Source organism: Trachurus trachurus, assembly GCF_905171665.1.
Source record: "Trachurus trachurus genome assembly, chromosome: 18".
Lineage (NCBI taxonomy): Eukaryota > Metazoa > Chordata > Actinopteri > Carangiformes > Carangidae > Trachurus > Trachurus trachurus.
The window spans coordinates 10500162-10644340 of NC_139909.1; the positions used below are offsets into that span (position 1 = coordinate 10500162).

At 43.9% G+C, this 144179-nt stretch overlaps 1 protein-coding gene across 1 annotated transcript; it reads left to right on the plus strand.

Annotated features, from left to right (window-relative positions):
• Positions 1-33495: 33495 nt before the first annotated feature.
• LOC311001870 (uncharacterized protein) lies at positions 33496-86900 on the plus strand (the record flags this gene model as incomplete). The annotated part of the gene is made up of 4 exons (XM_083993049.1): positions 33496-33853; positions 36415-36528; positions 84197-84354; positions 86877-86900. The coding sequence occupies 4 exons, from the start codon at positions 33496-33498 to the stop codon at positions 86898-86900; spliced, it is 654 nt and encodes a 217-aa protein (XP_083849175.1).
• Positions 86901-144179: the final 57279 nt, after the last annotated feature.

The following is a 144179-nucleotide window of genomic DNA, read 5'->3' on the forward strand; positions in this document are numbered from 1 at the left end:
AACACCAGTTACATAAAATGCCATTTGAAAATTTAATTTATGGGGATGAATATTTAGTGTCCAAAACCCATCCAAACATGAATTTACCTATTTTCGCCTGTATTATATTGTTATTTTCCTTTAAAACTCCAGAAGTAAACATCCCACAACCATCAGTGATGGCTTAAATTAACAAGGACATTTGAAATAGTTCATTTTGTCTTTTATTATTATTTTAATTAAACTTGGGGCAGTAAAAACACACTTTTTGTGGATACTTGTATTGCTTACTTGTTGACACTAGGGGGAGAGGGAACCACAGGAACCAGCTGGGTGCAGGCTTAAGCTTTGCCCAATCAGGGATCATTATACATCAGGTCACACCTTAGAGTCTCTGCTATCCACCACTTTCCGGAGAACGACGCTGGGTGTCGCCATGACACTCCATTCATTACATTTTAGATTAACGTTAGCTGGGCTAACCATTAGCCGTTAGCAGTGTCTTAAATAACTCAATAAACAGCCCATGAAAAAAATATTTTTTCCAGCGGATATCTTTGTTACAACATGACTGAGCTAACTGGAGTAGTTTCGTGTTGTGTCCGACAACGGGAGGGTTTTAACAGCTGACGTCCTGATGTTAGTTTGCTGCTGCTGTTAGCTGTCAGCAGCAGCGAAGCTAACGGCTACGATAGCCATGACTAGTTGCAGAGGCGTGCACACAGAAGTGGTGGTGTTTGTTCGGTAATTCGTTGTGTAGACTTGACAAACATCAGATTAGTCAGGGCGGTTTGGGCAGCCGGAGCCCCCACATTTGGTGCCTACACCGGTGGCTAACGCTACCAGTTAGCCGCTACTACGGGGTTGAAAACCGACTTCCGTTGTGGTGTGACGCAATGGATCATGGGAAAATAAAGTGGTGGATTGGACCAAAAAGTTTTCACCCCCGTGACTTTGATTGACAGGCGACGAGAGATGCGCAAAGCGGGTGCGCAGTCTGACGGATAATAGCTCATAGCATTAGCACTGCGGGTAAACGTAACCTACGATGGATTATCTGGTCACGATGGATAAAATCAACCAAGCCGGTTTTGTCGAGCACATCTTCAGCTTGAAAAAGAGGGTAAGCTTGTAATTTTATTCAGTGTTTTAGTGGGTCAATGATTGACAAATGTCCGTATTTTTCGGCACTCGAAAATGACTTCCGGGTTTGTTTGTGTTGAGTGAGCAGGCTTGTTTAAAACTTTGATGGGGTAAAAACTGCATTTTTGTGCTTTGCTTTTGTTTATATGACAGTAAACGATTTTTTGGTGGTGAAAGAAGAGGTGTACAGATGGTACATATATGTTAAAATCACCTTCGTTGTTGACGTGACGTCGCTTGTGGGCTGCCGTAGTCTGATATTGTTTGAGACATTTTCAGTGACTGTGAAAAAACCGTAGCACCTAGAAACTTCATTTTTTTTTCTACATGTTGCCGAAAGTGTCCCTAAAAGGTCTGTGGTGGAGTTTTAATTACACCAGGCCTACTTTCGTTTGCATTAAGGACGCCGTTCATGTGTTATTGATTTGGGACGCCGGCGTCCCAACCACTAGGGGGCCTGCGTGAACAGGTTAATGAGTACATTGAACCGGACTTGGATACTAGGAGCTGATGTACCTTTCCAATGGCAATATAGTAGCTTCTTAGCAACAGTAAAGGCTATTGCTAGCCATTTATTATTTGCCTGGTTCGCAAGTCTGGAGAAGATACCCAGAAGACAGACAGCAGGATCCGGCTCTATATGAGTTCCAGTTATTTTGCTCACATATAGGCAGACCTCAGTCCAGAATTTTTTAATTGGCCTACAGTCCCATACGATGTGCAGATAAGTGCCCTCGTGAGCTGAGCACCTCCAACACAGGCCAGTTGGTCTGAGGCCCGCTCTGTGTAGCTTACTAGTGGTCCAATGATATCTATGTACAGTTTTAAGTTGTGTTAACTTTAATGAGACCTCCTTTGAAACTGTATGTGCTCTGATCCAAATCTGGTTCCACTCGTCTTCAGTTATGTCACAACCCAAGTCTGTACTCCACAAAGCCTTAGTTGCTTTAAATTTAAATTTTTATCTGCATTTCATTAGAAATTTGGTTGACAGATTGATCTTTCACCGCAATAATTATGTTGCAGGTTTTAACCTTTTTAAGTCTGGATGCTAGAGGCTCTCTCTCCATCTTCATAAATTTTGGCTTGTGTCCTAAGAAGTGCAAATTCCACTTCAGTGGTATACAGAGAATTAAGTTGAAACTTGAGACTGGACACTCTCCTGATGTTCTCTGATGTGGGGTTCTTGTACAAGTCAGTCTCAGCTTTTAAAAGGGCTTCAAGTGTCAATTGGTTCTCTTTTCTCTGTTTTTTTCTCCGAGATTGGAATCCCATTATCCGTCCTCTTGTATAAACTTTTAAAACTTTGTCTTCCAGTTTTAATCAGAAATCTGAATTTCTGAGCTCTGAGTTGAAATTTTTCTTTAATGACCCCTGAAGTCCGATCTCCAACTCCAAAAGATGGACGGATCTCACGTCAGTAGTAATGAATCAACGCTCTGCAATTTTCCTGTTTACTTTATTTTTCTCATAACTCTATCACATTAAACTCATGTACACACAGTACTGTTCAGTTTTTGTCCCTTGACATATTCCTACCCTGTGTAAAAACTGCCCAGAGTGTTGTTATCTAAATAGATTACATGTTTTTGTTGTAAGCATGTACAGCTTCTGAAAAGAGGTTATAGGCCTACATTTTTATATTGAAATCTATCATTTACAACTATGAAAAAATTATATTTTTAGACCGAGGCTCGAGACTCACCTGGGGCATTTATAATAATTAAAGCAGAAGTAAGCGGAATATTTGTGTTAATATAATATAAGTCTTAAATAATATCTTCCGACAGCAATCACTTATATAGAGTGTTTGGTCCGAAACACGGGTCTGTCAGTCACTCTGCTCTGCTGTAAGCCGAGGAGAAAACTTTCCTTGTATCCTACAACCTTTATCCAATGAGGAGAGAGAACGGCATAAAGGGGCGGTCCTCTGTGTGTGTGCAGCCAAGGGATGTGCGTGAATGTGGTGACGTAGGGACGAAGGCGGGGACTGCTAACTCCATCGGCTGACAGGAAGTTAGCCAAAACGACTGGATCGCTTACTTCTGCTTTAATAACAACACCACACAGAGGTATCTACATTCGTTACATATAATGAAATTAAAGTGCACAGTCGGCAGTCAGTCGGGACAGAATAAGAATAGCCTAAATACTTGACCACACAGCAAAACATCACACACACACACACACACACACACACACACACACACACACACACACCAGTATGCCAAATAAAATGCCTGTTATCAGACAGCTGCTTTACTGCTCAGTGTTATGGCTGTGGGTAAACTGTTGCAGAATCGTGTGGTTTGTGTTTAACTTTATACAAAAATAGCCTACAACAAGTTTGTGTATCAGCAGCTTTGTGGGTTTTTTTAGTCACTCCAGTTATAATGTTGATTTTATATTTTATTCCACCTGTTTAACAAATTCTTTTTTTTTTTTAAATGAGTGATTTTATAGTTAGAGGTGGAGAGTACTTAGACTTTGACAGGGACCTGATGATATTATATCATTGAGTCAGCTGACTAAAGTGTAAAGTAGGAACAAAGTAAAAGTTTGTCACTGCAGAGATCTGGTTCAGTCCAGTTATAACCGTTACTAAATACAGGAAGGAGCGGCGTTAACTGGGCTGTGTTTGTTATATATAATACACACTACACCAGACTCTGGTTGTATGAACCATGTCTGAGAAAAGGTTTCCTGATACTGTGATCCAGGTGTAAACTAAAGCTCAGCTGTGTCTCTGTCCTGTTTCTGAACCACATGTTGCTCTGTAATGTGGAGATAATTCAGTCCCTGAGTCATGTTGTCCTCAAGTTTTACTCTTTAGCTCTGAGTTGCAATTTTTCTTCAATGACCCCTGAAGTCAGATCTCCAACTCTGAAAGATGGACGGATCTCAGCAGAACCCCCGACATAAGAATTCAAGATGGCTGCTACTCACGTCAACAGTAATAAATCAACACTCTGCAATTTTACAGTTTAATTCATTTTTCTCACAACTGTTTCACATTAAACTCAGCCATGTACACACACAGTACTGTTCAGTTTTTGTCCCTTGACAATTTTCTACACTGTAAAAACTGCCCAGAGTGTTGTTATCTAAATAGATGACATGTTTTTGTTGTTCTATGGCTTTTTAAATATGTTATAAATTGTTTACATTGAAATCTATCAAATCATTATATTTCTGTTTCGTTATATTAATCTTTCACTTTTTTAACTTCTGCGTTTATAAGAAACAAATGTTTGGTTCCTCAGGTCTGTGGTGTGTGAGTCGGTGTTGATGAGACTGTCGGTGGTTCACTGCAGCTCCAGGTCAAACACTGGATCTTCATCAGAGTCTGATTATCTTCTGGTTTCTGTCTCACCTCTGTCTGTATCCTCAGTTTCCCAGCATGCCTCAGCTCTGGAGACATATGAGGGGGAGGAGTCTGTCCTGCTGCCCTGTTACTTTCCTATGTTTGACCTGGTCGAGCCTTCAGTGGTGTGGAGCCGCTCCTATCTCTGTCCTTCAACCGTCCACCAGCGTCAGCCGGACGGAGACGAACTCAGAGACCAGAACCAGGACTACAGAGGACGGACGTCCATGAGGACTGACGCTCTGAGCACCGGAGACCTCAGCCTCACTCTGAGGAGACCCACCACCAGAGACAGTGGCAACTACACCTGCATCCTCAGAGGGAGGGGGGGAGAGGAGAGGCAGAGTCAAGTTACACTGAAGGTCAAAGGTCAGAGGACATGGACTCATCAGAAATGTGTTTTAATGTTTCACATTATTGTTTATAGTGATGTTTTAATCTCATGTTGTTGTTTGTGTTGACAACAGAACGTCCTGTAAAGTGGATCTACATTGTCAGTGGTGTCGTTGGTCTCCTGCTCTCAGTGGCTGTTACTGCTCTGCTCTTTTACAAAAGCTATAAAAACTTTATTGAGGATGGTAGGTTGTGTTGTGTATGTGTGTGTGTGTGTGTGTGTGTGTGTGGGGGGGGGGGGGTCTTTGTCTTTGATGGAAAGTTGGTTTCGACTTTGTTAGTGCCCTATGTTGTTATAACGACAGTCGTTGGAGTCACTTGCCACTTGTGAACAGTAGTTGTTTTTTGAGGCTAGATTGTTGAATCTCCTGGGAAGGGATGAAAGGGTAGCAGTGTAAATTGGAGATAGGTGGTGTCTCAGACCACCTCCCCTGTTGAGGGATGGTTTCTCTACTTTTACATAGATGGCTTCTTTAAAGCCTTTGGAAACCTGACAGTAAAAATGCTTATATTATATCAAAGTCAAGTGCCTCATTAAGCATCCACAAAAGTCTGAGTGACAATAACTATTCGAAAACCTTGTTTAAAAACAGCTCATTTTGCTATTGAGGCACTATTGAGGCCACTGGTCAGGACAGTGTGGGCGTGGCAGATAACGCTATGATTGACTGCTCCCTCGTTTTGATTGACATCTCTCTGGCCCCGCCCACTTCAAACAATGTCATAGCAACACGTCAATGGCGACCGTTAAAAAAAAAAAAAAAAGTCCTCACCGGAGGACGTGCATCGATTGATTGATGCTATTTAGCAGCTAACTAGTCTACCAGCTTCGTTTTGGAGCATCATAACCGTCTTTGGTCGAAGTCTCACAGAAAAAAAAAGCTTTTAACCGTCACTCATGTCTGTGTGAGCGCCAGGAGGGGCTGACTGACACACACACAGAGACAAGGCAGGTCGCGCTGGAAAGCTAATAAATGCTAAAAGCTAATCGCCAATTTACACACACCCACAGACGTGAGCTGTGACACAGCGGCTCCGCCCGCTCTGATCAGCAGGTTTGGTTTTCAGCAGCAGTGTGGAAGGAGCCTCCACTCTCTGTAAGTTACAAGCTACAAGTCATAACATCACAATTAGTCCGAAGCTGTTTAACGACGGTTAAAATTAAACTTAAGGTAAATATCCTGCAGAGTTAGTTTCTCTTTTCTGTGCCGCGCTGATCAGAGCGCCGCTCCGCGGTGTGTTGGCGACAGAAATAATAGGCTAATAAAACACACGCTTTCACATTTTGAAAGTGCTTGTGATTTTTTTTTTTTTTTGTACAAGTACAGCCAAACACGAGGCTGAAGAGAGAGGGACAGCAGAGCTGCTCTCACTGCTCAGCTGCAGGTGAGCCAGGCAGCGCAACGGTGCTTTTTTTTTTTTTTTACTGTAAATGATGCCGGCACCGGCACCGTCCCTACAGGTGAAGCACAAGCACACAGACGTCCATGTACATTGTTGTCTGACCTTCTTCCTTCACGGGGACTGCCCCGGATTACTGGCACATGCCATAGCTGCACGCATTTTGTTTTTAATTATGAATATTAATATTAATATTAACGATTAATCGATAATTGATTGTTAATTTTCCCGAAGATCGATCAAAAAGATTTCTTCAAATGCCCATCCCTACTCCAGACACAAATGGAATGACTATGTTGTTTCTCTTGCTGATAACACCAAGCTTATGTTCCAGAGGGTGGTGAGAGTCGAAAAGTAGATATTGGTCTGTATGTGTGGGTTTTCTGTATACCCCAATGTGGAGGCTCCTGTCCTTTTTCATATGGACGTCACAATCTAAGAAAGGCAGACTATTGTCCTTGACATCCTCTCTGGTGAACTTGATGTTTTTGTCCACTGAGTTAATGTGTTCGGTAAAAGCTTGCACCTCTTTGGTTTTGATTTTAACCCATGTGTCGTCCACATACCTGAACCAGTGGCTCGGTGTTGTTCCTTCAAAGGAGTTCAAAGCCTTGTTCTCTACCTCCTCCATGTATAGATTTGCCACAATAGGGGATACTGGTGAACCCATGGCACAGCCGTGTTTTTGTCAGTAAAATTTGCCGTTGAACTGGAAGTACAGTACTGAACACAGTACTGAACACCACATACTTCCAGTTCAAAGACAGTCCATCAAAGACAGTCATCTTAACGACTGTCGTTGGCACTTTACTTGGAGCACAAAATGGAACCAGTGACATCATCACCCTTGTGAACGCCCACACAAGAGGTTAAATAGTGAGTCTCCACACCAGATAGTTGGACCAGTCCCAGCCTGGTCAGATGCGTACATGAACTGATGAAGCCTTTTGGATGAGAGGTGAAACGTCTTCCTAGACAAATAACTAAGTCCAGTTGCTTTCGATTTAACCTCCTTTGAAATAATGATTATACCTAATATTGTGGGCATTGTGGGTAATATTATGGGAATTGGGTAGATTGTCATCGTTTAAACATTGTATCCAGTGTTTCCTCCAGGATTTCTTTAAAGAGTGGCGCGCGCGAGACCAGATCGTCAGACCCAGGCCCGGCTCTAGCCATTTTGGTGCCCTAGGCGAGATTACTCCCAGACGCCCCCCCCCCCCCCAACAATGATCAATAATGATTATAATGATAACGTAGCAGTGTATCTGTATGTCCCCTCTGACCCCGAGATACACAACTTGCACAACAATCAGTAAAATGTCATTAAGTAAATCCTGGGTGAAGACATGAAAAAAATTAGTCTACAGTCATGAGAATAACCTGTTGTGATGCTTGAAATGGGTATACGGAAGTCTTAGCTTCACAAAAGCAGTGGAATATACTGTATGATTAAAAGCTAATAGATACGTGTGGAAAACACGTTAAAATGAAATTTTGTGAAATTGCTTTTTGAGCATAAATGTTATCTGTCATTCTATTTTCACCAAATGTCTCAAATGTAAAATAAAAGAAGCTAAATATTGACTTAACATTACATTTCAAACTTCATGAGATGTGTGTAGCCCTAAATGAGAAATTAGCTTTTTTTCTCCAAACAAAATATCAACTAAACAGACAAAAAACACAACATTTACAATATTTAACCTATATAATGTACCCTATATATGTCACTGTGGTGCTGTTTAAGAGGTAAAAAAAAAATGGTTTGAGAGCTCAGCAGGTCTGGAGCTGGAGCTGTGGCCCTGCTGTCTAAGCAGGCTGAAGTCTCAACTCTCTCTTCTTTTTTCAATATCTTCCTCATCAAATGAGTCAGAACTTTCAGCCTCTGAAGCACCGTCCTCCTCCTCACTGTTTCTCTCTCTCTCCTATCGATTCTGCGGATTCGAAGCGTTTCACAGCTGTTCTTTTGATTGACAGGTCGTCAAGGGCGGCGTAAAATGACCGAAATATAAACAAAAACATATCGAGACGGTCGCGCAAACGAGCCGGCATTTGTGCCGACTTTGAGGATTAATGCAACCAAGTATCCACACATCTAATTAAAAATGTGTCGTTTCTAACAAGAAAACGGCTTGAAAGCATTCCCACTGCAGACAGGTACCTCTGCTGTGTGTGTGACTGCGGGGAGAGCGGAGGGCACGTACCAATGGGCATGTGGGGGAGAGAGGGGGGGGCGACTTAGTAAGTAATGTTGTAACATATTATATTATTACTTTTTAATAGGTATTGCTTTGCATTTAAATTAACGTGGGGTTATTTTTTGTATTAAGAAATAATAGTACCTAAAAATAGTGAAAGTTACACTTTTTTTTCTTTCCCATTTGTGGCGCTGGCGCCCCCTGGATGGACGGCGCCCTTAGCATTTGCCTATACGGCCTATGCCACGGGCCGGCCCTGGTCAGACCGGGGGGCGGGGGTCACACCGAGAAGCAGGGGCACTTTCATTTCGGCGTCCAATCCTCCGCGGCCGCCTCGCGCCCTGCAGCGATCGTTCCACCGTTTGGTCTATTTTGTGCACGAGCCGCAAGCCATCGCGTCAATCTTGGCAGGAAGTCACACAAAGAAACACGAGAGAATCCGGTCAATTTTCAAAATAAAACACCGGGAATGACAAACACGTGAGGCCAATGTGTGTACATTTGTGTTTATTAATCGAAACAGAGCATGAGAGATGAACACACACACACAGCTGAGGGGCGAACCGCTTGTCCCCCGGCCGCCACAGAGTCGTTAATTAATGGTAACGCTGGATGCGCTCGTTGATAAGTTTCGTTTTTAATGAGGAGGAAATAAAGAACTCAGCTGTGATTGAAAAGCATGAGTCGAAAGTTGTAACTGTGTAGTGGAAAGGGGTGAAAAGTAGGAAATTGTAACTGGTTGTGGAAACCCTGCTTTACATTGTTTTAACTCATTAGCCGTGTTTCCACTGCAGGAGTTCCTGGTAAAGGGAGGGGGTAGGAACTTCTACAGGAACCGTCCTCTCACTCGGCCCTCTCAGTGGCCGTGTTTCCACTGCAGAGTCGGACCCCGCGGCGACGTCATGAGTTTCGATCGCCGCTTAATCGCTGTGCGACAGTTTCGACCGTGACGTCACCCAGGCAGGTCACAAGAACATGCACAAAAATCATAACAACAACGGAGAAGGATGGAAGGAGCTGAGGCGGTAGCCGCGTTTCTGGTTTGTGTGTTTGTGCACATGGCGGTTGATTGTAATCCTGCTTGAGTTTTTTATTTTTTTACTTTTCACGGCATTGTTTTGTGGCGTGATGGTTCCCCAGTGTGTCGAGGTGCGCTGATATTTTCATTTCGCCGCGATGACTCAAACCCCCTCTGAATCTCCTCGGTGCCGTAGACTGCAATCAATGCCTGCACCTCATCGTAGGTCCATTTGTGTACATCTTCCTGCTGTTTTCTTGTTGTTTACAGTGGTGTCTGCTAGGCTAATGCTCTCCTTCTGCTCCCCCTTTTAAAAATGCCGGTTGTTTTGGTGCTTTCTGGTAGCGTCAGAGCCTGCTCTTTAGCCAATCAGTGCCGGGTTAACCTCGAGCCCCACCCAGGAGCTTTTCAGTTGGCCCCCATAAAAGTTCCTGTAAATGGCCCTGTGGGGGAGGTTCCTGCAGTGGAAACACGCACCAACGGGGCTGGCCCCGTAAAATTACCCCGAAGTTCCTGCAATGGAAACGCGCCTATAGAGTGCCAACCACGTAATTTCTCGTTTTTCGTTCCCATGCGTTGAGTGCCAAAAACGCGATTTCTCGTTTTTTGCTTTTTTTTTTAAATTATTAAACTAGAAACTTTAACACACCCTATGTGTAAATTTGGGGACTCTACGACGAGCAGAACTGAAATAGATGACGATCAAAAACTCATGACAGCTCATGATCTGGAAATTTTTATCATAACTCGGCTTTTGCAAACGGAGTTCTGCATGTGGATGCAGCAATAATATAGAATACACTGTGGCTCTACAAAAATCGTCAAAAATGGTCTAAATTGCCGGTACACTTGACTAAAACTTTGGAAAGGAGCACGGCACTCAATGAGTTAACATAATGTGGCAAGGTGAAGAGGGCCCGGGCGGGGATTGAACCCTCACCTCCCGGGTAATAGTCATGCACGCTTGCCAGTCACCCAAAGGGTCATCCCCTTGGCCAAGTAGCCAGGGCACATGATCAATTGGAGGCATAGTGACAGGAACCTCAACTGTCACAATAAAAAAAAAAAAAAAAAAAATCATCATTCTGAAGGTGTGGTGGCTTTTATTTTGCCGTGGCGGTACGCCACGATCAATTACAAGTAGAGGAAACCCTGGTGTCGTTTATTAATGTTCGTTGTTTGTGTCGACTACAGATGATTCTCCGTTTGACAAGGAAAACGTGGCTCTCCTGTCTGTCCTGGTTTTCCTGGTTTTGTTACCTACTGGTCCTGCTGCTGGTGTTAGCAGTTTCATCCTTATCAAAATGATGGGTATGTTTTGTATGTTTGTGTGTGTGTGGTCTGGGTCATTCATGCTGATTGATAAAGTCATTTCACTATTGACTGACAACAACACTAACATCTAATCTCATGTTGTTTGTATCAATTACAGATCCTCCTCCAGAGTGGTTCACTGGTCTAATGGGTCTGCTGTTTATCCCGATTCTCCTGATTCTCCTGGGTTATGGTGGATTTGTCTTTAACAAAGTAGATGAAATGGACAACACAGGTGGTATGTGTGTGTGTGTGTGTGTGTGTGGGGTGAAATCGATGTCAAAACAACCGGAAAGACGCGCAGCGATGTGTGTGTGCACGCATGGTTACTTTGTTACGCGTGCGTGCGTTGTTACGCGCAGGTTGTATTTCACGCGTGACAAAAGCTGCGTACGTATGAAGCAGCGTGTGCACGTCTGTCAGTCACTGTTTGACAAATTATGTTACGCGTTCACACACACGTGCGGTCGCAGATTTTGTTGCTGCGCAGCAGGAAGTTGATCTGCACCACTCCGCGTAACATAACGTGTAATGAAGTTGGCCTTTTCATTTTAGTCAACCAGGGGAGGCAGCAGTGAGCCAGACTTTGCCTGCCGGACCGGAAATTCAAAAGAAGAAGAAGAAGAAGCAGAAGGAGGATGAGGAGAAGGAGAAAGGAAAAGACCAATATAATGCATCCATGGAAAAGACCCATGAGATAATTATATTATAGACAGGAGGAGGCTCAGTGATGTCATGTCTTTTTATGCTGGTTGACACTGATTCTGCATTGATATTTCAATTTCAACCTTCCTGATGGCTCGACAGTTTTGTTACAGTATGTATATAATTATTAATAAAGTGTAAAAAAAAAAAAAAAAAAAAAACTCGGCCGGGAGTGTGTTGCAGCTATTCAGGTGCACAAACCTAACGCACATCTCCAGCTGTCCCAGCAGTTGTCAATGAACTGATTACGTGCGGGGGGCGTGGTTAACTTACAAATGTTGGGGGCGCTGCTGAGCCTGAATGGAGTAGGACGTGAGTTTGGGAGCTCCTGCCGATTTCGATAAAAATTGTTATTCTTCTGCGCTTTTAGGTTACTTTTTTCGTCCTGTCTTACACCGCAGTATTTTTTTTGTTGAAAAGTTTTACTTTGGACTACGTAAAATGTCTCGCAATACTCGCAATACTATCCAGACACATCTGAGGCCTGGTCTGCAAACCGCAACCCCACCCTCGAGTAGGCCGCCGACTCCTACAGGTGTCGCCCCAACGCAAGCTAATCCTGACATTGCTGCCCTCAAGCACGAGTTGCTGACTTCGCTACGGGGTTCCAGGGTGCCATTCCGAAGGGCCGCCATTCCGAACGTTTACTTTAATTTGTCGGAATGCCGACCCTTAATTATTTATGGGAAATGGGTGCCATTACGAACCTGAAAGAAAGGGTGCCATTCCGAACCTGAAAAAATCTTGAATGGTTTACGGCACGGAGTAAACAAGCCTAATTGCGGTGGTAGCGTAGTGGTCAGAGCATCTGCTTTTGACGCGGTGGATCAGGGTTCGACTCCCGGGGGAGATACATATTAACTGCGATTTTATTGGCCTATACCTAACCTTTTTACTAAACTTAACCAACTCCTTTCTACATTGCCTAAACCTAACCAAAGCACAGAGCAAGGACATTTATTTTCAGCAGGAGTGCCGCGGCTGCATCAGACCATGGATGTAATGCATCAGACTCGCACCTGGGTGAAACTTTGGAGGCGGAGGGGGAGGGGGAGGGGGAGGGGCCGGTCGGGCGCTGTCCCCGCAGCGCGTCGTGTCAAGCCGGGCAGGAAGTCAAACCACGAGAGAATCCGGTCAATTTTCAAAATAAAACACATTCGGAACGGTGGCCCCTCGGAAAGTTCGAAATGACGGACCTTCGGGAATTTTCGGACTGGCAGACCGTCGGAATGGCGGTCCTTCGGAATGGCGGTCGCCCCCCTCGCTACGGAATGACATTGCTGCTATTTTTGGTAACACTACATAATACAGCCCGCGACTTAGAGCGTACCTACCGCTCTCTTTCGGCATAGGTTGCCCCTTATTTCACACAAGTACTGAGTAACTGCGGCTCACTTCCCCCCTTGTTTCCCCCGTGCATTTACAGTGTAACTAGGCTGCGTCTTAGCGCGTAACTCCGGTTAACTTACATCCTGCTTTACACCAACTTCCACACAAGTACAGAGTAACTCTCGCTCACTTCCCTCACGGTTTTACAGTATAACTAGGCTGCGTCTTAGCACGTAACTCCTGTCCTACTTTACACCAAATTACACAGTAACTCTCGCTCACCCCGCCACTATTTCCCTGCATTTTACAGTATAACTAGGCTGTGTCTTAGGCCGCGTTCAGACTGCAGGCAAATCTGATTCAAATCTGATTCCTTCTCATATCCGATTTTTAGGGCTGACTGTCCACACTGTTTTTAGCAAGTGTCCAGATCGCATTTGGCTCTGTTCAGACTGGGCCACATTATTGACGCATCTGACAGGTTGCTGTAGCAACGACGTCGGAGCGGAGGCCACGCCGTATGTGACAGGCGATGCCTCCCAGACGCGGCGGCTGCAGCACCGGGCAGATCAGCTGCAGCACAGTGATCTGCCCGGTGCTGCAGCCGCACTACCCCGCTAGTTTCAACCTCAGCCCGCCTGGTGTGTGTGTACGTGTACGTGTACGTGTACCAGAGACTGGTGTGTGTGTGTGTGTGTGTGTGTGTGTGTGTGTGTGTGTGTGTGTGTGTGTGTGTGTGTGTGTGTGTGTGTGTGTGTGTGTGCGTGTGCAGCCACAGAGATGGGAAACTCCAGCACCCCAGAGCTGGGAGCGCGCCGTCGCCGTCACTCCTGTCGCCGACAACACGGTAGTTTGCATAAAAGAAAAGTAACAAGGAGGAAATTGATATTTAACTGGAGCTCACGGGACCATACGGGACCTGTAACACAGTGACAGCGCCGCGGAGAGTGACGTCACGGACAGTCAAAACCGATCTGAGTGTTTGGAGCTGTTCAGACTGAGACGCATCTGTTCAAATGCGATCTGAAACTACCTCCCGGAGGTGGTTTCGATCCGTTTTGCAAAAATCGGATTTCATGTGATTTGGGACTGTTCAGACTTAAAAAGAGCCATCCAGTTCCAATCTGGATGGGCTAAAAATCGGATTTTGGCTGGCAGTCTGAACGCGGCCTTAGAGCGTAACTCCCGTACAATTACGTGCTACTTTGCCCGGACTTACAGTGTAACTCCTGGTCATTTCCCACCAATGATTTTAACCAATATTAGAAATTAAAAAGTCTACTACAATATGAGCACAATTGTTACAATCCATTTTTTTTTTATTGTCAGCAGGAAAATGTCACCTCTATTCCAGAGATTTATTATTAATTAATTAATTGTATGGTTTGGAATACTGAGAAATTGGTATAGAGCATGGAAATTGGTCAATAACAGGCTGGCTGGTAGCAAACTTACCTCTCTAAAATGCACATCTATGAAAGTCTAGTTCTGTCATCCAAGGGCAAAACACAAACTATACAGTAATACATCCACAATAATGAATCATTCAGAGATAGAACATGTTTTTATTATTTATTCTTTATTAAACAGAAAACACATGACACATCCACATCCATGATCATTCATAAACTTTAATGCAAGTAGATCTTAATTTCCCTGTAAATGAGCACTGTTATCCTGTCCTTAGTGTGCAACTACACTCTAGTTGTCCTGGAGTTACCCAGTAACTACAAGATAGCGGGCTGTATTATAAAGTATTCTTTGTTATTCCCTCCTTAGTGTGCAAGTACACTGTAATTGTCCTGCAACTACAATCTAGTTGTCCCGTAGTTACCCAGTAACTACAAGATAGCGGGCTGTATTATAAAGTATTCTTTGTTATTCCCTCCTTAGTGTGCAAATACACTGTAATTGTCCTTCAACTACAATGTAGTTGTCCTGGAGTTACCCAGTAACTACAAGATAGCGGGCTGTATTATAAAGTATTCTTTGTTATTCCCTCCTTAGTGTGCAAGTACACTGTAATTGTCCTGCAACTACACTCTAGTTGTCCTGGAGTTACCCAGTAACTACAAGATAGCGGGCTGTATTATAAAGTATTCTTTGTTATTCCCTCCTTAGTGTGCAAATACATTGTAATTGTCCTGCAACTACACTCTAGTTGTCCTGGAGTTACCCAGTAACTACAAGATAGCGGGCTGTATTATAAAGTATTCTTTGTTATTCCCTCCTTAGTGTGCAAATACATTGTAATTGTCCTGAAACTACACTCTAGTTGTCCTGGAGTTACCCAGTACCTTCTACTACAGCTACTGTCTTAAGTAGAACCAGTAAGTTAGAACACAGTTTGTTTCACGAGATAACATCATCTGAAAGTACAGTAATACAAAGACAAAACTAACTGAAGTGTCCCCGACCCTGACATCATAAAATAACAGATTTCTACTGGCTTTTGTTATTTACATTAAAGTTAAGTTTTGTTCCTTCTGTTATAAACTGTTTAATTTAGTTTTGATCCATCTGTCTGGTCCTTCTAAGTCTAAAATAGTCAGTCAAGTCAGTTTCATCTGACAAAATGTACTTTCTAAGTTAGAAGAGTCAAGTTGAAAAGATCGTTGTGATACTACTATCACACCGGAGTGTGACACGTAAGGGATAATGTATAGTTCGGAGGTTGTTATGGAGAAATAAACCCCGACAGGTTGTATGGAACCCCGACGCGAAGCGGAGGGGTTTCATTCAACATGAAGGGGTTTATTTCTCCATAACAACCGACCAACTGTACATTATCCCGCTTATTACACGGCTTACGAGTGAAATAATTAATTTGAAACTGGTGTTGATCAAAATACGACATCGATTTAAAATTGCATTTAGCGAATCTGCAAGACCGGTCACTTCCGCTGTTTTGCCGAGCCTCCTCCCGTTCGTGCATTTGAAGCCTTTGATAATCAATCAGTGGATCGATGGATTACCATACACGTGTTACGATGTGTGTATTGTGTGTAGTCGTATCTGTCATAAACAAGAGATTAACTTTACCGTTTACGGGGTGCGTTTGTGTCGCGGAGCCGCGGTGCCAGCTGCACCGAGACGAGAGGAGAGCTGACACCGGTCAGAGGCTCTGATCAGCAGGTTTGGTTTCCAGCCACGATGTGGAAGGAGCCTCCACTCTCCTTGTAACAAGTTACCAGTCATTTATCTAACATCACTATTAGTCCGACGCTGTTTAATGACGGTAAAAATGAAATATAAGGTAAATATCCTGCATAGTTTCTCTTTTCTGTGCTGCGCTGATCAGAGCGGCATCCCTAGCAACGGTCTGTTATACTTGACGACGGTCATTATTCAGAAATAACAGACCGCAGAACGCAGCGCTGGACCAATCAGAGAGCAGCATTCAATAGAGCCGTGTAATAATCAGTAATGGAGAATGGATGGGCTCCTCCATAAAAGGTGATCTTGATCTTGATCCAGCTCCTTGGGCCAAAGCAGAGATCAGGGTCATGGGTGGCGTGCCATCTCCCTCGTCAGGCACCATTTTCATGGCATCTCAAAAACCTCACCTGTGTAGAAACATAATTATATATTGTATCATCTACTTCATCACATAAAATGCATCACTGTAAAACAAAGTGAGAAAATTAATAACTTTGAACGGTACAGTTTTTCTCATCATGGAATACTTAATCCCGGTTTTACCTTTCACATCATGAATCATTAGCCTTTTAAACCATAACTTGTGATTTTTAAGCATATTAATCAATTACAAATTATACATTTTTTTTCTTTAACTATTGAGTAATTATTTTAACCATTTAAAAATCTTAAATTTTACAAAATCAATGCTATTACCATACTGTTTCACAACTGTAGGCTGCACCAGTACATTAACTGTTAATATTACTCTTGACTGTATTCATCATTCATGACCAACAGTAACGTTAGCTAATGGAGCTAATGTGTACAGTACTAACACAAATACAACCTCAAAGCAAAACCGCAGCACTTACAGTTCCCGGTTGCGTGGTGCAGGGGAAAACACACACTATTATCTTTAGCACAAGCTAACATTGCTAGCTGCGTTAGCATAGCTACTTAACTCACCAAGAGGTTGATAACACGGTAAAACTACCGTCGCACAGGTCCTGGGTTCATCCCTCACGTCTCCCGGGGTGTTTGCTCTGTGTTTATATCAACATATCACATCGTAGACATTGCATAATTTCCCTCATTTCTCCACTTCGTCTCCTCCTGTCGTCCCTGGCTGTGTCAACAAGCTCCGTCCTCGCTGTGAGGTGGGACTTTCTACCTTCTCAACAGGCAACCAATGACAGGTGAGCAGCTTCTGGTCTGACCAATGACAGATGGTCAAAGGTGAGTGACTGTGATTGACACCTTATTTCATCCTATTTGATTCTAACCTGTCTAACTACGCTGCTCATCATTGATCACATAAGTTGTCAATCACAGTCACTCACCTTTGACCATCTGTCATTGGTCAGACCAGAAGCAGCTCACTTCTCATTGGTTGCCTGTTGAGAAGGTAGAAAGTCCCACCCCACAGCGAGGACGGAGCTTGTTGACACCGCCACAGGGGCGACAGGAGGAGACGAAGTGGAGAAATGAGGGAAATTATGCAATGTCTACGATGTGATATGTTGATATAAACACAGAGCAAACACCCCGGGAGACGTGAGGGATGAACCCAGGACCTGTGCGACTGCAGTTTTACCGTGTTATCAACCTCTTGGTGAGTTAAGTAGCTATGCTAACGCAGCTAGCAATGTTAGCTTGTGCTAAAGATAATAGTGTGTGTTTTCCCCTGCACCACGCAACCGGGAACTGTAAGTGCTGCGGTTTTGCTTTGAGGTTGTATTTGTGTTAGTACTGTACACATTAGCTCCATTAGCTAACGTTACTGTTGGTCATGAATGTTATGATGAATACAGTCAAGAGTAATATTAACAGTTAATGTACTGGTGCAGCCTACAGTTGTGAAACAGTATGGTAATAGCATTGATTTTGTAAAATTTAAGATTTTTAAATGGTTAAAATAATTACTCAATAGTTAAAGAAAAAAAATGTATAATTTGTAATTGATTAATATGCTTAAAAATCACAAGTTATGGTTTAAAAGGCTAATGATTCATGATGTGAAAGGTAAAACCGGGATTAAGTATTCCATGATGAGAAAAACTGTACCGTTCAAAGTTATTAATTTTCTCACTTTGTTTTACAGTGATGCATTTTATGTGATGAAGTAGATGATACAATATATAATTATGTTTCTACACAGGTGAGGTTTTTGAGATGCCATGAAAATGGTGCCTGACGAGGGAGATGGCACGCCACCCATGACCCTGATCTCTGCTTTGGCCCAAGGAGCTGGATCAAGATCAAGATCACCTTTTATGGAGGAGCCCATCCATTCTCCATTACTGAGTGTCACACTCCGGTGTGATAGTAGTATCACAACGATCTTTTCAACTTGACTCTTCTAACTTAGAAAGTACATTTTGTCAGATGAAACTGACTTGACTGACTATTTTAGACTTAGAAGGACCAGACAGATGGATCAAAACTAAATTAAACAGTTTATAACAGAAGGAACAAAACTTAACTTTAATGTAAATAACAAAAGCCAGTAGAAATCTGTTATTTTATGATGTCAGGGTCGGGGACACTTCAGTTAGTTTTGTCTTTGTATTACTGTACTTTCAGATGATGTTATCTCGTGAAACAAACTGTGTTCTAACTTACTGGTTCTACTTAGACAGTAGCTGTAGTAGAAGGTACTGGGTAACTCCAGGACAACTAGAGTGTAGTTTCAGGACAATTACAGTGTACTTGCACACTAAGGAGGGAATAACAAAGAATACTTTATAATACAGCCCGCTATCTTGTAGTTACTGGGTAACTCCAGGACAACTAGAGTGTAGTTGCACACTAAGGACAGGATAACAGTGCTCATTTACAGGGAAATTAAGATCTACTTGCATTAAAGTTTATGAATGATCCAACACAGTCTCACCCCTTTGCGTCAAACGGTTGACGCTTGGTCAAGGCCCCTTACGTCAATATACTGACGTGGAGGGGGTACCCTCGAGGTCGTTTCTCGACGAATAGGGACACTCATAGACTTGAATGCGAATCCCTCATCGTCGGATTTTGACGAAGGGGGGCGGGACCTGACGAACGGTCACTGTCCCTCCTCGTCACATGCTTGACTCATTAGGTGCCCGTTTTTCGTCAGGTTTTGACGCGCTCGGCTTTCAGTTGATTCCAATGCAGTCCCCTTCGCGGCGATATGTGACGCTCAGAGCAAGTGATCCAGCCGACCGGCTGCGGCACTGACAGACGCTGTGAGCAGAGGAAAACTTTTTTTTTTTTTTTTTTTTTTACTTTTCCTTAAATCTTTATTGAACCTGATGCTGCTGTGTCTGACGTAGCTTTCGGCAAGGACGTCCTTTCGGTTATTTATTTATTTATTTAGTGATCATGGTGTTTGTTGCAGAATAATCAATCAATAAATAAATAAATTACGTCCTTGTCGGAAGCTGCGTCAGACCAGGAGGGGGGGGGGGGGGTTGTGGATTCTACAGGTGAAGACCACTTCCGCGTTCAAAAAGCTGCTCTGTTTAATCAATATTCTGAAGAAAGATCTGATTATTAGCCATAACGCTGTAACCATCCAAGGAAGACTGTGTAACAATATTATGTGCTTCTGCTGAGTCCAAAAGCCCTGTGTAATATCAACTTTATTTTAAGAAAACACGCTTTGTTTCCAATGTCATATCACAGAGAAGCACTACATTACCCATAATCCTCATATTTATCAGCGACGTGTCTGATTGGTTGAGCTTGCTGTTACCAGCAAATGAAAAAATAAAACAAATTGAGCTTATATTATTTTCTTAGTAACTAAAAGGACTTAACATCTTTTTTGTTTTCAACATTGAATAAAAAAACGGTGCTATATTGTTAAAATTCAACAATAAAGTGCATAAAAGTTGGCTTGACTTCTTTCTTTTTTTTCATAATTTTCACCAGCATCTTTCTGGTCCACATCACATCACATTTATTGTAATTTTTAATTCAATGAGTGACATTTTATTTTTTATCTGAAAAACATTATTATGAATTCAAGGGTCAGAGGTCACTGATTAGTGTTAAATTTAACCTTTTTGACCCTGTTTCCTTGAATAAATCACTAAGACTTTGATGCGGGAAGCTGAGATTTTGATTTGATTTTGTTCAGAGCACTAGGGACAAAGTTTCTGTAGAATTTCAGACCTGTCGGACGTCCAGAAGGGTCACAGCTGACCGTCCAGGCTCGTTTCTCGGCCTTCAAAGCCTAGATTTAGAAGCCTTTTGTCTAATAACGTCTACATCCTTGGGGTTATAAGGCTGAAAGTTTAATGTATTTGTCCGGGGGCCTATGGCCATCCACCATGTGCAATTTCAAACCCGTGCGACCTTCACAAGTGTCAAAGGTCGCTGATCTGTGACCTTTTTGACCCCGTTTCCTTGAATAAAACACCAAGACTTTGATGCGGGAAGCTGAGATTTTGATAGGTTGTCCAGAATGTCTAGTAGATTGTGTGTGCAAAAGATTCAGAGCTCTGTGACATTCAGAAGGGTCACAAATAGCCAAAAAGCAATGCTCCTTTCTCTGACCTCTTATTAAAGGAGAAATGCAATTCTTTAATAGCTTCCAGATGCTTTGGCCTATCAGGCTGAATTTTTAGCTAAAGGAGCTGGTGTACGATCAGGAAGTAGGGGGGCTGTGCATAAAGCCAATTGGTATGTGTCAAAGGTCACAGGGGTCAAACATCAAAGTGAATCCAGCCATTCCTGCTTTTTCTCAACAAAACATACACGCTTTAAGTTATCATCATGAAATCTTAATAGGTTGTATATCAGAGAGTCCTCTATCAGAATATTTTGGTCCCGTTGCTCTAGGGGCCCCAGGGGGCCCCGGGGGGCCACTTGGCTTTCCCATGCTCCCACAGAGTTGGGTCTCGGGGTGATGGATAAGGGCCTCACCATGAGTCCACAGGCCAAGTTTCAAGTGATTTGGTCGGTTTCTATGGAAACGGCGGCCTCAAGGATACAGAGGAATGCGACTGTCTGAAGCCCCGCCTCTCGAAAAGTAATGGCTCAATCAGGACCAAACACACATCTACGCGTTCGTCTTGGGCCCCCGAACCATATATTACGAAATCAGAACTGCACGACTTTTGGAAATGTGTTTAGTCTATTTCGGCTTTTCTGACTAAGAGGGTCTCTCAAGCTTTAAGTCTGACAGACTCTGAGTCTGAAAAGCCGAAATAGACTAAACACATTTCCAAAAGTCGTGCAGTTCTGATTTCGTAATATATGGTTCGGGGGCCCAAGACGAACGTGTAGATGTGTGTTTGGTCCTGATTGAGCCATTACTTTTCGAGAGGCGGGGCTTCAAACAGTCGCATTCCTCTGTATCCTTGAGGCCGCCGTTTCCATAGAAACCGACCAAATCACTTGAAACTTGGCCTGTGGACTCATGGTGAGGCCCTTATCCATCACCCCGAGACCCAACTCTGTGGGAGCATGGGAAAGCCAAGTGGCCCCCCGGGGCCCCCTGGGGCCCCTAGAGCAACGGGACCAAAATATTCTGATAGAGGACTCTCTGATATACAACCTATTAAGATTTCATGATGATAACTTAAAGCGTGTATGTTTTGTTGAGAAAAAGCAGGAATGGCTGGATTCACTTTGATGTTTGACCCCTGTGACCTTTGACACATACCAATTGGCTTTATGCACAGCTCCCCTACTTCCTGATCGTACACCAGCTCCTTTAGCTAAAAATTCAGCCTGATAGGCCAAAGCATCTGGAAGCTATTAAAAAATTGCATTTCTCCTTTAATAAGAGGTCAGAGAAAGGAGCATTGCTTTTTGGCTATTTGTGACCCTTCTGAATGTCACAGAGCTCTGAATCTTTTGCACACACAATCTACTAGACATTCTGGACAACCTATCAAAATATCAGCTTCCTGCATCAAAGTCTTGGTGTTTTATTCAAGGAAACGGGGTCAAAAAGGTCACAGATCAGCGACCTTTGACACTTGTGAAGGTCGCACGGGTTTGAAATTGCACATGGTGGATGGCCTTAGGCCCCCGGACAAATACATGAAACTTTCAGCCTTATAACCCCAAGGATGTAGACGTTATTAGACAAAAGGCTTCTAAATCTAGGCTTTGAAGGCCGAGAAACGAGCCTGGACGGTCAGCTGTGACCCTTCTGGACGTCCGACAGGTCTGAAATTCTACAGAAACTTTGTCCCTAGTGCTCTGAACAAAATCAAATCAAAATCTCAGCTTCCCGCATCAAAGTCTTAGTGATTTATTCAAGGAAACAGGGTCAAAAAGGTTAAATTTAACACTAATCAGTGACCTCTGACCCTTGAATTCATAATAATGTTTTTCAGATAAAAAATAAAATGTCACTCATTGAATTAAAAATTACAATAAATGTGATGTGATGTGGACCAGAAAGATGCTGGTGAAAATTATGAAAAAAAAGAAAAAAAGAAAAAAGTCAAGCCAACTTTTATGCACTTTATTGTTGAATTTTAACAATATAGCACCGTTTTTTTATTCAATGTTGAAAACAAAAAAGATGTTAAGACCTTTTAGTTACTAAGAAAATAATATAAGCTCAATTTGTTTTATTTTTTCATTTGCTGGTAACAGCAAGCTCAACCAATCAGACACGTCGCTGATAAATATGAGGATTATGGGTAATGTAGTGCTTCTCTGTGATATGACATTGGAAACAAAGCGTGTTTTCTTAAAATAAAGTTGATATTACACAGGGCTTTTGGACTCAGCAGAAGCACATAATATTGTTACACAGTCTTCCTTGGATGGTTACAGCGTTATGGCTAATAATCAGATCTTTCTTCAGAATATTGATTAAACAGAGCAGCTTTTTGAACGCGGAAGTGGTCTTCACCTGTAGAATCCACAACCCCCCCCCCCCCCCCCCCCCCCCCTCCTGGTCTGACGCAGCTTCCGACAAGGACGTAATTAATTTATTTATTGATTGATTATTCTGCAACAAACACCATGATCACTAAATAAATAAATAAATAACCGAAAGGACGTCCTTGCCGAAAGCTACGTCAGACACAGCAGCATCAGGTTCAATAAAGATTTAAGGAAAAGTAAAAAAAAATAAAAATAAAAAAATAAAAAAAGTTTTCCTCTGCTCACAGCGTCTGTCAGTGCCGCAGCCGGTCGGCTGGATCACTTGCTCTGAGCGTCACATATCGCCGCGAAGGGGACTGCATTGGAATCAACTGAAAGCCGAGCGCGTCAAAACCTGACGAAAAACGGGCACCTAATGAGTCAAGCATGTGACGAGGAGGGACAGTGACCGTTCGTCAGGTCCCGCCCCCCTTCGTCAAAATCCGACGATGAGGGATTCGCATTCAAGTCTATGAGTGTCCCTATTCGTCGAGAAACGACCTCGAGGGTACCCCCTCCACGTCAGTATATTGACGTAAGGGGCCTTGACCAAGCGTCAACCGTTTGACGCAAAGGGGTGAGACTGTGTTGAATGATCATGGATGTGGATGTGTCATGTGTTTTCTGTTTAATAAAGAATAAATAATAAAAACATTTTCTATCTCTGAATGATTCATTATTGTGGATGTATTACTGTATAGTTTGTGTTTTGCCCTTGGATGACAGAACTAGACTTTCATAGATGTGCATTTTAGAGAGGTAAGTTTGCTACCAGCCAGCCTGTTATTGACCAATTTCCATGCTCTATACCAATTTCTCAGTATTCCAAGCCATACAATTAATTAATTAATAATAAATCTCTGGAATAGAGGTGACATTTTCCTGCTGACAATAAAAAAAATGGATTGTAACAATTGTGCTCATATTGTAGTAGATTTTTTAATTTCTAATATTGGTTAAAATCATTGGTGGGAAATGACCAGGAGTTACACTGTAAGTCCGGGCAAAGTAGCACGTAATTGTACGGGAGTTACGCTCTAAGACACAGCCTAATACTGTAAAATGCAGGGAAATAGTGGCGGGGTGAGCGAGTGTGTAATTTGGTGTAAAGTAGGACAGGAGTTACGTGCTAAGACGCAGCCTAGTTATACTGTAAAACCGTGAGGGAAGTGAGCGAGAGTTACTCTGTACTTGTGTGGAAGTTGGTGTAAAGCAGGATGTAAGTTAACCGGAGTTACGCGCTAAGACGCAGCCTAGTTACACTGTAAATGCACGGGGGAAACAAGGGGGGAAGTGAGCCGCAGTTACTCAGTACTTGTGTGAAATAAGGGGCAACCTATGCCGAAAGAGAGCGGTAGGTACGCTCTAAGTCGCGGGCTGTATTATGTAGTGTTACCCTATTTTTAAGAAGGAACTCCAAGATACCCTCGGCGATGTTCTGTCTACTATCAAGCTCGACCTGCAAGCGGTGAAAACACAGCTGGCGAATGATAAAGCAGCTACCGATGCTACCGTGTCCGAGCTAAAAGGTACGGTCGGGGAGATGGAGTACGCGCTCACTGAGTGCTCAGATGACATTGCCGAGTTGAAAACTACTGTCAAGTCCCTCACTGCTAACGTAGCCAAGCTGGAAAATAAATGTGAAGATTTGGAATCCAGGTCACGGCGGAACAACGTTAGGATAGTGGGAGTACCGGAGGGTCCTGACACCTGCACCACTGCCGCTGTAGCCGCCTTGCTAATGGAAGCTTTTGGCCTGACAAAGGAGCCGCTTTTGGACCGGTCCCACCGGACCCTCCAACCCAAGCCCAAGCCCGGTGAGCGTCCACAAGCCATTGTATGCAGACTTCATTATCACAGTGACTGTGTTGACATTTTACGCCGCGCTAGAGAGCTCCGACAAATTAAAGTCAGAGACCTGACCATTTCAGTCTTCCCTGACCACACGGCCAAGGTAGCCCGGGCTCGGGCTGCATTCAACGAGGTCAGGCGGCAACTTCGTGGCATTGACGGCGCTCGGTACGGCCTGTTTCATCCAGCGCGACTTCGCATCACATACAACGGTGTTGAGAAGGACTTCGTTTCAGCGGATGAAGCCAGCGACTACGTCAAAACCTTGATTTCTGGGTGAGCTCCAATAGCTCTACAGTCCTGTGTTGTATTATTGCTTAAAACATGTGGCCTTAACTCTATACTGCTGGGGTTTTGTTGCACTAACTAAATTAGTGTTACTATTGTTTGTTTATAGCAGGCAATTTTCCCCTCTTCCTTACAAAATAAGGATTCCACATTTGAGTTTTTGCACTTCTGTTTAGATCAGTAGCCTATTATCTTATTTTTGCTCTACTGTTAATTTTATTTTTCTATTTTCATTTCATATTTACATTCTTATCCATCTGATCTGTGGAAATTTGATTTGTGCTACTAAGGTGAATTTTTATTTATTTATTTTTTGAATGCTCATCTTAAGATGAAACAATATTGTATTGTGAGTTTTCTTTTCTTATTCTTTTTTTTATTCGTTTTTCATTACAACTCATGCGCATACTGTTAAACACAGTTGAAGTCGGCGGGAGTTTTTTTTTTTCTCTCTTACTTCTACTTGCTCTGCTTAGTCTCCGGGTTGTTCTAACACTACTCTGGACAACTTTTGGTTATTGTGGGAAACACTGCTGTCCCCTTTGTTCTGTTGTTATATGGGGACTTTGGGTGTATTTGGGTTTTGGGGTATTTGGGGGGAGGGAGGGTGTCCCACCTCAGCGACAATATGCATTTTTTTTTTCTTTCATTATTTAAATGGTTAATGGCAATATAGAGGGATTACCAGCCTACGTCACTGACGTTCTACTGCGCATGTCGCCTGCAGAAAGAGAGCAGCAAGAGCCGTGATCAGGTCTTTTTGTGCTGGAAGTTGCACTAATTGTTTTGATAAAAATAACAAAACGCGCAAATTTAACAGAATAGTGTCAACTCGCACCCCTTTCAAGGCAAACGAGAGAGAAAATAGTACATTGGCGATTAATTTCGAGCAATATAACGTGTTAGATACGTTGGTTTGAATGGTGATAAAGCTAAATGCCCACAGGCACAGCTGTAACGTTATAACTGCAGCGAATGAGTTGTGAAATGTTTACTACGACAGTGACTGAAGACGAGGTCACATACTAATGGAAAGCAAGATGAGATTAATTAACGTTAAACTACATTGTTTTAGATTACCGGTACATACTCAGCCATGCACGTAATATTACAGGCAGTTGTTCCAGACTTTAGACATGTCCGTCCTCTTCCCTCGTCTCTGACCAGGCAGCACCTCAGTTCTCACAGACACTGAGTTTTGTAATCGGGAGTGTTTTCCTGAACATGATTGTCTGTTAAATAAGGTAACGTTAGGGATGCACAGTGACAGTGTTGTTTTTACCGCTGACCGACGCCGTGCTGTGAGAGTCCGTGGCTTGTCCCGTGGCTGAGTTGCCGTTGCCGCGGTACAAACTCGATCCTCCGTCCTAACGTTTTTTTTTTTTTTTTTTCCTGCCGTTATAAAACCTACAGTCTATGTATAAAACACACACTACATCAGTGGGTGATAAACTGTTGTGGTAGGCTGACAACATCGCTAGCTAACACCGCTTTGACTACACTAGATCCATGGAGGTAACCATGACAACCGGTTCTTTCTGCAGTCAGGTTGCGCACGCATCCTGATTTGTTGGTAAACAGATAATCCCTCTATAGATCCCAGCATTGCTGGATCAGGTACACCTCTCAGATGTATTACTTGTAATATCAGAGGTATGGGTAATCCCGTTAAGAGATCCAAAGTTTTTACTCATTTGAAACGTTTAAACTCTGATATAGTATTTTTTACAGGAGACTCATCTTCGCATTAAAGATCACCGTAGGTTACATTGCCCTTGGGTAAGTCAAGTCTTCCACTCAAATTTTAACTCAAAAGCGAGAGGGGTCGCTATTGTCATTAATAAAAAAGTTCAGTTCTCATCCACTGATGTGATTGCTGATAGGAACGGCAGATACCTTATAGTTGCTGGTACCCTGATGCAAAAAAAGGTTCTGTTAGTAAATATATATGCCCCGAACTTCGATGATGTTGAATTCGCTAATAGGTTGCTAAGTAACATCCCCTTCTTGAATACGCACCTGCTGATCCTCGGAGGGGATCTAAATTGTGTCTTTGATCCAATCTTGGATCGGTCTAATCCTCGTAATCTGACTCAATCTGCTATGTCTAAAACATTCTCAGATTTTATGAAACAGAATGGTCTCATCGATCCGTGGAGATCTCGTAATCCTTCTATTAAAATTTTTTCTTTTTTCTCTCAGGTGCACCTCTCATATTCTAGGATTGATTATTTTTTTATTGACAGTACTCTTAATTCATGTGTAAAGTCTTCTGACTATCTAGGTATTGTAATTTCTGACCATTCACCTTTGTTATTAGAGATTCAACTTTCTACTTATAAACGTAGCCCTCCACTTTGGAGATTCAATTCTCTTCTTTTGGCAGATAAAGAATTTTGCGAACTCATTTCAAATTCTATTGACGAGTTCTTGTCTTTCAATCAAATTCATATTCATTGTTATGGGAGACACTTAACTCATTGAGTGCCGCGCTCCTTTCCAAAGTTTTAGTCAAGTGTACCGGCAATTTAGACCATTTTTGACTCTTTATGTAGAGCCATAGTGTATTCTATATTATTGCCACCAACACATACTGTAGCTCAATTGAAAGGTTTAACTTTATGCTTCAAATGACCACAAACCGTTTGTTTCTACGTGCCTCCGTTCCTGAGAAAAGTCAAGCTAAACATGGCTGGGTTTCACCAAAATCCCTCCTTTTTTTCTAGAAAAGGAGATAGAGCGTCTTTTATGAAAGGTGCTCTGTTTGTGCCTGTCGCTCTTCTGACACTCGCATTTCTGGATCAAAGGGCTCGTGTAAGATAAATATATACAACAATGGTTGTTCTATTCACAAAACCACCAGCGGGGGCGGGGGGGCGCCACTAAACAACAATAACACAGACGCACCGTGCCGTGTCACAGCCTCTCGCCGTGGAACGTGAGGGTCTGTCGGCCACCGCGGCTCGGGAAGACCGGTCCCGCCGGTGGTCGCGGTCCTTCTGTGGTACGGGTCGGTGATGCCGGTCTGCTTTGGCCCAGAGACCATCAGATTTTACCGCGGGGGGACTTTGGGGAGGACACGGTGTTGCTCGAGGTGAAGACCGGGCGGGACTGTCGGCTGAGAGCTTCCTGGTTCAGCTCTGAGCTGCTGCAGCAGCGCGGGTGAGCTGCATCTGCATGCAGAACTCCGTTTGCAGAAGCCAAGTTATGATAAAAACTTCCAGATCATGAGCTGTCATGTGACTTTGATCGTCATCTATTTCAGTTCTCCTCGTCGTAGAGTCCCCAAATTTACATATAATGTGTATTAAAGTGTCTATTTTCATAATATAAAAAAAAAGCAAAAAACGAAAAAACTCGTTTTTGGCACTCAACGCATGGGAACGAAAAACGAGAAATTACGTGGTTGGCACTCAATGAGTTAAATGCTACCTTCGAGGTCAAATTATTTCTTACTCTGCCCTATCTAATAAAAAGAATAATGCTAGGCTTAATGAACTTAGATCTGCAATTAGTAACCTTGATCAAATGTGCTGAACCCTTCTCCCAAACTACTTAAGCAGCGTCTTGATTTGCAAGCAGAATTTGATCTAATGTCAACTAAGGAGGCAGAGCGCTTGCTACTACGCACTCGTGGCTCATATTACGAGCACGGCGACAAGGCAAGTCGCTTACTGGCACATCACTTACGACGTCAAACCACTTCCCGTTTGATACCTAGTATTAAGAACGCTCATGACACTATTACTACAGATCCCTTGGTAATTAATGCTACTTTTAAATCGTTTTACTCTTCATTATATAAATCTGAATTTCCTACAGACAATATTAAAATGAACAAATTTCTTCAGAACCTTTCGAATCCAGTCATTGATATTAATACTTCCCTGCAATTGGACCCCCCCCTCTCCCTTGAAGAAGTGTCAAATGCTATTAAAGCTATGCAGTCTAATAAAGCCCCAGGCCCTGATGGGATTCCGATTGAATTTTTCAAAACATTTATTGGTAAATTGGCGCCACTACTTCTATCTGTATTCAATGAATCCTTAGAAAGTGGTACATTACCTCCAACTTTGACACAAGCCACTATAGCGCTCCTTCTCAAAAAGGACAAAGATCCAACCTCCTGTAGTTCCTACAGACCATTATCTCTGCTTAATGCTGATGTAAAGGTGTTGGCTAAAGTAATTGCAACTCGTTTAGAGAATGTGCTTCCTAATATTATATCTGAGGAGCAAAATGGTTTTATAAAGGGTCGTCAATTGTTTTTTAATACCCGTACACTTTTTAATATAATTTATTCAGAACATTCGGCTGAACTTCCTGAACTTGTGATTTCTTTAGATGCCGAAAAAGCATTCAATAGGGTAGAGTGGGAGTACTTGTTTGCAGTTTTGAAAAAATTCGGTTTTGGTGATAAATTTATTTCTTGGATTCGCCTTCTTTATTCGTCCCCTCAAGCCAGTGTCCACACTAATGATGTTTATTCTGATTATTTTGCTCTTGGTCGCGGAACTCGCCAAGGTTGTCCTTTGTCGCCTTTGCTCTTCGCTATAGCTGTCGAGCCTCTGTCTATTGCATTAAGATCTTCCCCCTTAGTTAAAGCAGAACTATGCAGGATTTCGGCTGTAATTATTGTGGCTCAGAGTCACTGTGATGGTAGAGTGACCTATTATGAGGTGAATGGGGTCTAGGCCAATGCGCTCACCCCCCCCCACTGGCTGAAAACCGCACTTGCAAGATCAGTCCTCCGTCTCGGTGTAAATCTCATCAATGGATAGAACTATCGCGAGAAACTGCCTTACGGCAGTACGAGATAAGAACGCAGATGACGTCATGCATGTCATGAATCGTGATTGGTTTGAGTTCGGAAAGTCGGAGGAAACCATGGAAACATGTTTGTACTGATGAAGTTCGGCTTGTGGCTAACACGGAGCTAATGCTAACAGACACACACACACCATGGATCTTTTATAAGATAATGTAATACATCATGACACACACACACACGCCTTCGCGTTTTGGAACCTTTATTCGTGTGTGTGTGTATGTCTGTGTCTTTGTGTCTTTGTCTGTGTGTGGCCGTATTAGCGTTAGCTCCGTGTTAGCATTAGCTCCCTGTTAGCGTTAGCTCCGTGTTAGCATTAGCTCCCTGTTAGCATTAGCTCCGTGCTTAGCAAACACCGCTCTCTACCTTCAGCAGTAAACACAAGCACGTGTAGGGAGGGGGTGGAGGAGGTGGGGCGGCGAGTTTTTTTTTACGACAGTGACATGTGCCTCCCAGAACTGTAGGGGAGCCCCGGAGAGGGAAAAAAAGAGAAACCAACGAAGGAGCGAGCTATTTCCGGCCAAGTTGCATAGTTCTGCTTTAAAGGAATCACCCGTAATGGAATTGAATATAAATTATCGCTATATGCGGATGATTTGTTGTTGTATATAACTGATCCTACATTCTCTATCCCTACTGTCTTGAGTATTCTGGAGGACTTCAGCACCTTTTCAGGTTATAAATTAAATTTGGGGAAAAGTGAGTGTTTTCCCATTAATACTGCAGCATGTCTTCTTCAGCAATCAGATTTACCTTTTCAGTTTAGTCCATCAGGGTTTAAATACCTAGGTATTAACGTGACTCGTTCTTTATCCAGCCTTGCATCAGCTAATTTCACTCCCCTTATCTCAAAGATTACATCTGATTTTCAAAGATGGGGTAACCTCCCCCCTTCATTAATCGGCAAGATCAATGTTGTTAAAATGAATATCTTACCAAAACTTTTATTTTTATTCTAGTCAATTCCTCTTTTTCTACCTAAACATTTTTTTTGACTCACTGGACAAGATAATTTGTTCTTTTATTTGGGGCGGGAAGGCACCTAGAGTTCGTAAATCATTACTGCAGAGATGCAGACTTAGTGGAGGACCTAATTTCCAAGCCTATTATTGGGCTGCTCACATCCATAAACTTTGCTACTGGTTAAAATCTTCTGGACCCTCTTGGTGTAAATTGGAACTATCATCATGTACAGGATCTGCCATACCTGCTCTACTTTATTCCTCTTTACCTGCAAAACCCTCTTTATATACTAAGAATCAAGTGGTTCTAAACACACTTAAAATCTGGTTTCAATTTAGGCGGCACTTTAAATTTGTAGCTGCATCCTCCTCAAGTCCTATTAATAACAACCATTTATTTCCTCCATCACTTTCAGACTCAACATTATCAATGTGGCATGACAAGGGTATTACGCAATTTAAATATTTATATGTAGGTGGTGTATTTGATAGCTTTGCGAATTTGTCATCTCGCTACGGCCTCCCTGTTAGTCATTTATTTTGCTATTTTCAAACTCGCAGTTTTGTTACTAAGTGTTTCCCAAATTTTCCCTCTTTACCACCGGAACAGCAATGGGAAACAATGTTATCATTTACTCCTCATCACAGAGGAATCACTTCGAAATTGTACAATATTATTTTGGCTCTTAGCGACCATTTAAATGTTAAACTTAAGTGTACATGGGAAGAGGAACTTGGAATACAAATACATGAGGAGTCCTGGGAAAAAGCCATAGAGAGGGTAAAATCTACCACTTCTTGTGCACGTCTTGGACTTATTCAATTTAAGGTTCTACACAGGGTGCATTTCTCCAAGTCTAGACTGTCGGTACTATATCCGGAACTAGAAGACAAATGTGATAAATGTCATGGCTCTCCTTGTCACCTCAGTCATATGTTTTTTCTATGTCCTGTTCTGAAAGATTTTTGGGCGGGTTATTTTGTTATTATGTCAACTGTTCTTGGTGTAAATCTCCAACCTTGCCCTCTGATTGCTATATTTGGGATTCCTAACCCCCCACTTGCACTCAACTCTACACAAAAGGATATTATAGCTTTCACATCCTTACTTGCAAGACGTTTATTATTGTTACATTGGAAATCTGCTAAATATCCTTCTATCTCCCGGTGGCTTAAAGGATAATTTCCGTTTTTTTACAACCTGGACCTTATTTCTAGCATAAAATAAGATCATTTTACTCACCCAGAAACTTTGGTGTCATTTGGAGTTGTTTTGACGAAATTAGTCCCAGTGGAGCGGCGCGTATATCCGTATAATGCGAGAACACGGGGCACGCAATGCAGCCTCTAAATAACACATTATCCGCTGCAAAACTCGTTCATTTCGCCAATATTTTGTTATGATACACTAGTGATATTCCCCTCCGAGCCCATGGTGGCATGTTATCAACATGCTGCGCCTGTAGGTTGACTACTAACCTCCGACCTGGATGATGTCATCTCCGACCGCTGCCCGGCGCGGCTTGTTGCTACCGCTAATGCTATGGTTCGTTTCTGCGTGTTTCTGACTTGTCAGAACAAAATGAGCAGCTGGATGAAGTTCAGCTTCCACAGGCTTCCTCTCCTCAACCTGGACTCACTAAAGCTCCGGCTAGTTGAGCTAAAAATGGACCCGAATGCCGAAGCAGAATGATTATTATCAGAATGAGCCGGGCAGCGGTCGGAGATGACATCATCCAGGTCGGAGGTCAGTAGTCAACCTACAGGCGCAGCTATAATATCCACCGCTGCTCTCCAGGCTGCCACACCTCCCAGATTTGCCTACAAATATATTCATTTAGCCGTAGAAATGATTTGGGAGATATGCCACACTGCAGAGTACCGGTAAAATGAGCAGATTGCCACTTGACACAAAAGTGCGTTTTTCTCTGAAACTAGAGCGGGAGCTCCGTTTTTGGAGAAACCCAGCTCTCTTCTTCTACTTCGTACTCACGAACGAAACGGTGGAAAAACTCGCGTGGAGCACGTTGTAAAGTCACTCTTCAACCACGTGAAGACCGTTTGTTTCTAGGTGATGTACAGAGTTCGGTTCGACGTGAGATAAAAGGTAAACAAATAGCCAAAAACATGTGGTCCTGAGCGGATGTGCTGAGGAATTAGTGTGGTCGCGAAAGAGTTAATGCGTGCGTTCGCTAAAAAAAAAAAAAACGCATGAATGTTACACGTGGTCACTACGCGTAGTGTGATTACCGGCGTGCAGCAGTCATCACGCGTGAACGGGGGGCCATTATAAGTCAATGAGGAAACTACATTACACGTCAGGCGCTGTCTGCTGCACAGGCGTCAAAGCACGCGGGTGTGACACGTCCAGTTGATATGTGCGCACGTAATATGACACGATTGTACCGGCATAGTGTGCGTGTGTGTGTGTGTCAGAGTATAATTGGAATCTGTAGTGAATTGATCAAAAATGTTGTTTTAATGTTTTATTGTTTAGTTTCGGTTTCATGTTGTTGTTGCTTATGTCGACTACAGGACGTCATCGAGTCCGGGTCAAGGTTCTGCTGGTTCTCCTGGTTCTCCTGTCTGCTGCTGCTGTTGTTCTTTCCAGTGTCATTGTTCATAAAGGGATTAAGAACACAGAGGGTGTGTAGTGTGTGTGTCAGTCTCTCTCTTCACTGTGGACATGAGGACGTCACTGATCCATGTTCCTGTCTCTGTCCTCAGTGTCCTGGCATGGAGACATTGTGGAGTTGTACATTGGGAAGTCGGTTGTTTTCCCCTGTGAGGACTATCCTTTACCCAAAAACCCCACAGTGATGTGGAGCCGCCACGATCTCCGTCCTCCAACCGTCCACCAGAGACACCAGCTGGGTGACGACCTCAGAGACCAGAACGAGGTTTACAGGAGCAGAACGTCCATGAAGACTGAGGCTCTGAGGACAGGAGACCTCAGTCTCACTCTGAGGAACCTCCACCTCTCTGACAGCGGAAACTACACCTGCATCATCACAGCGTTTGGAAATAAACGAACACTGAGAAACATACAGCTGAAGGTCAAAGGTCAGCAACACACCCTAACACCTACAGTATTTACAGGCAGGGTTTCTGCTGGGTTCTAAAAAGTGTGATAGAGTCTAAAATTTGAAAATCAACATTTTAGGCCTTAAAATTTTTTACATTTGTTGAAGTATTGTGTTCAAGTCTTAAATGATTTTAAATAAGTCTTAATTTTCTTCCGCCCATATAACGCTACCTGTTATGAACTCCCCTGGGAGATGTTAGGCAGGGGAAGTGTAAGGGCCAGGTGAGGTCAAGGTAGACTGATCCACAAATACACAACACAGAAATATATCACAAGATGGGAAGTAGCTCACTTAACCCAATGAGTGGGCGGAGTTTGGGTGACCCATATCACATGGGCTGGAGGCGGAAGTGAGGTTCGACTTCCGGGGTTTCGACACGAGAAGCGGCAGGTCTTCACGAGGAGAGACCGACGCTGGCGAAAGACCCACACCCACACATCGCACTGGAGTCACACACCAAATGAACTACGAACTGGCCGGCTGTGGAGCTGCTGTGGCGCAGTAGCGGCGTCAGGATTTTGATTGTGGATGGGCCTTCAGAAAACTGGATGGGCCAGTTAAAATAAGATTAAAAAAAAAAAAAATCAGCGTCATCATCATCTCCGTTTCAGCGCTTTTCTGCGGCGCTGAAGACAGCACAAATATTAAACTGTGATGTGGTAACAGCGCTAAATCCAGAATTAAAACAGCTTTTTATGGCTGTCAGTTGTTGTGACACTGGCTGTGTGTGTTTTGTGTCGGACTGAGCATTTTTTATTTTTTTTTATTAATTCTCCGCAAAAAAGAAGAAGCCCTTAGTTGTGTTCAGAAACTTGACAGGTGTGGCAGACAAGCTGGTGATTAGCTGTGGTCATTGAATAGTCTACACTAGGTAATTTCAATTTGCGCATCTGTGTTTTTTCCTTTTTATTTTTTTTATAACATTTATATGCGCATCCAGCGCGAGAGAAACAGCGGGTGCACACCAGATGATTGCCAACCGACAAAAACTGAAATGAGACGGTTAACGAGAGGAAAAACACAGAATATAGCCGACAATATAGGCTATGTCCAAAAGACTTTGTCCCGTCGTCACGACGTGAGCGAGGGAGGATCTGATGGTGGCTCAGGTTTAGTGATGAGGAAACTGTCACTGTCAGCAGCTGCTCCAAACAGACACGTTACAAACTTTATTTTGAAGGGACAGATTGTGTTGATTTTGTTAACAGTGACTTTGCACCCAAACATTAAGCATATCGGGTGTTGTCCGGTACAATCGACTCTCCACAGTGCAGCTTGAAAACTCCTCTTTGTCTAAGCAGAATGACAGAAAGAGGCCCGGCCGCACTGGACGCGGAACCGAAGCGCAGCGCCCTGGAGCGGAGGCAGTTTCAGATTGGCGCACATGTTAACCGGTCTGCCTGGTCGCACATCTGGCGCTGTGGAAAGAAGCCGCGCTTCAGTTCTATTTTTCACGCGAGCCGTGAGCGCCGTTGTCAAGCTGGATAGACGGATCGTACCAGACAGGAAGTCGGGCACAGAAAAGGCGAGAGAATCCGGTCAATTTTCAAAATAAAATGATTATTAATGAAGTTGTTGCCGTCCGTCTATTATAGCCTACACACACACACATTCTTACACATTCTCCCTGTGCGACCAAGCGCCTGCGAGGATGCGCGCAGCGCGCCGCTCCGGGCAGTTAATCAAAGTTACATTGTTGCGAGTTGGCTCCGGCAGAAGTTCTGAGCCGTGCACACTGTTTCAGCTGCCTATTTGGTCATAGTTTATCAACGTCATTCTTCATTAGGATGATGTTAAGTTCATTTTGTGGTGGGGACAAAATTGTTCTTGACAAAAAGTGGTGGGGACATGTCCCCAGCGTAAATGACGCCTATGGGTGGGCCCAATAGTAGCGCCACGGCTGCTGTGGCGTGTAGCAGACGGGGACGCCCTGAGCTACGGCCTCGCCGAGTCCGGTCGCGCCGGGTCGTACCGGGCCTAGAAGCGGTGACTACAGAGCGGGTAAGTGAAGCAACTCCCATGCTCAGATAGATACACACACATATAGACAGGTACACAAACTCAGTTCTATGCATACACTTGAGAGAGAGAGATAACCACAGGAGCAAGCGGGAGGTTTCAGGACAGGCATAGTTTAATAAACGAGCTCACGTAATATCATGTTTCATGTGCTAATGCAGTCCCGTTTGTCCGCGTGCGTTACACTACCTCAAATGCTCAATAAAATGCTCCTCCTTCATTGTGCTTTTTTGGATGTATTTACAGCTACAAATGAGCCCGACAAGCAACTTACTGCAGCCCATTACTTTTTAAGTAATTTTGTCACTGCATTTCTTTTGTACATTTTGTCATGCTGTAGGTCTTAAATTTAATTCATAATGGTCTTAAAAAGTCTTAAATTTGAGCTGAAACCTGCAGCAACGCTGTACAGGATACAGGTCAGAGGTCAAAGGTCAGAGCTGTAGATAGGGGTCTGAGGATCTGATTGGACTTAGATCATGTAAAGGTTGTTGTTGTTTATGTTCATCTCATCCACAGAAAAGTTCTCTACCAATGCTGAAGTCCTCGTTATGTGTGTTCTCCTGGTTCTAGTGGTTGTTCCTCTTGGTGTCTCCTGGTGCCTTAAGTTTCATAAAAGGCTGATCAAAAAAGGTATGATGTTTTTGTGTGTGTGTGTGTGTGTGTGTGTGTGTGTGTGTGTGTGTGTGTGTGTGTGTGTGTGTGTGTGTGTGTGTGTGTGTGTGTGTGTCGGCCATCAGTCTTAGAGAACACCATACTCTACAGAACTTTATTGTAAAAATCCTCAAACCGGGAACTAAGGTGACCGAGACGTCTCAGACAACAGCAAAAACAACCCAAAGGAAATCAATGAAAACGGACGTTGACAAACCACTGGAGGCAACGTTACTCCAAAATGTTTTAAGGAAATTAATTAATTAATTTGTGGAATGTACTAGCCTGACAAGGCAGACTATATCATTAACATGTATAGTCTGGCAACGACCGGTAGACCTCGGCTCAATCCAGGGGGCGGGATGAAGGCTGTCGTTCAAACTGCCTCTGCACGCAATAGGGTAGCGCTACGACTAATCAGAGCAAAGAGCAGGATGACGTTAGCCTGACAAGCCAATTAAAATGTATGTCGTCGACGCGTTAAGCCCGCCCCACGACTCTCTAAACAGATAGAGCGCTGTGATTGGTGAACACAATCGGTGTTTGAGACTCAAAAAGTTCCTATGGCTCGTTTCTAGACCCACCTACGGAGCAAATATATTTGCTGCCGCTAGGGTGCGTCTAGATTTCTAGGCTAGGAATGTACATTAACTGTAATTACTACATGACTGCCATGAATGAGAAATATTGTTAATTGTCTATAAATTACCACCTGTCAGCAGCTGCTTTGATGAAAGCAGAGGCCAAATTTCCTGTGGGCAGCACGGGAATGTCACAGGTCCACACACAATTCAAAACAATACTGAAAAACACCCTAAGAGATTTATGGAGCGGCTTGGTTTAGTCAGTGCTGTTTTCACATCTAGTTATGGCACTACAGCTTTAACATTAGCTGGCGCAAATTTCACTTTCATCGTCATTCGTTTTAATGTCAACATCCGTTGTCATTCATTTCCTTTGTGTGGTTTTTGTTGTTGTGTTGTTTTCCATCAATACATTTATGTAAGATGTCGCAGCCAACACATTAGGTTCGTTTGAGATTAACTGCACCTCGTCTGGAAGGTGGGCGAGACCAGGCCGCAGCAGCAGGGGGCGGTGACAGAAAGTTGCAGTCAAGTTGGACAGTTTCCAGCCGCCGTCAAAGAATATACAGGAAGTCACAGAACATCCTGTTAGATCCATCTGTAGGCTACCTGTAGTTTGCAGAGCACGCTGGATAGCTATGGCTGAAGAAATTGCGTTCTCTACCCTTTGTTGTTTTTGTGTGGCTTGTAAAGCTAGGGTGACCATATTTTGATTTCCATAAAAGAGGACACTCGGCCCAGCCTTCAGACACAAATTCAGACAGGCTTCTTAGAGGTTTATGAATATGCTTTATTATGCCTCAATGGTGCAAAATGAACCTCTGTAATGAAATCAAATCAAATATGTGTAACCTATGGGACGCTAGGATCCAGGTCACCAGGTGGGGAACCTAGCAACAGCAGCCTCACAGTACATGAGACTAGGATCTCGCGGGACTTTGCAAGTCCACGTTTGTTCTCGTAGCTCACCCTCGTCCATGCTCCTGTTGCCGGCGTCGTCGGTCTGAGAAGAAAAGAGGTACAAACATTTTCTGGGTCCATATGCTCGTATTTTATGTTGAATTTAGATTACTTACCTCTCATTGCATTTTTAGTGTGTCGATTGGTGCCATGAGGATTAAACTGCATTGTACCTCGTACCTGTAGGCCTTACCTTGTAGCAGTTTAAGGTGGGAGCCACTAATAATATGTCCACCTAATATGGTGTTGTCGGTTACACCCCGCCTTTCCGAAGCCTCGCCTTTCCGACAATAGACTTCCATTCATCGTAATAGCGGGGTTTTCTATTTTTTCTGAAGACCCCGCTATTCCGAAAAGGCTATTGGGGGAAAACCCCCAGCGCGAAGTGCGCATTGATCCTTTTTTCCTTTTTGGGGTCGAAACGGATCATGTGCATAATTAACTGCAAAACAAGCAAATACTTCATATTAATGACATTCATTATGCTTCTGGCCTGTCTAGCCTCTATGGTCTTTTTACAAAACTTAACCAACTCCTTTCTTCATTGCCTAAGCCCAACCAAAGCATCTCCCTCAGTCAGCTGTCAGCACGAGCGGCGGCTGCAGCAGCCTCGCGCCCGTGTGAGCTCAAGCCGGGTTCAGCCGTGCTCGAGCGGAGCAGGGGGAGAGAAAAAAAGTGTATTTCTTTTAGGCTACTGTGTGGGAGATCTCCAATGGAGTCGGGGAGAAAGCAAGTGGGACAGATCTGCCCAGTCTCTGAGCAGTGCACGTTTCTCAAACAAGCCACAAAGCAGAATGTAAACAACATCACGCGGTTCAGCACCTTGGACATTGGACAGCTGCGGGGGGGACTGTGTCGGAACAGCGGCGTTTCGTAGTGGGGGTATTTCGGAACTGCGGGGTGTCGAAGTGGAGGTGTGTCGAAATGGAGAGCTGTCCCCGGTGTTGTCACCCGTCTGCTGCTGTACATTCTGTGGTTTATTTAACTTTGTATTTCCTGTTATATTACCTCTCATTGCATTTTTAGTGTGTCTGTTGGTGCCATGAGGGTTAAACTGCATTGTACCTCGTACCTGTAGGCCTTACCTCGTAGCAGTTTAAGGTGGGAGCCACTAATAATATGTCCACCTAATATGGTGTTGTCACCCGTCTGCTGCTGTATATTCTGTGGTTATTTAACTTTGTATTTCCTGTTATATTTGTAGATGATAATCATCAGCACTTTATGACAACCAGCACTTTATGAGAACAAGCATTAGCTGTCCCAGTCTATCTGCTGTATATTACCTGGATGCGCTACACCTTAGCTCAAAGAAGGTACGACAGACTGGGCATGGGTATCATCTGGGTCAGTTTTAATATTTACTGTCAAATTTCTCGTAATGTATTGATTCTGTTTTGTAGGCTGAACTGGCGACACACGTCGGCAAGGCAGCCACTGTTCTCTCCTCCCAGAGATCCCTATAATTAGTGCCTCCATTTTTGAGTCTATTATTTTCTGCTTTTAGTTGCTGAACAAGTTCAGTCAAGGTTCTGATTTGTTCCTCTGATTCAGACATTTTAATTGGCTTTCTAAAAAAAAAACAACACCCAACAATCAATTCTTGGACATGGGTGAGCGAACCCCCCCAAGAATAATGTCTTTGTCCACTGTGTTTGTAAACGCTGCTGGTTTGGTGTTGCAGCTAGAGGGCGGTGTTGCAGCTAGAGTGCGGTGGATGTCCTCTGGATCTCCTCTTGGGCAACCACTGTCCTCCTCCTCCACCCCCAACCTTTGCTACCTTAGTGCCTCCAAATAAAAAACAAAACAAAAACAAAAACACACAAAAAGCCTCCGCTATCCTGCCGACAACGCCAAATGTGACCGACACTAGGGTTACTTGTGTATGACAACACCACTCTCTTTAAAGGGGAGAGACCCTGGACTACGCGCAGTGTGACTAATTTACAGCAAACACTCCCCACTCAGGTTAATACCTATTATGGCAAGGACAAGCAGAGGCTCTTAAAGTTCTGTACAAAAATAAAGTTTATTTCAACAATATCCCATAAACAATAAAATCAATACGTTTGTATTGGGTAAGGCAACTGGAGTTGGACACACACATAACCAGATGAATACCACTATGTATTTAAAGGTTCGAAGGCACTGCACACTTCAAAGACACTACACACTTAAAGTGGAAGTGAAGCAGCCAGCCAATTTAACATAATTCATTAAATGGATTTCTAGTGTGCTTAAACTTAGACAAACTAACACATGAAACACAAGCATTTAGGAGAAAATGCGAGTTGAAAATTGCATTTTTTAGCTAGTGCGCCGCCATCTTGTTGTTCGACTGTCCGTGACGTCACGGTGTTGGTTGCCTCTGCTGGCTGACAGCCACAGACAGTGAAAGTGAAGGACATAGCTACAGACAGAGACGGTAAAACATGAAACTGTGGAGGCACTGGATTAGAACAGACACAGAGGAGACCACCACTGTGTTGCTCCTTCTGTGAACTAGTTTTACAGTGTTAAAAACTAGGAAAAAAAACTTATTTTTTTCATTAACTGCCGCTAATAAGGAGCCGCCGCAGCAGCGGAGCTGTTATCAAGACTCCTCTGCTGATCTCGGTGTGATCATTTCTTACAGCATGTTTACATCAGTCTGGATGTGGTCCAGAGGAAAATTCTGATCAACCCTGAAAGTTGATCATTCAGGATCAACCCACAACAACCTGACTTTACTCCGACAGTTTTCAGTTTAGCTGCCACAGCCCGTCCTCCCCCGACCGGCCCACGTTCACGCCGTGATAAGCATCAGTCACCGCGGGGAGACAGGCTGGACCCTCCGGTCTCACACCGAGGGATCATTCACAACCTCTCACACACACACACACACAAACACACACACACACACACACACACACCAGCGACCACATCGGTATTAACTGTAATAGCGCCCATCAATAAATAAGAAGGGAAAAATCTCTGATCTCATCCTCCACACACCCAGCCCTCAGCAGAAGACTATTCAAACAATAAATATTTCTTACCTTTACAACAGGTGTCCAACACAGTCAGCAGTGCAGTCATCCAGCTCCAACCGTTTAATAATCCACCGATATTCCCGTTTACATTGCGTTCCTCGCAGCCATAGACTGTAAAAGCTCGCAGCCAGCGCGGTGTTTCATTCATTTGCATTGTGTGAAAAAAAAATTAAAATTAGCGGCGGCAACAGCCGTGTTTCTGATCAACCGGGTCTGTGTTGTCCGGTTCCACCGCGTTGTTTACTCCCGGTGCAACGTTACTTCCACACAGACACGGTCCGTGCGGCTCGGACGCGGTGTGTCGGACTGTCTGGACCTCTGGACCGGTGGTCTGGACTCAGTACCAGCAGCAGAGAGGCTTCACTGGCTCTTCTGTCAGCCTCTCCTGTCAAGAGCTGAAGCTAAAGCTAACGCTAACGTTAGCTAAAACTTTTTTTTTCACACAATGCAAATGAATGAAACACCGCGCTGGCTGCGAGCTTTTACAGTCTATGGCTGCGAGGAACGCGATGTAAACGGGAATATCGGTGGATTATTAAACTGTTGGAGCTGGATTACTGCTGCTGCTGACTGTTTTGGACACCTGTTGTAAAGGTAAGACATATTTATTGTTTGAATAGTCTTCTGCTGAGGGCTGGGTGTGTGGAGGATTTTTCCCTTCTTATTTATTGGTGATGGGCGCTATTACAGTTAATACCGATGTCATCAGATCGCTGTGTGTGTGTGTGTGTGTGTGTGTGTGTGTGTGTGTGTGTGTGTGTGTGTGTGTGTGTGTGTGTGTGTGTGTGTGTGTGTGTGTGTGTGTGAGGTTGTGAATGATCCCTCGGTGTGAGACCGGAGGGTCCAGCCTGTCCCCCCGCGGTGACTGATGCTTATCACGGTGTGAACGTGAGCCGGTCGGGGGAGGACGGGCTGTGGCAGCTAAACTGAAAACTGTCGGAGTAAAGTCAGGTTGTTGTGGGTTGATCCTGAATGATCAACTTTCAGGGTTGATCAGAATTTTCCTCTGGATGTAAACATGCTGTAAGAAATGATAATAATAATAATAATAATTCTTTATTTATATAGCACTTTTCGCAGCACAAAGTCACAAAGTGCTTCACAAAACATAATAAAACAACACAACAAGAGCAGCAGAGTCCTTCATGAAACATAATAAGACAATGCAGTATATACATAGATGAAGAGCAGCAAAGAATAAAGCAACAACAGTAATTAAGTGCCATGCAGTTCAAAAGCCTGTCGAAACAGGTACGTTTTTAACTGCGCCTTGAAGGCTTCAATCGACGCAGAGGCTCTTAAGTGTGGGGGAAGAGCGTTCCAGAGTCTGGGGGCCACCGAACGAAAGGCTCGGCCCCCTTTTGTTTTGAGGTTGGTCCAGGGAAGGGCGAGGAGCCCCTGGTCAGAGGACCTTAGGGGCCGACTAGTGGAGTAGGGCTGGAGGAGGTCGGAGATGTAGGCCGGGGCAGACCCATGCAGGGCATTGAAAGTGGTTACCAGAATTTTAAATTGGAGTCTGAAAGCTATGGGGAGCCAATGTAGGGCGCGGAGGATAGGTGTGATATGGCAAGACTTCTGTGAGCGAGTTAGTAACCTGGCGGCAGCGTTCTGTATTAGTTGTAGACGGTCCAGAGATGATTTATTGAGGCAGGTAAACAGTGAGTTACAGTAATCTAGTCTTGATGAGATGAAAGCGTGGACGGCCAGTTCAAGTTCTGAGTGTGATACCATGGTTCTGAGTTTTGCAATATTTCTGAGGTGGAAGAAGCAGGTGCGGGATAGGGTTTTGATGTGTTTGTCTAGGAGCATGTTTTGATCAAATAAAACGCCGAGGTTTCTCAGGCTGGAGCGGATGTTGCAGCTTAAGGCCCCCATGTGGGCCGTCACCTTGGCTACGATGGGGTCAGCAGCAACAATGAGAACCTCAGTTTTATCTGGGTTTAGCTGGAGGGAGTTGCCTGCCATCCAGTTCTTAATAGCAGCTAGGCATTCTAAGAGAACATTTATTTTTTCTAAGTTATCTGGTTTAAAAGATAAGTATAGCTGGATATCGTCCGCGTAGCAATGATAGGAAATACAATTGAAACTATTGATTAGAGGGCCTAAGGGGAGTAGGTAGAGAGCCCAAAGGATTGGAGCCAACACAGAGCCTTGGGGCAGGCCACAGTGTAATGCTGCGGGAACAGATGTGTGAGGGCCGGCAGCAACAGTAAAGCTTCTCTCAGATAGGTATGAGACAAACCATTTCAGGGCGTTCCCGGAGACACCTACCCAGTCTTTAAGCCTGTCTAACATGATATGGTGGTCCACGGTGTCAAAGGCTGAGCTCAGATCCAGCAATACCAAAATGGAGCATTCCCCAGCATCAGATGCCATCATGATGTCGTTGGAGACTCTGAGGAGGGCTGTCTCAGTGGAGTGCTTCTGACGGAAACCGGATTGAAATTTATCTAGGATGTCATGATTGGCCAGGAAGGAGGAGAGTTGGTTGGCAACAGCTTTTTCAAGAATTTTGGAGATGAATGGCAATTTGGAGATGGGCCTGTAGTTTTTAGGCAGTGATGGGTCTAAATTGGGTTTTTTGAGAAGTGGGTTGACGACAGCTTGTTTGAAGGAGGAGGGAACACAACCTGATTGCAGTGAGGTGTTGATGATAGAGACCAGGCTGGGGCCAACAGCGCCGATGACCTCCTTCAGCAGGGAGGTGGGGATAGGGTCTAGGGGGCTGGAGGAGGATTTCATTGAGCTGACTAACTTAATGAGGTTTTGCAGAGTAATGCAGGCAAAGTTGTTGAGAGAAACCTGCCTAGCAGGGCAGGAGAGGCGGGGGACTGTAGAGGCAGTGATACTGGCCCTCACATCAGAGACTTTATTTACAAAAAATGCGAGGAAATCATTGCAGTCCTGGTTGGATGCAATTGGGACTACAGGGAGAGGGGGGCTGACGATTGTACTTATGGTTTGGAAAAGGACCCTTGGGTTTCGCCTACTAGATTTGATAAGGGTTGCAAAGTAGGCGGCCCTTGCCTTCTTTACGCTATTGTTGGGTTCCCTTAATAGCTCCTGTAGAAACAAACGGTGCACCTGCAGGTTCGTGGACTTCCACTGTCGCTCAGATTGGCGGCATTTGCGTCTGAGGCAGCGTATCTCATCTGTTAGCCAGGGGATGGGTTTTACAGATGGGAGGTTACGCGTTGTAAGGGGGGCAATATCATCTAGAATAGCAGAGCAGTGCGAGTTGAAAGCATGGACCATGCAGTCAATACTTTTGTGGGGGGGTTGCAGGGATTGCAGAGAGGATACATTACTGTTAAAAGCGGCTGTAAAATTTTCAGCTGAGAGACTATTTAAAATTCGTGAGGTTTTTACCTGCTGCACTGGAGCAGGGTCAGCCTCAAAAGAGAGATTGAATAAGACACACGAGTGATCAGTTACAGAGGGTTGTTCAATGGTGACAGACTCGACATTTAAAGCCAGAGTGAAAACAAGGTCTAACGTGTTTCCCTTTGCATGGGTTGGACCAGAAATGTGTTGAATCAGGTTAAAAGCTTCGGTAACATTTAGAAAGTTGGAGGCAAGGCAGTTACTGCTGTCATTTACATGGATATTAAAATCCCCGGCTAAGAGGATCTTCTCATGGTGGATAATAGACGCTAAGAAATCACTAAAATCAGACAGAAAAACACTATTTACTCCTGGGGAGCGATAGACTAAGGCACAATGAAAAGGGTTCGAACGACCAACTTTACACAGCAATACTTCAAAGGAGGCAAGAGGGCTGAGGCTTACTCTGCGAATTTTGAGGCAGTCTTTATGCACAATTGCAAGACCCCCACCCCTGCCTATGGTCCGGGGTGCACAGATAAAAGAGCAGTCAGGGGGGCAGAGTTCATTTAGAGAGACATAATCATCACCTTTTTGCCAGGTCTCTGTCAAGAGGAGGAGATCCAGGCTTTTAGAGGTAAATAAGTCATTTAGAATAAAGGCTTTATTGTTAATTGAACGGGCGTTTAACAGGGCTATCTTGAGGGGCCGGGAGGGGCCACTGCTGTCAGCTGCCAAGACCTGTGGGAGGGAGCGCAGGTAACGGGGGTCAGGTCCCCTGTGCCTCCTCCGATTCACTAGTGAAGGTCTAGCACTGGAAACAGCATTGTTGATGGAAGCAGGCCTTGTGGAGATGAGGACAGGAATGACAGGTGGGAGGATAGGTTGAGAACTAGGGGGAGGGGTTGTCGAAGCAGGCTGATTTGAGCTGTTTGCAAATTCGTTCATGTTTATGTTAACAACATGTGAGGCTGAAGGAGAGACTGCAGAAAAACTTTTCCTGTAGTTGTTAGGAGCAGGAGGAATTGCAGATGCTGCGGCGGCAAGGGCTGTGCTGTCTGGGGGGGAGATGTGTAGTAGCGGCAGGGGCCTGTAGGGGGAGTGGTTGCGGGAGGCAGTGCACACATGAGTCTCAGAGGGCGCCATAGAGGAAGAGTAAGAGGGAAGCACTGCCGAGGGGGTGTGGCACGTAAATAGTCAACATGTGTGGGCCAGGGCATGAACGGTGTGCTGGATGTTTGCAGTAAGCATGCGGCTACCAAGTTTACCCGGGTGAAGACCGTCATGCCGATAAAAACGGGGGCGATTCCAAAAAAGGTTGAAATTGTCTATAAAGTTAAAACCAAGAGTGCTGCAAGCGGACCGGAGCCAGAAGTGGAGGGAGAGGAGTCTGCTGTAGCGAAGGGCGCCGAGACCAAGCGTGGGGAGTGAGCCGCTAATGAAGATTGACTTCCCGCAGTCCTTCAGGGTGGTGAAGAGATTTTGAAAGTCAACCTTCAGCAGCTCAGACTGACCTTGGACAACATCGTTTGTACCGATATGCAATATGATGCGCTTGATGGAGTCTGGGAAAGATTGTAGTAAACCGGGGAGCTTATCTATGATTTTTGCGACAGTGGCTCCAGGGAAGCAGTAGGTGGAGGCGTTGAAAAAACGGACATTTCTTATAATGGAGTCACCTACTATAGCCGTGGTGGGTGGGAACAGGGGCTTCGGGGGTGATGCCAGTATGTTTGCGGGGCTGCGGTGAGGGAGCTCGGGGCGGCGTGAAACGGGAGAGCGGCGCGACTGAGACCCCGCGTCAGCGTCCACGCCGGGGGGCGGGGGTTCGGCCGGCCCGGGACAACGATTCGCTCCGGGGGGGGGGCGCAGGTGCAGCTCCAGAAGAAGAGCCAGCCGCCCGGCCCGGGAGGTGATGACTCCCCGACCGCCTCCGTACTGCCTCCCTCAGTAGGACCCGACGTGCAGCCGAAGTTGAGGTGGACTTCCTCGGCTCTGAGACACTAGTGCGGGGAAGAGCTCCGGAGGAGTTGCCAACCGCCATCGGAGAGGAGCCCAGCGCGGATCCAGCCTTGGGGGCATCCAGGCATGGAGGCGGTGGGCTCGCGGTCAGAACAACACCCCCGTCATCGGCGAGCTCAGTCAGAGGCTTATAGCGGTTGAGGAGTGTGACAACAGAGATGTTCCCCGGTGGAGTCGTCTTTCGTCCTTTAACCACTACCTCGGTCCATGGCTGGCGGTTGGGCGTTGAGCAGGAGGACGGTCCCGGGCAGGTGGAGGGATCCCACGGGGCTGTGTCCTGGAGAGCTACGGAAAGCGAGGAGATCCGCCGCGACTGCTCGTGTGCCAGGTCCATGAACTGTGACAGCAGGGATTCGTTGGATTTGAGCTGTGCGGAGAGCCGGAGGTTTTCCTCAACCAGGTGAGCAATCTTTTCGTCAGTTTTGTGGAGCGGGTTGTCACTGGGTGGCGACTGTGTAGCCATGGTGGTTTTGCTGGGGAGACAGAGAAGAACAGCTGCGGCAGCAATGGTGTGTGTGACAGGTAATAGCCTAGGTAGCGTAGCAGTGGTGGAGCTTCTCAGGGAAAGCACGGCATGAAGCGGGACTTACACACGAGGACTCCAACTGGAGTCCACGGCGAATATGAGGTGGTTTCACTTATTAGGAGGAGACACTTGGACTCCCAAGGGAACAGAAACGTACCGGCGAGGGCCCAGATTGGGCCCGCTGAGGTGTAGTAGGAGTCCGGTAGACCAGGCAGGAAGCAGGGCAGGTTTGCGTAGATCCCTGGAGAAACTCAGGTCTCTAAAACAGGCGATCGGTTTGCCCGATGATTAAAAGCAGCAATCCAGTCCAAAGCGCCATGATTTAAAAAGCAGAATCTACCGAGGGGACCGTGTTTAGGTCTCCTCTGCTGATCTCACACCGAGATCAGCAGAGGAGTCTTGATAACAGCTCCGCTGCTGCGGCGGCTCCTTATTAGCGGCAGTTAATGAAAAAAAGAGGGTTTTTTTCCCTAGTTTTTAACACTGTAAAACTAGTTCACAGAAGGAGCAACACAGTGGTGGTCTCCTCTGTGTCTGTTCTAATCCAGTGCCTCCACAGTTTCATGTTTTACCGTCTCTGTCTGTAGCTATGTCCTTCACTTTCACTGTCTGTGGCTGTCAGCCAGCAGAGGCAACCAACACCGTGACGTCACGGACAGTCGAGCGACAAGATGGCGGCGCACTAGCTAAAGAACTAATGCAAAACGTCAAACTAAACTTAAAATTTCTCCTTAATGGTTACGTTTCATGTGTTAGTTTGACAATTTTTAAGTACAGTGGAAAACAGTTTATTGAAATATGTGTATTTGGCTGGCTGCTTCACCTCCACTTTAAAGGTTCAAAGGCACTGCACACTTAAAGGTTCGAAGGCACTGCACACTTAAACAGCTCAAAAGCACTGTATACTTAAAGGTTCGAAGGCACTGCACACTTCTAGAGCAAACATTAAATTCTAAGACACCATGGAAAGGTGGATGATCACAACTATCAAGATATAAGAGCAACAAAACCAAAACAAAAGTGGAGGCACTAATTATAGGGATCTCTGGGAGGAGAGAACAGTGGCTGCCCTGCCGACGTGTGTCGCCAGTTCAGCCTACAAAACAGAATCAATACATTACGAGAAATTTGACAGTAAATATTAAAACTGACCCAGATGATACCCATGCCCAGTCTGTCGTACCTTCTTTGAGCTAAGGTGTAGCGCATCCAGGTAATATACAGCAGACTGGGACAGCTAATGCTTGTTCTCATAAAGTGCTGGTTGTCATAAAGTGTTGATGATTATCATCTACAAATATAACAGGAAAAACAAAGTTAAATAACCACAGAGTGTAAAGCAGCAGACGGTTGACAACACCATATTAGGTGGACATATTATTAGTGGCTCCCACCTTAAAGCTACAGTTGGTAAGTTGACGAAAGTGAAAGTAAACTCCGCAAATTAGCCATAAACGCACCCACAGAAGACGTACCGTATCCATAGCAACCGGAGACTCCATAACGATCTCGCCTCTCTCTCACCCAACACAGGGGGAGGGGGGTTGACAGAAGTGAAAAGAGGGAGCTGAAGGTGTATCGTCTTGAAATTTCTGACCAAATCGCGGACTTTACTTTCACTTTCGTCAGCTTACTACGACGTGTACGAGCTGCGATTGGCCGCTCCTCCTGCTCCCTCTACCTGATTGGAGGAGAATCGTCGGTCGCGGTGGATTCTGGCAAATACGATTACAGGCTGTAGGTGGAGCCAGAGGAGTTGGATTTTGCCCTAAATTACCCATTTAATGTCCAACTATCATAATATAGTGACAGTTCCAGCAAATATGACTGAATAATTGTTACCAACTGAAGCTTTAAACTGCTACGAGGTAAGGCCTACAGGTACGAGGTACAATGCAGTTTAACCCTCATGGCACCAACAGACACACTAAAAATGCAATGAGAGGTAATATAACAGGAAATACAAAGTTAAATAAACCACAGAATATACAGCAGCAGACATGTGACAACACCATATTAGGTGGACATATTAATAGTGGCTCCCACCTTAAACTGCTACGAGGTAAGGCCTACAGGTACGAGGTACAATGCAGTTTAACCCTCGTGGCACCAACCGACACACTAAAAATGCAATGAGAGGTAAGTAATCTAAACTCAACATAAAACACGAGCATATAGTCCCATAAAATGTTTGTACCTCTTTTCTTCTCCTCTGTGAGGCTGCTGTTGCTAGGTTCCCCACCTGGTGACCTGGGTCCTAGCGTCCCATATGTTACAAAGGTAATAAGATAAATAATAAATTAAAACAGTCTCACAAAGATACTAAACAAACAAAATGATCTACTTTTAATCTTTAGTTGTCTTATTCATCCTGCTTTTCTTCTTCATCCTTCTTGTCTGCCCATCCATATTTTGCTGTAGAGCTGATCTTTCCCAGCAGTTTCCGGTTGCTCAACAAATAAGCATAAAAGTCTTTGCAAGACATCTCTTGGAAATTGTATTGCACAAATAGAATTCCCTTCAGTGACTCAACAGACAGCTGGTTCCTCTCCTTGGTCCACTGGCTCTGCATCAGTGAGAAAACCCTCTCAACATTTGCATTGTGAGAGGGAAGTGCAAAGACAAACTGCAATCTTCAGTAGCTCTGAGTAGCATGCAATGCTTTTTGCCTTCTGTAGTGTCTGGCAACTCATGTTGTGAGTATGCGTGTGGCTATGCGTGATGACGTCACAGTACGTAACATGTATGGAAGGGGAAAGGAAGTCAATAAAGAGTGTGATGACTGTCCGAGCGAGTCGGAGAGTTAATGTTAAGAAGAAGTGAGAAACATTACACCTTCTCAAAATATTTGGTCCACTTCTAGTGCACTTGCAGGCCACTGAACTCCTCATCATGGTTGCACCTTTCTGTGAATTTCCTCAGATTGGTGACCTGGTCAAAACACTTGACATCATCAACAGGCACCCCCTTCTCTCCTAGGTACTTGATGCAGGCCTCCACATCATTCCAGTTTGGTGGCTCACTCAGATCCATCCACATGAATGTTGAGAACTCTTCCATGGGAGTTATCCACTTCTCCAGACACTCCAGACATGCACTGTACAGGCTTTGCACATTAGCACAGAACTGTTCAGAGCCCTTACCAAGTCCATCTTTGCGCTTTTGTGCCAGTAGTCCCTTAACTTTAAGGGACATGAAGTTGTTGCTCTTGCGTCCAAGAAGAATGGTGTGGATATTGTTCAATATTTTCTTCACCTCCATAATGGACATGTTCTCCTGTTCCATTTCTTGAATGTGGGTGTGGAACACAGACATGAGCGAGTGCACTTGCCAGAGGTAGATCTCAGCGAAGTCGTTTTAAAAAAAAATTGTATCTACCCCATGATGAGCACAATTATTCAGTATGTGTGCTGGGCAACCCACACCGATCAGAGTCTTGTTCTGCAGCAACCTCTTCAAATTTGCGAACACATTGTTTCCTGCTTCATCACGTCGGATTCCTCCAAAATTTGTGTTGGAGTTGTCGCCAGTAAATGCAATACATTTTTCAGACAAATTGTTTCTTGCCAGTGTTTCAGTGAGATATTTTGCGATGGTTTCTGCTGTCTCGTTAGGTGTGTCTGTCACACAGTAGTGTATGATTCTTTTCTACCAGCAAGTAGCACAGCTGTTAAAAGGTGGATAAAACAATTCAGTCTTTTAAAAAAGGAGGAGGGGGGCTACTTAAGTTCAAGGCCTGGGGTAGGGTGAAGAAGGGGGTCTTGGCCGTCAACTCCTCTGTTTCAATCTTGTTGTGGTGTGCTGAATCCGTCTTCGGTCCCTGCTTTACTCATCGAGTTGTTTGCATTGAATCCAGCCTCTTGTCTTCCGTTCCTTACACTGCTCTCCCGTTGCCTCACTTGTCTTTCTCCACTGCAGCTTGTTCTCCCTCTGCCTCCTCTCACACCATTTTCCTTTGTCTGTGTGTCCTCTCCCTCTGCTACTCACACCTGTGTTAATCAGTCCAGCTCTCTGCCGTGGGCTCCTCCCAATCCCAAGAGTAGTCTGTCACAGGTGTACCTGATAGTCTGATTGACTTGATCCAGCTATGAATTAGAAAAAGAAGCAAAAAAAAGCAAACACAGACCAGGCACCAACACATCATAATCAATAAATATATGTACTGTAAATATAAAGTAAGGGCACATCAAATTCATAAGCAAATAATGGATCAAGCTTAAAAAAACGACTTGTTCCCACCTGTGACATTTCCCCCCTTCTTTAACTCATTGAGTGCCGCGCTCCTTTCCAAAGTTTTAGTCAAGTGTACCGGCAATTTAGACCATTTTTGACTTTTTATGTAGAGCCACAGTGTATTCTATATTATTGCCACCAACACATACTGTGGCTCAATTGAAAGGTTTACCTTACTGCTTCAAGTGGCCACAAACCGTTTGTTTCTACGTGCCTCTGTTCCTGAGAAAAGTCAAGCTAAACATGGCTGGGTTTCACCAAAATCCCTCCTTTTTTTCTAGAAAAGGAGATAGAGCGTCTTTTATGAAAGGTGCGCTGTTTGTGTCTGTCGCTCTTCTGACACTCGCATTTCTGGATCAAAGGGCTCGTATAAGATAAATATATACAACAGTTGTTGTTCTATTCACAAAACCACCATCGGGGGCGGGGGGGGCGCCACTAAACAACAATAACACAGACGCACCGTGCCGTGTCACAGCTTCTCCCCGCGGAGCGTGAGGGTCAGTCGGCCACCGCGGCTCGGGAAGACCGGTCCCGCCGGTGGTCGCGATCCTTCTGTGGTACGGGTCGGTGATGCCGGTCTGCTTTGGTCCAGAGACCATCAGATTTTACCGCGGGAGGACTTTGGGGAGGACACGGTGTTGCTCCAGCTGAAGACCGGGCGGACTGTCGGCTGAGAGCTTCCTGGTTCAGCTCCGAGCAGCTCGAGCAGCTGGAGCAGCAGCGCGGGTGAGAGCAGAGCAGCTGTGCTGCATCTGCATGCAGAACTCGTTTGCAGAAGCCGAGTTATGATAAAAACTTCCAGATCATGAGCTGTCATGTGACTTTGATCGTCATCTATTTCAGTTCTCCTCGTCGTAGAGTCCCCAAATTTACATATAATGTGTATTAAAGTGTCTATTTTCATAATTTAAAAAAAAAGCAAAAAACGTAAAATTACGTTTTCGGCACTCAACGCATGGGAACGAAAAACGAGAAATTACGTGGTTGGCACTCAATGAGTTAATAATGGTCGTCTTGACCAGTTACTCAGTTTGATACCTTGTTGGAGGCAATCCAAAATTAGCTCGTGAGCGGCGTACAGTTAAGTGTTCTGATTCGCTGCAAGGGGCTTTTGACCCCAGGTCAGGTGGATTGGCCTGAGCTGGGTCAATTGTCTCTGTGGCCGATGGTTGGGCTGGATTCAAATGTAAAGCAGGAAGCCACCAAGTAGGGGGGGGGGCAACTGGTTTGGCTGTTCCACTACTGGAGGTTCAAGGGTTCTTGCTGGCTCCTCACTGTCCTGTAACACATTTAAAGGACATGGTCGAAGGTTATTATGATGTACTGTGCGTGTGGGTGCTTCCTTACCCTCCGGCCGGAGGATGTAGACTGGGTAGCCTTCTCGCAGCTGAGCCACTATTACAAATGGCTCTGGGGCCCATCTTGGAGTCAACTTCCCCTTGGCTCTCCTGCAGAAGTTACGAATAAGCACCCTTTCACCTGGAAGCAGTGTGGCTGGCTTAGCCCTTTTGTTGTAGTGTGCCTGATCTCGCTCTTGTCTGTGTTGAGTCTGTTTTCTTAACAGTGTGGTGTTTCACCGTGGGGCCCAGGTCAGTTATCCAGTCCACTGGTAGCCTAGCGTGTCTCCCAAAAACCACAAAATGTGGGGTCATCCCTGTTGTGCTGTGAGTGGTGTTATTGTAGGCCTGGATGAGGGCTGGCAGTTGGTTGGGCCACTGTGTCTGGTCAGTCTCTGTCAGGGAACTTAATAGTCTCAGAAGGGTCTGATTGAACCTTTTGCAGGCACCGTTCCCCTGTGGGTGATATGCCGTGGTGCGGCTCTTTTGACACCCATAGAGCTGACAGAGCTCCTGGACTAATGTTGATTCAAAGGTAGCTCCCCGGTCAGTCAAGATACGTTCTGGGCAGCCAAAAGTCTGAATAAGGTTATGGTATAGTATAGTGCTTGGGCTGTAGTGACTGCAGACTAGTCCTTGGTAGGCACTGCAAGGGCTCCACCCAGGCCTCATCAGGACAACGAGGCACACCTGGGCTGGCCAGCTTAAATACCCTGCAGCTGACACTGGAAGGGGGGGCAGTGCGTGGGGACTGCTGGGCTTGCCTGCCTCCCATCATTGGCTTTTGTTTGTTCTACTTTGTTTGTGTCTTTATGTTTTATATTAAATCTCCTTTTAGTTAATTTAGTGCCGTTGTGTTTATGTTGGGGTCATTGTTTGGGTCCATTATTATGCTCCTCCGGGCCAACAAAGTTCTGGGGTGTAACAATTGGGGGCTCGTCCGGGATATGAACAACCATGATGTGAAGTGAAGGTTTGTAGCTGTTGTGTGATGTAGTAAGTCTTCTTTTCAAGATGGTATGTGATTTAATTGCCTGCCTGTGTTTTAGTGATGGTAAACTCGATTCCTTTTACTGACTCGAGTCTGTATGAGTCACTCACTAAAGTGAGTCGGGTTTTCGAGTGTCTCGAGTCACTTGAGTCAGTAAAAAAAAAAAAAAGGATTTTTGTTATGATTTACGATTTTATACATCAAAATCTATAATTTTCTAAATGTCAATTAATAACGTGATGGGGGCGGAACTGTAGAGTAGAGACAGCAACATGCTTGTGGTTTATTTTCTGAAGAGACAGTGGAAGTGGCCCAACATTTTATTTTTTACTATATTACCGGTATTATGCTCATTTCACGTCCCTCATGTCTGCCAGTCAGCACCCTCTCTGCCCCCCCCCCCTGCGCCATAGTATCCTGAAAATGGGGAATGGAGCGGAGCAGCACACTGCTCAGGTGAGGGAGCAGCTCTCTAGCACAGGAGCAGTGGGGTGAGTGAGTGAGCTGAGTCGCCTGTGAACTGCGAGTCAGGTGCAGAGCAGGGAGTTGACGAGTTTCTCGAGCTCTACTAGTGTATGGTGAGCTACGAGTGGCAGCTACTGACTGGTGAACCGCGACCAGCGAGTTTCTCGGGTAGGGGAGGGGCTCTACCAGCTGGGAGGGAGAGCGAGTGAACTGAGCTGCTGTGAACCGCGTGTCGAGTAGCTATGCGGTGAGTTCCTCAGGTAGGGGAGGGGCTCTGCGAGCTGAGTGGGAGAGCGGTGAACTGAGTTGCTGTGAACGAGTGAACGGCGAGTTGGTGAGTTTCTCGGGTAGAGGAAGGGCTCTGCAAGCTGGTAGGAGAGCGGGTGAACTGTGCTGGAGCAACAGAGCCGTTGCTTCAGCCACGGAGCTAATACAGCAACTAGCTTGATACATTTACGCAATTGAAGTTGGAATAACAGTTGTGTGACATGTCTCTTCTTGGAAGTTAGCTGGTGGTAGCAGCGGTGAGTCAGTGAAAGAGTTAATGGAGACAATGACTCGTGATTCCCGAGTCAGTAAAAAGAATCTCGAGTTTTGAACGATTCGTTCATGAATCGCACATCACTACTGTGTTTACTTGAGAGCTCCCTGTAAGATAGTCGTCGGGCAGAGAGAGACTCTTGCCACTTTGTTGTTTTGCCTTTCTTATTTTTGGTGGTGAAACCTGGGTGTGGGTACGTGTTCTGTGTGGCAGTGGACCTTGCCTGGGTCCATTGTTCACTTCAAAGTCAAAGAAAATGTATTGCCATGTCAACCAGTGACAAGGAAATTGTCTTGGTTTGCTCTCCAGTACATACAACACAACCCCACATGAAAAACACATGCGGGGGACAGAATAAATTACAAAATACAATACAATTTACAAATGACAGGGAACAGTACCCAGCGACATCATGTACACAGTATGGTGCAAAGTGCAATAGTGCAAGTCAATGTGAGTTCATGAGTCTAATAGCTTGGAGATAGGTGCTGTCTCTGAAGCGTGATGTTTTACTTTTAATGCTTCTGTATCTCCTGCCTGATGGGAGGAGATTAAAGAGATGATGTGCCGGATGAGAGTGGTCTGCTATGATTTTGTTAGCCTTTCTGATGAGTCTGGTTGAGTAAAGTGATGTGAGTGTAGGCAGGTTACTACAGCCGATGGTTCTAGAGGCTCGACGCACTACTTGCTCCAGCCGCGCCTTGTCCTGTGAGGTTGTGTGACCATACCAGACAAGCATTGAGAAAGTAAGTATGCTCTCTATGGTAGACCTGTAGAAATGGGTCATGGCTGGTCGGCTGACCCTGAATTTTTTGAGCTGCCGCAGGAAGTAGAGTCGCTGATGGCACTTACTAATTACGAGACTGGTGTTGAGCTCCCATGATAGGGATTGATGGATGGTAGTTCCAAGGAACTTAAAAGAGGTCACCCGCTCAACCACCTCTCCATTGATAAGGAGGGGAAGAAGAGGGGTGGCCCTCTTTCTGAAGTCAACAACCAACTCTTTAGTTTTTGAGATGTTCAGTATGAGGTTGTTGTTCTCACACCACTTTACTAGCTTCTCCACCTCACTGCGGTAAGTAGTTTCAATGTTATCAGTGATAAGACCTACTACAGATGTGTCATCTGCAAACTTAAATAACAAAACAGAACTGGAATGTGATTGACAAAAGTGTGTGTGTACAGAGTACAGAAGAGGTGATAGTACGCAACCCTAAGGGGCGCCAATATTCAGAGCCCTAGCTAGTGAGACATATTTATCAATTTTAACAACCTGTTTCCTGTCACATAGAAAGCTGTAGATCAATTTACACAGAGATGGATTGACCCCCAGTTCCTGTAAGGTGTATATTAATTTATCAGGAACAATAGTATTGAATGCGGTGCGCTCTGCTCTTATTTCCATCTCACCCCACACGTCAACCTGTGTCTTGTGAAGACGTACAGCGCGATGGAGAGAGGGAGAGAGAGAGAGAGAGAGAGAGAGATCATAGGCTATACAGCACGCACTGCACACCAGCTGATCCGCCGGTCCACTTGAAATAATCAAGTTAGTCAGATAATCAGGGCCGTTGCTAGGAATTCAGGGGCCCCTGAAAGAATACTAAAGTGGGCCCCTGACTTTTCCACTTTTTTTCTTAGACTACATATGTATGATCATTTTTTATTTAGCCTACTTTGTTTTGATGCGAATGCAGCATTACTATGAGTATTAGTCAGGGTCTTATGCAGAATAATTCAGTCATACAAAGATTAGACTAGGTACAGCAGGTGTCTTCAACTTTGTGAAATTGTGATATCAAATCGGAATGGGGTTTATAGGGGGATTGACAGTATAGGCTTGTGCTATAACTAGTAAATTATAGTGAAAAATCAATACATTTAAGTAATACATTTAATCCAGAGGAAGTACAGAGTTAAATGAAATTCCAGCACTGACTCCATATGTTCAGACCATCTGCAATCGAAAGCAACTGGACTTAGTTATTTGTCTAGGAAGACGTTTCACCATCCAAGAGGCTTCATCAGTTCATGTACGCAACTGACCAGGCTGGGACTGGACCAGTCCCAGCCTGGTCAGTTGCTTTCGATTTAACCTCCTTTGAAATACTATGACCTGGGCAAATGAGAATATGCACCGGCTATGCCTCCTATTGATCATGCACCCTGGCTACTTGGCCAAGGGGCTGTCCCTTTGGCCAAATGGTTAGCGCACATGACTGTTACCCAAGAGTCTGGGGTTCGAAGCCCGCCCTGGACCCTCTTCACCTTGCCACATGTGCCTTTCCTAACCTCTGCCATGAAGCACTGTTGCAAAATTACAACATTTTTTGTAAGATAGGTAAGATAGATAGATAGATAATGATGTAAGATAATCATGAAAATAAAAATGTTTAAAGCAGGACCTTCTAAGGAAATACCTGCTCATTTTCTAATCAATTCATAGTCAAAGCAGTGGGGGATGCTTGGAGATGGTAATGCTCTGGAGCAGGTGTGAATGTTCAGGGGTTTGGGGTGTGTTGTTGCTCAGGAGAGAGTCTGGTCCAGCTAGCCTTCCAACATAACCTCCCCTCCCCCGGTCCTCCTTCAAAGTTGAACAGCCAGCTCCATTGCAGGCTCTGTGCGATTTGTGTGACAATGGGTGACCAATAGGTGGCCCATTAGGGCAAACAAAAGATTGAGCAATGATAATGCTAATTCCCTGGTCGAAGGCATGCACTGAATACCTGCAACTGCAAACATATTAAAAAGGCTTTCATCACTCCCTTAGTTTTTTCCTATTTAAATGTAGTTTCACAGTAAATAAATTGTGATAAAAAAAAATTGACAGTAGGTATTATTAGCTACAACAATTTATTTCCAGATAAAACAGTGGCCAGCGCATCTCCAGTAGCTAGGTCTGTTATAATTTCACTTCTTAAATCAAACATGTACTCGTGGTTCTATGAATTATGTGAATTTCCACGCACCACCAGCGGGCGGCACTTTAAATGCCGCCTCTGGCGATATGTACTGTTCTGTGAGAGAAGCGCCATCTCCTGGTCATGTCATGTATTTCATTGAATGGGTGGAGTTCCAGTAAAAACTAGTCACACCCAGGAAAAGGAGGGGGTCACTCCAGCTGCTGGGACTTTGCTGGAGCTCTGCTGGAACTCTCGTGGGAACAGCATGGGAACAGCATGGCAGGGGAATTTCTATGTGGCTCCCACTGTATAGTCCACACAGAATCTCCAGCTTCCATCCTTTTTCTTTACTAGGACAATAGGGGCTGCCCAAGGGCTATTACTCTCTCTTACCACACCGCTGTCCAGCATGTTCTGCAGTAGGGTCCGCAGTTCAGTGTACAAGCTTGGAGGAACAGGTCTATACCTCTCTTGACTTGGTGGCGCAGTTCCAGTTGGTATCTGGTGTTTCACAACAACAGTGCAGCCAAAATCCTCATCATGACTTGAAAACACTTTTTTCCACTTCTGTAGCAGATTACTCATCTCCCCCTGTTGGTCGGGGGTCAGGCCATCTCCCTGCAAGGACAGCACAGGATAAGACTCATCATTGGTTACTTCTGAAACCCCCACCCGCCTTACCGCCACTTCCACAACATCTGGTGCTACACTATTGAGGACCAGCTCTTGGTCCCCTTGTATGTCTGCTGTGGCCACTTCTGTCACCTGGGCCAGAGGATGACGCTGAGGGACCTCCACTGGGTAAGGGTTGGGGTGGCAGATCGGACAAGGTACTTGACCTCTGTTTAATGTGGCCAGGGTCCGCTCCACACACCACTCTGTGTCGCTGTTGGGGAGGGCCTCTATCAGTACACTACAGGAGGGATTAGCTGCACCTTCAGATACTTGTGTCCACAAGATCATCTCCGAGTGAGGTGGGATGATGGCCGGCTGTTGATGGGACAACTTTGCCACACCCTGGTAGGGTGGAAGAGGAGCCCTGGTGGTAACTCGCTGACACACTGTAAATGTTCAGTCCCATACCTGACCTGCTGCAGGAGACATGGTGGTTTTGAAAGCTGCCAGCCCGGGATGGTTTCCTTTGGTGAGAGCAGCAGACCATACAGGTTGAATAATGTTCATGCCAAGTATGCCTTTATTTGGTCCTAGACATTCATCATTGACAAGTATCACTCCTTTTTCAGGGACATGGATGCTTCCTACCATACAGTCAACCAGCGCATAGCCCACATAAGGAATCTCCAAGCCGTTAGCAGCACGCAAGACCAGCCAGGGAGTCTCAGCAGCCTCAGTCACACCAGTTCCTCCTAGTTGTTTCCTAAATAGACTTTGGCTCAGCAGTGTAACTTGCGATCCTGTATCAAGCACAAAGGGTACAGGGCATTTATTAATTTGAATGATCACATCAGGACACTCACCGACTAAGTTGGACTTAGGCTGTGATGTGGGCTCTTCATCTCTGGTGACTGCCCCTACTGCTTGGCCCTCAGCTGTAGGGGGGGCTAAAAACCCTGGGATCCTGATGAATTGCGGGGGCACCGGCGTTGGACATGTCCAGCTATACCACAATTCCGGGTCTGCCTTGAGGGTCCCACTGGTAAGCTGTAACTCGAGCACCTGATGGCCGCTTTATCTGTGGGGCTGGTGGTATGGCCATGTGACGGTCCAGAGGATGGGTGGTAGGGGCTATAGACACTTCTCTGGTTGACAGTTGTACCTTTACCTCTTCCATTAGATTGGCAGACAGGGTGTTCATCTGTTCTCTAATCTCTTTTCTCAGCTCTCCCAGCAACCCCAGTTAAAGTTCGCTTTTATCTGGTCCTTTAACTGTTCCATATTCACCACACTTCGAGTCGGGGCCGTTATTCTTTGGGAGAGGATGGTGTTGTCTCCTTCTTGTAGCTCTTGCTCTAGGGCTCGAGCTTCTTTGCAGGCAGCCAAAAAAGTTAATTGTTCATGGCGTCTTAGCTGTCGGCTCAATTCTTGTTTTATGGGCCCAGCTTGCAAACCCACCATCAGCTGATCGAGCAATAAATCCTCACTGTCGTCGGTTTCATCTTGGGCCTGTTCTTGCCATCTAGAAAGGAGTTCTTGCAATCTTAAAGGGATAGTTCACCCTAGAATGATATTTCGCTCATTATCTACTCACCCTCATGTTGACTAAGGGCTGGAAGAATTATCAGAGTCCACCGTCCCTTCTCTGAGTTACAGGGGGTCTCGGCGTAGCAGTGCATTTCAATGCAACGGTTGCAAAGGGACACCGGAGCTCTTCGTAAAAAAACACACACAAAAAAACATCCAAATACCTCCATGATGCTCGTATGTAATGTCCGTCTTGTGCTGAAGCCCCAAATTGCGTAATTGATTTGGATTTGGACGGACCAGGAAGAGGAGCTTCGAGAAGCTTCCACTACAAACAAGCTTAAAATATAGACTTATTTAATTTTTTTCGGGACAATTACGCAATTTGGGGCTTCAGCACAAGACGGACATTACATACGAGCATCATGGAGGTATTTGGATGTTTTTTTGTGTGTGTTTTTTTACGAAGAGCTCCGGTGTCCCTTTGCAACCGTTGCATTGAAATGCACTGCTACGCCGAGACCCCCTGTAACTCAGAGAAGGGACGGTGGACTCTGACAATTCTTCCAGCCCTTAGTCAACATGAGGGTGAGTAGATAATGAGCGAAATATCATTCTAGGGTGAACTATCCCTTTAATATAAAAGCATTCACATTTTCATCAGCCCGCTGCTTGCAATTAAAGAAGTTAGCCCGTGATTGTGCTTTTGTGGTTTGTTTGTCATAGCCTGACTCTCGCCAGACCCTTGTAGTTCCGCAAAGCTATACGCTGAGCTCCACACAAGGGTCTGGGACTGCTCCATAGGCGATTCATTTCAGAAGGCGGGGCCTTGTAAAAAAAATCTTGTATGTGATTGGATAAACCACTTGTCCGTTATCTTGAATGACGTGCTACTTCAGCCACTCACTGCGAGCCGCCATTGTTGTTTGACTCAAACAGTCGCTTCAGCGCTACGTCACACCTCAGAAAGTCCCGCCCGGCGATCCTGATTGGTTCATTATTTTTTGCTCCAGGGAAGAAGTTTGCATTGGCCTCGAGTCCAGACCCTTGTGTGAAGCTGAGCGTAGCGCCTCTGGTGGAGCTTTGCGGAACTACAAGGGTCTGGCGAGAGCCAGGCTATGTTTGTCATATAATTTTTCTAAAATGTCCAATAATTTTTGTCCATTGTCTTTGTCTCTCGAATTAATTAATTGGAGCTCACGCTTTGCTTCACCCTCTAGGGCACCCAATACAAAATCAGCTTGTTGCTGATGACTCAGTCCTTGTGCTCAACATGGCCTCCACTTGAACCCTCCATTCTGAAAATGTTCCTTTTTCACCACCAAACTTTGGGATCCAAGCAGCCCCCATAAACCATGGCATAACAAACTGTGCATTTATGGATGCATCAGCATTACTTGACTGATCTGTAGCCATTTCTCAACAGTGAAGCTGGTATCCTGCCAACAACGCCAAAATTAGAGATGTCACACAGTAGTGTATGATTATTTTCTACCAGCAAGTAACACAGCTGTTAAAAGGTGGATAAAACAATTCAGTCAAAAGGAGGAGGGGGGCTACTTAAGTTCAAGGCCTGGGGTAGGGTGAAGAAGGGGGTCTTGGCCATCAACTCCTCTGTTTCAATCTTGTTGTGGTGTGCTGAATCCGTCTTCGGTTCCTGCTTTACTCATCGAGTTGTTTGCGTTGAATCCAAGGGGGCAGTTGTCGGTCTGAGAAGTGAAGCTCACTTCCGCGTCCAAAAAGCTGCAATCCCCTCGGCTGTCGCTGGGGGCTGGCTCCAGAAGGGAGCAACTCCAATTGAGCCCCATGTTAAAATAGCCGATTTTACAGCTTAAAAAAACATATTTACAGCCTGGTACATTTCATTTTTTTGGTCTCAACCGATAGTTTCTACCCCCGCACACACTCTGAGGGGGGTGAATTTTTTTTTAAACTCTACCGTTTTACTGTTATTAGGTTTAAAGTTCTGGCCAATTAGGGCGCAGAACCGTTGAGTGACAGGTCCGGCGACCGCTGCTACGAGGCCAGTGGGCGGGCTCTCGGCCGGCCAACGGCCGCACCGCTCCAAATATGGCAAGTAGAATCCAACATGGCGCGGCTCAAACCCCCGTAGTAGCGGCACAAAACAGACTCCCCCAAACCAATGGGTGACGTCACGGACGCTACGTCCATTCTTTTTACAGTCTATGGTTGAATCCAGCCTCTTGTCTTCCGTTCCTTACACCGCTCTCCCGTTGCCTCACTTGTCTTTCTCCACTGCAGCTTGTTCTCCCTCTGCCTCCTCTCACACCATTTTCCTTTGTCTGTGTGTCCTCTCCCTCTGCTACTCACACCTGTGTTAATCAGTCCAGCTCTCTGCCGTGGGCTCCTCCCAATCCCAAGAGTAGTCTGTCACAGGTGTACCTGATCCAGCTATGAATTAGAAAAAGAAGCAAAAAAGCAAACACAAACCAGGCAACAACACATCATAAGCAATAAATATATGTACTGTAAATATAAAGTAAGGGCACATCAAACTCATAAGCAAATAATGGATCAAGTTAAAAAAAAAACTATTTATTCCCACCTGTGATATGTCTTTAACCTCAATCAATTTTGTTTGCACACCACCCTTCTTCCTGTCAAAATACTGGATTATGATTGGGAAGATTTTCACTGCTCCGTGGTTACTCCCGTCTGTAGAAACACCACAGTACTGGATTTCTTTGAGTGCTTCATGAGTGACTTCAATAGAGTGGGGCGCTATAACACCATTGACAATGGCTTCGGTCTTAGTGCGAGCACTATTAAATCTTTTAGCGATGTCAGAGTCTGGAAATGCCTTTTTTAGCAAGGTACTGGTGCAGTCCATGGACCTGTAGCTGTTATGGTGTTTTACAGTATGAAATGCCATTGCACCTTCTGCTGCATTTACAGCATCCTCTGTTTTCCTGGATCTGACAAAGAACTCAGTCAACTTTGCAGAAGAACTCTCACCTCGCACAACTTTTTTATGTTTTTCGGTATCCATGTGGGCTTTGAGATCTCCAGTACCTTTATTTGACACTGAAACATATGTGCCAGCTTTGCACACGGTGCACTCCGCCTCCCACTGGTCCCGACCGGGACGGTACGTGGGAATATTTTTTTGCAGTTCATCTGTGAAGCTGCACTTACACTTCGGCATGCTGCTCCGCAGTTTGCTCTGTTGCCGCTGTCTGCTCTGTTCCCCATGTGCATGTGCATGCATGTTGCAGAGCTGCCCACAAAGCAGCCTCTCGAGAATTACGTCACGCAACAAAGTAGCTACCGTAGTATTTGTGTGCAAAGCGCCGGTCAATTTAAGTACACGCTTGATGGTTCGATGAAAAACAGTGAACCTCGGACATTTTCATGAATTTATAAAACCCCCCCGGACGCCCCGGACAGGATGTAAAAAGTGGACATGTCCGGGCAAAAGAGGACGTTTGGTCACCCTAGTAAAGCACTTATTGCTCGAGTGTTATATAAGTAACCTTTATTATTATTATTATTATTATTATTATCAACCACACAAAAGTTTGTTAGAAAGAAATAGACTTTTCTGTGGCTTTTCTGGCCGTTAGAAAACATTTTGTCGGATAAAAAGTCCATGACTTAAAAATATAGAATACAAAGATTAGTAATTAACGGTGGTTACAGCTGGAGGTGCCCTTGGAACAGTTTTACAGGCTTCTCTTTTACTATTGTGGTCTATGGGAAAAATGCTTTTTGGGCCACAGGGGATTTTTTGTTGCAATACCACGAGTGGCCACTGGGAAAAATCGGCATGCTTGCTGAGAGGCGGCGCCATATCCAGGTCTTATAATAGATCCATGATCTGTTTATTTTAACTTCCTGTTTCCTGTGGAGTTGAATTCTGGGTAAAATGGTGTCCAACAGTGTTGCTGCATTCCAACAGCAGGTTGAGTTTCCCTGTTGAGTTTTCATTCACCCTCAGCCCTTCATACGTCACACGGAGGCCACTTGGAGAGCGGAGGGAAGTCGGCTGGGAGGGGTGAAAGAGATAAATTGAACACATTTTCCCTCATTCACTTACCAGGCCAGGCCTTGCTTGGAAAAGAGATTTTTTTTTATCTTCAGCAATCTGCCTGGTAAAATAAAGGTAAAAAACAAACAAAACAAAAAAAACGAACAGTCCAGACAGTCATGGATCAATCACAAATCAGAGGTGTAGCAGTCAGGGATGGACCGGTCATAGTGCCAGAACAACTGATCAATGGTGAAAATTCAATAATAGGTGCTCTCATAATGTGTATGAATGTTTTTGAATGTTGGGTGGTCAAAGGGGCCGTTTGCTACACAATGGCAGTCATGCTTCTGTCAGTTTGCCCCAGGGCAGCATAGCTTACTGTACTGTAAACACAGGCACAACTGAGTAGATATGAATATGAAACATCAGATAAAGTTTTTTTTTGACAAATTAGTTATTATATTATTATATATTTCTGCTGTAGTGTACTAGTGTTTGCTCTGACATGTTGCCACTGCTAAAGTCTAATTGAATATTTACTGGCCCCTATCATTCATTCTCTTCTTCTCTGGTGTTTGTTATCCCGATTCTTATATTGGAATCCCAAGAAAGTAGCCTACCAGAGGAGTCTTCAGTACAAAATAGTAGAATTTACTCAGGTCACAGATAAAGTACATCAGCGCTGGACGAGTGACAGAGCTCTCACAAGATCTCCATCAGGAGCGAGCCCTGATTTCAGGAAATGGTCCATATTTATCATCTTGGGCTGGGCCTGCCCCGTACAGGGTTGGCCAACCACTGTCCACGCATGTTCTCAGAATGTGATAAGCAACATAATGTGTGTGTTGTTGATCAGGCGTGTATCTAATGCAACAAACCTAACTGACAGAGTAAGAGAGCTCAGCTGTTACATCTTGTTCTTGTTTATCAGGCTAGAGTCACACTATCTGGCTTCATGTTCACACACATCAGTTCAAGTACTAAAATAGAATACATGATATCTCAAAACATACATCACGTCATTCATGTATAGAAACAGAGTACATAATATGCCAGAATATTTACAATTGTAACATGTTAAACAAACGACCAGTGGCAGTGTTCATTACTGCCACCCCGTGGATGTATATTTTCTGATCATGTCCAACACCTTCAACTCCTGGTTTGACTTCCTCCATGTGTCCACTGTCCCTCTGGTCTGGTTCTGTCCTTCAGTTTCCTTCAGTAAAGAGATTAAAACCTGCTGCTGTCTGATGACATAATGTGGTTTGTTGTCTCTCAGTCCAACAGGAGGAGGAGGAGGAGGAGGAGGAGGAGGAGGTGGAGGTGGAGGTGGAGGAGGGGGTGGAGTCTGTCCAGCTGCCCTTCCAGACCACAGCTGGTCTGTCTGAAGACGTCAGAGTGGAGTGGACGGACAGAGACAACAGGAAGGTCCATGTGTATGAGAACGGTCCTAAAGAACAGGACCAGGTTTACAGAGGACGAACAGAGATGAATGAAGACTTGCTGAGGACTGGAGACCTCAGTCTGACCCTGAAACACCCCACAGTGAGAGATGAAGGATACTACTACTGCAGAGTCTACAAGAAGGATGGAGACTTACTGAGAAGGACAGTAGTGTCTCTCGAGCTCAAAGGTCAGAGTTGTTTGTTTGTCTCTGGTTTTGTCTCCTCAGTAGAGAATTCATGTCCAGTGTTGGGGGTAACTCGTTACAAAATTAATGAGTCATAGTAATATATAACTTTTAGGCAGTAACAGAGTAATACAAGGCGTTTTTTTCTTTTTGTTTCGTAATATTATTCGACGTTCACAGCGCTCAGCGTCCTCAGCGTGGAAAATCAGCCCTGGCTGGGTTTTTTTTTTTTTCAGAGTGTTACGAGTAGAAAGGGAGCAACGCGCATTCGGTGCGACGTGCTTGTTCTTTCCGTGCAGGTCCACGGACCTGCTTCTCCCTCTGATGTTGTGTCTGTCTTTCTCCTACCGTTTCCCCTGGAGCTCTGCTCTGCTTGAAAGGTGAAGGAAGCCTATATGTGGAAAGACGTCGCCTCCGAGATGTAGAATGTGCGTTATAGAAGAGAAATACACATTTCTGGACAGAACAGACATGTGCTGTGATTTTCAGCCTCCTTTGATTATGAGTCTTGTTGCCTAGGGAACAGAAAAGTATTAATCGGGCCCTGCCCCAAAGGAAAACTGTCTCAGTGATAAACGCTTCCAGCAGCTTCTCCTGTTGCACTTAAACAAATGCATTAGTGACGTGGAAAAGTTCTGTAGAGTCTTAGACAAAGGTCAAGACTAAACGTCTTTAACAGTTTGATTGAGGATTATTCACCATGACAGATTATTGCACAAATCCATTTTGTAATGTCTTGTCCTCTGTGTTTATTTTGGAGAAAGTAACTAAAAATGAATCAGTAACTTATTACTCTACTCATGAAGTAATATTGTAAAGAAACATATTACTTTTAAGTGCAATTAGCTAGTAATATGTGTAATGTATTACATTTTGGAAGTAACTCAGGTTAGAGATTAAAACCTGCTGCTGTTAATATTGAGATATCGCGAGAGCAGCCAAAACGAGAGTAGAGAACGAGAATACAGAGAACGGAAGGTAAACGAACATTGCCGCTGAACAGAAACGTGTTAATAAAGTAAACATAAAACTGAACTAAAATAATGCTTATTTTAAACAACACAACATTTGGCGACGAGGAGACGGTTTTGCCAAGGACCCGGAGATAAAGAAGATCAGATAGTAGAAAAATGTGCCATGTAAAAGCTGCGCAACAAATTGTTGCAGGAAGATGGACTGAGTTTAGTCAAAGCACTGCCAACTGCGAGAGCTTATGAAGCAGCACAGGCAGAATATAAACTTTTCACTGAGAGTGCTGGTCACAGAGCAAGGGATAACCACGTTCATTTCACTAAGAAGAGTGCACGTGCAGATTACGGATGGAAAGCCGGGACAGCGCGAGGAGGAAAAGGCAGACGAGCAAGCCAGCAGCGACGCCTAGTGTTACAGATGCGGAATGAACACTCACACAGCAGATGAATGCGGTGCCAAGACAGCAACGTGTCTTTTCTTTCAGAAAACAGGACATTATGCATGCATGTGTTTCAAGAAGAAAAAGAAAGCACAAGCAGAAAATAACAGTGACACAAGTAAGGACAAGAATAAAGAGAAAGAAAAGACAAGACCAAGTAAACCAGTGAGAGCAGTAGTAGAAGACACTTCTGACTCAAATTCAGACGAGTTTATCCATGCTGTAGATCCTGAAGGTACTGAGACAGTTAAGATTAATGGACAATGGCTGAAAATGGTCATAGATGCAGGAAGTGGTAGAAACTTCATGGGAGAAGACCTGTATAAGAGAACAATGTCAAATAGAACTAGGGCTGACCCCCAAAAATCGAAGCTTCGAAGCTTTGTTTGTTGCCATGGTAATCGATCAAAGTCCGTGATCGATTGTTTTTTTTGTCTTCCTTTTTTCCTTTTTGACACCGGTTCTCATCGGCAATTGTTACATTAAAATGAGTAGGCGACCTGGCATCCTGGAAACCTGCCATGCAGTGTTTGTTTGCCATTACTTTCGTTATTTCCGCTATGATCCTCCCCCCCCCCCGGTCAGACGTTGCGGTCGGCGCCGCCACAACCCCCCCCCCCCCCTAGATGTTACGATCGCGCACCCCCCCCGGCCGTCAAAGCTTCGATTAAAACCAATTTTATGCCCGCGAAGCTTCGATTAGCATGATGATATGATAATCGGGTCAGCCCTAAATAGAACAAAACTGAAACCAACCAAAAAGAGATTTTATGCCTATGCTCAGACTACTCCACTTAAAGCAGAAGTGAGTGGTCCGGTCGTTTTCGCTAATGCTGCGTTCCAGGCAGGCTGTTGAAATCGTAAATTACAGCTTCAAGTCACAACTTACGACTTTGTAGCGTTTCAGGCAACCCACTCGTGTTTTTCCGACCTGTTTTACCGGTGAAAGTCACTATAACGGCCACTCGTAACTTCCGACCGGTGAACTCGTACCAGATCGAACTGGTACCACTTCACGGTCGGAAAAATACGAGTTTCCTTGAACGCACCATAACAGTCCTCGTCCCTACGTCACCACATTCACGGCGTTCCTTGGCTGCACACACAGCCCTGCATGCCGTTCTCTCTCCTCATTGGATAAAAACTGTAGGATACGATAAATGTTTTCTCCTCGGCTCAGAGCAGAGCAGAGGGACTGAGAGACCCGTGTTTCAGTCCAAACACTCTATGTAAGTGATTGCTGTCGGAAGATATAACTATTTAAGACTTATATTAACACAAATATATCACTCACTTCTGCTTTAAAGCAATTCTTACCGATCTGGCATTTCACTCAGCACAGCACAAACATTTGAAAATCAACAGCTCCACCTCCCTTACAAGTCCCACCCACCTCTCCCTCCTGCCGCACCTCCACGTGCCCCCTCCCTCCCCGCTGCATGCGTTGGCATGGCAACGGTAAACAGAACAGGAACGCGAGTGAAACGGGAACAACACAGTTAAACACAACACCGGAGTTTTAAACCGTATTACGGACTCAGTGATGACTGATGACTGAGTTTTATAATAAACTGTTGTTAGGCTACTGCTACTGAAGCGATTGTTACAGATTACAGTTCTCAACGAGCTGGGCTGGCGGCCGGACCAGCGCCACCTGATGCACTGGTTCAGGGCCAAAATAAATCCGCGACCGGGCCGTGTCGAGCCGCGCCTATGGGCAGAAACGTGTGCCACCAGAAATTGAATTTGAATCATTTATATTTGAATTTGAATTGCTAAACTTGAATAATTGAATTGAAAATTTGAATTTGAATAACATAATTTGAAATTTTATTGTTTAATTTGAATCATTGCATTAGAAAACTGCAGAGATGGGACCAAGTCACACATGTGCAAGTCTCAAGTAAGTCTCAAGTCTTAACCTTCAAGTCTCAAGTAAGTCCCAAGTCATTTTACTTTGGGCAAGTCAAGTCAAGTCACAGGTTATGTCAAGTCAAGTCCAAGTCAAGTCCTGCATAGGTCAAGTCAAGTCCAAGTCAAGTCCTGCATAGGTCAAGTCAAGTCCAAGTCAAGTCACCTTATTATTGCAATTTCACCCACAGATTCGAATCTAAATAAAGTGAAGACAATATATTAGAATAGAATAGAATAGAATAGGATATTATGTCTTATCATGTCTTATAATGCATTAATGAGCCTCTTCATACCTGATCTGATCACAAAAGGTCAACTCCAACTAGCCTACATCAATAGAATAGAATAGAAAATCTATTATATTCTATCATGACAACACCATTCTCAGCCTGCAATAGGACGAATCGCCTTGTTGTTTACAACTACTTCCGGGTAGAAAACCAGCATTCGAACAATAGTGACGGACGAGAGTTTCGCTATATATATCTACTTTTTCATGTCACTATATCACCGTTTAGACTAATCTGATGTTTGTAAAGTTTATAAAACCAATGATTGGACAAACATTACTATTTACGTGTGCACATTTTTGTAATTAGTCATGGTTATCATAGATTAGCTGGGCTAACGGTTAGCTACCTGTTTAACTTTAATAACTCAGTGACTCAATAAACGGTCCATGAAAAAATATTTTCTCCAGCGGATATCTGAGTTACAACATGACTGAGCTAACTGGAGTAGTTTCATGTCCTGTCCGACAACGGGAGGGTTTTAACAGCTGACGTCCTGGTTTTAGCTTAGCTACCGCTGTTAGCTTAGCTACCGTTAGCTGTCCCTGTCAACTGCAGCCACTGATGCTTTCTAGACACTGTGATTCCCCCAAACTGAATAAATCCAACACATAGCAACACAAAACACACACACAGAAATAGTAATGTTTCTTCAATCATTTCAGATTTGTCTAAACGGTGATAGGGCGTGAAAAATATGATATATATAGCTAAACTCTCGTTCGTTACTATTGATCTCATTCAAATTACGTGCTGGTTTTCTACCCGGAAGTAGAATGTAAACAACAAGGCGATTCGGTCTATACAGAGTAGTTTTAGATATTAATTTGATATTTTATATTCAAAAGTCAAAGAATGTGTACCATTGAAACTTCCCTGGATGCTATGATTTTAAAAAAAAAGAAAAAAAAAAAAAGGACACGTTAGCTCCTCGCTATGGTAACAGGTGACTGTTACCATATGTCTATTGGTTACTGTGAGTCTGGCCCGTCTCTGAACAGCGGCGGCGACGCAGCGTTAATGAAGCAGCGTCAGGCCGCTCACCGTCACTGAAACTCCGGATGAAATCTCCGTTTAAAAACACTGAGCTGCGAGCGTGATAGCACGCCATGGATGTATTATAGTATAGCCTAACAGATCCATGTAGCACGCCCGCTGCAGCGACCCTGACGGCCCCTTTGCTCCGTGCCAAACCCCCCTCTCACTCTCTCCCCCTCCCTCTCTCTCTCCAGCGGTCCTTTCAAAATAAGTGCATAAAAACACCGACTGAGCTGGTGCCGTACCGGTGAGAAATTCAGCGGTGGCGGCTGGTCATTCAAGTCATTCAAGTCATCTTGTCTCAAGTCAAGTCAAGTCCCGAGTCTTTAACCTCCAAGTCCGAGTCAAGTCGCAAGTCTTTTATTTTTTGTCAAGTCAAGTCAAGTCGCATCAAAATAGCGACTCGAGTCGACTCGAGTCCAAGTCACAGTGACTCGAGTCCCCATCTCTGGAAAACTGTATCTGAATAGTATAATTTGAAATTGAAATCCAATGAAATTTGATCCTCACTGAAAATCCAACTCTCACAATTCAAATTCAGTTTTCAAAATTCAGATTCAAAATTTAAAAATTCCAATTCCAATTCCAATTCAAATTCAAATTCAAATTCAAATTCAAATTCAGTTTTATTGTGACAGACATCCGGGTACTTGAAGGATGAAGGAAGAGCAATCGAGCTCAGATACACAGGACTCATCTCGCCTGTGTATCTGAGCCATGGATCTATCTGAGCTCGTAGAGAGAGTGCTGTGCTTAACTGGTTCAACTCTGGTGCCTCCATTAGCTGCTCCTGTCTTTGCTGCTGCGACAATTGTCAGTCTAATATCGGCTGAAAAAAGAATAAAGGAAGCCGTCTTCGCCGTGACCGGCAACTACGTTGTGACGGCAATGTTTTGATATCAGCGTTAGCTGCTAATTAGCCTGGCAGCGGCTAACGCTGCCTGTAGCCGAGCGGACGACGCTGAAGTTAGCCTCCGATTCGCCAGCCTCCGATTCGGCACTTAAGGGGAAAGTTAAGAGGAAATTAACGTAACGTGCAGTGCAACTGTTTGTACACTGATTGTCTGTTTTTTGTGACACTTCTTGGTGTAAAAACATTTTAGACATTTTTGGTAAGACATTCACTTTGCCTGACACCTGCTATTGTGTTTGTGAGACGTTTATTTTATTTGTGAAAATGCTAAAGGGGAGATTTCACCGTTTTTGTTTGATACCTACAGACCTCATTAGACCAGAGTCAAATCCCGAGCTCAGGGTTGATTGAGCCTGCGCTGGAAAACTCTTGAGTTTTCGGTTTCAGAGCCACCCAGAGGGAGGCGCGTTCACCGTGAGCACAAGAAGCCATCATCAGTGGAGCACAGATGACAGGCTTCACAAAGACAGAAAGAAAAAAACAGAGCCGCAAATTTCACTCCAACACAACTGGAGAGTTTAATGACGCGCATGTGGAATATGAGCACATTAAAAAACATCAGATTCAGCCGAAACCGCGTGAGCTGACGTGGGAAAAAGAGTGCAGTGTGTTCTCTAAAGAACTCTGACAATGTGAGAAAAACACATTGACGGAAAAAATGTTATGTTGTTGCGTAGCTCACTCGGTAGCGCATGTACCTTTCACGCAGTCAGCCCGAGTTCGATTCTAAGGTATGATCATGGACTTTAGTTGCCTTTTCTCATGATTAAATAAAAGAGTGGCCAGGCCTATGTGGTTGTGTAATCTGAGGCCTCTTAAAAAAATGTCCATTTTAATTTGATAGCTCTATTGATTTGTTCAGCTGTACTTCAAATCAAACAGTAGCCTAAGACATGTCAAGTATTGGACTTGGAGTCTGTAAAATAAAGCTATACAGGCCCTGAAGACAAAAACCACTATGCCTAGACTTCTCAAATCTGGACTAGATAAATCTACAGGCCCTGAAGATTCATTCACACAGTTTCTGATCTGTGAACTCTTTATTCTATTTGTGAAAATGCAATAAATGCATATTTCACTGTTTTCTCATCATATAGACCACATAAAACCAGGTCCTGATCAAAAACCACTATGCCTAGATTTCTCAAATCTGGATTAGATTATCCCACAGAGGCTAAACATTCATTATAACACAGTTTCTGATCTGTGAAACCTTGATTCTATTTGTGAAGTCTAGGCATAGTGGTTTTTGATCAGGACTATCATGGTCTATGCTGAGAAAACAGTGAAATCTGCCTTTATAGCATTTCCAAAAATAGAATAAAGAGTTCACAGATCAGAAACTGTGTGTGAATGAATCTTCAGGGCCTGTAGATTTATCTAGTCCAGATTTGAGAAGTCTAGGCATAGTGGTTTTTGTCTTCAGGGCCTGTATAGCTTTATTTTACAGACTCCAAGTCCAATACTTGACATGTCTTAGGCTACTGTTTGATTTGAAGTACAGCTGAACAAATCAATAGAGCTATCAAATTAAAATGGACATTTTTTAAGAGGCCTCAGATTACACAACCACATAGGCCTGGCCACTCTTTTATTTAATCATGAGAAAAGGCAACTAAAGTCCATGATCATACCTTAGAATCGAACTCGGGCTGACTGCGTGAAAGGTACATGCGCTACCGAGTGAGCTACGTAACAACATAACATTTTTTCCGTCAATGTGTTTTTCTCTTGTGCTTTCTTCTTGTGCTCACGGTGAACGCGCCTCCCTCTGGGTGGCTCTGAAACCGAAAACTCAAGAGTTTTCCAGCGCAGGCTCAATCAACCCTGAGCTCGGGATTTGACTCTGGTCTAATGAGGTCTGTAGGTATCAAACAAAAACTGTGAAATCTCCCCTTTAGCATTTTCACAAATAAAGTAAACGTTTCACAAACACAATAGCAGGTGTCAGGCAAAGTTAATGTCTTACCAAAAATGTCTAAAATGTTTTTACACCAAGAAGTGTCACAAAAAACAGACAATCAGTGTACGAACAGTTGCACTGCACGTTACGTTAATTTCCTCTTAATTATCTAGTAGGAGCCCCAGCAGGGGTTCACGTGCACCCCCCTTATTTTTTTTTCTAGTCTGGATTTTTTGCATCCTTAGGACCTCTAAAATAAGGATTTGGGTGATCCCCGGAACAAAACCTGTCCAAAATGTGTTTTTTGCAATGTTTTATCACCCCTACGATACCTGTGGGATCGCTGCCAGAAATGCCGGTCAGGCTGTCTTTCAAAGACTGTAACACGCTCAAATTTTGAGCGAGCCCAAAGGTACAGATACCAATTTATTCAAGACAACCTCAGCTTTCCAGTGTGACCAAGCTTGTCATGCTACCTTGTCAGGAAGATGGCTAAAAACCTAATGATTTGAAGTCAGATGAAATTGTTTTGAGGGAAAAAACAGACATCACCAGTTTTCAAATGGTCCCTTGACCTGTCACCTCAATAAATATGAGTGGAAATGGGTTATATGGGTACCTACAGGTCTCCCCTACACAGACATACCAAATGTATTCTAATCACAGGCAGTTTGGGGGAAAAATCATGCAGTAATTTGCATGCAGTACAAATATGTAATTTCCGCCTACTGTACAAAATGGTGTATTTGACTCTCCCTGCACACTGAGGTTCATTAACTGTTATGTAATTGCAGAACACTGGGTGTGACTGGAAATCAGACAACATCCTGGGCTTTTCACATGGATGTTTTCAATCAATAAACAAACTATATGCATTTATACATGGCACAACTGAAATGTCAAACAAATAATAATAATAGTGTGTCTTTTAACACAAACTACTGATACTCCTCTTAGAGAAAGTCTAATTTAGTAGTCCTCTTCATCATCGTTCATCTCTGCTTCAATGGTCTCATCTTCCTCTTCTTCCTCTTCTTCACTATCCCCCTCTTGTGCAAGTAGGTCGACCAGAGATGGAGGCATAATGGGTCCATCAGTCCACATAGGCTCCAGTACTCCCTCCTCATTCTTCTCCCATCCCTGGTGAAAATCAAGGTGTAATTTACACATGTTGTTATTATACATAAAAAGCAAACACAACTAACAATATGATTAGTTATTAATTACTTGATCTGGGTCATATGGTTTAGGCCGCTCAAAGATGGGTGTAGCTGCCCGCTTGTAGCCTGCCACTCTATGGTTGCAGCGATCAAGGTGGGTGGAGAGACAGCACTGTGGTGGTGGGAGACGTCCAAGATCCACCTTAGACTTGGCGGTGAGGGACTCATCCTCTCCGACCATCTTGCAGATCATCTTTACACGCACTGCATTAACTGACCTTTCACGACCATGGCCATACATGAGGCATGTGAAACGTTCGAGTTCCTTCTTACAACTGCTTGACAGACACCATGCCACACCAAGTTCCCTGAAAAGGACAAATGCAATTTAATGTCTAGAATCATTTGGGTCAAGGAATTTAAATGATAAGAGAGTCATGTCACCTGAATGCAGCCTGGTACTTTGGGTTCTTTTGCAGCTTCTTCAATGGTCCAACTTTTCCCTTTCCCTTGAAGGCGCTGGTGCAATCTTCACCACTGAACACATAGTAGCCAAGCAAGGTGTCACAATATTCAGGGCCAAGATCGGTTGCCAGCTGAGTTACATTGACCAGTTGTCTGCCCTTGCCAGTACCAATGTCAGTGTACACAGTTAACTTCAAGTTCCTTGCATGGTACAGCAAGATGAACAAGACGTCACTATCAGGCGTGCGGACAACTGCCGATGTGAACCCCAGCTCAGCAGCGTGGTTCAAGTAGAGGACAATTCTAGTGTCTGTCTCTTCTTGGTTGGACTGCAGGCTGTGTATCTCCTCAGATGTGACCTGAGACATAAATCATAGCACATGAAATCATAGCATTTCTGTGAATGTTTCCAAAGTACATAATAGTATTGTATGCATGTACATTGCTTATTTACTTTGCCGTCTGCTGCTGAAAGGGAGTAGGCCTTGCCTTCTACACATAGGATTGCTGTCCCACAATGTGCTAGCCGCTCTGCTGACCCTGCAGAGCTCCATACTCTGTAGAGAAGCTGACACAACTGCTTTTTGTTTTCTTCATTTGCCAGAAACAGCTTGAAATCTGGTGCACGCACTGTCTGTGGCCCCTCAATAATGCATCTCTCTCCAAAGCCACGCCTCTGTCTCTCTTGAGCTTTAATTGAATCTGGTTCGTAATTGTCTGTGGAGAAGATGAAGTTGTGTTTTGGCACCATTTTGTCCAGCACTTGCATGCAGATCTGCCCATATGTGTGTGGCAGGTTTGTCAGGATATGGAAGAGGGCATTTCCATCTTGGATGAACATGGCACTGGGAGGATAGTCTGGCACCTTTGTATCACGTAGCAGGTAATGCACCATGGATGCTTTATTTGTCTTCGAGAAGAAGCCATCTGGAGTGCCCAGTGAGTGAGGGACAGGAGACAGAGGGTAGCACATCACCACGTCAAGGTCAATAGGGGTCTCTGTTAGTTGGGATTTGATGAAAAGGGTGAAGGCAAGTTGGCTCTGTTCTTGATATTGGATCATCTGCAAAACAATGTCACAATGTTTATTATAAGTCATGTACATTTCATTTATCTCAAGGGTTACATTCCAGGTCAAACTGAGTGCTACAACTCATGTTCTTACTTTGCCTTGTGAAGATGTGAGTTTCAGCTTCTTGTTACTATCCACCATCCTGCGGAGCTTCTGCCTTGGTATTTTCTCAAAGAAGCTGGTTGGATCTCCGCTCTGCAGCCGTTCCTTGATGAACCTTTCCTTCAATTTCTTCCCCAGGGCATCTGCACGCAAGACATCAACCTCAACCTCTGGAGAGACAGGTGCACCAGATGCAATGTTGTAGAGTCTGGTCTTGTCAGGGACACGCCATGGGTTGATAAAGCAGCTGGTAAATGCCATCATTGCTTGCTGCACTGCAGATTCACTCTTTGCGATATCAGCTTTCTCAAGCTCTCTGTGCATTCCACCCCTGGAAGAGTCCGGGTCACTGCTCATGCCACACATCTCGAGAAGTTGCTCAAAGAATTGCCCTCGTGTTGACGTAGTGCGACAGAAGCGTGTGTATGTGTCAGACATCTTAAAAATGCCCCACAGACCACCTGGATGGAAGTGAATTGTTTCATATGAATATAGACATGTTGAGTGTGTGTACCGAGTGTATGTAGCAATATTATTAATATTAATTATATTAAATAAATATCATATATGATTATGTTATAATCTCAATGAAACTGCAACACACCTGATGACTTTGCAAACTTCATAAATGTCTCCTCCATGGTCTTGTCAACTGCAGCAAGGGCCCCGGGGATCAGTGAGCGTGCCACTGCGATTGCGCCCCTGCTCAGCAGATCCCATCCACCAGGATGAGAGAGCTCAATGTTGGTCAAGAACACATCAAACCAAGCCAGATACCTGAAATTAGACAGACATCTGTAATCTTTCAATTTGGAAAACTATTTTTTCAGGAAACAATTTCTGTTGAAATTAGTTGTATTGCATCCATAAAAATTCTACTGTACCTGGCATAGTTCTGGCCATCGTAGGCAAAGAACAGGTCCGCCATGTCACTGTTGCACTTATGAAACAGTGCTAAATTGTTGGTCTTTACAGCAAATAACAGCATGAATAGAATGTGGCTGTTGTCTATGAATGACATCCATAACATGCCTGTCTTGCCGAGGTGACCCTTCCTGACTTTCTCCTGGAAGTTGAGGTAGGCTTGGATGATAGCCTTGGTTGTTTTGTCATTGAGGACAGCATCAAGATGCTCACGGTTTGTCTCCTCGATCAGGTTGAAGAGTGCCAATGTACTGATGTCAACACCCTCCTCCTCAATGAACACTTCAATCAGCAAGCGCTCAGCTGCTTCTGTTATAGTCCGAAGGCACCAGATAGCCAGGGCCCAGTTCTTCCCACTCAGCACACCTTTAAGTGATGCACTTGTCACAAGTTTGGCTTCAATCAGGAGGTCTGCATACCCTGCACCAAGCATTTTGCACCCAGTGATCCTTCCAGCGTTGAAGCCAGTATGAAAGGGTCCAATAAGAATGATGTGCCGCTTATATTTACCCAGAATCTTCCAAATGATAGGACATGCCTTCATAACCACACCAAGATCAAAGGTGCTCACGACATAATCCTGTCCCACTTCATCTGTAGCCGCTTCTGTTCGATCCAGTAATTCTGCTACAGTCTCATTGGCAGTGATGGGCTGGTCAATAGGAGTGAAGTAGTCAATACATGACTTTCTCTCGGGCCTCACACCTGTGGCTGAAATGAAGCCACCTTGCCCTGACACTTTCTGTTTGCTATGTCCACTGCTAATGATTCGTGCAAGCACCCATGCATGGTACTCTGACATGGCCTTATCATAGACAGCTGTGTGTTCTGTAGGATGAGTAAATGAACTATCCTTGGGAAATGTTGGACCCACCCGTTTGTGTATATGTAACTCTGGTAGTGTCTCTGGTGTGGGTTGCTTCTCTATCTTTTTCTTCTTGTCACATACTGGTATTTTTCTCTCCTTAGAATGATCCACGAGTTTGGGCACAACTTCCTGTATCATGATGCCTGCTGCAGAATTCACTATGTGAGAGCCATGAACATTGGTCAAGGTCTTGTTGAGGTTGTCCCATTCAACATGCAGGAGTTTGTTTGCCTCACCGCACACAATTTTAGGAGTTAGGTATGTTGATGTTTCATCAAAGGCCTCTGACATTGCTACGTCTAAGTCACGTGTGAAGTTGTAGGTTTCACAATGGCCAAGACGCTGGAGAATTGTAGTAAGCTGCCTTGAGCGGTACAAATGCCTGACAGCCATGGCAAGAAGGATATGTTTAGGGAGTTTCCACTCACCTTTTGTGGCTGCTCGGCACAGATCCTGTGCAATGGATACAACCACACGTGATGTTTTCTCATCATCTGAGCTCTGGCCACCAGAGAGCAAAAGGTGGAGAAACCGTATCAGCTCACCTGGTAGCTGCTCACTGGGTTCGATCTCCTCAACTTCATCAGGTGTAAGGGGCCATGGCATCTCTTTTGATTATGTGAATGCTTTCTTAATGAGAGCACGCAGAGTCTGGGCGGTGTGTCTGATTTGATCTGTGGTACCAAGCTTGTATGCTGCAACTATTGCATCCGACACTTTAACAGCTTTGCTGTACACCAGGTAAAATGACACACATCCTCTCAGCTGGACCTGTACAAAGTCAACTGCATTTTGTAGTACTGTGACATTTTCTATCCGTTTTTTTAATTTGGATGCTCTGCAATGACTATTGATGTCATGTTTCCTGAGCTCTTCAATGTAATAGTCACGCAGTACACTTAGTGGGACTATTTGCTGCTCATCTACTATCTGTGTCTGTATGTGACTGCAGACCACATTGAATGCTAGGTTGTGGGCAGCAGAAATACCTGCTTGCCCATTCCCACAGGTGTTGCTCTTACTTTTGACATGGTTACGATATTCTGTGTTGAATTTGTTACGGCAGGATAGATGATATTTTGCCTTCACTGATAAAAGGCACTTATCTGCTATTTTTCCATACAGTTTGTACTGTCCCAACTGCAGTGCATGGCTCTGAATGTTTTTCCAGGGTGGTGTTTTGCTGTTGGATTTTTTAAACAACACTGGTGTCTCAGTTTTGCGTAGCAGACCTGTGCCAGTTTTGATTAAAATCTTCTCACAGAAAATGCAATCAGGGCCAAACTTTGGATTACTTGATAATGGTTTCCTTCTTCGGGGTGAGTATTTTTTAGTTGTGTGGTGGTCTGTGGATGTAGATGACATTCTTCCTTTGTTTTTTATGAAGTATTGGTAGCATTTTCTGTGCCAGCCTGTGCTCTGTAGGTCCATACCTTCTAGGGAGTCAGGGAGCTGGTCACATATTTCCTTCATCCGGAAGGGAGAGTCAAAGGGTTCCTGGCACCTTTGGTCCCGGACTTCAAGCACTTGCTGCAGTCTCTTAGTAGGTTCAATTTGTGATGCACTGAAAGAGGTGAAGTTTCCTGGTTCTTTTATCTTGATGTTATGTAAAATGCATATCTGCCTTCGTTTTAAATTAGCAATGTCAGCATCACTATTGCTTTGTCATTTCCGGCTTGGTCCAGGCTCAGCCACTGACATTATGACAATAAATTGAGATGAATGTGTGGGAGAACAAGTCTACAACTCTTGTGGAGAAATGACCAGGACAGCAGGGATAACTCATCTCTCAGTACACCTGGGGAGGTTTCAGTTTATTTGCTGGTGAAATGCCAATATAAGGTCTCAGCCAATCAGGGACGGACAATACACAATTAGTTTCAGCTGGTTTGTGTTTAAGGAACACTTTAAATGAATGAATGAAATACATATATGTGTACTTTGTTAATGGTGGTAGACAAATGATTAGTTTGACATTTCAGTTGTGCCATGTATAAATACATACTTTTTTTAATTGATTGAAAACATCCATGTGAAAAGCCCAGGATGTTGTCTGATTTCCAGTCACACCCAGTGTTCTGCAATTACATAACAGTTAATGAACCTCAGTGTGCAGGGAGAGTCAAATACACCATTTTGTACAGTAGGCGGAAATTACATATTTGTACTGCATGCAAATTACTGCATGATTTTTTCCCCAAACTGCCTGTGATTAGAATACATTTGGTATGTCTGTGTAGGGGAGACCTGTAGGTACCCATATAACCCATTTCCACTCATATTTATTGAGGTGACAGGTCAAGGGACCATTTGAAAACTGGTGATGTCTGTTTTTTCCCTCAAAACAATTTCATCTGACTTCAAATCATTAGGTTTTTAGCCCTCTTCCTGACAAGGTAGCATGACAAGCTTGGTCACACTGGAAAGCTGAGGTTGTCTTGAATAAATTGGTATCTGTACCTTTGGGCTCGCTCAAAATTTGAGCGTGTTACAGTCTTTGAAAGACAGCCTGACCGGCATTTCTGGCAGCGATCCCACAGGTATCGTAGGGGTGATAAAACATTGCAAAAAACACATTTTGGACAGGTTTTGTTCCGGGGATCACCCAAATCCTTATTTTAGAGGTCCTAAGGATGCAAAAAATCCAGACTAGAAAAAAAATAAGGGGGGTGCACGTGAACCCCTGCTGGGGCTCCTACTAATCCCCTTAAGTGCCGAATCGGAGGCTGGCGAATCGGAGGCTAACTTCAGCGTCGTCCGCTCGGCTACAGGCAGCGTTAGCCGCTGCCAGGCTAATTAGCAGCTAACGCTGATATCAAAACATCGCCGTCACAACGTAGTTGCCGGTCACGGCGTAGACGGCTTCCTTTATTCTTTTTTCAGCCGAGATTAGACTGAGAATTGTCGCCGCCGCAGCAGCAAAGACAGGAGCAGCTAATGGAGGCACCAGAGTTGAACCAGTTAAGCACAGCACTCTCTCTACGAGCTCAGATAGATCCATGGCTCAGATACACAGGCGAGATGAGTCCCGTGTATCTGAGCTCGATTGCTCTTCCTTCATCCTTCAAGTACCCGGATGTCTGTCACAATAAAACTGAATTTGAATTTGAATTTGAATTTTGAAATTTTGAATCTGAATTTTGAAAACTGAATTTGAATTTGAATTTGAATTTGAATTTGAATTTTGAAATTTTGAATCTGAATTTTGAAAACTGAATTTGAATTGTGAGAGTTGGATTTTCAGTGAGGATCAAATTTCATTGGATTTCAATTTCAAATTATACTATTCAGATACAGTTTTCTAATGCAATGATTCAAATTAAACAATACAATGTGAAATTAGGGGATTCAAATTCAAATTTTCAATTCAATTATTCAAGTTTAGCAATTCAAATTCAAATATAAATTATTCAAATTCAATTTCTGGTGGCACAAGTTTCTGCCCATACGCGCCGGTCCGGAGTTCAACCAGGTCTGGACCGCTGAGAACTCCCAGAGCTAACAGTAGCCTAGCAGTTAGCACTGGATGCTTTATAGACACATGTGACTTCCTGTGTTTACGTATCACTCGGGGCTGCTCACTATAACGTTACAAAATCAGACATGAAACTCCGTGACCAGCTGCGGCTGCGGTCTTTTAAAAAACGATTTATTTCCAAAAACCTTCTTTCTAGTGTGTGTTGTGACCAAGGGGGCAGTTGTCGGTCTGAGAAGTGAAGCTCACTTCCGCGCTTCCGCGTTCAAAAAACTGCAATCCCCTCGGCTTCCTCTGGGGGCTGGTGTCAGAAGGGAGCATTCCCCATAGACCCCCATGTTAAAATCGCCGACTTTACATCCTCAGTAAACATGTTAAAAGCCTGGTGTCAGAACGTTTTTTCGTCTCAATCGATAGTTTCTACCCCCGCACACACTCTGAGGGGGGTGATTTTTTTTTTAACTCTACCGTTTTACTGTTATTAGGTTAAAACTCTGGCCAATTAGGGCGCGGAAACGTTGAGTGACAGGTCCGGAGCAGTCCGTGGACAGCTGCTTCGAGGCCAGTGGGCGGGTCCTCGGCCGGCCAATCCAACATGGCGCTGTTCAGGCCGCCATATTTGAGTCACAAAAACGACTCCCCAAAACCAATGGGTGACGTCACGGACGCTACGTCCATTCTTTTTACAGTCTATGGTTGTGACTCTAGTCTCCTCTGCTCTCTGTGTCCTGCTACTGCACTGCCACTGGTGTCAATAAAGTTAGGTTTTTTAAAGCGTTCTTCCTGGTCGGGAGGGGGGGGGGGGGGGAGGAGAGGAGAGCACAAAGTGATTACATATTAAGTAGGTTCAGTTGCTCGTCAAATCTTACTAATCGGACCGAATAATATTATTGGTCAGACTTTTCTCAGAATTATATGAGAATGGAAAAATTATGAGTTTTTAAGCCTGTTGGGTTTCTCTTACATTTTAATGTATCATCAGATTATTAATAGCAGTTTAACTTAGACAAAGAAATGTGCAAAAGTTCCAGAAAGGTAAGAATAGCTTTAAATGTGTAGGTTATTTTGAGGCAGACATGAGATGGAAAGACAACACAGTCACAGACAACATATATGTGATATAAGGACATGTAGAAGCACTGCTAGGCAGAAAAACAACTTTTGAGTTAAAAATACTCAACACAGGAGAAAAAGTGAACACAATAGGGCAGACAGAGAGATTCAGCAAGCTCGTTAAAGATATGTATTGATCTGGTCGGTCCTATCCAAAACCAGTACATACTAACTGTGACAGAGTACTATACTTCATTTCCAGAGGCTGTAGTTATTTCAGATATTTCCTCAGCCACTGTAGTTACAGAACTGACTAAGATATTTGCCAGATTTGGCTATCCCATGGAGGCTGTTACTGATAGGCAGTTTGTGGGACAACTGTTTGGGTCATTCCTTAAGTCATGTGGAATTACAGTAAGCACATCAGAGCATCACCGTATTATTCAAAAAGCAACGGAAAAATCAAGAGGTTTCACAGATACCTGAAGAAAGCCTTCAGAGTGACCAAGTGTGAAGGAAAGACATGGAAAGAGGAACTTCTAAAGATATTGATGGCGTATCACTCAACTCCACACAGAGCGTCAGGAGAAACACCAGCTATGCTAATGTTTGGAAGAGACATCCGCACTAAATGTCCAAACTCGGAGAAGGCAGGTGGAAAGTAACAGATGTCAGAAACCATCATCAATCAATCAATCAATCAATCAGGCTTTATTTGTATAGCACTTTTCATGCCCATGGCAGCTCAAAGTGCTTTACATGTTAAAAACAAGCAATAAAGGGAACACATATTGGGAGACATAGGGAACACATGTTAGGGAGACATACATAGATTCGCAAACACATACACATTCACACAATCATTTTAGAACATTGGATTTTGTCGGGGAAACGCTATCTAATACTCACTCATTTGCAGTGGGGAAAACACTAGATAAAATGAAGTAAAATAAGTAAAATTGAGAAGACGAAAAAGACACTAGGTAAAATGAAATAAGATAGATAGAATGAGAGGATAAGAGAGATACTAGATCAAATGAGGTAAAATAGATAAAAAGAGAAGACCAGAAGGACACTAGGTAAGAATAAGCAGGTGTAGTGGGATAAAATAGAGAAAAGAATGGGTGAATTAAGATAGAATAAAAAAGATAATAATAGTAAATAAATAAATAAGAAAATAAGATAAATTAAATGCATGTTTCAAAATAATAGAAATAGTACGAATCAGTTGAAAGCAAGGCTAAAAAGGTAGGTCTTCAGTTTGCTTTTAAAAATGTCCAGATTCTCTGCCCTCCTCAAGTCCTCAGGCAGTCGGTTCCATAGGCGTGGGCCGTAATGATAAAATGAGGCCTCACCATATGTTTTGTTTGCAACTTTTGGAATAATTAAAAGGCCGCTGCCTGAAGACCTGAGAGTTCTAGAGGGTTCATATGTTAAAAGCAACTCAGATAGGTAACTGGGACCGAGACCATTAAGAGCTTTAAAAACCATTAAAAGGATCTTAAAATCAATCATAAGGAATACAAAACCAAAATTAAACAGTATGACCAGACCAGCAGAGAAAAAGAGCACAACTTCAAAGTTGGTGATGTAGTTTACATTGCCAGTATGGAGAATGGAAAGCTTGACACAACATTCAGAGACACTCGCTAGGTACTACTGAGAAATACCGCCGACAACTCTTTTGAACTGGTCAACACAGAGGATGGATCAAAAGTGATCAGGAATGTCAAACATCTTCGCCGCACACCTGTGGTAATGGACTTTGATGTTTCTGAGCCTTCATCAGTCTGCAACGGTCAAGTCAACAATGACACAGGAGATGTGCCGATTGCTGAGACTGCTCCAGCAGTTGAAGTTCCAACTGTACCTGACCCACCTGTGTCTGAGGTCATCACCACCAGGAAGGGTCGTGTTATCAGAAAGCCCATCAGATACAGAGAGACTTGAAAAAAAAAAAAAGAGAGACTCCTTTGTTTGTTTATGAAAAATGGAAATGACAATGTTTAGATTTATGTGTTTCATACATGTTTTGTGGCACTGTCATTTGAATGAAAGAAAAAAAAATATTTGGAAAGAAAATGTTTTTGATTTAGAAAGTTTGAAACAATGTAATTTGTTTGGAGATTTATGAGAAAGAAGCTTTTATGTTATAGACAGCTTTTGTTCTAAACAAAGGAGGAAACTGTGGTATAGTTAATATTGAGATATCGCGAGAGCAGACAGAACGAGAGTAGAGAACGAGAATACAGAGAACGGAAGGTAAACGAACATTGCCGCTGAACAGAAACGTGTTAATAAAGTAAACATAAAACTGAACTAAAGGACTGCCTATTTTAAACAACACAACAATGTGGTTTGTTGTCTCTCAGTCCAACAGGTGGAGGTGGAGGTGGAGGAGGGGGTGGAGTCTGTCCAGCTGCCCTTCAAGACCACAGCTGGTCTGTCTGAAGACGTCAGAGTGGAGTGGACGGATGGATACAACAGGAAGGTCCATGTGTATGAGAACGGTTCTAAAGAACAGCACCAGGTTTACAGAGGACGAACAGAGATGAATGAAGACCTGCTGAGGACTGGAGACCTCAGTCTGACCCTGAAACACCCCACAGGGAGAGATGAAGGATACTACAGATGCAGAGTCTTCAACAAGGACGGAGACTTACTGAGAAGGACAGCAGTGACTCTCTGGGTCAAAGGTCAGAGTTGTTTGTTTGTCTCTGTCTCTGGTTTTGTCTTCTCTGCATAAAATGTCCAGTGTTGGGGGTAACTCGTTACAAAATTAAATAGTCCAAGTAATATATAACTTTTAAACAGTAATTGTGATGTATCAGACTTTGAGTTTTGTATTTTGTGACTTTGGTTGTGCCATAGTTTTCAGTGTACCAAGGAATGCTGGGATATGTATGTTGAGTTCCGGTTTTGCACAAGCTGAGTAAAGGTGCCATGTGCAGTAAGAGTGACTGCCTCCTGTGAGTTACTAGGGACATAATAATAAAATTAATTTTAAAAAATTGGCGAAGAGGATTAACACTAGAACCGCCAAGGGGTCATTTTTACCCCCCTGGTGTTTTTAAATGTGTAACTCTGTTAAAATAAAACCCCTACTTCTCTCAGTTCATGACTTTTCCTAAAATGGGTTCATTCATCATCTAGTGAATTAGTGAAATAGTGAGGTCTGTGGGATTAAAAAAAATCATTTATACCTCGAACCGAGGGGTCATTTTTACCCCCAATGGAAAACAGCTGTTTAGTGCCATGCCCAACATTCACACCGCTGTCCGGTTGCTTAGTAACGGCTATTAGACGCCGTTTGACAAGTAGCCCACCTATCCTGCCGACCATGCCTGAAGAGAAGAGGAGGAAAAAACGCACTAAAAACAAAATCTCAAAAATGTGCATGAAGTGCCTGACGTGCAGTGTGTGGACCGTATCAACCCAAATATAAGACGGATTGCGCGTGTGTGCGCATAGCGTGTGTGTTGCTACTGAAACTGCAGAACCACGGAAAGCGCCTCAGTCAAACCATAGTTTGTGTGTGTGTGTGTGTGAGAGAGAGAGAGAGAAGCAGATGTGGCGGCGCAAGGAGGTGGTTTTGGTTAATATAATGTTTTAGGATGGTGTAACCCATAGTTGGGTCATTTACAGAACTTCCGTGACCGTGGAGAGCGAAGGTTCGTTTCTCACTGGATTTGTTATCTATGAAGGTTAAATAGAAAATTTAGCTAGGGTGCCCCGCCCAAAAATGTGGGGACATTTTTTGAGAGCCCTAAATCCAAAATGGCTACCGTCCGCCGAGCTGGAAATGATCTTTTCAATGGTTTGGCCCACAGTGCTGCATAATACATGGTTTCTATGACTATTTGGGTCAAGAAGTTCATAAATGATGTAGATTTATTGATTTGACCTATTTTTGACCTTCAAATTCAAGATGGACGCCAATTTTTGGCCCTTTAAATGGCCATTTTTCAAAATCGTCATAGATCCTCAATATTAGGCTCAAATGAAAGCTCTGCTCATACTGAGTTCAGTTTAGGACAGTAAAATTACAAGTAGGCCACACAGAAGTCATCTCACAGGTCAAAAAGATCCAGGTTTGTGGTGAGAAACCAACTTTGCTGATGTCCTTTTCCATTAGTTACCTGAACTGTGTTGGTCAGTGGTCCCATCAATTCATTATGAACCAGGAAATCATTTTACACTTCTCAATAGTATAAAATATCCTATAGCTGTTTTCTGCAATGATTCCCAAATCAGTCAGCCCCAATTCCTCAAAGTGTCTCAGCTAGGAATTTTCCAATGACATTAGCGTGTGGAAACTTAAAGAGTGGGTAAACATGTAAAAAGCGTTTTTGCCATTCATAATGTCATTGTGGAGCTAGGCCTCAGAGGCTGTTTCAACATCTGTGTTCAGGATTTAATTGGTGGGTCTGAAATTAGGGCTGCAATATGTAACGACAGTGTAAGTGTATGCTCATGTCATACTATATATTGCAATTAAATGACGTAAGTTAGTAAGTGACCGATTTTGTTGACGGTGCAAATCCATAATATGTCATGCTTGTGTAACATCACCGCTAGCTAATTGCTTTGCATGTAATCATGACATATTGGCATCATTCCATAGGCGGAGTCAATCTAACAGCTCAATGATAATCCACAACCAGGTAATATTTTATGTGCACCAATAGGTGGTGTGCAGTCACATGATTCCGATGACGCGTGAAGTTCAGATGGGGGGCAGGAAGTGGAGAACGGTAATTGGAAATGAATGGAAAGCGAGTACTCAAAAGTGTTGGGTAAGCCTGCAAGTAGCAGGTATTGTCTAAAAATAGAAAAAGATATCAGATGTGATCCATACACACTGAGGAAAACCGCCCCGCTTTCATCTGTGGGGTGTTTGCAGCTCGGAGCCGATCAGGAAGGGCGGAGGATCGGACGGACGGTGGGTCGGTAAGACGGCCGAGGCAGACGGGGCGTCTCAGACTTGTGGCGCATCATTGAAAAGTTGCATCTGCCTCGATCGTCGTATAACACCTCTTCCTCCGCCGTCAGGCGGTGAACGGCCCCGAGCTGTGAACACCACGCGGCTGGTGGGAATTACATGCCATGTTTCAGTCACATTTTGAGATAACTTCTTTCTCCCTCAATGTTGTTATTATTTTGTTTTTCCCAGTTTGACTGGTTTGTACAGCCGTAGCAGCGCAAAACTTGGGCATTTTCCAACCGTTATCCTGTCGGCAAAACACTTCCTGCCATCCCATCCCATCCCATCCCATCCCATCTGCAGTTGTGACGTTCCATGTGACGTCACCTGCAAACCACCTATGTAGCTATGGCAAGGAGTTATAGACTGGGGTTTTATGTTTGTTTGCAATGTCAAACATGGTCACATTTTTTCACAACTAAAGCTAATCCATAGCTGGTATTATCCCTCACAACAGATAATACTGTAAATGGGTGGGAGTGACTGAGTGAGGAGGAGGAGGATTTCTTTTATTGCGGTGATATTGGTGATATTGATCAGGTCCGTGGGGCCCCTCTGTGTGGAGTTTGTGTGTTCCCCCTGTGCATGTGGGTTCTCTCTGGGTACTCTGGCTTCCTCCCACAGACCAAAGACATGCAGGTGAGGTTAATTGGTGACTCTAACTCTGATAGGTGTGAGTGTGAACGGTTGTTAACCCTGCGATAGACTGGTGACCTGTCCAGGGTATACCATGCCTGAAGGCTCCAGCTCACCTGCAACCTTAGTGCAGGATAAGCAGTCTAGAGAATGAATGAATGAATGAATGAATGAATATTGGTCAGGGGCAGGAGCGGACAGGCCATCTGTGTATTCTGTAGAATCACAGAACTGCCGGTAGTCCAGGACAGCCAGCGGCCACCACACAGTCACCGGTTTTTTCTTTTTTTTCTGTGATCTACCTGTTGACCCTTAAGCCACTTGTGATCGTTTAGTTATGCTTGCAGACTAGGGGTGTAAAGGTATACCGTACTTCGGTATACCGCGGTATTGTAAAGCCACGGTGGTGACACCGTGAGATTTCCAAGCTCACGGTGACGGTAATAGCCTAATTAATTATTTTAATATTATGCAGGGCTGCTGCGCAACTCTAGCCTGATGCATCAGCCGCTTATTTCATTACATTTCATGTAGCGTCTGAACACGAGCCATAGGGATTCGTTTGCTTCCGGGAGGCGGTTGCTTACATTTGCTTCAACTAATCGCTGCTGCTTGGTGGTCACGTGTGCTATACACCGGTTAAGCTCATAGGTTAATCTTGAGCGCTTGAGTTCAACGTCATCGCCTTCACTTACCCGTCTGTTCGCTGATTGGTCCGTCCGCTCTGGCGGACGGAGCAAACCGAAACGCATTGCTAGTTCCCTGACTACATGGTTGAGGCAAATGAAATTTGCCGGAACCAGTAGGCGGCGCTAGCCTGGCTAGCGCAACTCCACTTACACTTTGGGAACTCAAAACACATCACTTAACTTTCACACGCAAGTCGGCTGGAAATAGCTCGCTCCTTCGTTGGTTTCTCTTTTTTTTTCCCTCTCACTGTGACGGTAATTAATTAATTATTTTAATATGCTTCGCTGCCGGCACAACCTAGACGTTGGGAACTCAAAACATTTCACTTCATATTCACATGCAAGTCGGCCGGAAATAGCTCGCTCCTTCGTTGGTTTCTCTTTTTTTCCCCTCTCCGGAGCTCCCCCACAGTTCTGGCAGCCTCACCGGTCTCTCTGCACCGTGGCGCCGTGGAGCTCCAGGCCCCGGTCTTTCTGCTCCTCTTCCCCAGACACAGCACCCTGTGGCCGGTCACCCAGCGCGAGGAGTCTCCCTGTAGCATGAGGCTGTGCTAATGGCTGCTAACGGCGGCGCTGCTCGTACCAGCGGTCGCCGCGGTCCCGTTGCCGGGGACGGCGACGACGGCAACTGGCATCGCCTCATCACCGGCAGCTGGTGCACAGCGGCGGCATCGGGACTGGCGCACAGCCTCATGCTACAGGGAGACTCTTGGCGCTGGGTGACCGGCCACAGGGTGTGTGGGGGAGAGAAGCAGGAAGAGTCGGGGCCTGTCGCTCCGCGGCGCCGCGGTGCAGAGAGACCCGGTCAGGCTGCTGCAGCGGTGCTGAGTTTATGTTGAACAGGTAATCTTTGGTTTTAGTGTGGAAGTTGTGACTGTGAATATGACATTTTACTCCGCATTGAAAGCCGCGTTTGGTTTCTGCAGGCAGCAGCAGGCTTGTTGCTTGCTCCGCTCTGCTCTGTGAGGGGGGGTGAGGTGGGGGGGGGGCGTGTCACGAGGAGGGGGCGGGCCATACGAGCTCGGAGGGGAGGGGGGGTGGGGGGGGGGGGGGTGAGAGGTGCCAGACCAGAGTAGACCATAGTTTTAAGTATAAACCAAATATAAGTTGTATTACTTTACATAAAGCATTTACTTTAATTTTAATACCGTCACCGTGAAATACCGCGGTATACTGTACTAATACCGTTACCGTACCGTACTGTAAAATCCCATACCGTTACACCCCTATTGCAGACAGAGCCAGCCCAAAGCCTAAGCAAACTTTAACACCTGCTTAGGGCCCCATGCCCACTGGGACCCCAAAATACAATTCACTTTTTTGAATCTGTAGTGCGTAACTTCTGTCGATCCCTACAGAAATCCTGCATGATTACAATTACCCTTATAGTCTAGTACGAAGAGGGGGGTATCATGCACCCCCCGGAAATATACTTCTAACCAGTGTTTCTAGATTGGAAAAAATGTGTAGAAAATGATGAGCTATGTTAAAAAGTTGTCAGAATGTCCCATGTATCATTTTTATGCAAATTAGTGCCGCCATTATCGAAAAAACCTAATTTCACTATATCTCAGCCAATATTGCAGATATCTGAACAAATAAGGTGTCTAGACCCATGTTTTGGGGGTCAGAGATCACAATAAAACTATTCATAAAGTGATCACATGTTGGTGGCATGCTTGTAAGCAAACCTAACCCTTTTACCAATTACAAGACGCCAATATTGGAGATACCAAATAAGGTGTCTAGACAGAGGTTGTTGTGTGTTTAACCAAGGTTTATTTGGATCAAACATCATAATAGAACTCTTCTTGATGTGACCACTCTTCTCTTTCCCATGCCAGATAAACAGTCAAGTAAATGGTTCTCCACTATGCATCACTCATCATCGTTTTCACTGAAATCATCAGAGTAAAACTCATCATCTCCTTCCTCTTTCTCCTCCTCTTCCTGTTCATGCTCTCCAGTGTCATGGGGATCAACCAGTGAAGTTGGTAGGATAGGACCACAGGACCACACCGGTTTCAACACTCCTTCATCAGTCTTCATCCATCCCTGCCCCTCATCATAGGGTTTTGGTTTTTCCAGAATAGGTTCATCAGCTCGCTAGTACAAGGCGACACGGTAGTTCACACGTTGGGCATGTGGCTTCAGAGCAGAGTGGCACGAAGGAAGGCCAGCCAGGTCAACCTTAGACTTGCAAGTGAGTTTCTTGTCCTCCCCCACCATGTTGCGTAGCAACTTGGCACGGACAACATCCACTGAAGATTCACAACTCTGTCCAGGCATCAGACAGGTGAATTGCTCCAACTGCCTCAGCATCTCAGGCTTGACACTCTAGCAGTCACTGAGTTGTCTGAATACGTGAAATTGGGGATTCTTCTTCAAGGGCCCCACCTTCGGGGGGACGACCGGGTCGTCGAGTGGCGCTGTGGGTTAAGCAGGCGCCCCATATATTGAGGCTATAGTCCTCGTGCAGGCGGCCCTGGTTTGAATCCCACATCGGACGGCCCTTTCCTGCGTGTCATTCCCCCCCTCTCTGCCTCCCTATTTCCTGTCTCTCTCAACTGTACTGTCAAATAAAGGCATGGAAAAGCCAAAAATATATACATGGCACTGGTACAGTCTTCTCCACTGATATGAACACATAGAACCCAAGAAGAGTGGTGTGGTGGTCTTCTCCCAGGGATTCTGCAGAGAAGCTTCCTGGATCTTCACACTGTAGGGGTCTGATGAAGTCAGCTTTAGCAGCCTTGCCCACAGCTTCTGCTCGTACTGTAACACGTCCATCTCAACATCAGTGGGGACAGATGCACCGGAAGCCAGGCAGTAGTAGTATTGCAGAATCCCTGGGAGAAGACTACCGCACCACTCTTCTTGGGTTCTATGTGTTCAGTGGAGAAGACTGTACCAGTGCCATCAAAGGGAGAAGGAAGGCGGGGCCCTTGAAGAAGAATCCCAGGTTTCATGTATTCAGTCAGTGACTGCTAGAGTGTCAAGCCTGAGATGCTGAGGCAGTTGGAGCAATTCACCTGTCTGATGTCTGGACAGAGTTGTGAGTCTTCAGTGGATGTTGTCCGTGCCAAGTTGCTACGCAACATGGTGGGGGAGGACAAGAAACTCACTTGCAAGTCTAAGGTTGACCTGGCTGGCCTTCCTCCGTGCCACTCTGCTCTGAAGCCACATGCCTGACGTGTGAACTACCGTGTCGCCTTGTACTAGCGAGCTGATGAACCTATTCTGGAAAAACCAAAGCCCTATGATGAGGGGCAGGGATGGATGAAGACTGATGAAGGAGTGTTGAAACCGGTGTGGTCCTGTGGTCCTATCCTACCAACTTCACTGGTTGATCCCCATGACACTGGGGAGCATGAACAGGAAGAGGAGGAGAAAGAGGAAGGAGATGATGAGTTTAACTTTGAAGATTTCAGTGAAAACGATGATGAGTGATGCATAGTGGAGAACCATTTACTTGACTGTTTATCTGGCATGGGAAAGAGAAGAGTGGTCACATCAAGAAGAGTTCTATTATGATGTTTGATCCAAATAAACCTTGGTTAAACACACAACAACCTCTGTCTAGACACCTTATTTGGTATCTCCAATATTGGCGTCTTGTAATTGGTAAAAGGGTTAGGTTTGCTTACTAGCATGCCACCAACATGTGATCACTTTATGAATAGTTTTATTGTGATCTCTGACCCCCAAAACATGGGTCTAGACACCTTATTTGTTCAGATATCTGCAATATTGGCTGAGATATAGTGAAATTAGGTTTTTTCGATAATGGCGGCACTAATTTGCATAAAAATGATACATGGGACATTCTGACAACTTTTTAACATAGCTCATCATTTTCTACACATTTTTTCCAATCTAGAAACACTGGTTAGAAGTATATTTCCGGGGGGTGCATGATACCCCCCTCTTCGTACTAGACTATTAGTTGTTGTTGTTGCACTTCAAGTTGTTGTTGCATATTTGTGCACTTGTGCAGTTTATTTTAAACCAAAGATTAAAAAGCAGATGACGTGTTTACAGCAAATGCATTGTATATTGGTTTATTTTGTTACTTTTTGTAGGCCTAGTTCATAGCATCACACTTGAGTACTATATCATTTGAATGTTAAGTGTAAATCAACCTCAGGCTGCACATTCAGTTGAATTTGGTACCATTTCTGATTTAAAAAAAAAAAAACATAGGCTAGATGTGTAAAAAGAAGCCAGGCTAGGATGATGATTCGTAATGACTGAAAAATTAAATAAGTTTGTAGTAGGTGTGTAAATAATCAATAATCAGTATTATTGGCAGTAATAGCAGGCCCCAAATAAAAATTTTGCTTGGAGGGCTTGTGTGAAAAGTTTATCCCCGTATTAATTGAAACCCGATGTGGCCCGACACATGGGTGCTGAAGCCTGGACCCGACAAGCCGCCCGACTCACTAGCATTGGTTGAGTGAGGTATTATTAAAGAGTACCCAGCGAGCAAGCCGACGTCGAAACAACGTCTTTTCGACGTCATGGTCCGACGTCGAAATGACGTCCCTGGCGGGTGCAGAATGAAAGTTTTTGTTACGTCTTTTTTGGACGTCTTCTGGACGTTCAGTTTTGACGTTTATAGGACGTCTATACAAGGTTCAAATAAGGTTGAAAAATGGTCGGCGTGGACGTCCTCTTGACGTCTTATATTGACCTAATTTGAACGTAATTTATACATAAAAAATATTTTAAATATTTAAAAATATTGACCATAATAAATGGCCATATGAAATTATTATGTAGGCTAGATTAGGCCATGTATCCAATACAGCATTCAAAGTACATTGTAATTGCATGTTATGCACTGTGAAAGTGCACAAATACCATTTGGGTGCGTACATTAAATATTGTTGTTGGCGGTGTGTATGCCCCCCCTTTCCCATGAAGAAGTCCAATGCAGAATTCAAAATACACTTTTATTATTTTTGTTGGAAATTAAATTCAATGTTTTAGTAAAGATAATTCAGTTCATAAACATGAAACACAGTAGTCAAAAAGAGGACTTTGTCTTAAGGTAAGCTTTGTTGAATCACTGCAGAAGACAACTTTAGAGATATTTTATGCTATTGAGAAGTGTAAAATGATTTCCTGGTTCATAATGAATTGATGGGACCACTGACCAACACAGTTCAGGTAACTAATGGAAAAGAACATCAGCAAAGTTTGTTTCTCACCACAAACCTGGATCTTTTTACCTTTGAGATGACTTCTGTGTGGCCTACTTGTAATTTTACTGTCGTAAACTGAACTCAGTATGAGCAGAGCTTTCATTTGAGCCTAATATTGAGGCTCTATGACGATTTTGAAAAATGGCTATTTTAAAGGGCCAAAAATTGGCATCCATCTTGAATTTGAAGGTCAAAAATAGGTCAAATCAATAAATCTACATCATTTATGAACTTCTTGACCCAAATAATCATAGAAACCATGTATTATGCAGCACTGTGGGCCAAACCATTGAAAAGATCATTTCCAGCTTGGCGGACGGTAGCCATATTGGATTTAGGGCTCTCAAAAAATTTCCCCACATTTTTGGGCGGGGCACCCTAGCTAAATTTTCTATTTAACCTTCATAGATAACAAATCCAATGAGAAACGAACCTTCGCTCTCCACGGTCACGGAAGTTCTGTAAATGACCCAACTAGTTTAGTAATGTTATAGAATTCCTGGTACTGAATGCTACACTTTCCAACCAGATCTCTACCGCCTCAGCTCTCACAGACAACCAAAACACTGATGGTGCTTCATGAATGACTGAATCAGTGAAGTGGTTCATACATCATCCAAGTGGTTCATTCGTCACAAGTCACGTGACCAAACCACGCATCGGCACAGTGGTTCGATACAAATGCTTCATGAGCTACCGCGCATGTGTCGGAGGCTTGGGTGTCAGAGGACCATCACTAATTGTCACCTCCGCAAGCAAACGGCAATGCGTGATGACGTAGCGGCAATTGAGTGCCGTCTCGTTTCCTAGGGGAATGTTTTCACCCCTAACCCTTGTCACTCGAAACAGAGGGCCGACGGGAAGGGGTAGACGGAGGGGAAGGGCTAAGGTGTAGGGCTAAGGGGGAGAATTGGGATTGGGATTGGGATTGGGATTCAACAGTTTGAGGATTATTCACCATGACAGATTATTGCCCAAATATGTTACGGACCTCAACTGAGTGGCTCGTAAGGCCCGGAACACATCAAAGAAATGAAGCGGAAACAACTGTTGCCACCAAATAATAACAAATGTGTATTGGTTCAAACAAACAAATACTTAAGAAAGCAACAAACCAAATGGGTTGGAGGTTCCCGGCCAAAACAAACAAAAGAGAGGGGAACACTGAGCCAGCCATCGGCCGTCGTACTCAGTGCTCACCCCCGAAACTAAGCCTGCCTAACCAATCACTAAACCTAAGTGAAAGAAAAGGTCACCCGAAAACAGGACTACCGGGAACCTCCGAACCAAAAACCAAAATAACAAAGGCTCAAAGGAATTCAGACATGGGGGGAAACAGGAGCCTCAGGCCCCGTTTATACGTACCCGGGTATTTTTAAAAACGGAGATTTCCCCCTCTCCGTTTATAAAAAACACTGCGTGCACACCAGTCCGTTTTCAGAAAACGTTTCGTTTACACTGACCCGTGTATATATGCCGTCAAGAGCATGCCAAACCTGTAGGTGGCAGTGTAGCGAGAAGCTCAAGCCCACGTCAGCCAATCAGAATCCCGCTCATGATCCCCGCATAGCAACCTGATAGCAACAGCAACAACAACAACGTCACTTGCCCTCCTTGTGTGTAAAGTTTTAATATTTTTTCATGCGAGAAAGTAACTGTTTAGATGCCAAATATACGGCCAGTTTATCCAGATGACGGCTGTTTAGAAGTTTGCTCCGATGTTTCTCGGAGAGGTGAAGCTTTTTTTTTTTTTTTCGGAGAAGTGAAGCTCCACCTGTGGAGCAACGACAGTGTCCGCTCTGCATTGCTGCTCGGTCGGCCAGCTTCTGTCGTCCTCCCGGGATCAAAACGATGTGTAAATAACTTACCCGCAGGTTTTTAGAGGTTTACCACCGGCCGGTTAAATTATTTTTAGGAGATAAATGTTGGTGTCATTGATGAAATCTAACAATTGTGGCAGTAGCAGTTTGTTTGAATGAAAAGTGAAGCTTCATGTGTGTTAACTGTTACTGGACAGAAGAGCAGCCCAGCCTCGGGACTCTGTACAGAAATCACCCCATTTCACGTTACATCAATAAATAAATGTTTTACAAATGAACACATCAGTCTGCATTAAATTTTATCATTATTATTATTTATTTATTTTATTAAGTTATGTAATATGGTTACGGTTAGACGTCAGGGTCTGACGTCGGCTACCCAAATCTCTGTTTTTCTCCGTTTACATGCAAACGTGAAAACGGCGTTTTCCAAAATCTCCACCCTTGCCGGAGTTTTTAAAAAGCATCGTTTTCAGGGGCGTTTTCTCCGTTTGCGTGTAAACGGAGGGTGCAAACGATGGTTAATGTCTCCGTTTTTAAAAATACCCGGGTACGTATAAACGGGGCCTCAGTCTCCTCACCAGGTCACCTGTAGGGAAGAATAGAGAGAGAGAAAGGGATTCACAGCCGCATTAAGTCAGCTCCAGCTGACGAGACAATGAGTCTCACCTGAGGACTGACTGTGCAGAGAGAGAGAGAAAGGTGCAGAGAGGCACAAAGCACACACACACACACACACATTCACACACAGAGCCCAACCTCCTGGCCACACGTAACACCCCCACCCAGAGCTTGTGAATAGCCGGGGCAACGTGAAGACCAAGGAGGAAGGGAAAACACATTCACAAGTGACCTAACACCGCGACGTGTTTGGCCAGGACGTTGTCCCGCCCCTTCACATGCCGAATGACCACGTTGAAGACCTGGGGGACAGCTCTCCATTCCGACACACCTCCACTTCGACACCCCGCTGTTCCGAAACACCCCCACTTCGAAACACCGCTACTCCGACACCCTCCCCCCCGCAGCTGTCCAAGGTGCTGAACCGCGTGACGTTGTTTACATTCTGCTTTGCAGCTTGTCTGTGAAACGTGCACTGCTCAGGGACTGGGCAGATCTGTCCCACTTGCTTTCTCCCCGACTCCGTTGTTGGAGATCTCCCACACAGTAAAAGAAATACACTTTTTTTTCTTTTTCTCCCCCCCTGCTCCGCTCCAGCGCGGCTGAAGCCGGCTTGAGCCCACATGGGCGCGAGGCTGCTGCAGCCGCCGCTCGTGCTGACAGCTGACTGAGGGAGATGCTTTGGTTGGGCTTAGGCAATGAAGAAAGGAGTTGGTTAAGTTTAGTAAAAAGACCAGGTAGAGGCTAGACAGGCTAGAAGCATAATGAACATTATATGTCATTAATATGAAGTATTTGCTTGTTTTGCAGTTAATTATGCACATGATCCGTTTGACCCCAAAAAGGAAAAAAGGATCAATGCGCACTGGGGGTTTCCCCCAATAGCCTTTTCGGAGTAGCGGGGTCTTTAGAAAAAATAGAAAACCCTGCTATTACGATGAATGGAAGTCTATTGTCGGAAAGGCGGGGCTTCGGAAAGGCGGGGTGTAACCGAAGACCTGTAGGAAAAGCACCCAGCGCATCAACCTCTGGTTAGTGTTCCGCATCTGATTCACAAAAACTAAAGGATTGTGGTCCGTATTCACATCAGTCGGTGAACTCGCAGAACCCACATAAACCTCAAAGTGGCTCAGCACCAGGACCAAGGCCAAAGCCTCCTTCTCAATAGTAGAATATGCACGCTGGTGCTTGTTGAACTTTTTGGAGAAGTATGAGACGGGATGTTCAACCCCGTCCACACTCTCCTGGAGCAGAACAGCACCTGCAGCCGCATCACTGGCATCAACAGACAATTTAAATGGATGATCAAACACAGGGGCAGACAGGACCGGAGCAGTCGTCAACAAAGCCTTAATACATTCAAAAGCACGCTGACAACCCTCAGTCCAACGAAAACACACCATCGGGCTCAACAAGTCAGTGAGGGAAGCAGCTACCGCAGAAAAGTTCTTACAAAAACTATGGTAGTAGCAAGCCATCCCTAGAAAACGGCGCAATTCCCACCGTGAACGAGGGACAGGGAAAGAAAGAATAGCTTCCACCTTTAGAGTGCACAGGCCTGACTTGGCCTCGACCAACCACTTTGCCCAAATAGGTCACTGTCGCCTGGCCAAACTCGCACTTAGCAAGGTTCAAAGTTAGATTGGTGTCACGCAACCGCCCAAACACAGAATACAGTTGTGCTCAATCCAGGACCCAGAATACACAACAATGTCGTCCAAATATGCCTCACAACCAGATAGGCCAGACAACACAATATTTACCAGCCGCTGAAAAGTAGCTGGCGCATTACGCATGCCAAACGGCATCACCGTGTACTGTGTTTATTTTGGAGAAAGTAACTAAAAATGAATCAGTAACTTATTACTCTACTCAAAGTAATTGAGTAAAGTAATAAAGTAATCTTGTAAAGAAATATATTACTTTCAAGTGCAAGTAACTAGTAATATGTCTAATGTATTACATTTTGGAAGTAACTCAGGTCAGAGATTGAAACCTGCTGCTGCTGTCTGATGACATCATCATGTGGTTTGTTGTCTCAGTCCCACAGGTGGAGGTGAAGGTGGAGGAGGGGGCGGAGTCTGTCCAGCTGCTCTTCCAGACCACAGCTGGTCTGTCTGAAGACGTCAGAGTGGAGTGGACGGACAGAGACAACAGGAAGGTCCATGTGTATGAGAACGGTCCTAAAGAACAGGACCAGGTTTACAGAGGACGAACAGAGATGAATGAAGACCTGCTGAGGACTGGAGACCTCAGTCTGACCCTGAAACACCCCACAGGGAGAGATGAAGGATACTACTACTGCAGAGTCTACAAGAAGGATGGAGACTTAATGAGACGGACAGTAGTGTTTCTCTGGGTCCAAGGTCAGAGTTGTCTGTTTGTCTCTGTCTCTGGTTTTGTCTCACAGTAATGGGGTAATACAAGGCGTTGTCCTATGAAGTTCGGCGTTTACAGCGCTCAGCGTCCTCAGCGTGGAAAATCAGTCTTGGCTGGGGGTTTTTTTCAGAGTGTTATGACTAGAAACGGAGCAACGCGCATTCGGTGCGACGTGCTTGTTCTTTCCGTGCAGGTCCACGGACCTGCTTCTCCCTCTGATGTTGTGTCTGTCTTTCTCCTACCGTTTCCCCTGGAGCTCTGCTCTGCTTGAAAGGTGAAGGAAGCCTATATGTGGAAAGACGTCGCCTCCGAGATGTAGAATGTGTGTTACAGAAGAGAAACACACATTTCTGGACAGAACAGACATGTGCTGTGATTTTCATACAGTTGAAACAACCCGCTGGAAATGAGTGTGTAGTGATTTTTTTTTTAATATGGGAGATTATGATTCCATAATATTTTTAAACAAAGGTGATGGTGTTCAGAGTTTATATCCAACACGTCACTTACGAAGTGAACGTCTGTCCTTACAAAATAAAGTTAGTGAAGTGGCTGCGTGGAGCAGAGCTGCTGCGAGATGAGCAGCTGACAGTGATGGTGACAGTTGTGCCACCGTTCGATCCTCCGTCGCTCACGTAGTGAGGACGGGACAGCCTTTTGGACACAAATGTGTATGGTTTTTCCTCTCTTGATTTCTTATCGGCTCAGTTCAATTTTTGTCGGTAGGAAAACGTGAAATCTGGTGTCTATCGCGCGCTCCCTTTTCATACTCCTTCCCTCGATCTGCATACCTCAGAGTTTGCAGGTATGGCACACGTGCATGCATGCGCAGTTGCGCACACACGTACACACACACACACACACACACACACACACACCTGTTGCTGCGCTGTCTCTCTCTCCTCTGCTCTCTGGACTGAGCTGCCTGGCTGTACTTTTGTGCTACCCAGTCTGCATCTTGATTTTATAGTTTTCAACGGACTGGCCCAACCAGCCCGACCGCAGGCGTCAGTTCGAGCCGCGTTCAGTCCAACAACATAACTCGGTCAGGTCAGGTTGTGTCTCGGGCTTCGCTCTCTCCCTCTTTTTTTTGGCCATCGAATTCAGACCAAGTCGGGTCCAGGCTTCAGCACCGTGCCGCTGTTGGTGGAGGGGGGGTCGCGGATCGACAACTCCCCTACTGTGCTGTGATCACAGGCTTGAGCAGCCGTCCAATCGACACGCGGATAAGCATCGCGCACACCAATCAGAGAGCCTATTGAGTGCCAAAGCTTGCTTTAAATTTTTTTTTTTTTTTTTTTGCCAAATCGCTTGATTTTGGCGTGAAAATTGTTTGAGTGGCGTGAGAGCGTGAGACACGACCTAAAAGCGTGTGACACACGTCAGATGCGTGAGAGTTGGCAACCCTGCGTAGGGACGAGGGCGGGGACTGCTAACTCCATCGGCTGACAAGAAGTTAGTCAAAACCACCGGATCGCTTACTTCTGCTTTAACGACACACTGTTGATCTAAACGGCTGCTTTCTTGCCTAAAAATGTTTAAAATGTTGATAAAGTGATATATTTACAGAGTTTAGAGCTAAAATGAAATCAGCTTCTGACTGCTGATTTCGGCTCGGGTAGGAGGCAGGCTAACACTACCGATGCACTTCCAGCGTTTGAGCTAAGCTAATTACAGGCGATACGGCTCTATCTCCCTTGTTACTGCACGCACAGTCGAAAGGATGGTGTCTATCTGCTGGTCATGGACTCGGGAGTGAGGCAAGACACGAAAAAAAATGTTGGCGTATCACTTTAAAGCAGAATTCCAACTGGCCCGCCGCCTCTGTCATAAAATCAATAATATGCGGCCCGCCAGCACGTACAATTTTTTCTGGGCGCGTTTGTTCCATAACCCGTTTCGCAAATACCGCCATCTTGGACATCCCGCAATGCATTGTGGGTATGCACCGATGCACTCTGGGATTGAAAGCGTCCAAACAACACCGCAGCACCGTGCTCCGCGGCTCTGACAGACGGGCCACGGCCGCAATGGACACAGAAGTTAACTTTAGTAATATGACGGTTAGTCATAAATGTAAACGGAATCAAAATAAAACTAGTGAAACTAGTAAATCAACTTGGAGCACGAGCGTTCATAAGAACCAGGCGTATATTTGCAACAGGCTACTTATTTTTGCAATGACCAGCACCCATTATGCACAGAACAAGGAGGTCACTGCAGGAACACTGGAATAAAACTACTTTAACCCCCGACATATCTTTATTGACATCAGACAATAAATACGACAGCTTGTCTGTGTTACCACGACACAGGAGCTGATCAGAGTATGGTGTCAACGTTTACAATTTTTTTGTGTCTAACAAAGGCTTTTTATTTATTATTAATTTCAAACAATTCTTATGCTCAGCACAGAAAATCTATAATATAATCTCTGTTGTTGTTACTGTTCAAAAGAGTCAGAATAGAAGGAAGGGTCGGATCGAGAGCAGCATTCATTTACAAGTTTAATCTGCACCAATAGCCTACACCTTTTCTGAATAAATGTACGGCCACAGCTTAGGCTGCCGGCTCTTCCCTTGGCTCAGTCATCGGACCGGGCACGACCGGACAGGTTCGGATCGAAAACATTTACTACCAGGGTTTTTTCTGAATTATAAATATTGAGGCGGCCGCCTCTGTCTGCGTTTGTACGGAGGGAGAGATCAGCTGATCCGCTGCTGTTGACTTTCTCTCTGAGCGTCTCTGCCTACAGATGTTCAGCTGAGGGAATACGCTGCTCACCTGTTGAGCTGAGCGTCAGCAGCAAGTTGATAACCAGCTTCGTACCGTGTTAACTCGGACCGGGGCTTGAGGTTTTGTTAAGATGGAATATGAACACAAAGCCGAGTCTCCTTCGCAGTACAGGCCGGAGGAGTCGGTGTTGTTGTTGTTTTTTTCCCCCCTCGGCCTTTATTCTGAAGGGACAGCTGGAAAGAGACCGGTAGGCTACGGGCAGATAGAGGGGGGAATTGACACGCAGTTCAGGCAACATTATCACCCCTAAAAATATATATTGGTGAGAAATGATCGAGGAGGAGGGGGGAAAAAGACGTGTAAACGACTATTGATTTTTCTAAACGGTTATGATTTGTTATCCGTGTACCTGTTCACACGTGTAGATGTTGACACTCCTAGATCAGAGCTTCTATTAGTCCAGCACAACCTGTCACGTCTCTGTGTGTCTGTGTCGCGAGCGGGAGGAGCCACTGTTGACAGGTGAGGACGCTGTAACACATAGCCTATTACTATTTGGTCATATACAAGGGATGTGAACTAAAATATGTACACGGGTTCGTCATATTACAGCGGCTACGGCCGTGATTACGAACCACAGGTTACAGCTGTCATGTGTCGGGAGGGGGGGGCGCCAACCGTACCGTGTACACGTTTACAGGGCCGGCCCCTGGCATAAACACTCTATGCGGTTGTTTAGGGCCTCAGCCGACAGGTGGGGCCACATGATCAGAAGGTACTGGGGTTCAATTCAAGTCATTTTAACACTGCGGTCGGCGCGCGCGTTTACGCGACGGTCTTGATATGTTTTTGTTTATATTTCGGTCATTTTATGCCGTAGAAACGCGGTTTAACTGCTCCCGTGACCGAGGGACGGCTCTCCTCTTTCAAATACACCCGCCCTCGACAACCTACGTTATTCACAGCCAGGGTTTGAGAGCCAATAACAGAGCATAGTGCACGCAGCGCCCCCTCTCACTGTGCGTAATTGGTTGAATTCGTTGTCCGTCAACTTGAGCATACGTGATTGGTTGAATCGCCTGTCAGTCAACTTCGGCCAACCAATTGGCACTCTGGGATCACTAAGGTCCTTCCTATCACAGTTTTAGCTCCATGGTTTACCTACAGCGGCTGGCATGGAGAGAGACGGCAGAGGAGACCGAACCTGTCAATTAAAACAACGGTGAAGCTTCAAACCCGCAGAATCGTTAGGAGAGAGAGAGAATCAGTGATGATGGTGCTTCAGACACTGAAAGTTTTGACTCATCTGATGAGCATGGTTATTTAAAAAAATATAACTTTAAACTCAGCTCCAGCTCTGTATACAGACCTGTTGAGCTCTACACTTTTTTTTTTTTTTTACCTTTCACACAGCACAGACACAGTGACAACACACATTATATGAACATGTAACATGTAAATTGTGTGTTTTCCATTTATTTCATTGCACAACAATTCCATTTATTTAGTAAATATTTTTGTTTTAATTTCTCATTTAAAAAATCTGATGAAGCTTTGAAGTCAATATTCAGCTTCTTTTATCTCACATTTAAGACATTTGGTGAAAATAGAATGCCAGAATGACAACATTTATGCTCAAAAGGCGATTTTACAAAATTTCATTTTAGACTTGTTTTCTACACTTATCTATTACTGTATTCATGTCCTATTTCAACCATCAAAAGAGTTTGTTCTCATGAATGAAGGTGTGTTTTCACAAGGGATTTGAAAATTTTCAGAAAATTTGGCCTAAATTATTTCTTTATACAGTGTTCTAGGACAAATTGGCCTCAGTGTACTTAGAGCGGAAGATTAGACATAAAACACTTGAGTATTGTTACATCTGTCTATTAAACATGTCTGTATTCAGTTTTAAGCAGTGTATGTGATTTGGTGTTTGCGCTTAGAGTGGGCCACAAACAAAAATCTTGTTTAGGGCCACCAAAATGCTAGGGCCGGCCCTGCACGTTTAAAACGGAAAGCATTGCACAGTTTACACGTGTACATATTTTAGTACATGTTCACATCCCTTAATAGAATATTATTGTGTTACAGCGTCCTCACCTGTCAGTCAGCGGCTCCTCCCGCTCGCTCTCTCGCGTGCAGGTGCACACAGACACAGAGACACACAAACACGGGAGCGTGACAGGTTGTGCTGGACTAATAAGGACTGTGTCGTGGTAACACAGACAAGCTGTCGTATTTATTGTCTGATGTCAATAAAGATATGTCGGGGGTTAAAGTAGTTTTATTCCAGTGTTCCTGCAGTGACCTCCTTGTTCTGTGCATAATGGGTGCTGGTCATTGCAAAAATAAGTAGCCTGTTGCAAATATGCGCCTGGTTCTTATGAACGCTCGAGCTTCAAGTTGATTTACTAGTTTCACTAGTTTTATTTTGATTCCGTTTACATTTATGACTAACCGTGATATTACTAAAGTTAACTTCTGTGTCCATTGCGGCCGTGGCCCGTCTGTCAGAGCCGCGGAGCACGGTGCTGCGGTGTTGTTTGGACGCTTTCAATCCCAGAGTGCATCGGTGCATACCCACAATGCATTGCGGGATGTCAAAAATGGCGGTATTTGCGTAACGGGTTATAGCGGAATGAAATGAAGGGAGTGAAGCCTCTTGTCAGTCATCCAGGATCTTTGTCTCTGTGGGGGGAGGCGGGGCCGCTACCACACACACAGTGCAGCCTGAGTCCAGCGTAAGTCTGTGAGGAGCAACACAAGGTAATGTCAGTGTTGCCAACTTGGCGACTTTCTCCCTAAATCTGGCGACTTTCCAACCCCTCTCATCGACTTTCTTTTTGACAAAAGCCACTAGCGACAAATCTAGCGACTTTTCCGGTGCTGTTACTGTTACAAATAAAAAATGTTTCTGGTTTGGCGACTCGGACGTGAAAGCACGTCATCACTGCTGTTTCCAACGAGCAGCGGTGTTGCCGTGAGACCCCTGCCCCCGTCACACCGGCGGTGTCACGGAGCTGTCCCCACTACAGAGACCCGCTCCATGCCGCTGACACCCCCACCACACCCGTCTTAGAGCGACATACACAGCCTCAGCTCAGTCACTCACCTCATATATTGTGATGACACGGTCAATATCTATTCAAGTGCAGTTTTGTTGAGACTTGATAAGCCATTTTATTTATTGTTTTGGTTGTGTGTGGTTTTATATTTGAGTGCATCTTTTCTTAACAGAGACAGGGTCTATTCTTGTTTTTGGTTGTGATTTTTATTCAAGTGCAATTTTAGATTTTTGAAAATATAATATAATAGCCTATAAAATATAATAATGTTTCAAATTAACCTAGATATGTTTAAGCTTCCTTTTTTTTCCAGACATTTATGTCATTTTATGTGGTCTTCTAATATGAAAAGCAGAGTGATTTTGGTAAAAATCAAAATTAGATTTATTTATGTGAAGAAATGAAAAGAATGGCATTTGCAATGAAAAAAAAAAGTATTAAATAGTTAATTTGCATTTAATGTTAATGGTTCAAAGGATGTCAGGCTGAATGGTCGGCCCCCACACATTTTTACCTCACCAAATCTGGCCCTCTTTGCAAAAAGTTTGGACACCCCTGCTTTAAAGTGTAAAATCACCATGGTGCAACATGGTTTAGGGATGTAACGATACACTCAACTCACGATCCGATACGATTCACGATTTTTTGTTCACCAATACGATTTTCTCACGATTCTTTTTAAATCAAAATGAGCTACAGACAAATTATGACCTAATAAAATTATCTTTTATTCATAAGAGAAAGTGCAACTGAAATGGTCTGAAAAATTCACCTTTCATTACAGATACACTGCACATCACCATTTATCACCTTTTATCACAAGTAAAACTGGTCTTACTTACAAATAGTTGTTCAATTTAAAAAAATCTAATAGTTTATGAGCCAATTTCATTGGTTGATTTTGTCTGAGGAAAAACAAAATAAATATTTTGAGCCGAGGCTTGTCAAAATTAAATCAAAATCAATATGACTGAACCGTGTATGAAAGGTTGTAGGGCTTTTAATTTGAAGGGCCAGATACAGGAAGTCGTGACACTAACTCGCTGTCAGCTTTTTTTCTTCTTTTTTCTACACAGCAGGTCCCTGCGATATCGCTGTTTTTTTTCCTATGTTGTTACAGACGTGTCTGGTTTGGAGACTCAGACCATGGATCTATTATAAGATAATATTATACATACACAATTCACGTCAACTATCACTGCTGTTTTCAATGAGCCCCGCCGCTGTCTCAAGCACTCACTGGCGGTGAGCAGCAGTCCGCTGCAGTCAGAGACTCGCACCGCTGCCGCTGACCAACCATCAGCCTCAGCTCAGTCACTAACTCACCTCATCTACTGTGTTTATTGGTGATAAACAGGCATACTGCCTGTAATTAAAACCCGACCGCGGTGTTGAATCCCGGACCCAACACTGCCAGACTCATAAGCAACGAGCGACCACGAGGGGGGGGGGGATACTGACGGACAAGAGTGATAGAGAGAGAAAAGAGAGTGAATTAGTATGTGTGGTGGGCGGCGGCGTCTGACATCAAACAAATGAATCAACCAGTGACTTTTGAGATAATGTAACCTACTTCTCACCAGAGACTTTGTTCTCAAGCTTTGCGTTTTTTTTTTATTTCAACCGATGCAAGTCGTCACGCATTTGCAGAGATGGGGACTCGAGTCACTGTGACTTGGACTCGAGTCGACTCGAGTCGCTATTTTGACGTGACTTGACTTGACTTGACAAAAAATAAAAGACTTGCGACTTGACTCGGACTTGGAGGTTAAAGACTCGGGACTTGAATGACCAGCCGCCACCGCTGAATTTCTCACCGGCACGGCACCAGCTCAGTCGGTGTTTTTTTTTTTTTTTTTCCCCTCCGGACTTTTTATGCACTTATTTTGAAAGGACCGCTGGAGAGAGAGAGGGAGGGGGAGAGAGAGTGAGAGGGGGGTTTGGCACGGAGCAAAGGGGCCGTCAGGGTCGCTGCAGCGGGCGTGCTACATGGATCTATTAGGCTATAATATAAAACATCCATGGCGTGCTATGACGCTCGCAGCTCAGTGTTTTATTTCGGAGATTTCATCCGGAGTTTCAGTGACGGTGAGCGGCCTGACGCTGCTTCATTAACGCCGCATCGCCGCCGCTGTTCAGCGACGGGCCAGACTCACAGTAACCAATAGACATATGGTAACAGTCACCTGTTACCAGCGTTACCATAGCGAGGAGCTAACGTGTCCTTTTTTTTTTTTTTTTTTTTTTTAATCTCCTCTCCTTCAGCCTCACGTTCTCACTGCTGCAGAATCTGCAGTGACTACACAGCTGTTTGCCTGTCACTCATAGCATCCAGGAATGTTTCAATGGTACACATTCTTTGACTTTTGAATATAAAATATCAAATTAATATCTAAAACTACTCTGTATTGCAGGCTGAGAATGGTGTTGTCATGATATAATAGAATAGATTTTCTATTCTATTCTATTGATGTAGTTGGAGTTGACCTTTTGTGATCAGATCAGGTATGAGGCTCATTAATGCATTAAGACATGATAAGACATAAGACATAATAGATTTTCTATTCTATTCTATTCTAATATATTGTCTTCACTTTATTTAGATTAGATTCTGTGGGTGAAATTGCAATAATAAGGTGACTTGACTTGAACTTGACTTGACCTACGCAGGACTTGACTTGGACTTGACTTGACCTATGCAGGACTTGACTTGACTTGCCCAAAGTAAAATGACTTGGGACTTACTTGAGACTTGAAGGTTAAGACTTGAGACTTACTTGAGACTTGCACATGTGTGACTTGGTCCCATCTCTGCGCATTTGTACCGATTTTTATTTGTGTCACGATGCATCGTTACATCCCTAGTCTCGATACACTTTACAAAATCAATCACAGTAATAACACGAACAAAAAGATCACTCTACACAGACAGATCACGGTAAATGATCAGAAGAATACAGGCAAAATAGACAAACACATACAGAGGGAGACAGAAGAAAAACAGGCAAAGGAACGCACAAGGAGATAAATGGGGAACTCAAATTTCACCAAAACATTGGGTAAAAAGGTGTTTCTTAAGAAGTGTTTTAAAAAATTACAAGGGAAGTAGATTGTTTGATAGGTAGTGGGAGGCTAATCCATAAATAGGGTGCATGGTAGGAGAAAGCCCTACAAGCCCTGGTACTTCCTGCTTTGCTTGAGTGCAGACGCTTCACTCCTTTGCTCTCTGCTTCACTCTCTCTTTTTTTCCATTGCAATCTTTTCCTTTTGAAATGTATTTGTATTTTTTCCTGGATACCTACATATCACTGGGAGCTTAATTTGTGATAGTTACTGGAGGCTACCACTGTTTTTTAAACTGTTTTACCCTGAGAGTGTGGCTTATCAGCAGTACAACCCGGCACCGTCATGACCGGGATTGAGGAGCTCAGCTAACAGAAGCTAATTAGCAGCAAGATGCCTCTTTTTTCCACGAGGACTACCACAAACTGCTCCAGAAGATAGCAGTACTGGAAACAAAAGTTCATTGGCTCGAAGTGAACGTGGAGATAAATGGACAATATGGGAATGATACTACTCTGCCGATATTCCAAAACAGTGCAAGGGAGAAGGCTAACACAAAGCTAACTGGCACCACCAAGGCGCAGCAGGAGCCAGGTGTAAATGGGAGTAAATCAAACAGTGGGGGTCTTGTTGCCTAGGGAACAGAAAAGTATTAATCGGGCCCTGCCCCAGAGGAAAACTGTCTCAGTGATAAACGCTTCCATCAGCTTCTCCTGTTGCACTTTAACAAATACTTAAGTGACGTGGAAAAGTTCTGTAGAGTCTCAGACAAAGGTCAAGACTAAATGTCTTCAACAGTTTGACTGAGGATTATTCACCATGACAGATTATTGCACAAGTCCATTTTGGAGAAAGTAACTAAAATGAATCAGTAACTTATTACTTTACTCATAAAGTAATATTGCAAAGAAACATATTACTTTCAAGTGCAAGTAACTAGTAATATGTAATATATTACATTTTAGAAGTAACTCAGGTCAGATTAAAACCTGCTGCTGCTGTCTGATGACATCATCATGTGGTTTGTTGTCTCTCAGTCCAACAGGTGGAGGTGGAGGAGGGGGCGGAGTCTGTCCAGCTGACCTTCAAGACCACAGCTGGTCTGTCTGAAGACGTCAGAGTGGAGTGGACGGACAGACACAACAGGAAGGTCCATGTGTATGAGAACGGTCCTAAAGGACAGGACCAGAGTTACAGAGGACGAACAGAGATGAATGAAGACCTGCTGAGGACCGGAGACCTCAGTCTGACCCTGAAACACCTCACAAGGAGAGACAGAGGAGACTACACCTGCAGAGTCTACAAGAAGGATGGAGACTTAATGAGGGGGACAGCAGTGACTCTCGAGGTCCAAGGTCAGAGTTGTTTGTTTGTCTCTGGTTTTGTCTCCTCTGCAGAGAATTCATGTCCAGTGTTGGGGGGACTCGTTACAAAATTAAATAGTTATAGTAATATATAACTTTTAAACAGTAATGGGGTTATACAAGCCGTTACTTAATTTTTTTTGTAATATTATTACAGTTACTCCGTCCAGTAACGTGTTACAATCAGAAACAGGTTGAATTACCACCTCAGGCGCCACAGCTGTAAATAGAGAAGCCAGTTTGCAGCAACTCTTGACTCCCAGGATGCATTGCTGGCTGCTGTTTCTCTGTCCAAGTTCCTGCTCACTACAGAGTGCAGCTCCATGTCAGAGGAGCCTGCAGCCCAGATGCCTGATCCTCATCCAGCTGCTGCTGCCGCCCCCAATGAGGGTGGCTGAGCACGCTTGGGTAGGTGGTGTGAGTGCGGGCCAGCGGGGGACAGGGGAGGGGGGGCATTCGGGCTTCAGCACGGTACCTACGGAACAACTGGCCCTAGTGTGAGTGCGCCCTTATTTGTGGCTGCCAAGCGCTGTTTGTTAAAAACAATAACAGCAACAGCTGTAGGCAGCTGAGATCGCTGTGCCGTCACCATAGAAACGCAAGACGCATTACGGCTCATTCGCAAAATACCTTTCAATGGAAACACCCGCAAATAGCAATTGCACTTTTTCGAAGTTTCAGAAATATAGCTTTTGTTACCAATTTTAGGAGTATAAAAGTGAATTACAGTGTAATAACAAGTTGGACCTGACCTGGATAAGACCTGGACCAGAATCAGAGGACACTATGGGCCGGATTTACTAAAGGTTTGCGTGTATTAAAACGTGTGCAAACGTGATTGCACGCGCAAACACATGTGCAACCTGATCTACTAACCGGACGCACCGAGGATTGCGTCCCTCACACGGGCAGAATAGCACGGGCGATCCATTTAGCGTGTTTGCCTTGATGAATATGTAAATATGGGCGTTTCAGCCAGAACGTGCAAAATACTGGGAGGAGTAGATGCAAATAGATTTATTTAGCGCGTGCAATGTGATTTACCAAACCAGGAAGAGATTGCGGTGGCTGTTTTTGCGTCTTTATTCACCACGTCTGAAAACCATGTACTAACTGATACAACTTTGCCAAAACGTATGCGTTTATTGGTTTGATACCTGTCAGAGCCCCGTGATCTTACATCTCTGCATTTCTTCACGTCTGGGTAATTCTCTAACAGTTTTTCAGCCGTGTTAAAAGTCATTTACGCGCCGTTACGCACGGCACACGTCTGTCCTGCAGTGCGCTCCTCTCCTCTCCTCTCCTTTCCTATCTCCTCTCACCTGGCTGCTCAGCTCCGTCTCTCAGTCCCGGTCCCGGACTGAGACACGTCACCGCTGCCTTCACCCGTGTTTGATCCCTCTGGTCAGTGGTCAGAGCGTTTAGATCCGTGTGTCCCACCTGAGCTCTCTATTAATCCACTGGATCATGGGCGGCACACACACATATTATAGGTGTGTGATTGTCGCTGCAGCTGCTGCCTGTTCGTCAATATGACGAGTTGGGCCCTGTAGCGATTTGTGTTTATTTATCTAAACAGAGCGCGAGAGAGATGAACACACATGCTGTCACTGTATGCATCGGATCAAATGTCATTCTGTCCCTTCGTCCGTCCAGCTCTCTGTCCACTCTCTCCATGGCGGAAACGATTACGACGCGCAAAACCCTCATTTACATATTGCGGTTTGCACGTGTTTTCATTTAGCGGGTTACTCTTAGTAGATCACCTGTTTTGCGTGCACTAACCAAACACGCAATATTATAGCCGGCGCAAACAATATAGCGCCCGTTATCTGGGATCTTAGTAAATCCGGCCCTAAATTCGATAGGAGCCACTGTACTGAGCAACAATAATGAGGAAGACGCAAGAGTAACAATTGAGTAGCCACTCTTATATTTTTTACAGTGGACAAAGTAATTTGTCTGGTTTGTACAGAATGCAAAATATTAGGAACAGTTAGAAAATAAAAAAGAGTTGTTGCAGGTTTTATTGTTGTAGAGTTTTTGCAAGTTCATCTGATTCCAAGGATCCTTGTAGTGTAATGTAAGTGTATCGTGTGTGTGAATGAGTGTGTACGTGGATATCTCCTCGGTGCTGATCTTTCTTCAGGGTAGTTGGCTCGCCATCTGTTACAGCAGGAAGTTTGTCCTGAACCTCAGACTCTTCAGTCCTCCTATAAAACCTGACCTGTAGACAGGGTCACACAATACATTCAACACTATCCATTCTCAGATGCATCATTAGGGATATCAGATGTCAAAAGATGCACACCATTACATCTAATTCTGACATAAATCTTCATCTCTATTCAAATTTCTGTCTCAGTTGTACAACGTTCAATCTTAAGTGTATCATTTATGAGAACTAAATATTAAAGTGCTCACACATTTACCTGTTCATGTGAACAGTTTCAATAATACTTATGGTAAGTAACCATTAACATACAAAATATAATTTATCAGAACCATATCAGAACCATGTGCAAATAACATAACAGTACACATTTTGAGTTAGACTCAGAGGTATTAAAGAAGTGTGCTTAGTTTACTCTTACACTATAGGCCTATTCATGTCAGAGATCTACACCAAAAATTACCCTCTAGTTGCTTTAAGCTCAGTTGGAATAACATAATGTTTTCAATAAATTGCATAGTACAAAATAAAATATTATTTTACATTAATCACATTCACAACATATCAAATTACTCTTTTTTTCTCCCTTTAAATTGGCATAAGGAAAATAAAACACTTCCCCTTTAATTGTATTCACATTAGCATAAAATAACAAACACACTGTGCACATGTTCAGAGGTATTTTACCATTATTCATTTCAATTCACTCTGATAACCTTAATATCACCACTGCTTTCTTTCAGCACACGGAAAAACATGCATTCAAATGCAGTAGGAAAACCAACACTTTGGCGATGCAAAACAAAAAGATAATTAAAGTAAACAGTCTCTCTTTTAAGTTAAACTTACACCTGGTTACACTTTCATTTTGCGAAAATCTGTAATGGAAACGCAGCTATTGACACAGCAGCATCTCACGGCTCTACCCTATTTTCTAGCCTACCACCAGCCCAGCATCCACCTGTAGGCTCCAGGTTAAGAAAGTCTCTCATCACCCCCATATACTTTAATGAAATCCTATTCTCAGGGAGTGATGAAGTCGGAGCCTTGACGCCAAACTCAAATGTATAATGAAGCTGCAAAAAACATTTTTAATCGTGAGTTGTCTGACTGAATTACACACACACACACACACACTGGTTGAAGTTAAGTGTCCCCTATGATGATGTTTGCATGTTCAATAGATTAGCATTATCTTCTTCATTTCATTTTTTGAAACATTTAATAATTTCTCTGTAAGTTATGTGACAGGTCTATTGCACAAATCTTTGTTCAACATTTGTGCATCTGTTCATATACAAGGCCATTGTACTGTAAAACTTCCTTATGTACTGATCCATGTAGTAGGAGCCCCAGCAGGGGTTCACGTGCACCCCCCTTATTTTTTTTTCTAGTCTGGATTTTTTGCATCCTTAGGACCTCTAAAATAAGGATTTGGGTGATCCCCGGAACAAAACCTGTCCAAAATGTGTTTTTTGCAATGTTTTATCACCCCTACGATACCTGTGGGATCGCTGCCAGAAATGCCGGTCAGGCTGTCTTTCAAAGACTGTAACACGCTCAAATTTTGAGCGAGCCCAAAGGTACAGATACCAATTTATTCAAGACAACCTCAGCTTTCCAGTGTGACCAAGCTTGTCATGCTACCTTGTCAGGAAGAGGGCTAAAAACCTAATGATTTGAAGTCAGATGAAATTGTTTTGAGGGAAAAAACAGACATCACCAGTTTTCAAATGGTCCCTTGACCTGTCACCTCAATAAATATGAGTGGAAATGGGTTATATGGGTACCTACAGGTCTCCCCTACACAGACATACCAAATGTATTCTAATCACAGGCAGTTTGGGGAAAAAATCATGCAGTAATTTGCATGCAGTACAAATATGTAATTTCCGCCTACTGTACAAAATGGTGTATTTGACTCTCCCTGCACACTGAGGTTCATTAACTGTTATGTAATTGCAGAACACTGGGTGTGACTGGAAATCAGACAACATCCTGGGCTTTTCACATGGATGTTTTTAATCAATAAACAAACTATATGCATTTATACATGGCACAACTGAAATGTCAAACAAATAATAATAATAGTGTGTCTTTTAACACAAACTACTGATACTCCTCTTAGAGAAAGTCTAATTTAGTAGTCCTCTTCATCATCGTTCATCTCTGCTTCAATGGTCTCATCTTCCTCTTCTTCCTCTTCTTCACTATCCCCCTCTTGTGCAAGTAGGTCGACCAGAGATGGAGGCATAATGGGTCCATCAGTCCACATAGGCTCCAGTACTCCCTCCTCATTCTTCTCCCATCCCTGGTGAAAATCAAGGTGTAATTTACACATGTTGTTATTATACATAAAAAGCAAACACAACTAACAATATGATTAGTTATTAATTACTTGATCTGGGTCATATGGTTTAGGCCGCTCAAAGATGGGTGTAGCTGCCCGCTTGTAGCCTGCCACTCTATGGTTGCAGCGATCAAGGTGGGTGGAGAGACAGCACTGTGGTGGTAGGAGACGTCCAAGATCCACCTTAGACTTGGCGGTGAGGGACTCATCCTCTCCGACCATCTTGCAGATCATCTTTACACGCACTGCATTAACTGACCTTTCACGACCATGGACATACATGAGGCATGTGAAACGTTCGAGTTCCTTCTTACAACTGCTTGACAGACACCATGCCACACCAAGTTCCCTGAAAAGGACAAATGCAATTTAATGTCTAGAATCATTTGGGTCAAGGAATTTAAATGATAAGAGAGTCATGTCACCTGAATGCAGCCTGGTACTTTGGGTTCTTTTGCAGCTTCTTCAATGGTCCAACTTTTCCCTTTCCCTTGAAGGCGCTGGTGCAATCTTCACCACTGAACACATAGTAGCCAAGCAAGGTGTCACAATATTCAGGGCCAAGATCGGTTGCCAGCTGAGTTACATTGACCAGTTGTCTGCCCTTGCCAGTACCAATGTCAATGTACACAGTTAACTTCAAGTTCCTTGCATGGTACAGCAAGATGAACAAGACGTCACTATCAGGCGTGCGGACAACTGCCGATGTGAACCCCAGCTCAGCAGCGTGGTTCAAGTAGAGGACAATTCTAGTGTCTGTCTCTTCTTGGTTGGACTGCAGGCAGTGTATCTCCTCAGATGTGACCTGAGACATAAATCATAGCACATGAAATCATAGCATTTCTGTGAATGTTTCCAAAGTACATAATAGTATTGTATGCATGTACATTGCTTATTTACTTTGCCGTCTGCTGCTGAAAGGGAGTAGGCCTTGCCTTCTACACATAGGATTGCTGTCCCACAATGTGCTAGCCGCTCTGCTGACCCTGCAGAGCTCCATACTCTGTAGAGAAGCTGACACAACTGCTTTTTGTTTTCTTCATTTGCCAGAAACAGCTTGAAATCTGGTGCACGCACTGTCTGTGGCCCCTCAATAATGCATCTCTCTCCAAAGCCACGCCTCTGTCTCTCTTGAGCTTTAATTGAATCTGGTTCATAATTGTCTGTGGAGAAGATGAAGTTGTGTTTTGGCACCATTTTGTCCAGCACTTGCATGCAGATCTGCCCATATGTGTGTGGCAGGTTTGTCAGGATATGGAAGAGGGCATTTCCATCTTGGATGAACATGGCACTGGGAGGATAGTCTGGCACCTTTGTATCACGTAGCAGGTAATGCACCATGGATGCTTTATTTGTCTTCGAGAAGAAGCCATCTGGAGTGCCCAGTGAGTGAGGGACAGGAGACAGAGGGTAGCACATCACCACGTCAAGGTCAATAGGGGTCTCTGTTAGTTGGGATTTGATGAAAAGGGTGAAGGCAAGTTGGCTCTGTTCTTGATATTGGATCATCTGCAAAACAATGTCACAATGTTTATTATAAGTCATGTACATTTCATTTATCTCAAGGGTTACATTCCAGGTCAAACTGAGTGCTACAACTCATGTTCTTACTTTGCCTTGTGAAGATGTGAGTTTCAGCTTCTTGTTACTATCCACCATCCTGCGGAGCTTCTGCCTTGGTATTTTCTCAAAGAAGCTGGTTGGATCTCCGCTCTGCAGCCGTTCCTTGATGAACCTTTCCTTCAATTCCTTCCCCAGGGCATCTGCACGCAAGACATCAACCTCAACCTCTGGAGAGACAGGTGCACCAGATGCAATGTTGTAGAGTCTGGTCTTGTCAGGGACACGCCATGGGTTGATAAAGCAGCTGGTAAATGCCATCATTGCTTGCTGCACTGCAGATTCACTCTTTGCGATATCAGCTTTCTCAAGCTCTCTGTGCATTCCACCCCTGGAAGAGTCCGGGTCACTGCTCATGCCACACATCTCGAGAAGTTGCTCAAAGAATTGCCCTCGTGTTGACGTAGTGCGACAGAAGCGTGTGTATGTGTCAGACATCTTAAAAATGCCCCACAGACCACCTGGATGGAAGTGAATTGTTTCATATGAATATAGACATGTTGAGTGTGTGTACCGAGTGTATGTAGCAATATTATTAATATTAATTATATTAAATAAATATCATATATGATTATGTTATAATCTCAATGAAACTGCAACACACCTGATGACTTTGCAAACTTCATAAATGTCTCCTCCATGGTCTTGTCAACTGCAGCAAGGGCCCCGGGGATCAGTGAGCGTGCCACTGCGATTGCGCCCCTGCTCAGCAGATCCCATCCACCAGGATGAGAGAGCTCAATGTTGGTCAAGAACACATCAAACCAAGCCAGATACCTGAAATTAGACAGACATCTGTAATCTTTCAATTTGGAAAACTATTTTTTCAGGAAACAATTTCTGTTGAAATTAGTTGTATTGCATCCATAAAAATTCTACTGTACCTGGCATAGTTCTGGCCATCGTAGGCAAAGAACAGGTCCGCCATGTCACTGTTGCACTTATGAAACAGTGCTAAATTGTTGGTCTTTACAGCAAATAACAGCATGAATAGAATGTGGCTGTTGTCTATGAATGACATCCATAACATGCCTGTCTTGCCGAGGTGACCCTTCCTGACTTTCTCCTGGAAGTTGAGGTAGGCTTGGATGATAGCCTTGGTTGTTTTGTCATTGAGGACAGCATCAAGATGCTCACGGTTTGTCTCCTCGATCAGGTTGAAGAGTGCCAATGTACTGATGTCAACACCCTCCTCCTCAATGAACACTTCAATCAGCAAGCGCTAAGCTGCTTCTGTTATAGTCCGAAGGCACCAGATAGCCAGGGCCCAGTTCTTCCCACTCAGCACACCTTTAAGTGATGCACTTGTCACAAGTTTGGCTTCAATCAGGAGGTCTGCATACCCTGCACCAAGCATTTTGCACCCAGTGATCCTTCCAGCATAATTGAAGCCAGTATGAAAGGGTCCAATAAGAATGATGTGCCGCTTATATTTACCCAGAAACTTCCAAATGATAGGACATGCCTTCATAACCACACCAAGATCAAAGGTGCTCACGACATAATCCTGTCCCACTTCATCTGTAGCCGCTTCTGTTCGATCCAGTAATTCTGCTACAGTCTCATTGGCAGTGATGGGCTGGTCAATAGGAGTGAAGTAGTCAATACATGACTTTCTCTCGGGCCTCACACCCGTGGCTGAAATGAAGCCACCTTGCCCTGACACTTTCTGTTTGCTATGTCCACTGCTAATGATTCGTGCAAGCACCCATGCATGGTACTCTGACATGGCCTTATCATAGACAGCTGTGTGTTCTGTAGGATGAGTAAATGAACTATCCTTGGGAAATGTTGGACCCACCCGTTTGTGTATATGTAACTCTGGTAGTGTCTCTGGTGTGGGTTGCTTCTCTATCTTTTTCTTCTTGTCACATACTGGTATTTTTCTCTCCTTAGAATGATCCACGAGTTTGGGCACAACTTCCTGTATCATGATGCCTGCTGCAGAATTCACTATGTGAGAGCCATGAACATTGGTCAAGGTCTTGTTGAGGTTGTCCCATTCAACATGCAGGAGTTTGTTTGCCTCACCGCACACAATTTTAGGAGTTAGGTATGTTGATGTTTCATCAAAGGCCTCTGACATTGCTACGTCTAAGTCACGTGTGAAGTTGTAGGTTTCACAATGGCCAAGACGCTGGAGAATTGTAGTAAGCTGCCTTGAGCGGTACAAATGCCTGACAGCCATGGCAAGAAGGATATGTTTAGGGAGTTTCCACTCACCTTTTGTGGCTGCTCGGCACAGATCCTGTGCAATGGATACAACCACACGTGATGTTTTCTCATCATCTGAGCTCTGGCCACCAGAGAGCAAAAGGTGGAGAAACCGTATCAGCTCACCTGGTAGCTGCTCACTGGGTTCGATCTCCTCAACTTCATCAGGTGTAAGGGGCCATGGCATCTCTTTTGATTATGTGAATGCTTTCTTAATGAGAGCACGCAGAGTCTGGGCGGTGTGTCTGATTTGATCTGTGGTACCAAGCTTGTATGCTGCAACTAGGCCTGGGACGATAATCAATAAATCAATTAATCGCACGATAAATGAAAATGAACTCGATAGTTTTTCCGGCCTCGATAAATCGCCATGTGCATGCGCACGTATTTGTTTTCCTGGTCTCTGGCCTCCAACCAGGCTGGATGACAAGAGGCTTCACTCTGTGCATCGGTCTCGGACCTGGGCCGTTTGTTTTGCAGAATGAAAGGAGTGAACCCTCTTTTCAGTCATCCAGGATCTTTGTTTCCCAGAATGCATTTGGCAGCAACCGGCAGCGCTAGCTGTAAAGCTAAGCAGCTAAAAGCTATTTTACCGTAATTCTTGCTGCCGCGCTGTTAACACGTCACTTTTTAAAGTTTTAATATTTTTTCATGCGAGAAAGTCACAGTTTAGATCCCCAGTCTGTGGTCAGTTTATCCACATCGCCTGTTAGGAGATTTCCTCCGACGTTTTTGGAGCTACTGTGGTAGCAGCGAGCAGGAGGAGCGGGGCTTCCCCCAGTCTGCAGCCGTCTGACTGCAGCAGCTCACGGGCCGGTCAACCTCCGTCATTGGGGGAGAAAACGACTAAGAAAACTTATCAGCAGGTTTTTAGAGGTTTACCGCCGGCTGGTTTAATACTTTTTAGGAGATAAATGCTAGTCTCATTGATGAAATCTTACATCTGTGGAAGTCACATTAGTTTGTTTGAATGAAAAGTGAAGCTTCAGACGTGTAACGTTATTGGACAGAAGAGCTGCACTGTTTATTATTTTTTGTTTATTTTATTTATTTAGGATAGTAGCTATATAAGTTCTTGTCATTCCAATTACAATGGTTAAAAAAAATACTCATGAGAAATAAAAGTTTATCGCATTTAAAAGGGTCTACTTGCATTATTATGAAATATTATTATTATATTAGTGGTTAATTTGTTATCAAAAAAATGTGTCAATAATATCGTTTATCGTCAATAATTTGTGGGACAATATATCGTCCAGCAAAATTTATTATCGTCCCAGGCCTAGCTGCAACTATTGCATCCGACACTTTAACAGCTTTGCTGTACACCAGGTAAAATGACACACATCCTCTCAGCTGGACCTGTACAAAGTCAACTGCATTTTGTAGTACTGTGACATTTTCTATCCGTTTTTTTAATTTGGATGCTCTGCAATGACTATTGATGTCATGTTTCCTGAGCTCTTCAATGTAATAGTCACGCAGTACACTTAGTGGGACTATTTGCTGCTCATCTACTATCTGTGTCTGTATGTGACTGCAGACCACATTGAATGCTAGGTTGTGGGCAGCAGAAATACCTGCTTGCCCATTCCCACAGGTGTTGCTCTTACTTTTGACATGGTTACGATATTCTGTGTTGAATTTGTTACGGCAGGATAGATGATATTTTGCCTTCACTGATAAAAGGCACTTATCTGCTATTTTTCCATACAGTTTGTACTGTCCCAACTGCAGTGCATGGCTCTGAATGTTTTTCCAGGGTGGTGTTTTGCTGTTGGATTTTTTAAACAACACTGGTGTCTCAGTTTTGCGTAGCAGACCTGTGCCAGTTTTGATTAAAATCTTCTCACAGAAAATGCAATCAGGGCCAAACTTTGGATTACTTGATAATGGTTTCCTTCTTCGGGGTGAGTATTTTTTAGTTGTGTGGTGGTCTGTGGATGTAGATGACATTCTTCCTTTGTTTTTTATGAAGTATTGGTAGCATTTTCTGTGCCAGCCTGTGCTCTGTAGGTCCATACCTTCTAGGGAGTCAGGGAGCTGGTCACATATTTCCTTCATCCGGAAGGGAGAGTCAAAGGGTTCCTGGCACCTTTGGTCCCGGACTTCAAGCACTTGCTGCAGTCTCTTAGTAGGTTCAATTTGTGATGCACTGAAAGAGGTGAAGTTTCCTGGTTCTTTTATCTTGATGTTATGTAAAATGCATATCTGCCTTCGTTTTAAATTAGCAATGTCAGCATCACTATTGCTTTGTCGTTTCCGGCTTGGTCCAGGCTCAGCCACTGACATTATGACAATAAATTGAGATGAATGTGTGGGAGAACAAGTCTACAACTCTTGTGGAGAAATGACCAGGACAGCAGGGATAACTCATCACTCAGTACACCTGGGGAGGTTTCAGTTTATTTGCTGGTGAAATGCCAATATAAGGTCTCAGCCAATCAGGGACGGACAATACACAATTAGTTTCAGCTGGTTTGTGTTTAAGGAACACTTTAAATGAATGAATGAAATACATATATGTGTACTTTGTTAATGGTGGTAGACAAATGATTAGTTTGACATTTCAGTTGTGCCATGTATAAATACATAATTTTTTTAATTGATTGAAAACATCCATGTGAAAAGCCCAGGATGTTGTCTGATTTCCAGTCACACCCAGTGTTCTGCAATTACATAACAGTTAATGAACCTCAGTGTGCAGGGAGAGTCAAATACACCATTTTGTACAGTAGGCGGAAATTACATATTTGTACTGCATGCAAATTACTGCATAATTTTTTCCCCAAACTGCCTGTGATTAGAATACATTTGGTATGTCTGTGTAGGGGAGACCTGTAGGTACCCATATAACCCATTTCCACTCATATTTATTGAGGTGACAGGTCAAGGGACCATTTGAAAACTGGTGATGTCTGTTTTTTCCCTCAAAACAATTTCATCTGACTTCAAATCATTAGGTTTTTAGCCCTCTTCCTGACAAGGTAGCATGACAAGCTTGGTCACACTGGAAAGCTGAGGTTGTCTTGAATAAATTGGTATCTGTACCTTTGGGCTCGCTCAAAATTTGAGCGTGTTACAGTCTTTGAAAGACAGCCTGACCGGCATTTCTGGCAGCGATCCCACAGGTATCGTAGGGGTGATAAAACATTGCAAAAAACACATTTTGGACAGGTTTTGTTCCGGGGATCACCCAAATCCTTATTTTAGAGGTCCTAAGGATGCAAAAAATCCAGACTAGAAAAAAAAATAAGGGGGGTGCACGTGAACCCCTGCTGGGGCTCCTACTAATGCAGAGGCCTGGTTTGTTAGTACAGAAATATATCAGCTCTTGGTCATGGTGATCATTGCTTTTGGGGAGGGGGCTTGAGTCTTGTTGCCTAGGGAACAGAAAAGTATTAATCGGGCCCTGCCCCAGAGGAAAACTGTCTCAGTGATAAACGCTTCCATCAGCTTCTCCTGTTGCACTTTAAGAAATACTTTAGTGACGTGGAAAAGTTCTGTAGAGTCTTAGACAAAGGTCAAGACTAAACGTCTTCAACAGTTTGACTGAGGATTATTCACCATGACAGATTATTGCACAAGTCCATTTTGGAGAAAGTAACTAAAATGAATCAGTAACTTATTACTCTACTCATAAAGTAATATTGCAAAGGAACATATTACTTTCAAGTGCAAGTAACTAGTAATATGTAATATATTACATTTTGGAAGTAACTCAGGTCAGAGAGATTGATCATGATCATGTGGTTTGTTGTCTCTCAGTCCAACAGGTGAAGGTGGAGGTGGAGAAGGGGGCGGAGTCTGTCCAGCTGCCCTTCAAGACCACAGCTGGTCTGTCTGAAGACGTCAGAGTGGAGTGGACGGACAGATTCAACAGGAAGGTCCATGTGAATGAGAACGGTCCTAAAGAACAGGACCAGGTTTACAGAGGACGAACAGAGATGAATGAAGACCTGCTGAGGACTGGAGACCTCAGTCTGACCCTGAAACATCCCACAGTGAGAGATGAAGGAGGATACACCTGCAGAGTCTACAAGAAGGATGGAGACTTAATGAGAGGGACAGTAGTGTCTCTCGAGGTCCAAGGTCAGAGTTGTTTGTTTGTCTCTGGTTTTGTCTCTGCAGAGAATTGATGTCCAGTGTTGGGGGGACTCGTTACAAAATTAAATAGTAATATATAACTTTTAAACAGTAATGGGGTAATACAAGGCGTTACTTAATTTTTTGTAATATTATTACAGTTACTCTGTCCAGTAACGTGTTACAATCTGAAACAGGTTGAATTACCACCTCAGGCGCCACAGCTGTAAATAGAGAAGCCAGTTTACAGCAGCTCTTGACTCCCAGGATGCATTGCTGGCTGCTGTCTCTCTGCCCAAGTTCCTGCTCACGACAGAGTGCAGCTCCTTGTCAGAGGAATCTGCAGCCCAGATGCCTGATCCTCATCCAGCTGCTGCTGCCGCCCCCATTGAGGGTGACTTTTCTTTACTTTGGTGCACAGCTCAATGAAAATGCACCTGTGTTCATAGAAATAGATATAATAGATTATCTTAAATCTGCCCCTGTAATGGAAAGCCCGCACCACTTTCAGAGAGTTAAAAATAAAGGTAACAGTCCAGGTTAACGCTGCAACACCATCAGTTCACCCTGCAGTCGAGAGACTTCTCATTGTAGAGGGACTGGTTCTCTCCCCAAAACTGGGCTGGATTAACCATATGGGCAACGGGGCAGTTGCCCAGGGGCCCAGCACCGGTAGATGTAGGGGAGGTTCGATATAGGCCTATAGTTGGCTAGGACATCTGGGTCAAGAGAAGGTTTTTTAAGTAAAGGGTTAATGACAGCCACATTAAAGGCCTGTGGCACATAGCCTGTGACTAGGGAAAGATTGATTTGGTTCAGAAAAGAAATGTTAATTAAGGGGAAGACATCCTTAAGTAGTCTTGTCGGGACTGGATCCAGCAGACATGTGGCTGACTTGGAAGAAGTAATTGCAGAAGTTAAGTCTGACAGGTCGATGGGAGAGAAGCTGTCCAAGTGTGTACCAAGTCTGGGAGGTGCTTCTGTGGGTACCATAATCTGTGGTCCATTACTGGCAATCTTCGTTCTAATATGTGACCCGATTCATCAAAATGAGTCACAGTGACCCAAATTTCAAAGTTGAGATTTTGGTATCAATGGAAAGATTAGAAAATAAGCTTTAAAATGACACCCTAGTCAAAGTCGTACATTTGATGGTTTTCGAGATGTGGCCATTTGAATTACGATCTCCTACTCTCTTATTCCGTTCTAAAATCTGAGAAAATTGCAGTTAAAGTTTTTGCCAGTGACTCTGGCATCTGTTCCTGTACCACGTGATTACACGCACCCTATACAGTCCCTTGTTGTCATAGATGCACCATTCAGTGACCCTCGGAAAGCAGGGAATCTCACAATTCAGATGCTTTTTACAGCTCGTCTCTGTCATAGACGGTTCAGAAGTTGTCATGTTTTGTTGACATTTTGTAAAACATGTGCAAGCGTGTACGTTCGGTTTAGCATCGTGGCTACGCTCTGTTAGCATCGATGCTACGCTCTGTTAGCGTCGATGCTACTCGGTTTAGCATCTGTTTCTTTACCCGTCCCTTCTCGTCATAGAGGCACCATTCAATGACCGTCGGAACATGGAGAACCCCGCGATTCAGATGCAGTTTACAGCTCGTCTCTATCGTGAACGGTTCAGGAGATATTTCATGTTTTGCACCGAAGCAACACTCATTTTCAGAGGGTTTAAGTTGCAAGTCAACTTTAATCATCATTTACGTGCCTTTTCTCAATTATCTGGACTGTGAAACTTTGGGAGATTGTTTTTGAATGTCATTGCTTTGAAATTAGGGTAAAAAAAATTTTTTGATTTTCTATGGGTTTTCCACGTTATCAGCTGATTATCTAAAAATAGAACGTTGCGACATCCGACTCATTTTGATAGAACGGGTCACATATTAACAATCTTTTCGGTAAAGAAAGTTAGGAAATCATTACAGCTGAGAGTTGGAGGGATGGATGGCTCAACGACACTATGGTTCTTGGTTAGCCTGGCCACAGTGCTGAAGAGGAACCTGGGGTTGTTCTTATTATTTTCTATTAAAGATGAATAGTAATTGCTTGCTAGTTATTTTTTATACATTAATAAACTATCCTTCCAGGCTTGACGGTCTTCCTCATGTTGGCTGGAATGTGTTTTTCTTTCCAGCTGTCTGGTCTTCTGTTTCAAAGCGTGCAGATTTGGGCTGTACCAGGGAGCTATTCTTTTCTGGTTGATAACTTTCTTTTTCAGGGGGGCTACAGCATCAAGTGTCTCAAGGAGTGCTGCTGCAGTGCTATCCACAAGATAGTCCACCTGTGTGGGGGTGAAATCAGCATAACTGCCCATTATATTGTTACAGGATGTGGCACCAAGCTCTGCTGGAATAAGCTCTTTAAATCTAGAAACAGCAGTGTCAGATAAACATCTACTGTAGCGGGATTTTTTCCCAGGTAGGATATAATTTGTTAAAGTAAATTCAAACGTTATTAAAGAATGGTCAGACAAGACAGGGTTCGGACTGTGACATGGTCGGCTTCTATTCCATAAGTAAGTACTAAATCAAGGATATGATTAAAAGTGTGAGTGGGTTTGTTTACCCTCTGAGAGAAGCCGACTGAATCCAAAAGTGACTTGAACGCAGTAGCCAGACAATCATCATCAACGTCCACATGAATGTTAAAGTCACCTATGTAGTGTTTTGTGCAGGAGGCAAGAATCAGGCCGGGTATGGCTTCATAACACGTCTTTACTTTGAGACTTCCGGGCAACAGACTCACACACTACAGGTGCCGCTTGGGCTCAGTAAACACCTCAAAAGTGTTGGCCAACCAAAACATAACACATCTGCCTTTGCAGTAATAACCCACAATGTGATAACCTACATTGTAAATCACTTCAATCTATTACAACCTACTATAATGACTTTGTCTGAGTTCATTGCTAAATTTGACAGAAAGTCAGTGAATTCTTCTAAGAACTCAGAATAAGGTGCAGGATACACTACAGCAAGTAAGAGTGTTTTTTCTGCTTTCCAGTCTGGGTGAGAGAGGCTGACAGTAAGGCTTTCAAATGTATTATATGAACTATTAGGTCGAGGGTTGATAAGCAGAATTGACTGATAAATAGCAGTCACTCCTCCTCTGCCAGTGTTACGAGGCACATGACAGTTAAAGCAGAAGTAAGCGATGGAGTTGGCAGCCCCCGCCCTCGTCATGGCTCTATTGGTCCTCGTCCCTACGTCACCACATTCACGCGCATCCCTTGGCTGCACACACAGCCCTTCATGCCGTTCTCTCTCCTCATTGGATAAAGGTTGTAGGATACAAGGTAGTACAAGAAGTTTTCTCCTCGGCTTACAGCAGAGCAGAGTGACTGACAGATCCGTGTTTCGGACCAAACACACTATATAAGTGATTGCTGTCGGAAGATATAACTATTTAAAGCAGAACTATGCAAGTCGGCCGGAAATAGCTCGCTCCTTCGTTGGTTTCTCTTTTTTTTCCCCTCTCCGGAGCTCCCCCACAGTTCTGGGAGGCACATGTCACAAAAAAAAAAAAAAAACTTGCCGCCACCACCTCCACCCCCTACACGTGCTTATGTTTACTGCTGAAGGTAGAGAGTGGTGTTTGGGTCATGCGATTCATTCATGCGATTCAAGATGGCTGACACTGAGCTTTCCTGTGTTACATGGGCAGCTCATCTGAGCTGTTTGAACTAAAAATTTGGAGTTAAAGAGTGCCTACAAGACAATTTCCTTGTGAGGAGAGTACGACCAAAAAGACAAAAGCAGAGATGGATGAAATCAAGCAATCCCTGTGCACCATTCAACAAGAGATTGGTAAAATTGCCACGCAGCAAACACAGATAATTAAGCTGGTCGAGCAGGTGGAAGGCCTCCAAAAGCAAGTGGACAGTCTTAAGAACAAGAACAAAGAGAAGGACCGGGAAATTGAAATCCTGAAAGGAAGAATCGATGACATGGAACAATACTCACGCATTGATGATGTGATAATCGGAAACCGGATTAAAGACAAGACACTGCTACTATGCAAACGTCACTGCCTCGGCTGAAGCCGGTGGGGATTCCCCACCGGCCGAGTTGGAAACATTGGAAAACCAGGTTGTTCAATTCCTCGGTAGCAGGAACTTGCCCATCCAGAGCCAACACATCGCGGCTTGCCACGCTCTCCCTCGTAAACAGACCAACATGCAGCAGCCACCAGCGATCATAATACGGTTTGTGAATAGAAAACACAAAACCGAGTTACTGAAGAATGGACGCATGTTGAAGGGAACCGGTGTCTATCTGAATGAGCATCTCAGTAAAAAGAACGCTGATATTGCTAGAGAAGCCCGCAAACTCAAGAAAGAAAATAAGATCAAGGCAACATGGACGAGGAACTGTACAGTCTTCATAAGACTCAACGGAGCGTCACCGGAGGAAGAAAAGGTGCTGGCGGTAAGAGCGACCAAGGATTTGGAGCAGTACATATAAAAATGACGGTCCACATGTCAATCACTGCAGAAGATTTACGGCTGGAAACGAGGAAAGGATCCTTTACACTGAATATCGATTTGGACCACGACATCGCCAGTGTCTACCCTATTTGGATTATTATCACCAAGTTGACTCTGTGCCGCAGGTAGGCCGGCTGAACTTTTTTTTTTTTTTTTTTCCCTCTCTCTCCTTTTTACTCTTTTTTAAAAAAAAAATATTATTAATGACTTCCAGTAACTCATTCCCTACAAACCTCGGGGTGATTCCCCCCACTGACTCTAATACATTGTCATTTAATCCTTTTGAATGCACAACGGACAACGATGGAATTTACTAGACTTTTTTTTATCCTGATGCGAACTATATTGTCTCCAACTCTGCAAAACTGTCATGCAAATATTTTTCTGAAGGTCAGTTTAATAATTTATGTCATCAGGGAGACCCCATTGTTTTTTCCACTTTTCATTTGAATATCCGCAGTTTATCTAAAAATTATGATTGTCTGAAAACTTATTTATCAACTCTGACTCACTCCTTTTCAGTCTTAGCATTTTCTGAAACATGGTTAACTGACGACCTTCTCAGTCTCTTTCCTTTATCAAATTATAACTCATCTCACTCCTGCAGAAAAAACGTTTTAGTCGGATGTATCTATAGACCTCCCGACTCAGATATAATTACATTTAATGACGCACTATATTCTACCTTAGAAAATATAAACAAGGAAAATAAATTGTGTGTCTTACGAGGGGATTTTAACATCAATCTGCTTAAAGATGATCAGAGATCCACAACTGAATTTCTAAATACACTTTACTCTGAAAATGTTTTCCCCCTAATTACAAAGCCAACCCAAATTACTAAATCTTCAGCCTCACTAATCGATAATATTCTTTTAAACTCTCTGGACTATGAAGTCAACTCTGGTCTACTATTGTGATATCTGATAATCTTCCAATTTTCCAGATTGTATATGCGATTGATCCTCCTAACCTTATAAATTCTACATGTGTCCAAACCAAATTCCGCAAATTCACTAGAAATAACTTGGAATCTTTCAAAACAGCCATCAGTCACCTTCCCTGGGATGAGATCCTCAGGTTGAATGATGTTGATGCAGCCTATAATTTATTTTTAGTATTTATTAATTCTGCTTTAGAAGCATCTTTTCCCTTGTTCAACCCTAAGTCTAAGACTAATTCTTCTAAAGGGAAACCATGGATTACTGAAGATCTAAAGAAACGCTCCCGTAAAAAAAAAAACTTTATAGGAAAACCATTACTAATCCCACCCCTTTGAATATTGAAACTTACAAGAAATATAAAAATAAATTTACAGCTGTTCTAAGAAAAACTAAAAAAAAGTATTATGCAGAAAAATTCATCCAGGCCTCTAACGACATCAAGTCAACCTGGAACCTTATTAATCATCTGCTGAACCGTAAAAAATTATCAGCTGCATCACCAACATTAATGTATGGGAATGTGGGGACGTTTTCAAACCCCGATGAAATAGCAAATGGCTTTAACAATTTTTTTGTTAATGTTGGCTCTGTCCTGGCATCAAGTTTCTCGGATGCTGGTGAGAACCCCTGATGTTTTATTAAGGGGCAATATCCTCCTTTTAACACCTTCGATCCTCCAAATATACAAGAGGTCCATAATATCATCTAGGAATTAAAGAACTCAGCCCCAGGTCACGATGGCATAAAGAGCATTTTAATTAAAGAAACCATTGATCATTTAGTTTCTCCTTTAACCCATATTCTTTCCTTATCATTGCAATCTGGTAATATCCCACATGATTTAAAAATAGCTAAAGTCACCCCCATTTTTAAAACGGACGATACTGACAATTTTGGAAATTATCGACCTATATCCATCCTGCCCTGCATTTCTAAATTACTGGAGAAATTAGTTTACTCTAGAATATTGAGGCACCTACAAGAAAATAATATTTTATATGATCACTGTTATGATTGGATGTTATTACATGTTTGACCACTAGGCGGCAGTACTGGTTTGTAGTCAGCTTACTGTACCATATAACAGAGTAGAGCAAGACTGCATGGAGCCACATGTATGTTGTTGAGAACGTGAGACATTAAACTAAGTGACTTGCTATCAACACGGCCTCATCCTTGGAACACGAACATGACGTGGTACCAGGAGTAAACTCGAATGAACGACATGGATTTAAAACCACCGGAAAGTTTGAAACTAACGGGGAATGTCGACGAGAACTGGCGCACCTTCAAACAACAGTTTCACCTGTATGTTGCAGCTATGGGACTTGAGGCAAAGCCGGAAGCAAGAAAGGTAGCGCTGCTGCTAACGATAGCAGGGCCACAGGCCTTAGAAGTATTTAACACGTTCGTGTTTGACAGTCCTGAAGATAATGAAAAGTTGGATGTAGTGCTTAGTAAGTTTGATACTCACTGTTCTCCGAAGAAGAACGAGACGTACGAGAGGTACGTGTTTCGGTCTCGTACACAGCGGCAACATGAGCCCTTCGATAGCTTCCTGACGGACTTGCGGCTAAAGGCGCAGTCCTGCAACTTTGCGACGCTGAAGGGCTCCATGATCCGGGACCAGATCGTCTTCGGCGTGGAGGATAAAAAGGTCAGAGAGAGGCTACTACGGGAGATGGAGCTGACACTGGCAGGAGCCATTAAGATCTGCCAGGCGAGTGAGCTGTCCCAAAGGCACGTGAGGACGTTCAGCGAAATGTCTGCAGTCGCCTCGGCGCAGAGCGACAGCGCGGCAGCGGTTGGAGCAGTGTCGTATCAGCGGAGACGGCGCACACAGACCCGGCCTGCACAGCAGGAGGACGTGATGATAAACTGCAAGCGCTGCGGCTCACAGCACAAGCCTAGACAGTGTCCAGCGTTTGGTAAGCAATGCTCCACTTGCCAAGGCAAGAATCATTTTGCTAAACAATGCTTCTCCAAACGGAAAGAGGGGAAGAAAGGAAAAACTGTAAACTTAATAGACGAGCCTGATCTCAGTGACACGTTTGTTGGAATGGTGAATTGTGAAAGTGAACAAATAAATAAACCAGACAATGTAAATGATGTCACTACAGAAGATAAGTGGATAGCTCCTCTGATGATAAATGGGACTGTAGTCACCATGAGATTGGACACTGGTGCGAAAGCAAATCTCATAAGCATGTGTGATGTGAAGGCAATGAAAAATAAGCCACAAATAAAAAGAAAAGAATCTGGACTGAAAGACTACAATGGGCGGCCAATCAAATGTTTGGGCACATGCAGGTTGAGTGTCACAGTTAAAGGAAAAGTGCACCACCTATTCTTCTTTGTTGTGAATGAGGGACGTGAATCACTTCTTGGTGACAGAGCCTGTGAAGAACTGGGGCTTGTGAAAAGAGTGTATCAACTGATATATACTCCAGGTAAACACCTAGTCCTTGCTGATGCCCTATCCAGAGCAACTACAGGCGACAGTGTGAGTGCGACAGACGAGGACATACAGTATCACGTGAACATGGTGTCAGCTACACTGCCTGTGTCTGACACAAAGTCAAGACAAATAGCGGAGGCTACAGCAAAGGATGCTGAGCTACAGCATGTCATGAAGAACATGGATGAGGGATGGCCAGCTGGTTCATGTCCACAATTTTACCATGTCAGAGGTGAGCTTAGTACTGTGGATGGTCTGCTGTTAAAAAAGGGCAGGATTGTTGTTCCACAGGCTTTGAGAATGGACATGTTGCACAGGATACATGAAGGCCATCTCGGCATCGAAAAGTGCAAAAGGAGGGCGAGAGACACGGTTTTCTGGCCCGGACTGAACAAAGACATTGAAACACTTAAGCCCCTGACACACCGCCACGACGCTTCCCGGCGCGTCCCGACGCCGACGGCTTTGGCCGACGAGGGTGTCGCCTCTCGTCGGGAGAAAGGAAAAAGTGAAACACACTGCCCCGACTGCCGACCAGAGCGACTGAGTGGCGAGGACTCCCCCATAGAAATACAGACCCATACAGACCAGGGGCAGCTCTGCTCACTTTTCATTCAAACAAACTAATGCCACTGCCACAGTTAATTTCATCAATGAGACCAACTTTTATCTCCCCAAAACAGTTTAACCAGCCACGTGTTAACGGCGCTAAAGCCGAAATTAAAACAGTTTTTAGCAGCTTACTGTTGTGGCTCGGTTGCCGCGAATTGGCGATAGCCGATGCTAATTTCTGTTAGCCCGTCTATGGTGTTTTACATTACACGTTAGCATTAAGCTAGCGGGCTTTATATGCTTAGTTGTGAGCTGTGTGTGTTTTGAACGTTGTTTCAAACTATGTGGGTTTGATTGAACATCTTTGATGTTTAAATATATATATATTGCTGCTTAATATATTGCTTTACTCCTCTTTTTATTTTGTATACCATTTTACTGTAGCACAGGCTAGGACACCGTTTGTTTACTGTGGTCACTTCCGTCCCTCCCACACACCGCGCTGATTCGCTTAGGGCACCGCCAATCAGAATCGCCATAGCTAGCACACAGCCAATCAGAGTACCCGACGAGTCTACTCTCCCGACGGCCGACGAGTCCCGAGGCTCCCCGACGGAGAGGAACACACCAAACAGACGAGCTGCCGACGCCGTCCGACGAGGCCAGACGCCCGACGGTCGGCTCGGTGTGTCCCTGGCTTTATAAGCATAGGCGTCATTTACGCTGGGGACGCTGGGGACATGTCCCCACCACTTTTTGTCAAGAACAATTTTGTCCCCACCACAAAATTAACTTAACATTATCCTAATGAAGAATGGTGAAAAAACGTTGATAAACTATGACAAAATAGGCAGCTGAAACAGTGTGCACGGCGCAGAGCTTCTGCCGGAGCCAATAACTCGCAACAATGTAGCTTTGATTAAAGAGTTCTCACAGCCCGGAGCGGTGCGCTCGTCCTCGCAGGCACTTGGCTGGTTACACAGGGAGCAGCTTCTCGCTCTCCGCGCCTGGAAAACATCGACTCCACTCGTCTGTGCTCGGTTTTCCACACACACACAGGTCTGTCCCTAGCTCTGTATGTATGGATGTGTGTGTGTCTCGTGTGCAGACGCAACTGACAAATATTTATAGACGGACAAGCAACAACTTCATTACCGGTAATCATCATTTTATTTTGAAAATTGACCGGATTCTCTCGCCTTTTCTGTGCCCGACTTCCTGTCTGGTACGACCCGTCTATCCAGCTTGACAACGGCGCTCACGGCTCGCGTGAAAAATAGAACAGACTGAAGGGCGGCCTCCACGCGGGGTCGATTGTACCGGATGAGACAGCACCCGATATGCTTAATGTTTGGGTGCAAAGTTACTGTTAACGAAATCAACATCTAATCTGTCCCTTCAAAATAAAGTTTGTAACGTGTCTGTTTGGAGCAGCTGCTGACAGTGACAGTTTCCTCATCACTAAATCTGAGCGACCATCCGATCCTTCCTCACTCACGTCGTGACGACGGGACAAAGTCTTTTGGACATATATATTGTGTGTTTTTCCTCTCTATAACCATCTCGTTTCAGTTTTTGCCAGTTGGCAATCATCTGGTGCGCACCCACTGTTTCTCTGTTTCTCAGTCACTCTCGATGCGCATAGATGTTATAAAAAAATAAAAAGGAAAAAACACAGATGTGCAAATTGAAATGACCTACTGTAGTGTAGTCTAACAATTCAATGACCACAGCAGCTTGTCGTGCCCCACCTGTCACGTCTCTAAACACAACTACGGGCTGCTTCTTCTTTTCTTTTTCTTTTTTTTTTGCTGTGGTCACTTTTGCTGCGGTCACTTTTCAAAGTAAACTGATGCCCTTGCTTATAAGTAAATGTGAAACATGCCAGAAACACAGGAACAAGCAGAGCAAAGAGCCTATGGTGGTAGCTGAGGTGCCAACAGCACCATGGCACAAAGTAGGAATGGACTTGTTTCATCTCAGAGGTAAAGACTATTTAGTGGTAATGGATTACTACTCAAACTTCCCTGAGATGGCGCTACTAACAAGCTCAACATCAACTTGTGTCATAACACATGCTAAATCTATCTTCGCCACGCATGGCATCCCACACACCGTGGTGAGCAACAATGGCCCCTGCTTCAGCAGCAAAGAATGGCAGAAGTTTGCAGTGCAATATGATTTCAAGCATGTGACGTCAAGCCCACACTATGCACAATCAAACGGGCAAGCTGAAAAAGGAGTTCACATTCTCAAGCAACTCCTAAAGAAAGCTGCTGACAGTGACTCGGATCCCTATCTGGCTTTATTGAGCTACAGAGCATCACCTCTTCAGTGCGGTCTATCACCAGCTGAACTGCTGATGAAGAGGAAGCTACGAACAACTTTTCCGAGTCATCAAAACGACAAATTACAGCAAAAGAATCACTCAAAGATTGAACATAAGCTACGACAACAGAAAATTATGCAAAAGTCTTTCTATGACAGAACAACCAAGCATCTCCCTCCACTGACTACCAACAACACAGTCAGGATTGAGGATGCTGATGGATGGAGTACAAAAGCGACTGTCCTGCAAGAAGTTGCTCCACGATCATACACGGTGAAAACTGATGATGGACAAATTCTCAGACGCAATCGTCGCAGTCTGTTAAAGACTCCTCAAGGGACTGTTGGTGAGCTCAGTGTAACCTGTGGTGAATCTCAGGTAATTCCCACACCTGTTATGGACTGTAACACTGACTCTCACACACCTACTCCAAGCGAACCTGAGTTGAGAAGGTCCACAAGAGAAATCAGAAAGCCTGATAGACTGAACTTATAAACAAAGAAAATTAAATATGCATGTTAAAGATGTTGAACAAAATGTATATTGATTGATGTCGTGAATGTGTTCTAAATGGTCTAGTGTTGGCTTAGATATGAGTTATGCAATCTGATATAAACTGCTTATGTGTTGCAGAGTTATGCTGAATGAGAAATTGTTAAAATAACTAACACAGCTAATGTGATAATTCATGTTAATGCATTTTACCTTAGAAAAAGGGGGATGTTATGATTGGATGTTATTACATGTTTGACCGCTAGGCGGCAGTACTGGTTTGTAGCATAGACTGTAAAGGTTTGTAGTCAGCTTACCGTACCATATAACAGAGTAGAGCAAGACTGCATGGAGCCACATGTATGTTGTTGAGAACGTGAGACATTAAACTAAGTGACTTGCTATCAACACGGCATGCATTACTTCAGTTAACTAATATTATTTCATCTGCTATGGACCAGAAAAAGTTCTTTCTAGACTTAACCAAGGCATTCGATACTGTCAACCACAGTATTTTGATTGCCAAATTAAATAGATACGGTGTGGAGGATATTGCCCTGAATTGGTTCATAAATTATTTATTTAACAGACAACAATATGTGACATTTAATGGCCACTCCTCTGCCAAGTCCAGTATTCTACACGGGGTGCCTCAAGGCTCTATTTTGGGCCCTTTATTATTTTTGATTTATATAAACGATTTAGCTTTATCTTGTAAACATTTTCTTCCTGTTCTATTTGCCGATGACACTACCCTTATAGCAACTCATAATAATTTTAATTATCTGATTGATTCTGTGAACGATGATTTATCTTCAATTTCAAAATGGTTTCAACTTAATAAATTAACACTTAATGTGAAGAAATGTAACTTTGTAATCTTTTGCAATATTAACAAGTCTTACCCTAAAGAGCAAGCTAAATTATACATTAATGGAATAGAAATGACCCAAGTCAAAACTACCAAATTCCTCGGAATATTAGTTGACGAAAGACTTGATTGGACAAATCATATAGACCTTGTTTGCAAGAGATTAACAAAGATGATGGGCATCTTAAGAAAAGTGTGCCCATTCATTCATCCTTCTGCTCATTTAACGTTATATTATAGTTTTTTATTTCCATATTTGAACTACTGTAACATGGTCTGGGCAGCTACATCTCCTACACATCTCAAGAAATTATGTACTATTCAGAAGAGATATATAAGATTCATCTCACATTCAAATAGATATGCTCCGTCAGCACCACTATTCACTAAGTATTCTCTTCTACCAATTCACAAATTGAATAACTATCAGATTTGTTTGTTTATTCACAAGTTTATCTACAGGAACCAAGATCTCCCTGTCACTTTTCAAAATGTCTTTACCTTCACTTATAATGTACATTCTCACCGCACTAGACACAGTAATAATCTTACTCTATATTTACCCTTCACCCGCACATCACACCATCAGTTTAATATGACTTATAGAGGTCCTATGTTTTGGAATGGACTACCTCCTTCATTAAGATCCATTTCTTCTTATTCACTTTTTAAAAAGCAGTTAAAAATACATCTCAACTTCTCTTGAATTTCCCACTCTTTCCTCTCTCTCTTTCGCTCTCTCTATATCCCACATCCTTACTTTGTCTTTTTATGAGTTGAATTAATTAATTTTTTGTATATTATCTCTATTTCACTTTGCACTTTATCTCTTTATTTTTTTCTGTTCATTTTTGCTCATATAACATTGATTATGTATGCACTTTATTCCTTTTATTTTCTATGTTTATTTGTTAGCCATTGAAATTTGTCTTGTTGTAATTTGTTATAGGGGTGGAACCTATGTACAAGCCAACCGGCTTCGTTCCCTCCTTGCACCATTGAAATTTGTGTGCTAAATAAATAAACTCTAAACTCTTGCTAAGCAGGGAGCTAATGCTAACACGGCGTTAACGCTAACACGGAGCTAACGCTAATACGGCCACACACAGACAAAGACACAAAGACACAGACATACACACACATTCCAAAACGCGAAGGCGTGTGTGTGTGTGTCATGATGTATTACATTATCTTATAAAAGATCCATGGTGTGTGTGTGTCCGTGTTAGCATTAGCTCCGTGTTAGCTACAAGCCGAACTTCATCAGTACAAACATTTCATGTTTCCATGGTTTCCTCCGACTTTCCGAACTCAAACCAATCACGATTCATGACATGCATGATGTAGCATCCCCGGCTAAATGATGGTCGGACTCTCAAACTGATGGTTCACAGTGTTTTATTCCTTGGACCGTATTCAATGTAAACACACCGTAAGAGCTATGAAAAGAAGAAAACAAAATACAGTTACCTTTACTCTTACTTGAAATTACCTTTAACTGCCTTTATCACAATCAATTATGTAAGTTAAGTTAACTCTCTTTTTATCTAATAAACTTATTCACAGGTTTTACTCCATGAATTTAAATATATATTTTAACTGCTACGATTGATGTTACAGTCATGAGGGAAAATTCACATTTTAACTGAAAGACAACCTCACATAGAGTGCAATATAAAACAATATTTGACATGAAATTAGCATTTTTAACCGTTCGTTTTTAACCCAATAAACAGTTTTTAACCTTAGCAGACCTTATATAAAACAGACAAAATACATCCTGTTGCCTTATAAAAACAACCAACGAGTTAGCTTATAGCTTCATCTCACTTCAATACAGACCGACACGGCAGCTTGGCCGATGCTAATAGTAGCTACCGCTAACCACAATACGCTTTATGCATGAAAATATCCACGGCAACCAAACTCGAGCCGGACATAAATATAGCATGAAATGGTAACAAAACAAACCTTGTGCCCCTTATTAGCCAGGTGCTAGGGCGTTTCATGTGGGTTAGGCACACTTTGCTTGCTTTTAGCATTGAAGACACTCTTTTAGCCTTGCAGACAGACTTTTCCTTCTGCCGGTAAACTCCGAAGCACCGGAAGTACGAGGTCTCGGCGAGACGCTTTCAAAATAAAAGCACTGAATATCCGTCTGCTTAATGTATAAAAAATAAAAGCCTGGCTTTAAAGAATGTTACTAAGTAAACATAAAAACACATTTATAAAAATACTATGCTCATATTAAAGGTCATTTACACTCCCACCAAATCATTACTGGTTTTTCATCCCCTTATTAGATGTAAAGCATGAATGATTTCTAAACCATGTGACCTTTAACCTTTAGTGCTTGAGTCAAAAATGTCCATAAACTCTTCATACTGTAAAGGATAGGTTGTAGAGTGAAGGGGGTGATTAAACAGTCTCTAGGAGCAGGATCAGCTTCTGCACTGGACGTTCAACGATGGATGGCTTGCCAGAACGCTGTCCCTCCTTTCCCATCTTCTGATCTCCTACACGAATCTTCACTCTCCTCACTAGTCCATCTTTATCAGTCACTGTCTCTACAACTTTAGCCAATTTCCACTCGTTGCGAGGTTGATCTTCTGTCTTTTCCATCACAATGTCACCGACTTTGAGGTTTCTCTTTGGAGTATGCCAGCGTTGTCTGGTAGCAATGTTGTACACATACTCTCTTCTCCACCGGCCCCAGAACTGCCCTGCAAGGTACTGCACACGGCTCCACCTCTTCCGAGCATACATGTCCTCTCTGATGAATCTGCCAGGAGGTGGTAAGGCTGCAGTGGGTTTCATGGTGAGTAGGTGATTGGGCGTTAGCGGCTCTGGACTATCTGGATCATTTAAGTTGTCAACAGTGAGTGGACGACTGTTCACAATAGCTGCTGCCTCATAAAAGAATGTCCGTAGGGAGGCATCGTCCAGCCTGCCTGATGAGGGTGAAAGAGTTGAATGAAGAACATTCCTCACCGTTCGGATCTGTCTCTCCCATACGCCTCCAGCATGGCTTGCATGCGGAGCGTTCATGCTAAAGTCACACTGTTTCTCAGCCAAAAACATAGTCAGACGATCAGCATCCAATTGCTTGAGAGCTTCATTCAGTTCATTTTTAGCTCCAACGAAGTTCGTTCCTTGGTCACATTTTATGTCACGTACTGCTCCTCTTATTGCAATGAAACAACGAAGTCCATTTATGAAAGCATCTGTCGACATGTCGTCTAACATTTCAATGTGGATAGCTCGACAGCAAAGGCAGGTGAAAAGCAGTCCGTATCTCTTTTGTACCTTGCGTCCTTGTTTGGTGAAAAACGGACCGAAACAGTCCATTCCACAATAGGTGAAAGGTGGTGATGGATCCACACGCTCAGATGGCAAATCTGCCATTCGCTGCTCCTCTGTGAATCTTCTGAGTTTTCGACATGTAACACATTGATGCAGATGCGTTGCCACAGCTCTGTTGATTCCTGGAATCCAGAATCCATTTGATCTGATCTCATTAACCTGTTCACGCAGGCCCCCTAGTGGTTGGGACGCCGGCGTCCCAAATCAATAACACATGAACGGCGTCCTTAATATAACGAAAAGTAGGCATGCTGTGATGAAAACTCCACCACAGACCTTTTAAGGACATTTTCAGCAACAAGTAGGAAAAAAAAATGAAGTTTCTAGGTGCTACGGTTTTTTCACAGTCACTGAAAATGTCTCAAACAATATCAGACTACGGCAGCCCGCAAGTGACGTCACGTCAACAACGAAGGTGATTTTAACATATATGTACCATCTGTACACCTCTTCTTTCACCACCAAAAAATCACAAACTGTCATATAAACAAAAGCAAAGCACAAAAATGCAGTTTTTACCCCATCAAAGTTTTAAACCAGCCTGCTCACTGAACACAAACAAACCCGGAAGTCATTTTCGAGTGCCGAAAAATACGGACAATAATCAATAATAGACCCACTAAAACACTGAATAAAATTACAAGCTTACCCTTTTTAAAAAGCTGAACATGTGCTCGAAAATAATCCATTGATTGATTTTATCCATCGTGACCAGATATTCCACGGCGTTTTACGTAACTCCGCAGTTCTAATACTACTCGCATTCTCCGTCAGACTGCGCACCCGCTTTTGCGCATCTCTCGTCGCCTGTCAATCAAAGTCACGGGGGTGAAAACTTTTTGGTCCAATAGCAGAGACTCTAAGGTGTGACCTGATATATAATGATCCCTGATTGGGCAAAGCTTAAGCCTGCACCCAGCTGGTTCCTGTGGTTCCCTCTCCCCCTAGTGTCAACAAGTAAGCAATACAAGTCTCCACAAAAAGTGAGTTTTTACTGCCCCAAGTTTAATTAAAATAATAATAAAAGACAAATGAACTATTTCAAATGTCCTTGTTAATTTAAGCCATCACTGATGGTTGTGGGATGTTTACTTCTGGAGTTTTAAAGGAAAATAACAATATAATACAGGCGAAAATAGGTAAATTCATGTTTGGATGGGTTTTGGACACTAAATATTCATCCCCATAAATTAAATTTTCAAATGGCATTTTACTTATGTAACTGGTGTTCCTAAAACCCATCAAGTGTGTGATTGGTCCCAATAGGTTATCTGTTGGAGAAAAAAAAAATCTCACTAAAATATTGCAGTTTGCATTTTAGCCAAATTGGACAATTTTGGACAGGTTTTGCACACTGTACATCGCCAAGGGACACTGTTTGGAAAAACTCTATAGTGCCTCAGTAGTTTTACCTATCAACCTAAAATTTGGTACACATGTGGACAGGGAGTGTGTGAACCATATATGTAAAATTCAACCTGTTTTATAATTAGGATTTTGATATATCACCTTTTCACCAAAAATTTCAAACTCGTTTTTTTTTTTTTCCAAAAAAAAAAGTTATTTCAGAAGCCCATTTTTTTATGGAATGACTCAATTCAATATTTTATACATATAGATGTAAAGGGACAAAGGTTGTCTTTCATTTAAGCCATAAACCATAGTTGTGGGATTAGTACTTCTGTGGCTATTAAGCTTTAATTGCAGTGATACAAAAACAGGCGGAAATTGCCAAAAATGGCCTCTGCATGAAGAGGTTAATAGTCAAGCCTTTTCCTTGATGTTGGACTTTCTCGTGACAGTGAGCAATTATTGCCTTGGTGATGGGATGACTCTTTGGTATGATCACTGGATGCTTCAGTGAGGTAGGGAGTGATGCATTTTTCAGTCTTCCTCCCACCTTGAGGAGTCCATCCTGATCAAGAAAAGCATCCATCTGAAACAGTTTACTCTGAGAGGGAAGTTGAGTTACCTTACTGAGCAACTTTAACTCTTCTGGATATGCGTGTCTCTGTAAGTCTCTTATGATGATTTCATCCATAAACTTCACATAATGTTCTTTGTACTTGTCATCCTTCGCCAGCTTTCTTTTAAGGTGACTGAGCCGTACCATCGCCAGTTGTTTGTTGTCAGGGAGATAGGGTCTCTCTTTAAAGGGGAGTGGCATCTCGTAATGTCCATGAATGATCCTCTTGATCCCTTCCTTTAACACATCCAGGAAGCGGATGTCATCCTGAGACACAGTCTTTCCGTCCTTATTGGCATCTTTAAAGTCAGACTCGAGAACCCTGAGTGCCTCAGCTGGGGTCACTGGAGGAAGCTCTCTGACTGAAACTCTGTGACACATGTTGGTGATGCTTGGTGAGTTGTGGTGAGGTGAACAGCCTACGATACTCCACCCCAAATCCGTCTGAACTGCATATGGTTCGCTATCTCCTCCAAGGATTACCTGCCGTGGTGCCAGTGCCCTTGAGCAATTGTAGCCGATCAGCAGACCGACTTCACATTCCAGCTGTGGTGGGATTTCATCTGCTATTTTGATGAGATGATTCCAGTTCCGTGCCGTGTCACAGGTAGGAATGTGTGTTCGATTCACTGGTATACAGTCCTTGGTGTAAGCAGGGGGGAGATCAATGTGGATAGCAGAGCAGTAACCTCTCACTCTCAAACCTGACACTCTTTGACTATGCATTAATGCATCCTTTCCTGTCATGGTTGTTAGTTTCAGTCTTACAGGATGAGTTTCAGTCTGTAAACTATTGCTGACTTCTTGGTCAATGAAGACTGTATCGCTTTGGGTATCAAGCAGCGCATAAACAAGTCTTTCCGTACCTGGATTGATGACAGAAGAAACCCACACTGGCACTATCATTGAAGTGTTGGTAGATGGCTCCTTAGTTGCCACACTGAGAGCCAATGTGGTTGCTGTTTCCTCTGTGTTACTTTGATTTGAGACTGACGTGGGCTTGGCCTTGGTGTAGGTGTCATCGTGGAGAAGCGTAGGATGTCTTGCTTTACATTTGTCGCATGAATGTCTATTGCGGCAGTCCTTGGCGTTATGGCCCGTCCTCAAGCAGCCATAGCAAAGCTTCTTTTCTTTCACATATTTCCGTCGTTCCTCCAGAGCTTTCCCTTTAAACTCAGGACAGCGATGAAGTTGATGTTTACTGTCTTGACAAAACACACATGGTGGCTTTAAACCTGTTCTTAACTGTCCTTGTGTCTCAGTCTCTGTAACTGTCTGTGTGTGATAAACACTGGATTTACATTTCTTTTCTTTCAGATGACGTGATGAGTTAGCCTCTGATGAGTGGAGAGCGTGGAATGAAGTAATAGGATTACATGCAATTTCTGCCTCCGTTACAATGAAGAAGACAAACTCCTGGAAGCTGGGAAACTCCTGGTCAACTCTCATGACTTGAGTGACCTTGCGGTTCCACTGTGATGCTGCCCAATCAGGTAGCTTTTGGACCAATTTCTGGTTTTCTTCACAATCGTTCAAAATGTCCAGACCTTTAACATAAGGCATGGCTTCCAGACATGAGTGTAAGAAATCAGCGTATGCTCTAAGTCCCTCAGCATCTCTTGGATGGACCTTTGGCCAGTTTGTTAGTTTTTCCCTGAATGCTTTTTGTATAACAAACGGCTGACCATACCTGTGGTTGAGACGGTTCCATCCATCTTTATAGGCTTCATCATCATTTCTATAAAATATGCCATCAAGTGTCTTTCGAGCTGGACCTCCTACATATTTTTTCAAATAATGTAATTTGTCAGCTGAAGCAATGTTCTTTTTGTCTATGAGGGATGTGAAGGAAGCCTTCCACTCAATGAACTGGATAGGGTCACCAGTAAATACAGACGGTTCTGGCATTGGGAGCCTGTTCAGAGCTATGCTATCTTGGACTGCCTGAGCCAGATAACTTACATCTGTCCTTGCAGGTGATGCTGTCATTGTGATATCAGTGGGCTGCTGTATGAGAGCTGAAGGAGGACACACAAACTGATGTTCTCTCGTTCTCATCTGATCTACAGAATGAACACTTGCTTCCTGCATTACTTCCTGATCATAAGTTGTGAACCTAGCTCGTGCAGCTTTAATGTCCTTCTCTGCCTTTAATCTTTCCAACTCACGTTTTTGAGCTTCAAGTTCTTTCCTTTGTTGTCCCTCTAGGAGTTGAATCTTTTCTTTTTGTTTCTCCTCTAAGACTTGAATCTTTTCTTTTTGTTTCTCCTCCTTCAATAACACTTCATACTCTGCTTCCTTTGCTGCTAATTCTGCTGCAGCGTCTGCTCTTTTTGCTGCTATAACAGAGTGTTGACTTGAACCTTTACTTGAGTGTTGACTTGGAGGTGAAGCTGTGGATCCGTAGATGGAGTGAGCATAGTCTCTGTTAAGAAGCTCATGAAGACGCTGCTTTACTGCTTCACTATCAAATTCTTCATCTATGCCTGATATCCTTTCAAGAGCAATTTTAACAATGTCCCTTGTAACTGCCTCACAGGCATCAATACGACGTCTTGTCTCATTAGATGGAGTGAGGTGAGCTCTGATGTCTATGTACAGGTTTATAACACAGTTTTTTCCTTCTTCTAGTGTGTCTATAAGAGTTGCAATGTCACTTTCAGGAATGTTTAACTTTAACTGTTCTCTAGCTTTACGTGCCTGGATCTTCCATTGTTCATAAATGTGAGTCAACCTTTTCTCCTTTTTGTGGGCCTCCTCCTCATGAAATGCAAGCATCTTTTCCGTGGGATTCCGTAGGCGACCAGAGCGACGGAGATCCTCCTCTTCAGTATCCTTATCCTTCATCTGTTCGGAGTCTCTGTCGTCTGGAGGCGTCTTTACTGATGCTTCCATGTTGTGAGCAGGTACCACAATCCTTGACCATCACATCAGGTCCCTCTACAGTTGTCCTTGGTCAGCGGCGTGATGTGACGGATGAGGTGAAGCTCTTACTGTAGCATCCCCGGCTAAATGATGGTCGGACTCTCAAACTGATGGTTCACAGTGTTTTATTCCTTGGACCGTATTCAATGTAAACACACCGTAAGAGCTATGAAAAGAAGAAAACAAAATACAGTTACCTTTACTCTTACTTGAAATTACCTTTAACTGCCTTTATCACAATCAATTATGTAAGTTAAGTTAACTCTCTTTTTATCTAATAAACTTATTCACAGGTTTTACTCCATGAATTTAAATATATATTTTAACTGCTACGATTGATGTTACAGTCATGAGGGAAAATTCACATTTTAACTGAAAGACAACCTCACATAGAGTGCAATATAAAACAATATTTGACATGAAATTAGCATTTTTAACCGTTCGTTTTTAACCCAATAAACAGTTTTTAACCTTAGCAGACCTTATATAAAACAGACAAAATACATCCTGTTGCCTTATAAAAACAACCAACGAGTTAGCTTATAGCTTCATCTCACTTCAATACAGACCGACACGGCAGCTTGGCCGATGCTAATAGTAGCTACCGCTAACCACAATACGCTTTATGCATGAAAATATCCACGGCAACCAAACTCGAGCCGGACATAAATATAGCATGAAATGGTAACAAAACAAACCTTGTGCCCCTTATTAGCCAGGTGCTAGGGCGTTTCATGTGGGTTAGGCACACTTTGCTTGCTTTTAGCATTGAAGACACTCTTTTAGCCTTGCAGACAGACTTTTCCTTCTGCCGGTAAACTCCGAAGCACCGGAAGTACGAGGTCTCGGCGAGACGCTTTCAAAATAAAAGCACTGAATATCCGTCTGCTTAATGTATAAAAAATAAAAGCCTGGCTTTAAAGAATGTTACTAAGTAAACATAAAAACACATTTATAAAAATACTATGCTCATATTAAAGGTCATTTACACATGACGTCATCGGCGTTCTTATCTCGTACTGCCGTAAGGCAGTTTCTCACGATACTTCTATCCATTGATGAGATTTGTAACACCGAGACAGACGACTGATCTTGCAAGTGCGGTTTTCAGCCAGTGGGGGGGTGAGCGCATTGGCCTAGACCAGTGGTTCCCAAAGTGTGGTACGCGTACCCCTAGGGGTACGTGAGCACATTGCAGGGGTACGTAGAAACATTCATTAATTTATTACCAAGATGATAAGTAGATATTCCGAGTCACTTCATAAGCCCATTACTGAAATGGTACGTGCGCCACAACTAGTTCCCCCCCAGAAGACAACAACCTGTAGCACAGCTTTGTATAGTTGTCAAAAGTATCGATGCAAAACGGCACATACATGACTGATTTCTAAAAGTATCGATATTAACAGCGCGCCCCCACAGCGCCCGACGCGCGCACTCGACAGGCAGAGCAGAGCAGAGGAGAGCAGGCAGCGTCCAGAGCGTTTGGACCTGAGTGAGTAACAGAGTTACACAGAACTAGACGCACGTAGTGTGAATTTAGCCGTAAGAGTTTAAAACGACGATATTAACGGCAACACTCCTCTCTCGTCTCCTCTCTTTTTCTTCGCTGTGTGTGTTGTGAGAGAGGAGGGAGGGGGGAGCCCCGCCCGCTGGAATTGCACAACTCTTAGTTAGCTTTTCATTTAATAAAAAAAAACTAAAAAACATCTGTTATAAGTCCTTTTGATTATAATAACAAATAAAATAATGGAGCAATAATAAGCTGAGAGGCACTGCTGCCGTATTGAATATGATGTCATATTCAATATTTTCCTGGGTTAGGTTTTAGTATTGTGACAATCCTACAACTCTGTGAAGACACATTTGACCACAACAAACACCAGCCAGAAACAACTAAATTGCAGGAGAATAGTGCAAAATGTCTTTGTACAAATTGAAGAGAGAAGTTGAAATGATTTTCGTTTCTTCATCAGTTGTGTTACATTATGACCACTTTTGGAGAATCATCAACACGTATGAGGGAGGGGGTACTTGTGGTATGGCAAAACGGCTCAGGGGGTACGCAAGACAAAAAAGTTTGGGAACCACTGGCCTAGACCCCATTCACCTCATAATAGGTCACTCAACCATCACAGTGTCTCTGAGCCACAGCCGAAATCCTGCATAGTTCCGCTTTAAGACTTATATTAACACAAATATTCCGCTTACTTCTGCTTTAATGTAACTAGGAGGGGTAGATTCATCTTGCTGCAACCAGGTCTCAGTGAGTGTTAATATATCAATATGGTGACTTGTAATTAAGTCATTCACTAGGAGAGACTTGGATAGGAGAGAACGAATACTGAGCAAACCACATTTAATAGTTTTATTGGGTTGACTTGCTGGAGCAGTGGTTTTGATTTTAACTAAGTTGCTATAAATAACTCCTCTAGATTCGGGTTTAGGCTTAGACAGCCTCGAGGTCAGACACAGTTTCTATAGGCTGGGTGGGTGACAACATGAAGGAACCAGCAGAGGGGCGTGTTAAACTGCGGCTCTGCTGAACCATACTGACTAGATGCCGCGTTCCCAGGCAAATCTATTGAGTGGAATACGTCAACGTGGCTGCCATCTTGGTCCGGGAGAAGCCGTGTCTACTTAAGGTGCGTTCACACCGGAGCTTTTATTTTTGTCCCTGTCGCTCGTATCACTCCGAAAAAAACGCTCCGTCGCTCAGCTGCAGCCGCTCGTCAATTTGGCACAGAGCCACAGACTCGCATTTTCGCTTTGATGACATCATGCCCACTGCCATGTGTCTCTGTTTACACCGGCACCACCGGGATTACGGCAGCCAATCAGCGCTGAGCGACGAGCGACTGACGGCCGGAGAGTTGGGATTTCTCATCTCGAGCGACAGGAGCGACTCGAGCGAAAAAACGCTCCGACGCTCCGTCGCTGTCAG